We start from the raw sequence: 116,563 nt of genomic DNA, 5'->3' as shown, positions 1-116,563 counted from the left end.
ATTTGGGCCATTCAGCCTGCGTGAGATTTCTTTTTTTTCGGCTGTGTTGCAGAAAACGGGATGATCACGTTCTACGAAATGGTTAAAGTCGACACACAATTGTGCACCGAGAAAGTTGGAGCAAATTGACCAACAATTTTGGCCATTTCTGGCATTATCGCATAGAGAAGATATCACTGCATTGCAGGACAGATTGGCATTGCTCTCTCCCTTCCACTTGAGGAAGCCATTAACTGTCTTGCACTTCTGTCATACCTAAGGGTGATTTTACCTCATGATGAGGAAAAACTGCTTGTAATGACTTAATGGTCGTCAAGATGAATTGCACTGGACTACAAACGAAGGCCATTATACTGATTTCGGCTACTAAGTTTCGTCGTCAACTCAATTGTTATTCGCATCAACATCATTTTAAGCATTATTTTCATTGTAATAACATCATCATTATCATATCATTTCTTTTCGAAATAGGGGAATTCAGTGATGATGTTGTCATTGTTCCTATGCTGTACTTGTGTTATACTTCCCCGCACTCTCGTTGTATAAATACTGTATACACTGACTCACTTCACTGGCGATGCTTTGTCTAGCATGGTCCTGTTAATAGTGTCATTGCTAACATTTTACTATGCCAACAAAATATGATAAAAAAAAAATCAATGACCTCGTTGGCTATGTAACGCTATAAGTAGATTGTTCATGGCCAAGTGTGCAGAATTCCTAATAACTCAAAATTCTTTATATTATTACGCTTTGTTATATCATTTTCATTTTTTTTTTTGGTGGGGGAGGAGGAAATTTTGAATCGATATTATTAGGCTAAAGGTAAATTTCCTTCTTGAGTAAAGGCAATAGTATGAACGGTGATTGCGCTTGTGTCCAAAGTTATATACAAAAGTCTTGATCGCTTGAATAAAATCGCCGCGATATTTTCCTACTGAATTTAAGCCATGCACCACCAGTCGGAATGTGTAGCTTGACATACTTGATGCTTGTCTCAATAGCCGGGTTCACACGTACAAAATAGCGGGATGACGATCGCGATCCACATCTCGAGTTTTTTTGCGAGCGTCCACACGTACCAAATTAGCGGGATAGCGATCGCGATCGGTATCCCGCTAATTTGGCGAGCGTCCACACGTACCGAATTATCCCGCTAATTGCCGATAGAGATAACAGCAAAGCCTGCTCAAACTGGGTCACACAGCGCCCTTCTTCTCTATCACTACCTGCGCGCACTTCCCTTTGTCCTTCGTAGAGGCGTCGCTGTTGTGATGTGCGCATTGCATGATGGGATATAAAAACTCGAGATTCTAATCCCGACCGTTCACACGTACCAGCGCGGGGCCAATTATCCCGCTAATTGACGAACCAGCGCAAGATTTCTTGGGATTAGCATCGCGATGCTTATCCCGCTAATTTTCGGGTTTTTTCTGTCCACACGTGCAAAAAACTCGGGATGACGATCGCGATGCAAATCTCGAGATTTGTATCCCGCTAATTGGTGTACGTGTGAACCCGGCTATAACTTATAAATGGGTGAAGTTTGTTGATGACTACGGCATTTTAAAATTTAACTGTCAATAATGTATGTTTGTGTCCTTATTTGTATGTAAGGAATTCTTCCAAAATGCATTTCTTCAGGGATGCTTCTGTTCTACGCAGGCACACGGTTACAGCTCGTTATTCCGAAGGTTCGTTATTCCGAAGGCTCTTCAGTCCGAAGATTCCTTATTCCGAAGGTTCGTTTTTCCGAATTTCATTTTCGGATGAACAAATCTTCGGAATAACGAACCTTCGGACTAACGCCACAAATATTCGGATTAACGAACCCTTTTTCATTTTCGGATTAACGAACCTCTAGGTATAAGTTTGTATAGGGAATTTGCGTGTTTCGGATTAACGAACCTTCGGAATATAGAACCTTCGGAATAACGAACAGCACCTCAGGCCACACTATAAGGTACCAACAGCGATAGCTTCAGATCCCCCCCCCCCCCAAAAAAAAAAAAGGTCTGGCAGCACTGAATCTTTGAAGGCGTAGCACATCTTTCAGCCGACGTCATACTACTAAAATTCTTAGCGGCATTCAACGCTTAATGGAACTGTTTACTATTGCGAGCAGTGATTAAAAAAAAAATGTTCGAGTTATCACATTTGATGCATATGTTTAGGTCAGATGTATCATATAACATCCTACCATATGAAATTTTGTAATAAAGCCTCAAATACAAGGAGATATTACGATTTTTTCTTACTACATTGTAAGCCATAACTGTCAGACTGTAGACGGTTTAGTCTAGAAACACGTTTATTATAACTATTGTTCACATTTTGTATATTTAACAATACTTAACACTGATTATGCTGATTAACTTTTTTAAACTGGCTATTTCTATCTCAAACTCACATTCTAGAACTATTTTGAAGCACTAAAGCTGGGTTTATGTTTCATCTGGAAATGGTAAAAGCGGCATTTGATACAATCATGTTATGTTGCACACCTGCAAAATTCCGTCAGTGCTATGTACCAAATTGCCTTCCAGATATCTTGCCAAGTAAATTATGGAAATCAAAAGGATTTATAGGCACTTGGTCTATTGTCACTTGGTCTGATCATCAGTTGGACTAACACGTCACCATTCGGGCTAAATCTATTACACTTTTCACTTGTCACATGGTTGATAAACAGTAAGTCTAATGATCACTTAGGCTAATCTGCACTTGGTCTAATTCCCATTTCGTATAATCGCCAGTTGGTCTAATGTATTTTTGTCACTTGGTCTAATACCAGTTCGTCTTATGATCACTTGGTCTAACACAAGCTGGTCTATTGCCACTTAGTCTGATTCCCACTTGGTCTAATTCACACTTCGTCTATTTCCATTTGGTCTAATAGTCATTTGGTCTAATTCCCGCTTGGTCTAATTCACACTACGTTTATTTCCATTTGGTTTAATTCTCACTTGATCTTATAACCAGTTAGTCTAATGATCACTTGGTCTAATTCCCATTTCGTCTAATCGCCAGTTGGTCTAATGGTATTTGTTATTTGATGGGAATATGAGAATTAATTGATGTTGAATAATATAATGACAATAATAGGCCTACATTCAAAAAGACACACTTTTTTTCAGCGTATACAGCCACAAGCGTATCAACTGATCAATTCAGTGCTTATTTACGTCGATGTAGGGCAATTTGTCAATCAGTTGATATCAAATCATATCCTAATTCCTACACAATCAATGTACACTACAACATTCATGTACTTCTAAAATGAATTGTACACAATATACAAGAAAGAATAATCTTAAAAAAAAACCACACATGGTTCTGAAATGATGCAAAATATGTTGATCATCAGCACGACAGCTAAAACGTTCGGTGGGTATAAACTGAATAAAACGTCGACGGGCCTCTCGGTATAGCCATTAGATTAAAAACGCATAATCAAACTTTCACTCATTCAACATTGAACAAGTTATCTTTATGTAAATAGTTACATGATCTGTACAAATGAATGTGAGGAGACATGACCGTTTACAGTTATGTTTGAAGACTATGATTTAGATCAAGAACAAGTCTGTTTATTTTGTATTCTCTTTTTGTATGATCTTGTTTACCAGTCGATTCGAAAAAGAGGGAGAAGTTGTTGGCAAGAAAAGGACAGCCGTACAACCAATTACCTCGGCGTGTGATCACTTTACGACGGAAGAAGCAACTGGTGGTCTACACAAAAAGGCGCAAGATGAAACATGCTCAATTTTCTGTCTTGCTCGAGCAGTGGTTGTCCCTGATAGCCATCTTCCCCGTCTGCAATTAACAGCTCATCATCAGTCATTGTCTAGAGTCCTTCGAAATGGCGCGTCTGATGAGAGTTTTTGGCTTGCGAACAATTTCATAATCTTCTTCTTTCCACTTTTTTTTTTCCTCAATCAAGGCTTATAAAAAAGATGACGTAAAAATGGATAAAACGATCACAGCGGGATGTTCGGAGTTTTGCATTATGTGAGACGTGGATGTGTGAGACGTGGATGTCATCTACGGCGTTCTTGCGTGAGAAGCGCTCCCGTGAGTGAAGATGACACGCGCCATCACATGTCCTACCGGGTTCTAAGGGTTGATGAGTGCACATGCTGTGCACAAAATGCGAGGTCTACGATCCATCTCATTTGAGTAGATCCAAAGGGGCAAAAAGAGAAATAACTCTTCTCTTAACTTCTTGCATGTTTGGTGACCTTCTTGTGATATGCGTCTTGCTTTGTTTTTCATCTGATGAGAATATATACAGAAAATTCTGAATATGCCTTGTCACTTGTGTACTTGTGTGTGCGCCTATGTGTGTGTTGGTTTTGCTATTCATGGAGATAGGCAAGTATGTTTTGTGATTAATTCAAAAGAGTGCATACCGTGTGAAAGTTTGTGTCGAATAATATCTGAGCCAGCTTGCAGATTTATGATGCATCTATTGTAATCATTATTCACAGCCAATTCAAGGCATACGTCTTTTCACTATGTGTCATGTTTCATCCTCAACGAAGACTTTGTCAAACAACTTTTTTCTTTTTTCAATGATAGTCGTTATCAGATAATGGGACACTCGTGCTTACAAAGCTTCGATTGTGAATGATAACTCTATTGTCAGTATCCAAAGTGTTAGGTAAAAGAAAATAGGAAGAAAATTCAAAAACTAGCACCAGGTGGGCAACGAAAGTGAATGTCGCTAGCATTGTACTTGGATTTCTTCTCGTATTGATTCGTCTCAAGGCGCAAAACTCACACAGGAAAGTGCAAACGCCACAACTATCAATTTGAAAGCAGAATGTCAAGACTTTTTTGGCAAAGGATTCAGAAACCATCGCAGTGAAATAACTATGGGATTATTGCAAAAGCAACACACATAGATAACAAAACCACAAGGATTTAATGCATTGTTTTCCTATTCAAAGAGAAAAGACAATCATTGATTATTTCCTGCTTAAATCCGTCAAAACTCTCTGTACTCTTTTTGCAGTTTCGAGACTTTATTCGTTGTCCTTTCAACATCATTGCAACATAAATTCTTAGTTTCTTCTTTTTTTTATCATTATGTGTATGTGTTTGTGTTGTCTGTGAAGTGAAGACAAAGACATCGAAGTTTTTAAATAAGTTACAATGTGTCAAATTGTGTTTCTTAAACTGTCAACAAAGTTAGGCAAATTATCAAGTGAAAAGATTTGAAAGTAGGGTTTCGACGATGATTTACTTCGTCTTTACATAACATCATTCTCAGCCCATAGTAACAACCTCTTACGTCTGATGGTGATTGCGTGAAAGACACTCCATTAATGTAGGAACGCACATAAATATGCAACATTACCGTTATGGTGTTTTTTGTTTTTTTTTGGTCTCATGTACTCGTTTCACAGTGCCTTCTTAATTCGATATCGTTTTGTTCAGATTTAAGTTTCGGTAAATACAATAAACTCATGACGGCATGGTGTTTGATCACAATAAAATTCCAAGTGTTAGTTGGAATCTGAATAACTCACCCATAGCAAGATTAATACCTTCCTCAAACACTCTTGCACATACACGTGCAAACAAAGCAACAACGACAAATACACACTGACACACACACAGACACAGACACAAACGCAGACACACACACAGACACAGACACAAACGCAGACACACACACACACACACACACCACAAAGACAATCGTGGTTTATACAAGAAATGACACCTTCTTATTGTTCGGTGTATCATAATTACACTCGTTGTGTCATACTCAAAAATAATATCGATGGATAATGCCCCCCCCCCCTACTCGCTCAAGCTGACTCAGCATTTTTTAAACCAGACACAAATGAAACATCATCAGCTTTTGTCATTCCGTCATTAAAAATGAAAGACAGAAAGAACGAAAACACAAAAGCAACACGGAGACAGACACTGAGCTTCCCATAGACACACTCAGCCAAATTGATCAGAAGCTTCGAATCACTATAAAGGCATTGTAACAGAAATGGACCCAGTCTATTGTGTACTAGTATGACGTTAGGAAAATGAACATTCGGTGTAAGAATTTGATTGATGATATTTTACTGAATTCAGCACGTAACTCTGGGTGACCAGTAATTGCAGTAAATCCTTCCCTATCTCCTTCTTCGTTGTCATGTCTGTCGCGATAAATGAATTATTGGTTTCTTTTTTCCCGTGCATGTCGATTTCCTTTTGGAGAATTGAAACTGAATAGAGGGCAACGTTCCTGCTGTCGTAGTGCTGGTTACACCTGCAGACCTGTACAATGTTTCACATAATTAGACGGTTGCCCTTTCTTACAGGACCCTTCGCTCTCTTCCTTAATTTCCAATGTATTCCTTTCACCTTTTCAGTCTTCCCGTGCTCATCTTCAAATTAGGGGTCTTTACCTCTGAATACATATGAAGCGTCGTGTAGGAGTGTAAGCGTCTGTTTTTTACTGGCAAAGCAGGGCGCGGTAAAATTGAGTATGAGTAGTATTAATTAAACGCGTGTGTGGCCACGCGACAATGTGATGATAAGGTCTCGCGTCATGAATAAGCAACGCAAACATGAATGTATAGTAGTGTAACAAAAATTACGTGTACGCCTCGAGATACGAGGGATCTAAACCAAGAGAAGCCCCTCAGCGATTCATTATTATGTTTGGATGCAAACTTAGATTTTTGTCCCGAGTGTAGCAGACGACCTGTGGTGGCGTATATCATTGTGCCATCATGCCTTGTTTGCCGCATTGCTGTAATGCTCTTTGTTTATTTCTATTTAATGGAAACTGGCTAGCATTTTGTTTGTTGTAAATAATGCTTTGCAATCTAATCCCCCATCTTCGCAACATGTTCAAACAAATGCGATATTTTTGAAGGTATCAAAATTTTCGTTATCGTACTTGCATACACGAGACGTCTTTGCATGGGCAGTATATATTAGGAAACAACGTCTGGTTTATAATGACACTTCTACCTCATTTTGTAAGGGAAAACAATATTGCAAATGCGCCCATCAGACGCCATACTGCCAGATTCTATGTTGCACACGTCAAAGGTTGTACGAAAGAAAACACTTTGATGAATGTTAGACCCATCTTTTATTTTGAAGAATCTTTAATCCTCTACATACAGCTAAACCTGGTTATTTATGTCCTTAGGGGAAGGAAACAATAACAATTGATTTAATCCGTGACATCGTGATGGGCGGAAGCTCTTGAATCAATACTTTTTGTCCATGATCTCAGATGTAGCGAAATGACCAGCGCCATCTGTAGTTGAGTCGCTTATTCTATACTCGGTACACTTCGCTTCCGGGCCCCTGCGGGTGCAAATCATAATCATGCTACTGCTGCCTATTTAAACAGGCCACATAAAATCAGATGCTGTAGTGTCTACGTTCAAGATTACGTTTGATTATTACTATATGTAAATGTTATAGAAATCGTTTTTCCATCAGGTCAAAGGTCACATTGTACACGTGAATACACTGAAAGTGGAATTCAGGATGGTTATGGCAATGGGAAAAGCACGAAATGAAAAATCTTGAACCTGGTACATCAGGAGTCATTTATCATTTATTAGACTCGATCCTGTCATATGTCGGAGCCACTTTGTTTAATGCACTCTCTCTAAATGTTCAAACATGTACATCTCTTTGTGGATTTGGAAAACGATGCAACGCCATATATGGTGATTCAATTGATTTGTATCTGAGCTATATACATGTAAATCCATGTTATCTACCACCGTCGACGTATACTTATCTATCATTTATCCACTCTCATTATTTGTAGTTTGCAATTCTACCTATGACCGTATTGTGTATTTTCATGTAGAATGGTGTCTGTTGTTACTGTAGGGCGCCTTTGGAAAGCAGCCTTACAAAACAGGCAAACCCTGCAGTATAAACTAAATAAAACAAACCAAATAATAGATAGACGGGGCAGGTTACCATGGATGAGAGTGGTTAAGAATCCCTTGCAAGAATATGGCACGTAATGGAGATGAAATCCTCTGCTTGGGTATCGCTGTATGTTTTTTTAATCGTTTCATTTTGATTTTGACCAGGTGTGGTTTACAAGTGCCAGTGAGCTTCTGGCGTGTACAACATAATGTGGTCATCACTTCATGTAGCATAATCATGATAATAAATATGAGGAAAAAAGAAAGAAAATAAGAGACATGAAGCTCCACATGTTAATTTAGAAAACAAAAACAAAACTGTGATGTCATATTGCGCATGCGCAGTTCATCAATGGTGTCACGAGTAACTGAAACTCGTCATCGACAGCTCCGATGTCTGTGAACTGAATCAAAGCCGGTGGCAAATTGAGGACAGCGACAACTGCCGGCCGGTGACGGTCAGCCTCCCCGCGCCTCTCCGCTCTGCTTGACCTCGGGTTGGTGCAGCTGGTAGGACGACAGACAGAACTGTACGCAAAGGAGCAGGGTGAGCAGCGGAAGATCGTGCAAAAGTCGAACACATCCCCGAGGATGTTTGCAGAAATTTCAATTTTAGATGAAATCAAAAAGCCGTTAAATAATATTTTCGTAATTGCCTATGATCTGATTTATATTCTTTTCATTTTCATTTCGTTAATATTTTCCTTTTCAACAAATTTACGAGGATTGTGCATTCATAAACACGGCATGATTATGATATCAGACAAAATATTCAAAACGTTTACATCTGTAAGTAGATTGTTGTCTGATAAATAGAACAAAATTCAAACAAAGTCCTATCAAATTATTTAATGTTGTATTAAACAATAGCAAATTTGGTAGGCTGTTGGAAATGAAGAGGACTGCTAAAAAAAAAATAAAAGCTTAGCTGGTACATTGTAGTATCCTAAAGAAATAACAACGCTAACATAAACACAAATCCAAGCACCCCCTTTCTGTTCATTAAAAAAAAAATGGTGGGCCATGGATGTGCCGCATACAAGAAAAACAACAACAACAACAAAAACAACGCAAAAATTAAGGGGGTTGGTGGGGACGATGGGGAAAAACACGGAAACATGAACAAGGGAAATACAAGACATTTCATAGGTTGACAAGCTAATACAAAGTGGTACATGATCTTCGCATATGCTTAGGGCCAATTAGGAAGAGACAATTAGTGTGATATAAATTGGGAAAATGTATAATGAACTGGTATCAACAATGATGAGAATCAGATGAGATTTGGTAATGACTTAAAATATTTTTGTTTTTATTTTAGTTTGAATTTGATAAAACTAGGTGCACTTTTAGTGTTATTATCCAGGGAAATCCGGAACATACAGGACCGATATGCACAAACTAATCTTTAAGAATTGTGCGTGTCAAAGGTAAATGATATTCGTTCGATTGATGGGTTGGGCATTTATTCGAATTAAGTACATGGGATATGACTGACATGTGTTTCCCAACGCACAAGTTCATTAACTAATTAATGAACTTGTGAATTAATTAATTAATTAATTAATTAATCAACTAATTGATTAATTAATTAATTAATTCATTCATTCATTCATTCATTCATTTATTTATTCATTCATTCATTCATTCATTCATTTATTTTTCCATTTTTAACAGAAACATACCAATATTTTACAGAAATTCAATACATAAATTTCATCATAATACATAATAAAGGATAAGTTTACAAAATAGTTTAAGTGTACGGCAATGCTGTAATTGGGGAGGAATGCTAAAAAGCAGTGCTTGTAGGGTGCATTCCCCCACACGTCATACAACAAATTATATGATTGATAGACTAATATACACAAAAAATTACTTTATAATAATCCAGAATAAAGGTGGGCCTAAGTATGATAATATTGATATTTGTGGGAAAAGAAGTCTTTAATTCTAAAGATAATCAAGTGGGAGCAAGTGATTTCTTAAAGATACGTGTGCATGTGCGTGCGTGCATGCGTGTGTGTGCGTGTGTGTGTGCGTGTGTTTTAGGAGACCTTAAAGCTAGAAATAGAGCTCATTTCATTTAAAACAGATCTTAGCCGCACCCCCCCCCCAAAAAAAAACCCAACAACAACAAACTAACTAACTAACTCAGCACTAACCCCGAAAATAACAAGCAACAAAACAACTCACTGAGATCGGTATGCCTATAATAATAATAATAGTGAGACTCTTATAAAGCGCACATTTCTACCTAAAAAAGATACTCAAGGCGCTATAGAACAGAGTACATATTGTGTCACGTTACAACAGTATCACAGAAACTAAGACAATTAACCAACAAACAATAGGCCTATATACGTACACATACTATACATACAGGCATACAATATTGTTAATTTAAATTGAAAATATATGTCTTGAGATTCTGTTTGAAACCATCAATGGAAGATGCTTCTCTAAGAGATTTTGGTAGGCCATTCCATAGTTTTGGGCCCATATATGAAAAAGCCCGATCCCCCCAATTATGCTTGATTCGAGGTACCGTTATTACACTTGATGATCAAGAAACATTTTGATTAAAATCATTTCTGCTGTTTAGTAAAGCATAAGTGCAGTTCAAAGCTCGGAGTATTTGAAGAAATGTAACGAAAGCCTTAAATTGTAAGTGTTTGAATATATTTGCTGGAACATTTGTAAAGGATAGAAGACATTTCTGTTAACTTCATTTTTTTTTTAATCGGCGTGCAGACTCTATCCCGTTGAGAAACCTAGGGCTCATACGTTGCATAAAAGTTGTAATGAAACATAAATCAGAATATCAAACATAAGTCTTTGAATATACTCACTTCTAATTGGCCTATACCTGACTTAAGTTTTCTGAATCTATAACGAATGTACAGATACTACTATGCAAACAGTGAAGAAGAAAAGAAGGAAAAATCCTGAATCAACCGCTTATAATAGGCCAAGAAAACAAAATCGATAAGAGATTTATTGCACACTGATGAATGGTGATATATGTATAATTTTGATTTCATATATAAAAAATAGTTTCAGCAGCATGTTTCGTCCCTGCTATATTAGCTTTCGTAAGGTTTCTAATGTCTGCTCATCAGACTCATGAACAATTCTAAATTATCAGTGGAGGACTTATTTGTATCCTGATCATGGAATCTTTTGTTTTGTTTCGGTAACACTCTCACGACACTCTCTTTTCTTGTCTATTGTGATTGTGTCAATATGGAATCTAACTGGCTGAAAAGGCACACCATTTCATTGCCATAATGCTTGGATTTCACATTTTTTTTTTTTTTGGGGGGGGGGGGTGTTACAAATTCACAACTAATAAAATAAATGTAGATGCTAGTACGTTTGAAATTATTCTTCAAACAAGCTTTCGGGGAAAGTTAAACCAAGTACATACAAGGATATTAATCTGTCAGATTACTTACTACAGGAAATCTTTATGTTGAAATACACGTGTATAATCTTTAGGTTTTCAAGGTTTGAATATAAATGGATTGCTTCCAATAGAGAAGATGGACAGATAATCGTAAAAGATGCATTACTTTTCGCTCTCCCTTCTAAAATGATTCCCCTCTATTACCAAACTGAAATGTGATGCAAAAGGGGCCTTTTGTTTTTGTTGCCTCAATATTGTCAACAAATTACGTTAATCTCTCTTTTGTGGAGAAAGTCATTAGAAATTGTATCCCTTTCCATTAATTCTCACCAGGTTCATTCTTGTATAAGACAGTTCTTCTCCAATATATGATTTACATTTCCGTACTTACATGTTTCCTCGTATCTATAGGGTCTCGAAAAGCGGGTTTACGTTAGTTTGTTAAATTTCATTGTAACTTGCCAAATAAATAAACGTATTACACAAGTTTGGATTGAGTAAACATCATTCTCGTTACCTGGTCAGGGCCCTCTGGTAGATCAGTGGTAACACTGAAGAGGCTACCCTGGATAAAGAAGACCTTATTATTATATTATCATTACCATGGCTTACATCACATCTGTAATACATAGTTAATAACTCTCGTTGATAACAAGAACATCATCAAAATCCCTTCATTCTCTTCAGATACCTTAAAGTTGCCGACACGCCACTAAAAATGACTACAGGACCATTTATGAAAGCCACAGTAAAACCCAGGCCCTCAAAAAATCAATTAAACAACTTTACAAGAGATGGCAGGTGAATAGGGCATTGCACTCGATTATGTCAAGCCATTACTGGGCAAAAGACAAAAGAATAATACATGACGTATATACTTATAGCTTAGTGCAAGCATAAAGGCATCCGTTTTATTTCCCTATACGGTGACACGTTATTTGCGCCTGCGTCATATTGCCCCGGTCTTTCTCCAAGGACATAGGGTTAGGGTTAGGGTTAGGGTTAGGATTGTGTTAGGGTTTTACGGTGAGTTTGACACGTTGTTTGACGTGAGGATTAGGATTAGGGTTATGTTTGTGGGTGGAATTTATGTTTGGCTTAGCAGACATTACCCATGAGAGCAATTGTCGCAGGAGCAAATGTCATGGAACCATTTTAATTTCTCTTATATCAAGACTCCAAGAGCATATTTTTTTCTATTTGTTTTGTTTGTTTGTTTTGTTTGATTCATTCTTTCCACCTGAGAAGATGGCTGGATAGCTCATATTTAGTTGTACTAGCTGCTGGTCTTCCATGATGGGGTCAAGTTGGATGTGAGGCGGGACTGGTACTTCACCGGGTAATATGCACCCAGCTCTTTGCGATGAATAAATGCGGCGAGATCTTTTACGTGCACGAGTTGTGACTCTCACACACGGGAAACCTCCACATTTTCATATGTCCCTTACATGAGACAGAGTGTTTTGCCTCTTGCTTTAGGGGACGGTATGATAACACGCAACTTTGCTCAGCTAGATTCGGGAATCGAACTCGGGTCACATTGTTTTTGGAGGCATGCAGCGTGCACCATTTGCACGATTTGTCTCATTTTGTCGTGAGTTGTATGTCATTTAATAGTTTTTTTATGTTTGAATTGCTTTCACACACACATACAACACACACACACACACACACACACACACACACATGCACTCACAGAGGCAAAATTGAAACGGAAGCCACCAATGTTTTGCGGCATTGTATTGTATGAGGTCCTTAGAAATGAAATAACAAAATTACACATTATTCAAATATGATTTTTGATAAGGTAATAAAGGAAATACTTGCAGATCATTTTCATACCCGGAAGCACCGTTGCTGAATTGAGGAGTATGGAAGCAAGTGACACAACACATCAATTATTGTCACCTATGAATGCTGATAGCAAGATCAATGAATTAAGAACAAATATGAATGAAAAACAAAACAAAACAAAACACTTCCTACAAAGTCTTCAGCAATCTCCAAGCCTACTGTCCCTATGTCATATATATATTTTTTTTAATTAAAGCATCAGATAACCGGGAAGAATCTGTTTGAAATAATGAAAATAATTGACCCATCACTGGTCTACCAAGGGCCCTCATGTAGATTGTTAGTTACTATAAAGTGTTCAAAGTTGAGGACATTATTATGATAAACATAACAGGAAAGTTCGGTATCGATTTTATTTCTACATTTCTGAGATTATGAAGTATATAATTACTTCTGTATAATGGTGATAGAAGCATAGGATGTATCAAAAGCGCATTTCAGAGGTAGGTCAAACTGTTAATAAAATATGACATTAATTACTGCTTAAGGAGAATTCTATGAAATAGGAAAATGCCCACCTGTAGTCACAATGTTTTTAGCGAGTAAGAAATTAGTTCTCAATTCAATTTCTTTCTTGATATATCAACCTAGTCAGAGTTGAGAGAGAAAAACAAACGTTATCATGATTCTATGTTTAACAGAAGACTGCCTTATTCTTATTACTGTGTAATGCATCGACTGTCTTTTTTCTTTCGTGGCCATTCTCTTTCAAGGGACTTCGTTCACGAAATATAAATTTCAACTTTCAACTTTCAACTTTCAATTTTCAATTTATTTTCATATTTCTCGGTGAAGAAATACATCAAATATAGCAGAATGAAATAATACATAATACTCAGCTAGGAAGCATCTGATAGAATATTGCAAACAGAACACAGTGGTCAATCTATGAAACTTGGAATCTGAAAATAAATGTATAAAGATATCAAATCATTTATACTACAATCAGTGAAAGATAAACAAGAACAAGTGGTACGATTTAGATATTAGTAACATGCCAAGAAACCCTGTCTAAAGTGATTGACGGATTCCAGTCCCGTATCATAACAGACATTTTCAAGATTAGTTTTGTGGAATATTTTCTCACGTATGTTCCATTTCTGAGAACGTGTGTAATTTTTGTGTAAAAACCTTCTTAAGAACTGTTTTACAAAGATTACCGAAACTTTGCAATTTATTAACTTCCCTAATTTTTATCCGATATTGATCAAATTTTACATCTTGTTCTTGTAGACCTTTACTCTCTCTCTCTCTCTCTCTCTCTCTCTCTCTCTCTTTGGGCTGACTTTTAGCTGACCTGGACCCTGTTTTATGAGTTAAGATTGATTTTAAAGTTGATTTCAACTGTAAGTCTATGGCAGCCTGTGTGGTAAGTTAATTTAAAATCAATTTTATCTTTTGATAAAACGGCCCCTGGAATTCCACTTTAACATATCCCAACACACAGTGACGCTGTTGTAAGATCAGCACAAGTCCAAAAGCCCAATCGCTGTATTACTAGTGTAAGCATTGGCAGAAAGTTCGATTTTAATTTGCATGATTCATGAATTACAGGAAATATTTTGCCAATTTCCATGTTGCTGTGTAAATATTGCAGGTCAAATGTTCCTTTCCCCTATTATACAAATCAGATCTGTGAGGTATAGATACAAGTTTTACGCTAATCCTTAATCAATCTCAATAGAATTTCTGATTTGGTCATAATGTACCATCCGTAAACAAACCGAACAGAGTTGACCACAAAGGAACAATATCAAATTCTTGTATTTACTTTATGATAATCTGAAATTATTCAATCACTCTCGATTGCTTTTACAGTTTTTGCTTCCCAGTTTTCTGTAGGCAGCTGTACACTCGTATGTCCGTACCAAAATGGTAATATTTTGTTTTTAAACGATACTTCAAATAAAATCTGATTAGATTTAGTTACATAAAACTACGATACGCGCTGTCGCAATGCGAGCTCAGTGTGAAATACCACAGATAAATATGATAAAAACTGTTAGTCGTTAAAACGCGAGAGGTAAAAGTATATTGTTTTTTCTTCAGTGTCAGAATCATGCATATGAGATATAAAAATTCCAAGGGTTAGAATACAATACTTTTTCTACATCCGGCATTCATGTACTTCTTGTACATTCTAACCAGTGGCAGTTTCACCTCTCACTAATTTGCCTCAAATGCTCCTACAATATCCATGTACACACACACACACACACACACACACACACACATATACATATATATATATATATATATACATGTATATATGATATATCTATATATCCCTCTCGCTCTGTCTCTCTTCTTATATATATATATATATATATATATATATATATATATATATATATATTATATACATTATCTGTATATATTTTTGCTTTGTTTTTTTTTTTTGCATGTGTTTCGTGTGAAATATATTATTATTTTGATATTTTCGGTTTACCAAATCACTGCTGACAGATGACATCCGACACATTGCCAGAAGTCATGTCAGCAGGATTTATGTTTCCTTCATGAGGAGCGGACTCAAGAATCATTACCTGTCACGCAAATTGATTAAGAGTTGATAAATGGCACACTTTGAATTTAATCAAAACCTCAAGTTTCTGCAATAATACATTTGTTGATGTAAAATTAAGCGAACGAGATTGATCTTGAGGGGGCTTGAAAAAAAGCCCCCTGAGATAGACGAGTATGTCATCATAAAAATTGTTGTGCCCATTGTCTGTCTCTCAAGTAATGCTTAGCTACGGCAGGGTGGATGGACCGGAGGAATTGTTTACTGAGAGAGAAGACAAGGAATTAGAGCTGGGCTGCTTGATCAAGAACTGATGAGCCCCAAGTTGGTCTAATTAGAGGAAGTCCGCACGGTGGCAACGGAAGTATTTACATGGCAAAGCGGAGCTCGCCATTTGCCCCATAAGCAGCGGGCTGATTTCCAATACTATAAATCACTTGTTTCTCCAACATACATGGCTTTGATTTCGGTCAGAAAACCAAGTGATACTGTTAGAGAGGAAGCGAATAACTGGTTGCTATGTGACAAGCCAATGATCCAATGCGCCAGATAGCATTAGTCAAAACCAAAGTGAGAAGAATACGATTGAAACTTCATATTCTATCGTGTTTTATTCATGATAATATATCATTCTCTTTTTTTTACGTGTTTCCTTTTTCTTCCCCTCTTAGGTTTACAGACAATTTTATTTTGAAATTTCTTGACCTTCCTTTGAGATGGAAAAGAAAACAAAAAATCATATCATAATCAGAGGTCTTGGTTGTTGCTTTTTTTTTGGGGGGGGGGGGGAGGGGGGAGCATTTTATTCTTAAATGAGGGTTACGTAAACATTCATTCGAATTTACGTCGACCTTGTCCTTCGGTCCGGTTCTGGAATGGTTCAAATTATAAAGTTACAATTTTCCTTGCCACTTTGAGGATGCTGTTTGCAGGAAATCTGTAGCAAGTGCTTTGTTGTGTGTAGAAATATACAAGTGCGACTAAGAGTCATATGTTCTGAAGATAGAATAGGATATATCGTTGACAACCATGGGTGTGACGACCACGAGTATTGCGCCCTAGATGGTGTCAGATATGTCCTGGAGAATGATTGCCATAACGACTGAAATCAGAGAAATACTTAATTTTTATTAATTTGTTGCTGCTGAATAACCTGCAAATTGTTTTGTGTTCTAGATTGTTCGACAACGCATATAAAGAACTTCTCTGTAATAATAGCGTTGCGTCATTTGAGAGTCATGTTTTGTTTGTTGTTTGGGGAGAGACGGAGGGGGAGAGGGGCCCGTGAATGAAAATTAAGATTGTATTTTACAAAATCTTAACTGAAAATCATTTATGATTTTAAGAACGACAGTTGTAGCAGTTCATGTCAAAACGTGTTAAATAAGAAAGTTATTTAAATCAAAAGTCTTGTTTCAGCAAAATGGGACTATCAGTAGCAATCACAAATTTAAGTTAAGCAAGATGATGCCATGGATTGCCAAGTCTCCCTTGCCCTGCACCACAGATCTTCACTAAATTTCTTCTTTGTTCATTAGCAATCAGAAGGAACACAGTCATCTCATCATTCAATATAATATGTGTGCGGTTGCACGAATCTATAGTCGTGAGAAAGTCATGCACCACTTTATAATTACAAAAAATTTTAACATAAAGCCAGGCTTCACACTACCTCTTTTCTTACGGTTCGGGCCACAAAATTACCAAATTTATTATTATTTTTTTTTTTTGTAACCGCAGACAATGAAATTTGGCAGTCCCCCAAAACGAACCCAAAGAAGAACATAAGAATATAATGATTTACTTTAACATCGAAATAACACAATACACCATTATAATCATGTGAAGATTGGAAGGTACGATAAACCACGTATACCGTGACTAAGTTCACTATTAAAATCTAACATAATATTATTCAGTATTGAATACTACAACATAAAGATGATTTTTCAATGACACCAGCACATACTAATGAAATTATTATATTCGATATATAAGGATAATATATACCTAATTCTATCTGTGCATTCATGAAATCTGGCCATTAAATTTTAGCTTGGCCGTAAAGTAGTCTAAGTTTGGTCGTGAAGACTAGCGGCGATCTCGCAACCCTGATCGCGGTAATAGCTATAGCAGTAATCAACCACTGAACCACGGGCTATTTTTCCATTTTTCGGGTGAGAAAAAATAGAAACAAATGTACACACACACACACACACACACACACACACACACACATTTTTGGTGGTCGTGCCCGAACTGGCTACCAAAACTTGATTCCTAAAAAAAAAAAAAGATGTGGTTACCCCACATCTATTTCTGCGGGCCCCCTCTTATGTCGAGCCTTTTATAAAGTACTTCCATCAGCATAATGTCACACAGTGAAAATCAATAAATCTTAAGATTCCTCGGAAGTGTCTCAATCCAATTCTACTGCAAAAGAAAAAAAAATATAATAGATATAATTCATACAATTCAACAAATTTTATGAATTATATCTGGAAAATTGTATCAAGTAATTGTTAGGAGGACCGATCTTTATAATGGCTTATACGAGAACAAAATACATGATCATTTATTAGCATGCGCTGTATTTTTACAAAAGTTCCTTGAGAATGAAAGGGATCGAAATAGAATTGAATTGAAGAAGCTGTAAAACATTAAGACAGTGTCAAGTATATAGTGTGCGTATGTGTTTGTGGCACTGTGTGCGCGTGTTTTTGTCTGTCAATACAATCGCCTACCATCAACCAATATATATATATATATATATATATATATATATATATATATATATATATATATATATATATGTATATATATATATGTATATATATATATATATATATATATGTATATATATATATATATATATATATATATATATATATATATATATATATATATATATATATATATATAATATCTATTTATATATGATTATATATACTTCACAAAAGAATATTATAAAGCAAAGACTATCACTTTCGTTATCGTCCAGTATCTATCACTTTCAAATAAAAGTCAAAGATTGTAAGACTTTTAAAAGGCGTGTACGTGACTCGTGATTATGACACACCACCTTCATCTTCTTCTTTTTTTTCAAGTTATTATCATTATTTTCTAGATTATTCGACTGCTTCGACTTCGATTTCTGCGTAAGTGGCGTTCAGTTTCTTTTCCTGATATCCATACGAGGGATGGCATTTTCAAAGAATACGAATGAAATGTGCGTGTATGTGTGCGTGAGTTTGTCAGGGGTGATAGAATATGTGCTCTCATGGGGTGCCGAGATACTCCTCAAGAAGGAGATGGAAATCAAAGCTTGGAGGCTAGCAACCGAGCGATGTTGCGAAATTAATTAAAAACCGGCTTTAGCCTTCCGTGTACTGAACATCAAGTGAGCATTAAAGAGATATTACAAAGACCGCGCCATGTGTCGCCGAATTAGGTGAATTATCGATATCGAGTGTTATAAGCAGGCACAATCTGACTTCCACGATCGGCGTTGTGATCGCTCAGAGCGGAGGCGGCGCGGGTTTAAATTCATTGACGGGGTTGACATAAGGAAAGGCACACAATCCTAGCAACGAAATATTCCCGGGCAGTAGTAGTTACAGTTATAATGTATAATTGCACTCCTAAATTTATACATTCATTAATATATTTATGGGCCAGGCAAAGTCACGCATTTACGACGTTTTGATCATCCACCCGTCTAACCCTTATAAGATCAGCTCTCTCTCTCTCTCTCTCTCAAAATTATTGCTTTGATAAATTACGAGGAAAATAAAGAATCACTAGATTTGAATTGAACTGCTTGAATTTATATCAGATTTTTTTTTCAAACCCATTTTAAAAATGTTACAAGAATTACGCAATGTGATGCTTAAGGAAAGAAATGAAAGCAGAATGCAAAAGATATTTTCATTGATTCCAAACATAATTATGTAGGGATAAAGAAAAAAAGAAACTAATAGGAAGTAGATGTTGAGATATTATGTACCTGAATGCGTGTTTATGAAAAAAAAAAAAAAGAGAAAATGTTTATGTCGAGCAGGCATCAAATAGAGCACGTTTTATTTTTTTTCTTTACAACAAACAGTGATCAAAGATCTGCTGTAATTTGATAATATCCTGAACGTGATAGTCACGTATCTTGGAAAGATAAAGATAGTGAAAAGGGAGAAGACGGAATTTATCCGCTTTTATTAGCACCGTTTTGTTAACAACGTTCGAATCTTGACTCTACATAGTGTTGTCAGTTATCAAGCCGCATCTACTACACCCAATAAATTAAAAGGAGCAAATCAACTTTACTCAATGAAATTTGTAGTTTATGTGATTCACTTCGTAAAGAACTCATGTAATCCCCATATTTATATGTTGCGTCTGGCAGCCATGTTATGTGCAAGGAAAAAAAGGCACATATGCTAGGGTACTTCGTGATGATGTTCTAATTCATTTAACTGTCACAATTATAATTTGCAAATTTTCTTGTATACTATAACACTGTAATATGTACTTACTATGGACAGTTTCTCTGTGATTTACAAGTCAAAGTTCTAAACTTAATAAGACTTCTTCTTCCCCTGACTCCACCCCCTCTTTTTGTGTTTTTTTTTATTATTTTTTTAATAGAAGGATACCCCTGGTGGTAATGTCACCCCAGATCTGTTATTTGCGAAAACTCAGTGGACTTAGTGTACAGTTTACTACAATTACTGAAGGTTGCAGCGCTTTAAGTATATCTTGATGCTGTGCATAAGGCGGCAAAGTGGCTTTGTGCGTCACCGAGAGAACATTTTAACGCGACTTTAATGTCGATGTTATCCCGGTTGTATATCAATTACGCACCTCTCTACCGAATGCCAAAAACTCGCTACATGCATCTTGTCTGGCTTATCTTCCGTCACTTAAATAAAAGAAAAAGAATAAAAAGGCATGTAGGGGTTGGCAGGGACCTGACATATAGTTGTAGCTCCGTATTTACGAGGAACGAACCCACCCTCTGATGAAAGAAACCTACACCTCCTACTCCTGTAAGGATAATTCAAGGAGGTTTTTTCTGACTTATATACAACACGCATTTCCCTGCACTTACGCAACTGATAATAACATAGGTAAGTAAGTTGTAAGTTGAAAGAAGAACGATGCACTATATACTATAAACAAACAGTTAACAATAATGTTTTAAAGGGGTAGTGGCTGGCAACACATCTAATGCTTTCATTGATGAATATGTTGTATATACAATGTATATATATATATATATATATATGTATATATATATAATTACATATATATATATATATATATTTATATATAATACACACACACATGTGTGTGTGTGTGTGTGTGATGTGCGTGTATATGTAAGGGACATTTATCAGACTAGAGAGTAATAGAAATATTTGGTAGTAAAGCGCAATTTGGCTTTGGCGGAGAAGACCAAACTGACTAAAACAGATAGGAGATCTCTGTTTTACCTAGCAGCCGTCCAGGACAGAACAAAATCTCATGTAGGTCTTCTACAACATCAGTCTTGACCTTCCCTCTGGCAGTACTATGATTTTCATCTCCTACTTAAATTAAGAGCTAGACTCATGGTAGCAAAGTCCTCATTTACATTTAACGTGAATTAGAATTGGGTATCATGATGAGATACATATAATTTTTCTGATTTAATCTGCACGTAGACCACGCACACAAGAAGGAAAGTATGTTTATGTTACTTCCATTTTGACTTTGATGATATCATAAAGATATTTATGGACACCTTCATCAAGAAGTAAACATTTTATCGTTTTATTATCACTTGTGCTGTAATCGTATAATAATGTTACCATAAATGTTAGATGTTTATGACCCTATCCTCACGTGATAGTTATGAAATTGGCAATATCTTTTCCCAACTGACTTTATGGCAATCGCGATAAATTTTACGGGAAACTTGGATATCATTAAAAAGCTATCCAAGACAACTTGCACGGTGGCAATAGTCACGCCAGAGAGGCGTGTTGAGAGTCAAACATAATGTTGGCTGATGAAAAAACTTGGTCGAACTTAATGTGCCAAGCACGCCATAAAGCACTTTACTAATATCAATTCAACGATTGCTACACCGGTTTACATGTGATTCGATCCTGACTTTTATAGACGCCTGTGTTATTGCATTACTTTAATCAACAAGTGTTTGCAAAAGCTATTCTTGGCATTACGTCAGGTTTTCGCTGACTACAAAATCATAAATCTTCACATGATCCATGATACCATGTTAAAAGAAATAACACGGCGTTGTAAAGGATGTTCTTTTTGACAGTGACAATGTCATCTTCACGTTTTCACGGCATCCCGCTTCCAGCCAGGCGTGATGCCGTTTTATATCATAATCAAGATTAGATATGGAGCAAGTACAAGATGTCAAGGAAACGCCTCTCTAGATAAAATATTATTGGTAATAGGTACTGCTATACTATTAGAAGTCTGTTTGGATAACTCTGTGCACAAGAAATCATCATTCCAGAGATAGTGTATGCTTTTGGTGACTGCATAAGGGAAATCAGAAATAGGGCCTTTCATCAAAATGTATGTTGTTGCCAAATTGTAGCCCAATATTGATCATCTAATATAAAAACATCCTGTGGAACTTTTGGCAAAACTGGCAAAGTTAGGTATTGTTGAACAGAATATGTATATTCAATTACCATATCACGATACTTCATCAGAACCATCCCCTTAAAAAAAAAAAAAACGTGGGTTATATTTCCAGGCATTTGTTAAATTTGGACAAAATGTATTTCGTCTTTAGACAGTTCAGTATCAAATTTCTTTTTCTTCAGCCAAAACAATCTATTTTCACAAGATTTAGTGCTTTGTTCACATCAACGTGATGTCACACCACCAATGTAAATGATATCTATATAATGTACCTCCCCAGTCATATTTAAGAAGAGATCAGTAAAAAAAAAAAAAAAAAAAAAAAAAAAAAAAAAAAAAGAATGGAAGTGAACAACATGACAAATATTCAGAAAGTGATGATCGTTTTGAGTTTATAGAAATTTGCGCCTAGCAATACCGGCATCTCAAAATAAGACCAAGAAATGTAAATTGTGTTTTCACTTTCGCCCTGGTTTTGCATTGTTTTTCATACAATGATGAAAGAACGTGCGAATTTTCACTGGATATATGCTTTTTCCTCTTAAATCATGGCTTTTGAACATAGCAAAACAAACAAAAAAATCACATACATTTCATGCTGTTTCACACACATCTCTGTGACAAATAAAAATAAAAATAAAAACAAGAAAAAGAAATAATACATTTGGCACTTTGTGCGTTTGTCAATTCAAATATTCAAATACAACAATTCACATGCAATGAACGTTCATGTTAAGTCCACTCTAACGATTGTTGTGTGTCATCTGTGTAAATTTGGCTCGATGATATCCAAAGGGGCAGTCCATTCTTATGCTAAAATTCAGTGGTCGCTTGTATAGTTAAAGGGAAATTCCAGTCCTATCGATAATGTGGATTCTGCGAATAAAGAATGATTAGGATAAACACTCCCTCAATGTTTCATGAAAATCGGACAATCCATTCAAAAGTCATTGACGACTAAACTCTGGTTAATTCCACCTGTTGGTACATACTTCATGGAAACTCTATTTAGCAATTTATGATACCACAACAAGAACAACAACAAAAATCTATGTTTTTATATCCTTGTACTGCCATGGCATCGTGAATTGTCTTAAAAATGATATCAAAAGAGGTCCTCACATGGCATCAACGAAATATGAAAATTTCAAACGTTTGAACGGATTACATTTTTTTTTTCTTGAAATTTTCGCAACATGTTTCACCCTTGCTTGCATTAGCTGGATTCACATACGTGTTTGGGGAAACCGCTCCCTTTAAAGGCATTATCTACCATTTGCAGATGAAACAAAATCAAAGCTTTAGTGCTTCTGAATAGTTCTAAAATGTGAGATAGGATTAGAAACAACCAATGTAAAAATTTTAATCAGTACAATCAACGCTGAGTATTGTTAGAAATACAAAATGTGAACAATAGTTGTAACAAAATTGTTTCTAGAATAAACCGTCTACAGTTATGGTTTATTGAGAAAAATAGTGATATCTCCTTATATTTTAGGATTTATTGCGAAATTTTTATATGGTAGGATATTTTGTGATATAACTGACCTACATATATCCATCAAATGTGATAACTCGAACATCTTTTTTTAAATCACTGCTCCCAATGGTAAACAATACCTTTGATTCTCAATCGTCTGCTCCTAGATTTCTTGCTGCTTGTCCTCTAAAACAATGTTTTGCTTTATTTTTCATTTTCATTTTGATTATTCACCGTTATAAAGTAATAAAGCGGTATACATTTCTATCTAAACTGATTAAGATCCGTGCCTTTTAGAGGACCTTGATTAATTCGACGAGATATTGTCATCAAGAGAGTAACCGGCATTGTGCAGATACAATCGCTCTAAATATGAAAAGCGAAAATTTAATCTCATTCATTTAGAAATCATCAAAAACGACCCAACATGAGTGAGATCACTATAATGAGAACGGTGGAAGCGGTTAGCGGACATTCTCCTTCTTTCGGGTCAACCTTAGGGAGCAAGATCAAAGAAAAGACCGATAGCAGCAAGTCAAACACACTAATTGGGCTACCTATGGGTCAAAAAATGGCTGGGATGCGTAGCACAACGTGAAGCTCGTTCGACCAATGCGAAGCTGCCAAGCTCATCCTCAAACTCCGGCGGAGAAGTCTGTCTGCAACAGCCTATGACTGGCGTGCTCGTCACATCTAGCCGTTTTTTCGCCATCGCAAACTGTTCGTTCGACCCAAATGTTTATTTGAAATATGCGTATTCATGATTGTGGGATTGGAAACAGAACAGAATTAAAGCAAGAAAAAGATCGAAATCGAGCAAATTGCAGGGCTGAAAGGATATTTGATTTCATGGTCCAATTAGGTGAATAATGGCTTTGTCACAGGTGGGAAGAAGTGGTTATTATGTGTAATCGGTAGTAAAGCTTCAATGGCTAAATTGGAGGCGGTGGACCATCAATAAGTCGTTAAAACCTGCTTCCAAGTGATAAACGCATTTGAATTATATTTGCCAAGGTGCAGTGGGTTTATAAACCCAGAGTCGTATATTGGCAGACTCCGAGATAGCGCTCGTGATTGTGCTATTAAGACTTTTTCCTTGTATTCCACAGACATCAAAGAGTCACTTAGTTCCTAAGTTCATCATGCAGACGTTACATCCATAACACTGCTTTTTGATAGAGACAAATACCCATAAGTTTTTTTTATTAAGATCTGTGTACCTTTGTACAGTGGACCCAAACGTCTCCGATAACTGGGTTTACGTCGCAACTAAACTTGAATGTGCCTACTCGTGAAATTTTCCACTCCTCTCTGTGCTGGTATTACGTGATTTTTGTCACGCACAAACACTAAAAATACTGTGCAATTGAATGTTTCATCCCTTTTATAGACAAAACAAGATAAAAAGATAAAAGTAGTATGTACAGCACTTCCTTAATTTCATAAGGAGAGAGAGAAATATCCCATATTTACAGACATTACCTAAAAGAGGAACAAACATTATATTCGTGCAAAAGAAAAGTTTAAGGTTTGAATATTCCTCTCGTCATGCAAAGATTATTTATCACACAAAGCATAAAAGGCACACAAAAAAAGAAGGCAAGATTAGCTTCTGCGGGATAAAGGGGGAGTGAGGCGATATGGTTGTTAGATTAATTGTTAAGAAGGTCCTATATCATTATACTGCCCATGGGAGGTGAGACTAATATTGTTCAATTTCATTACATCAATCTTGCTTAGAGAGGAGAGACGGAGAAACAGAGAGGGAATTGGAGAGAGTGAGAGAGACATTAAAACAGAGAAAGAGAGAGGGGGGGGGGGGGGGAAGCAACCCTGCTCCCCATCAGTAATGTTGGGGTCGGAGGAAACAAGCGAGATACCACGGCCGTCTTAGAGAGGGGAAACCTCTGCAGGGATTTCGGAGCACGTTTTATCCTGATTTCTCCCGGCTCTCATAATCCAAAGCTAGGGGTGATACCTATCGCTTCCTAATGTATCAATAACTTCATCTGGTCCATGCATGTTTAGGTTCTGTCATGCTCGATCTCTCCTACTTTGTCCTTCTATTTCAGTTTCTCCTTATTCGATCGTCCACCCTTTCTTTCCCTCTATCATGTCTTCCTCTCTCGCATGTCTTCTTTCCAATCTTTTTTTTTTCCTTCTTTGAACGATACAATGATAGATAAATAGTGTCGTCATGTACACAGCTAATGCGATACATATCAACTGTAATCCGGCAGATACACTAAACCTTTGTACCGGCTTTCTAGTCCAGTGCGTATCGCCTAAGCAAGTCCCACATGGGGAATTCGGAAATATCTTGTTTTTCCTTGCACACTGATATTTGGTATTTGTTGCATTTTCGTTGATCATGATGTTTTCACCATGTTTCCTCACTCTGTTATTGTTTTCTAGCACACATATCTGACAAGTTTTATTGATTACTCAAGGGTCCCCGTTGAAGGTTGAAACTTCCTTAAAAAACAAACAAACAAGGTTGATAAAGTAGAAAAGAAAAGGGAGAGAGAGAAAAGATTAAGAGAAATGAAAAAAAAAAGAAAGAAATCAAAGTAGTAGAAAGAGCAAATAAAAACTTTACAATTTATCCGCCCTTTTGAGGAGCAAACGTTTCCATGATTTTTTTTTTCTGCAGATGATTTTAGTTGATAAAGAATCAAGGCAATATGCAATTGTGAACAAATCTTTTTATACAGAAATGTAGAGGTCCGAATTGCTGAAACACACATGATGGTGTCAACGATTGGCACACTGCAAGACTAGAACAGGGCTTAGAACAAGAATATGACATTTTTATACTTAAGTATCTTATCTTAAAATAAACAAAACAACACAACGACAAGGGAACATAATATTGTCACACTGTCCATAATATTGTCACACTGTCTATAGACACTGTCCATAGACACTGTCCATAGACATTTTGAAATCTTATCGGATATGATACATTTCTCAAAGTGAGAGTGGGGAGAAACAGAGAAACTCGCAAGAGCGCGCGGGGGAGGGGTTAAGATGTAAGCTCTTTGTAGCAGTCCCTTCTCCTTTCTGGCAGTCAAAAATATCGTGGAATCGGATGAAAAATTAGTTCCAAATGCCCGACTTTCCTTAAACTTGTTGTTGGATCGCCCCCTTTAAGAACTTGGTAAAAGGTAAAAGGTAATGATAATACATAAGAGAGGAAAGGGAGGAGAATTAGTTTCATGTATCACCACCAAACCTTAATGTAGAGTTTCCGTGCACCCTGTGTGCACCGAAGCATCTTGTCTTTCATAGCAGGGCACAAATTTCATAAATAATATAGGTTCATAATCATTCCAGCAATAAAAGGGTGTAAAACTGACAGCTTGCTCGATCAGGCTCAAAGAAGCCTACAACATGTCTTTGTCGAACTAGTCGTCCACTGCTTTGTGGGTAAATCACAAAGGTAAACTTATCGGCGGCCAAACGGTTGCAGATTCCTTGTTTGCTCGACTGCTCGCCCTCCAATAAGATAAATACGATGATCAACTCCCGATCAATGGAACCTTGTGGTTTTATTAGTGCAGTGTCAACACGTAATTAAAACGCCTAATTACCTGCGACCTATCAAGCGTAGATTACGCGCTTGGCCAGGCTAACTCTTCTTCGCGGAGATGCTGCTCTTCATATTTGCGTGCGTTTGCGGGTGCTTGGCGACCAATGGGAAAACTCGTTACTCCGTGTTGCCGTCGGCGGTGGCGCACAATGCATCCTTGTGTCAAGAGCGTTGATTGGACTGCTGAGTGCGTATCGGTCGTAGGTATTCATGGAGTACCTCGATGAGAGTGTTGTGTTTATGATAAGCATATCGTTCGCCACCACCGCCTCTCTCTCTCCTCTTTCTTCCCTCCATCTCGTCAGAGAGCCGGTATCACACGTGGTTCTCGCAAAGAGTGTGTTCCGATCTGAAGACGACGATTAGGACCACTCCAAGGTGGGTGGATGAGTTTAAGAGGACACGGCGTCGCTGTCAATGAAGCATTCTTGGCGGTTTTACCCCGCTGGTCGTCCTATCACAATTCGACGCTCTCCACGACCCATTTCTTCTTCCGTCTTTCATTCATTACATCTTGGAAGCATCCCCACCGTTTTGCGAAACGGATCCTCATTGTTACATCCTTACGACATCAATCGATACCGCTAGCTTCCCATACTTTGAGAATCTCACATCACAGAAAACTCCTTGAAAGGAAGAGTAATATTTCTTAAATGAAAGAGCGGGTTTCCACGATGGAGACGTCGAAGGCGTTTACAATCGACGCTCTGCTATCTAAGGACGCATCACCTGGTAGACAGACCAAGTCTCCCTGCTGCTCACCATCTCCTCCTGATCGAAGCAGTCCTCTTAGTCCCATCCCAGTGCAGCCACACCCTACACGTGTACCTGTCATGGATCGGGGATTCGCTTCCGGACCTTCTAGTGTTGGTATACCAGCTCAGGCCGTACAGGGTAGGAGCATCACCACGGGAAGTCTAGTCCCCAAGCCAGGTCTCCTTGGATTTCATCCCCCAGTGTCTGGGCTGGCCCCGAACGCAGCCGTGGTACCAGCCATCTACACACATCCGCTCTACGCCGGGCTTCTGGGGGGACAGCACCACGCTCAGGCCGCTCATCACCTGAGCGCTTTCAGGGCAGCAGCAGCCGCAGCTGTGGGCGAGCATGGCGTGCGCACCGGCCACCCCTTGTCGTCCTTCTCCGTAGATTGGTTTCGGAACGGTGTCATGCTCCCGCGATTCGGAGACTTTCCCGGAGGATTCGGTAAGTTGCGAGGACTTCACGTAAGATGTAAATGCTAAAAACGAGATATCATACCAGCAGATACAGCAGACACTCTCTGCAGAGTTTCAGCTCATCAGTCACAAAATTGTCAATTCAGATTTAGTAGTCACACTCTAATCAAGGATCAGTTAATGCATCAACCAGCAATCACAACACAGTGATTTACACAAAAAAAGGAACCAGAATGCTTTTACTGTCGTTAAAATAGAGCAGCTCGAACACAAATAGCACACCGATACGAGCATAAGCAAAATGAAATATCTTGAAATGAAGTACAAGATTATGAAATTTGTAAACATATCTCAGGATGGATACCTTGGTATTCAAACAGAAATTTGGTTTGATCTTAAATAATGCTTGAATGATCAAACTGTAACACTTCAATTCAGTTTTCATGACAGAGTTACATACGCCACAGAATGTCAACCGTAATTCAATGTTTGTTCGAGAGTGAAATGAAACGTTTCTGCCTTTCATCCAAGAAAAAAAAAATCACATCAATTATCTCCAAAAGATTCAAAAGTAAGAATTTCCCGAGCAGGTACATATTTTGGATTGATGTTTCTTCTTAAGTTTCCCGCAGAGAGTAATGAGGGATACAGTTTGAAGACAAGCAAACTGTCAAATCTAAAATTTGAAATGCATGTCTGCATGTGCTGTATCAAATTCTGGAAATTGAACTGTTCAGTATCATTGGCAGCTAAAATTAATTTTACATAATTATAACTGATATCCTCGAACGTTATTCTTGATGCTCTCCTGCTCTCTCTCTCTCATGCCGAAAGGTAAAATAATTTATCGTGTAAACAGTTTTGAATGGAAGAATAAGATCCAACATGAAACTTTTATTTGTGATAAAATAGACCTCTGGATTTCACATTTTATTCTCCCCGTTTGATTTAGTAGAAGGAATGGTTTGTATGCGTATGGCCAACCTTAAACTATACATTGTGCAGTTAATGAAGATTGCCATTTTATAATACATTATAGTGTTGAACCACAACTCATGTCGTACGTATTATAGGCCCTAAGTATATTTGAATATTTGAATTATTTCGAGTATTTTGTAAAATTCTATGAAGTGTAGTTTATCAATTTTTCATTGATGCTTAAAATGACATCGTGTATGTGTGTGATTTTTCGATTTGAACGTAGAACAACAATTTTCTCTCGGCGCTATATGACACACTATAGTATGAGCGATTTCATCAAATGCTTGTACAGAGAGAAGATTGGATTGTATAGCCTTGCTAATTATTACACGACGTTATTTTGGTAACCATGATATATGTAATATTAAAGAGCAAGGTCCTACAGAATGTAGATAGATAGTGATGAGAGCATTATGTTGTCATGAGGCATAATAATCAGTACTAAACAAATACGATTTATGTTAATAGCATGGACATGATATAAACTGCAATAAAGGTTGATAAAAGGGCATTATCAACAGAATTACAGGAAAGAACAGCAAAAACCCAACTGTTTAAAGTATTGTATGACATACTACTAGTATATGTGTATACATTATGTAGTCATGTATATATACATAATATTCACATAGATTAAAGTGAAACGCTATTCGTTGAATACTAAACGAAATATAAATCTATTACCATATCACGTGGATAATTCATAAAACATTTGCATAAATCAAACTCGGTTTCTTACTTGCTCAAGTTTTTAACAGCTGAACGTATGTGGGATTAGTGAACCATGAATAAAGTGATATTATCATTTTCATAACATATTAGTGCAGATAAATATCTGACGGAGCGTGTAGTCTTGCAAGCTTTCAGCTCATAACATAGGAACATATTTATTGGCCTATTTACTTGACCTGACCTCAAGATCCGTGCATTACACTTAGCCTACTCATGAAAACACGTAAACATCGGAGTTTGACACAAGACTCGTAATAGCGAAACACGTTAAAGATAGCACAAATGCATAGTTATGTTTATTAGGATACATGCATGTCACACCAAAAACTTACATAGATGTACATAATGTACATTTTGCACACACATGTGCTTTCATTGTTGCATATCTTTGATTGAACTTTAAAAGTTGATATAATTTCCCTAAAGAAGAAGTTATTCCAAGATTTAAACAATGCTTGAAGTTAACGCTCCATTTTCATATGGTAAGCTTAATGTCTATACTTTAAGGGCATTTCTCACCGAACATTTTAGCTCTTGTTTTTGTTTTCTTTCTCTCCTCCAATTTCTCTCTTTTTTATCCTATAATCCCTTTTCCATGGTCCTTGATAGGTTCATATGTTAGGGTTGGTGTTTTGTTTTGCCTCTACCAGCTTATGAAATGAAATAGATAACTGGGCTTGCTATTGTGCAGTAATTGTCTATTTATTAGCACCTTTTTGATGTTAAAATGATTGTACTTTATAAATGACGCAAGTAAGTAAAGTAGATAAGAATATAGTTGCCACGCCATCTCAGTCAACAGTGAGAGATGTGAGATTCATAGATTCCACCCAAGTCGTAAAGATATCGATAGATAGATAGATAGAGAAAGATATTCAATGACGTAGGATCAGATAATGATAATAGAACCCAGCAGTTGGTTTGAGACAGCTATTTGTTAGCAAAACAAACAAACAAACAAACAAACAAACAAGGCTAAACCATGACGGCGTTGTTGCGAGAGAGACAGAGGATAGATAAATAGATAGATAGAAAGAGTACATTAATGAGAGTACATAATGTGTGTGTGTTTGTGTAACTTTGTGTGTCTGTATGTATGTGTGTGTGCGTGTTTGTACGGAGAGAGGGGCAGGTCACAGAATATCTATTTCCTGATCGATACAGGCCGTGGTTGGGATCGATTGATTGCGCCCATTAGTGTCCCCTTTGGTGTCCATCCCTGGTATGGCTTCTGCTAAACCCTCCATCGACCATGTCGACTCGATCAATTAACATAACTACGTAATTAGCCAACATCCAGACGATTTGCACTTTAACAAAGTTCGCGGCACTTTCATGGCCATGTCACAAGAAATTGTGTTGGAAATGAAATGAACGAAACCAAAGGAAACGACAAAAAAAAAAAAAGAAAGAAAGAAAGAAAGAAGAAGAAATGATTCAATAAAGAACCATGCCATAGCAGGGATATGGCGTAGTCTTAGTAGTCTGACATACGTGGATAGATAAAGCAGCTATATTTTGGGTTTTCCTTTTCCTTTAACTTAAACGGCATAGACCTATTATTCAATTCAATCTTTATTTCCGATTCAATATATAGATTAAAAAAAATACATGTAAATATGTGCACATTGTACAAAAGTGTAGATATGAACTTTTGTTTATATATATAATATGCGTTGACAAAACAGGAAAGTATTATGAAAAAAAGAAAAAAAGAGAAAAACAAATAAGGAAAACAGATAGCATATAGGTACGTAAAAACACAAGCTCATCAACACTGTGTGTGCAGTTAATCAGAAAATGGTATGTGCGTAGAAAGCCAGAATAGGCTTGTTATGTTGCACATACCCTGCGATATAATCATTATAAAAAATAACTGAAATGCTATTATGATATGTACCAGTAGTAGATTAGTTCAGTATGCGACATGAGAGTTTTAAAAACATGCCTATGAGTTATCAATACTTTGAATATGAAAACAATATGATGTCAGAGACGTCAAGCGAATGTTCTTATAGATAATTGAGATTAATTATGACAGTCACCAAGTTGTCAAGGAACTTGACAACTTTGTATATGAAATGGATTGTTACATTTCTTATATTATTGAATAGACATAGAAGAACTATCTGCCTAACAAAAAAAAAAAAAAAATCTGAACAAAGTATTTTTTATTATAGTGGCATTGCATTCATTGTTAGCTTTGAATAAGATGGCGGATTGGAAAAGACCCAATATCTATCAAAGTCATTACCGTAAGCGTCAAATACACTAAAAGGAGCAAAAGACAATAAAATGCATTGAACACCCCCACGTATATGTCCTTTACCAAGACTCACACACATTTACGCATGCTCCATCATACCATCAAGGTTATCTCCGAAAATCCCCCCTAATGTGTATGCAAAGTTTGCGTATCATGCATTTTGTTGTGTTTGATGAGACACTGATGAGAACACCTCAAAGTCAACGCAAAGTCCGAGATAGACACCCACCTCAATTCATTCCCTTATCGTCAGCACCACGGAGATCCGATCCTTTTCGCTGGCTCATGCAAGTAATCCTCCCACAAGTAATGATAACACGCCATCCTAAACAGCAAAAAACGTAGAAGTCATCCGAGACATCCCTCATGGGAAACACATATTCTTTCTCTATACAGACTCCCGATTCGTAACAAAAGGATTCAATTTATATCTCATCACTGGTATATATTTTTTTGTCTAGAAAATGATCATCATCCTGGAGGTAAAATATTTGTCCCTAATAGCTCAATTCAATCTCAATAACAGTTAAGTGTATATTTAAGTAGGCCCTATAAGTAAATCATGTCGTATTTTGGAAACAAATGATAACTTGGTCACAATTATGGTAACCCTGCATTTTAGTATAGTTTTCTTTTTATTTCATTTCTTCATCATATAGGCATACCCCGCTTCCCTTATTTGGTAGCATTAAATCACCTGGTCTGAACTTCTATCCGTTCTTCGTTTCTCTTTCACAAACACTGATAATCCGGGGCTTAGAGCCAAACAAGCTTGCTTTCACGTAGGTCCCATCATACTTCTCTTTGTACAACCCCATTTCGATGTCGACCAGTTATCATAATAATTACTGCGTTATTATCATGTATGTATTTTTTTTTTTGTAATTGTTGACAAGGCAAAAGAACTGGTGCTGTTATTTTTGATGTAATATTGATATACGAGAAGTACGAAATAGATTGAAATTGAAACTGAAATTGAAATTTGAAATTGAAATCTCTTCTTGATTATCCTCCATTTTTATGATTCTGTGAATATCACAACAGGACGTCAACAGTTCAAGACAAGGACAAAGTATAGTCACTATCACTGTTGCGATGATATGATAACAATACTGATGATTATTATGTCAATAACAATAAAAGTGGTGTGTAGCAACGACTATGATAGAACAACCCGGCGCTCGTAATAATAATTGTCACAATAGTATAATGATTTGTAAGATTGTAAGATTTTATTGACTCTATCGACAATGATAACGGATACTAAAGGAAAATTGCAATGGAATTGCTGTAGAAAATGGAAAAAATAAGAGCTGTATGAGTGAAAATTATTTTTTATCAATTTTGTCTTCTTTGCTTATTTGTCCTTTTTCTTCTTCTTCTTCAACATCATCATCATCGTCTTCTTCTTTATCTTCTTCTTCGTCTTCTTTGAAATACATTCTCTCAGTGAATTTGATCTGTGTTGCAAATACATCACCTTTAATTGACATACTAGAACGTACTTTTAGTCATGGGAAAAAATCTATTCCATCTCACCGCCACTAGTTCTTGAAACTCACATGAAATAAGAATTAAAAAAAAAGTAGAACCATGACAAAACAAAATGCGAAATCAAACCGCGAATAAACTCTGCCGTTACCTGTCCAGTCTCCAACTCTTTAAGTTTGTCATTCACACACACCTCGGTTCCCTACAGGTAACTGGGACAGCCAGTCTTCCCCCAAAGAATCTTAGACAACACACCAGCGATAATTGTGCATTTATCAGCACTATGTGGACTAACACCGGGAAGGCAGGTACTGGGCTGGCTGAGTGAACAAAGGGATCATTTGCTATCAGTTACCCTGACTAAACCGGTATTTAAGGGTGATTAGTAGCACTGATCCCATGAAATTTGCACAGACAATGACGGAATAATGACATAATTTGATCACTTGGACCTGACATCTTGTTACATACTTTTGGTGTTTTTATTTTGTTTTGTTTTTAGTGTGTTTTTGTCACTGTAGGACCCCCGATAAGGGGGCGCCTTGCGGAGTCCGTGTTTAAACAGAGGCCAGTGATACGGCGGACAGGGTGCTTTTATACAAAAGACACATTTTATCTGTGATGATCAGTAAATTGTAACAATCACACTGGGTGCCATCGGTGATAACTTCCATGTTTATAAAACCTCCGGATTTGTATATGTACATGATAATTATGTATTATACATAAACGCTTAAAAGTGTGAATGTCCCCTTTGCCTGTTGAGAGTTCTTCTCGACTTGATGTGTGTGTGTGTATGTGCTTGTGTGCGCATGGAATGTTTTCTTTTATATTGTTTAATCTTTATCGATTTTGATATACTAAAGTAACTTGTATCGTAATAATGATAACAACAACAACAACAACAACAGCAGCAGCAGCAGCAGCAGCAGCAACAACAACAACAAAAGCAGACAAAGCTAAAACTATTCCAAGTTTGAAAAATCTCAGTTTCATGGTTATGGGTGCTACCAGTCTCTCTAATATCGTGTAATAATGAAATATAAAAAAAAAAACTCTGAAAATCCTGCCATTGGATAGGATTTTTATTCAAGGGTGAATATTTGATTCACATAGACCTTGTCATGTTTTCCACCCTACAGCCACGATGACATCATGCGTCTATTCGATCTTTAAAACAATTCAATGTCAAGATGAATGTTTAAAGAAGAAGAAGAAGAAGAAGAAAAGACCCTACCTTCTCCCTCCTCTTAAGCTCATACAGTAATACCTGCCTTCAAACCATGTGCGAGGGTAAACCTTTGTCTGCAAGGCACATGAATCATGCAGATAGCTGACTTTATATTATGTCTGTATCTCAAACCTTGCTTGTACTTGGGGCTGACTCTTGTGTAGGCCTACTATAATTGAAAATGGTTACTCTTGCACCCGATATCATTTGTCTGTGGCTTTAGAGTGCTTAAGTCTCGTTCAGTGTTCTTTCTTTTTTTTTATTTCGCTCACCCATCCACTTCAAAATGATTATTGACACAGCTTCCACCTTTTTTTGTTGTTGTTGTTTTGCTTCAATTCTTAAGGAATTCAACAACTTCAGCGAATTAATTTCACCTGACGATACACAATACTGGGACACAATACAATAAAATCACCCCTGTTCTAATGAGGTTAGCCCATCTTTGTAGCAAATATATCTTGCATATCAAGTTTTTCTTTCTTTCGTGGATAATGCAGAAGGGATTTCCCCGAAAATATAGGTTACGTCTTAGCCAGTATACATTTTGACGACATGACACATTGGAGGATGCTGTTGTCATCAGTATAATCATTTTCTGATTATTTTGGAAGGAATAATACTTGTTTTTACCTGTAGTAAATCATGACTGATTATCACTATCAGTTATCAAACAATCCTCTGTAATTATGTCTTATTGCACTTCTGGATAAAAAGGAAATTGCAATCAATTAAAGATATCATAACTTGTGATGAGGACAAATTGCTTTCAGTCTTTTGGTATGTGGACCTCCTTCTTCGAAGCTCTACAAGCAGGGACAGGATACATGCCGTACATGCAAGTAACCTGAATTGAAATTAGGGAATGATGAATTTCATTTCACGAAGTAAGAATAACATGCAGAAATGAAGGTAGTGTAGTGTGTGTCACGTTATGACATGACAAAGCGAGGAGAGAGGAAGAGAGACCATTGTGACATCACCGAGGCGAGACATTCCCTTCGCGAGTCTCAATCTCACAGCAACAAATGTGTGAAGGGCTTGTCTGAGGTTAAGAAGCGCACACAGCGCGGCAAAGGAAGGCGTGTTTGCTCTGTCTTTACGGGCACTTCACCCGTGTACACATTCATCGCAAAATGCCTCTTCTCTCGCTTCCCCCGCCCCCCGTCTATCTCGGGCTGTCTTGCGCTGCATGGCGCTCAGTATGACTCTTTACCATTTTCTGCAGCCTCCAAAACATACAATTACCAGCGCGAGGGTAATTCTTGGCGTGGTATGTGCTACTATTTGCCATTTTGATGGCAGCATTCGGAACATGGGACAGCGTTGTAAAGTGGTCCCTTTGAAGTGGCCGGTTTGTTTTCACTCTGGAGTTGGTCAATGCACGTAGGTGTGAGAAAGGTGAATTCTTCAAACAAAATGAAGGGGCGGGAAGGAGGGGAGACCGAAGCAAGGAACGACTGTAGTCTCAACAAAATGCCATCATTATCTCACAATCACTGACGAGCAGCAAGATTACTAATATCAGCAGAGGGAGAGAGATTGAGAAGACAAAACGATGGAACGGTAAATAGATAGATAAAAGGACTAGACTAGGCGGATGCGAATTCGATGTAGCTTTGAAAGAGAAATGTATAAACAAACAAGCAGAAAGGTAGATAGGCAGGAACATAAGTTGATCAAATGATAGATTAGTACGTCAGATAGAAAGACAGACATACGGATGGACAGATAGATAGCCGGACAGGTAGACCGACCGACCGACAGACAGACAGACAGACAGACAGACAGACAAGGAGAATAGGAAACGGGGAAACATTGCGGCTTCCAGTCTTTTATTTACTCGTATTACCATGCAAAAGGTAGAACATTCATTATCTTCAATAGCCAAGAGTGTTTATATTTTCATGAACAGAAAGTCCTTACGAAATAACAATCACCGTTTATCAAAAGCTTTTTACAACCATGTCTACAGATGAAAAACTATGTTCACAGATTGGTGTGTATTCGCTAATAAGAAAGCACAGTGTTCCAACACATCTATATCAATCAGTCAAATGACACAGTCATGTAGGCCTAAACCTGCACGTACAGACACATAGCCACATTATGCACAAACAGATCCAGTGACATGTGTACTGATTGGACACCAATAAGCGGTCAGTGACCGATTACACGCAGGGTCCTTGTGTACCCTCGGCGCCATTATCACTGTGATATAGAACACAAGGAAGGTCGTACAATGAGAAAGCAGTAGAGCCTTGTGATTCTCTATGGTAGGATAACCTTGCAATTTACCATCCGTTGATGTTTCATTCATTCACTTCATCCAGTTCATCTATTTTATTTCTTACTAAAATGCAATCACACACACAAGCACACATAATTGCACAAAATCAATACAACATTGTAATCAAAGGAACTACTGTCAACTGAAATACAATAAATGTAACTTTTTTGATAAATACTTAATCAAAGTTGATTGTAAATGGAGGGAACTGCTTAAAAGCAGAGCGTGTAATTTGCAGCCTCCTCATAACACAATAACTAATATCTTATTGCTGAACTAACAATACTAATCAAATTGCCTTAAAAAAGGAAAATAAAGACAACCATAAACATGAGAGTAGCGATATCAGTAACGTCATATTAACGTCATTTTTTTCCTGAATTTCTGAAAATATGTTGCCATATACATTATGTGAGTTTTCATAAACTTTTCCCCCTTCGTTTAACGTTCCTCAAATATTGCCCCTTCAGTCAGATTTATCATATAACCCGTCTTCACTTCATCAATTGTCAAGCTGTATAAAATGTCCTCCCTACCCGTATGCGATACTTTGTTATTTTCATCTCTACACTCATATCTTGGAATTGTTGTCGAATTCAGGTTACAGCACATTGCACCTCTTGTAATGTAGACTCTTGAATCGTCTGCTCCCAAACTGCATGAGATACCTTACAGGGAGCGTACGGACAAGGTGATACCTCCTTGGTGTGGATGAGTGATGCAAATTGCTCTACGTTATCCTCCTATAAGTGGGAAATGCGTTCCTCTTCAGCAGTTTCTGTAGTGGAGAAGAGAAAGAGAGAAGGGGGAGGGGTGGGGAGGGAGAGAGAAGGCGAAGAAAGAGACACAGAGAGATAGAGAGAAATTGTGAGATGGGAAGTTAGAGATAGAGACATCTTTGGTATGTCCCATACCTATGTAGAATCAAGAGTTCTTTAGTTTGTACAAGGTACAATTTATTCCGGGTCAGGAGCAAATCGGCACTTGAAGGGCAATGTTTATGCCACGCACAATGTTTATTAAAAAAAAAAGGGGGGGGGGGAAACGGTAACTGAGCAAACAATCGTTAGCCCTATCATACATCCATCATCGGTTTGATATAAACAGGAATATATTATGCTTGCCTACTTTTACGATACCAGATTTAATATCAGGTAGCTGAGGAATTACGTCTGGCAAACACAGTTTTACAGTCGTGTTTACGACCCGCCAAAACTGTTATATATCGATTAGTGGTAGGTAGCACGTACTAAAAGTGTACATTCAGTTAAAGAAAGGCGGCATATAAAATTCATATCTGAACCACAGGAAAAGTCCACATTGTAGATTTTATTGCATCAAACGTGCTTGTCATTCTTTTTAACGAAGAGTTTAGGCATTTTCCTCCTTGTAGATATGAGGACTCCAGTCAGGGTCGACTAGAGGTACAGGAAGCAGATTGGCATTGATGATTGTAAATGGGTCTCATTTATTGAAATGCAGTCGGCAACTTGCTCAAAACAATTCCAGAGATGCTTCACACTGAGCTGGTATATCAGCATCTTTGCTCTCTGGCATTACACAGATTAGAATCATTAAATGTAGACCACAATCTGATATTTGCAAAGAAAACTGTCCTCAAACAAAGAAACTCAGTGGGATACGTTAAACAGCGCTATATTACAAATAAAACATACTCTCCAAAAAAAAAAAAAACACACCAAAACTATATAACAGGCAATAAACTGACAATATTGTGTATGAGGGAGTATATTTTGTGTCTTCACATGGGCGACAAGCTTTCAGATCTTCCAGAGCAAACAAATGTTGTATAATGTCTACAGACGCTAAAAGCAAGAGGATGTTTCAGTAATCCAAAGGATAACGACTTCACCTTCATAGATCTAAGTATGATTCCCTCTGTACTGTATGTTGTCTATCAACGATTGAACCTGCCATTGATATCCCTTCAATAACAGTGTGCACTCTTCAGACATGCATAATGCAATCACATTCTTTATTATGTTTGTACATACGTTTGACTTGAGCTCTTACGTCTAGATTGCGGTTAAAAATATGCACAGATCTTTCTGGGCTTTCCTCGATCATGTCGATTATTATCATAATTCTGCTTAAACGAGATTTTTCCGTCATACATGGCGATTAGAATTGCAAAATGTAATTCATCAAAATCATATTCAGAAGTTATCTGTTCCCATAGCATTCTTTGTAAAACAGGGAATGACTACAATATATATATATATATATATATATATATATATATATATATATATATATATATATATACATATATATATATTGTCTTGTGACGTTAACTTCAATTCAAAAGAGGATGGGGTTGGCTATGACGTGCGCTAAAACTCTCCGCCCGACATGGCCACGTTAAGACAGTGAGGAAAGGTGACTAGAAAAGTGAGCGGTATAGATACAGGAAAATTGACTCGAAGATAGAAAGGAAAGATGGCACTGGCGGTCGGGGAGGGCCTCGAACGTCGACAGGAGTCAAAGAGCGCGAAAATATGATGATGTGCACGATTAAATTGAGGGAGGAGATGACGGTTAATGGCAGACAGAAAGCGAGCAGGAGAAGGGGAGAGGTGAGGGAAAGACGTTTAAACTATTCACCACCTCTCGCCTCTCGTGTTTTCCTAAGTACTTCACCAATTATTGGATTGCTTGCCAACTCACTAACGCCCAAATCGGATCGGGAGAGGGACGAGTGTGGTGCTCTAGCTTGCATCACGTCAATTACTGATATTTGGGGAAGGGGGTGGTGATTGAATAGACAAGGCAAAGGGGCTTGGACTCTGCATCGCGAGCTGCATCGCGAGAAAAAAAAAGAAGACTTTTAAGTCATCGCCATCACCTTTCTTACTTTTACTTGCGATGTCCTAAGGTTTTTATTTTGTTGTTGTTGAGATTTTATAAAGTCTGAATGCCTTTATGGCGTTGATGTATAGAAAAATGAGAAAAAAGAACACCGATCTTTAGATGAAACATAAGAAATTCTTCGTTGTCTGCTGATATTAGTCAATACTATTATTACCCATGAAATAATGTCGTATCTATCATACTTTTCAGTATTTCATATCTAGCGCATCATGATGAAGACCGTTGAGCCACCAGCACCGTGACCAGGGTGTATCAAAATTTCCACATGCTAATTATTGGTATACAAGATTTTCCTGTGTGTTCTTCGCAAAAGCCTCATCTCAACCCGTATTATTTTTCCTAGCTACATAAAGCAGACACCAACGTTCTTGTGTTCATGCGTAGAAAATATAGAAAAGTTGAACAGTGATAAAAATGACAGGTTATCAATTGCTGCATCCATGCGTTGATATGGTAATGCTGTTCGGTCCTCTACTTTTTCTAACACATTGTACTCAATTAATCTGCAGTAGTTCAGATTTTTTTTTAATGTTTATTAGATTTACTTTTTTCACCAAGGAGCCTGCTATATGGGGCCTGACATTTACAATAACTTTTCTTTCATACAGTAAACTCATATTATATGAATGTATTTCTTTACATTATATTTTCCCTTATCAAAATGATCCTTATTAATTTCGTATACCGTGCACTCCCTTTATAGCGAACACGGTTACAACGAAATTCTGGTTACAATGAAGAAAAAATTCAGGCCGTAACATTATCCACACTTTGTCTTCATTGTTTGTTTGTTCGGTTATAACGATATTTCGATATAACGCAAGAAAATTACCGGTCCCGAGGACAACGTTATAACGGGAGTCCACTGTAACTGTGTATTTGCGAATGTTATGCTGTTTATACTCTGTTGGAAATGAAATGAAATGAATAATCCACATCAAGCCCTGTAAGCAGTGCTGTTTTATGATAATTGGCATTTCGTGGGATAGTTATCTCGCCTGATGCTACTTTATCTCCATCGTTTTCGAGTATGGGTTTCAAACAATCGATGAAATGGTACCAATTCTTGACACTGTTTTGCTATTTTTCATCACATGGACATTGCTGTGTTCAGACACATTTCGGTCGTTTAAAGCAGCATCTAGGCTACATATCGGCAGAGATTAACATTCAAAGCGTTTTATTCCTTGTGCAATGGATTAGATTTGGTGTGGTTAGGGTAGCAATATTACACCTCTCTGATGTGAAATCCACTAGAAACGGTAGCTGTTTTGAACGAATTCTCGTCACGCGCTCTTCAATCTGTTGATTGCTATGACGACGTGACTGCTCCGCCATCACCGTTATCCAATATGTACATCGGAGCTTCTCATATCAAAGATCACTTCATCACCGGTCTCGATCACAAAGCAAGTTCAGATCAGAAAATATATCTACTGAGTTTCCTAAGTAGACGACAGATTCCAGCTTTGTACATTTCAGTTGGAAATGGATACTAAAAAAACGCAGTGAATTAAAGTCACAACAATAGTTCACTGTTTACCTCTCCGTCTAAGTAGTTTTGTTCCAGTGATTCAGTAGACCCATGCATAATTCATAAAACGTACATACGTATGTGGCACACACACAGACACGCATAGACAGACAGACAGGCAGACACACACACACACACACACACAAACAACAACCTGAACCATGAAAAATTAGTAAAAGAATTGTAACACAAACCACAAACAGACCGACTTCTCTATGGTATTGAAAACGTCTGTTCTTGAGCATGTGATCGATGTTGTTATCTCCATGACAACTGAAACCATCGTCATCCTTGTACCTGTCTTTCTTTACTATATAAATAGTACACTATATAAATGTCAATCCTCGGAAATTTATCATTTGTAGAGGGCTCATACGTTTGATGGTAGCTAAGGACCCTTAGCGGTCAGCAACAACAACCTGCTAAAACAACTAGAATTGTCTGGCGCTTGCACCTCAGGAATAATGGACAAAGAAAATCTGTAACTTATATTGTCTTGTGGTCTCCTCGATTCTTCCATGTTTTTGTACTATGTTTGTACTAATCAGTCTTTTTTTTTTACTACCGGAAGCGGTAACTCAATTAAATTCAGTTAAACCAGATGCGTTCAACTTCAAACCACTTTATGGCTGTGTTTGATGACCTGCTGTATCTCTAATGAGTAAGCTAAGTGCCAGTAGAATTCAATCCTCACCGAAGCTCAATTACTGAGAACTTTCACGACATTCTGAAACTGATATTTCCAACATTTCATATTTTTACAATTGTGCCGAGTTGTCTCTTTATCTACATAGTTTATATTCTTTTATTATCTAATTGGTTATTTCTAATTCTCTTAAGGATCGCTGGAATAACATTTCATCTTCATTCCTTCAAAAAACAAATCAATTATCATATTCCATCGATATCACATTCATTTCAATATTTCATTATCTAAGCTAGGATTATATATCCTTGTTGTATTTGTTTACTTTCTCCTACAGCATGTAGCTATTCCATCACTTTCGTTATAATCGTCACTCTGTAATAATCATATTGCGCTGCTGAATTATTGGCTTGACATAAACCGGCTGGTCATCTCCATTAGGTTCTGATCTGATATGGAATTCTAATTAGAGAGATCATCTATTCATAAGCAGTATAGAATAGATGCTATTGTTGTTCTTATCGAAATGTCGAAAAGCTTACAATAGCAGGATCTAGACAGTAAAAAGTAATGATATGATTTTTGTTATTATTATCGTATTTTTAGTGTTTGTTGTGGATAACGTGAAATTGGCTTATTGAATCATCCCATCCCTTAATGTGTTTATCTTTCATTTCCGATGCAGAGAAGATAGAGAGGGGGAGAGAGAGAGAAAAAAAAAACATGCACGACATACTGACCGGATTAGAGACGAAATCATGGCCGTTGTTATCATACAACCAGTTAAACAAAATGATCGGACATCAACCAGTCGCTCGAGTCGCACCCAGACAATGGTCCCGCCATCAACCTTTCGTAATTCTATTACCCCTTCGCCACTCCTCTCCCTCCTCCCCATCGCTCACATCCTCACGTCCCCTCCTTCTCTCTTCAGCGTTCCCTTTCCGTCTTCTCCAGTGGCTACTCGAGATGGGCAGTGGCGTTTAATTACGCTAATTGACTCGGATATGAGTGTGGCGTGAAAAGGCAATATTTTGTCGCGGTCTGCTTAGTTTAATCAGGCGCATCGACAAGCTGTGCACGGCTTTCCCTTCTTAACCCCAAGCACATCAACGCAGCAACGTCATGAATATTAAGAATCAACAGAGAAGTAACTTATGGGAATTTCAGGGAAGTATGTCCCTTGCTTTTGGTTTAGCATGTTCGAGTAAAATATTTTACTGCCAGCCATAAGATGAAGTGCGTACAGTCGGGCGAGTCGGTGGGGCAAGGGGCGCGTGCTGGCTGCTCGCAGTCAATGTTTAACTTCGGTGGCTGAGTTATTGGAGAACGGATCTGGATGCGTAACTAGGTTACTCTCTACTTTTCCGTGCCCTCTACACGCGCCCGCCAGTTGGTACCCGCTGCCTCGGCCGGAGCGCAGGGCGTTGCATTGTGTCGCCGTGCACGGCCTTTGTTCGCGAGGGCGTAACGCATAATAGTTCTACGTGCAAACTTTGATATTCATACGAGTCAGAAAGGGTACCCCATGGGTGTGTGTGAGGGGGTGGTATCATGGTATAATAGGGGCAAGCACGCACCTCAGGGTCACTAGAGGCCCATGTCGCATGGAACCAATACTCTATCGGCTTGTCCAGCCTAACGAAGTGCTGGCGCAGTGCGGGTGGGAATGAAGAGCATTGCCGCGATACTTTCGGGGGAGCGAGCGCGACGCGTTGCGTGCCACGTGCACCCAGCAATAACTAGTCGTTCCAACATCTTTGCTTGATTAATAAATTTCAAATCACTTTAAAATGATTATTGCCAAACAATAATAGGAACAGTATCTGGTGTTATGGGAGCACGGGGTTGAAAGGGTGGGAGTGGTCCCATGCAGTTGTCAAGGTTATGGCGGCGAAATGCAATTAAACATTCATATTCGGCTGCGCGTCTTTGCTGGATCAACACGGAGACTCCGCGGATCCAAGAAGAATCACGAAACGCAAATCGAATTATGCCCAATTAATTTCCCCTCATTAATTATCTAATTGCCCATCGAGTCAATAGAATTGGGAGATTATTTTGGTTTGGTCGTCACCCAGACCACCGCCTGGCAACCTTTCTCCTACTGCTCGATACGAAACGCACGCCATCAGCCGCCTTCTGTATCCTTGCCCGGATACCAATGGGAGCTGTATGATGCCAGCCGAGCCAGCTCCAACAACACGCGACTCCTCCACTATCAACGCCGATAAACCACAGACATTACTTCTTTTGTTCTCCTGTGTCCAACTTGGACACTTAAGATCCAGGTTGACAAATAATCCTATTTCTCTTTTAAAATATCATATTGAATTGTAATTCACTGATTTTGGTTGGTTTGTTGTTTTGTTTTTTCAATTGGATAGTAACTTTATATCTTTATTCAACCCTTCTAAAGAGACCACAGAATCTCACAAGCAATGTATAGTGTGCTGGCTACTCCACTATCTCTTTTCTTTTTAACGAATGCTCTTTTGCGTCAAGATGATCCCTTGTCACTAGTGGAATTGCAGGAACACAACAGAGTGTAACTTGTCATTTCAAATCATACCAACGTTTCACGCGTCGTTGCTAAACTTGGAAGCTGCAAACTAAAAGACAAACAAGCAAGCAAGCAAGCAAACAAACAAACCAAACAAACAAACAACTTTTCAAACTTTTATCCTCACTGAAATAATTTAGGTGGAGATCTGACATTTACTTAATTTCATAAATCAGCAATGAAAAACATACAATTGGCTTAATTTTTTTTGGATGAACAGCAATTCTTATTGCTCACTGCAAAGGATTTTTTTTTAAATCTTTCCCTGACGAGCAAAGTCTTCTCTCGATATCGTCGACTTCCCCTACGACGACGATCATACGATTATGCACACATCTAGCGTGGTTCATCTAATCCAGACTGGAGCTCGCAACGAGGCGTTTCGCCTGGCTCTGCATCACGGGCTCCGCGTCGTAGCGATCCATCATTTTTTGGCCTCTTCCAAGTTGAGGCTTCCGCGCGACACGAGAAGTGTGACTCTACTCATCGGCAGTAATTACTCCCAATCTCTCGGGCCTGGAGATATATTGTTTCTGTGATAACTACCAATTAGCCGATTCAATCAGCGAACGATGCAACGAGAGAGAGAGACAGAAAGAGAGAGAAAAGGAGGAGAGGAGAGAGAAAAAAAAGGAGGGAGGGTGGTGGAGATGGGGTGCAAAGAGGATGTTAAGAGTTGGGACAGAGAAGAGTAAAGACGTGAAACGCACCAGGAATGGACGAACTGAATGATATATTCGGAGGGATTGGTCTAGGAGGCTTCCGTGTTTATCGGGGCAAGCCCATTCCGATCCATCTGGTGGAGTCGATGACGACCCCATGTCGCTCCTCCGAGAGCCCGATGGAGTCGCCATGAGAAGGCGAATAAATAAAAGAAGGGGGATTCATCTAATTTGCAGAGTTTGGGGCGTCATGGAGGGTAAATGCTTCTCTCCCGCACAATTAATCGTTTTTGTTTATTTGACGGTGGATGACAACGGTCTTGGCGTCAGACGGAGCTAACGAGATGTTTATGTTCCTTCGTCTTAAATTGTTCAATCATGTTAGGCCAAGATCACCCGAAAGCTCGGCTTCACAGTTGTCTCGGCATCTGAGCGTAATTCCATAATTAAAGGACAGTATACAATTACACTCGACAAATCTGCAAGCTGGATCAGTTAGCCAGCCGCATCATCACAGCAGAAGAAAAAAAAAATCGTAATATATCATTTAGCATCAAACTAGTTCAGGTATAATAGCAGAAGTAAAACCCCGAAAACAGAGTAATTTTGGAAGAGAAATCGAGGACTTTGCTAATGATGTCAAAACTTATTTCACGCCATTTGTTTTGGCATTTACATATACCGGTCATGTCCTAGTTACAGAGATTTCACGAATTAGCGGACACCATCAATTTGGCTAAAACGGACGCAAATGGATAAATAGTGAAGAAGATATGGGAAAAGGAAGAGCTATGGGCAATATTGAAAAGAATTTCATGAGCTCAACACTTTTATGTCAACTTTTCCTTGTTGGAATACGGTTTCCCGGCCCAGAGGCGATCGCTTCCATAATTGGTCGATGAAGGAAACAAATTGTATTTCCACAAGATTGATTAATTCATTTAGACAGATGTAAGGTTTTAGTCAGGCAGTCTAGCGGAGCCATCTTTTACTGCCTCTTCCGTCGTAATCTAGCCAGCCTCCGTGCTGGATTACGGGAAATATCTCAAATAATGGCGGAGTTAAATGCGGTTAAGTTTACAACCTATTAGATTACCAGTTTTAAGCTGGTGCGTATCGCTCCAAGAAATTGAAGTAAAAAAAGAAGAAAAAAACACTTTAAAGGGTTTCGAGTGGGCCCGTAATTCATAAGCATTGATACGCTTAATGCGCTAGCTACCCACCAAATTCAATAACATTACGGAGATCATATTTTGGCTGCAATGGCGGTTGGCAGCTATCTTCCACAAACTGTTCAAAAACGGAGCAGTCCGTCCTTCTTTGCGCCATCATTTTTCCTGCCCTTCTTTGAAGCCCCTCTTCAAAAAGAGCACCGGAGCCATCTCTCACTCTCGATTAAGATAGATTAACATGAAACGTGACACACAAGAAAACCCCATTTGCTTAATTTGATTCTGTTCGACTTTGGTGGTAAGCGAGACTCAATGTGGCGTCGGGGCGTTGGGGCGCCCCGCGCTCCGAATTTTAGGGGCATCGACTTAAGGGTGATTGTAAGCGATACTTGTAAACTTAGTAGAGATTATTAGAGCCTTAATCAAGTCATACACTCTCTCTAAATGGTTTGATCACTGCATACTTTGGCGAGGAGGGGTCTAAACACATGCGAGCTGAAATGCTTGTTATCGCCAGCGGCGCTGGTGTAAAGAGCCCAAGAGAGAGTGGGGTGCTGAGCGTTAGAATAAAGACTAATAACATTATCAACCATTCCGATACTAGACGAAGAATGGTGATGACACGGGGAGACAGTTTTAATTTTACAAATTGAGAGCGATCGGATTTCGGGACGGAGACCGCGCGATAGATGCGCCTTCGGAGACCGGAGAACGGACAGACCCAATTCCCGGTTCCCCACACTCCTTCGCCACCTCCCGTCAACCATGGCAAACATTAGATGGAGAAAGAGAGGGAGAGGAAGAGATGGAGAGAGAGAGAGGGAGAGAGAGAGGAAGGAGAAAGAAGGAGGGATAGATGAGAGAGAGGGAGGGAAGGTATGAGTGGAGTTATGACAGCGGGCGGAAGATAACTTCAAAATTAACTAGTTCCCTATGAGAGTCTAAATCCCTAGGACCTAACGGGTTCCCGCAGGCGATGTGTTAATGCAGTCAAAGCACTGATATGAAAAATAGTAGTAAATGACTGAGGAATTGATAGAGTGACAAGATTTTTTTTAGAAAGGAGGGGGAAGGTGTTCATGTGTGAGTGCTTTTGCGCCTGAAGAACATGTTGACGGATTGTAAGAGCAATATATTACTTCAGTTTGAATCGACAAAGCATAGAAACAATCAAAGATGGAAAATTATTCAGGAGTAAAGTAAAGGGTAGTATATGAAGTTTGATTATCAGAGAATGGGCTAGAAACAAACACCGAGAATGAGGAAATATTTTTGGGAAAACACGGATGGAACGTCTTTAACTGTTTTCTTCTGTATGACGATTAACTCGCTGACAGGGAAAAGATGTAGGTGAATAATAAGTCTTCGTAATTGATTGTCATGTAATCTTCATGATTGAAAAAAAAAAGACGCTGGAAAAAATACAACAGTATTGGAATATCTTTCAAAAGGTTATTATGAGAACGTTTTTGTTTTTGTTAACACTGTATTGACGTATGTCACGTAGTGACTTCATGTGCAGAAACAATTTTTATCTTCCAGAAACCTGCAGTTCTACCATAAAATATTCCCGCGAGCAAATCGTGACGGCAAGCTAGGATTTTTTTTTTTGTCGTTCTAGTTTGGATATTCAATCAGTTTGCAGAGATGGCGTTTTCTTCTCATGTGTGGCCGCAGTAACAACAACAAATGTTTTGCATCGCGGGATAAAGCGGCAAGGTTGCCCACAAAGTGACCGCTCGCTGGAGTTATACAGCATCAATCGATTAGTACGGGTATACGAGAGCTTCATCGGAGATTTCCACTGTGACTCGGAGCGCTCCCGCTATACCCTCCATCTTGACGTTGAATTACTTGAATGGATGCCCGACATAGGAGGCGTGAAGCGAAGCCTAGAAAATCACCGAATATGGGCAAATATTATATACCAAGGATCAGGCCTATCAAGAAAAAAAAGGAGAAAGTGAGAGAAAGGGTGAGTTGGCATAAATATAGAAATATAATTGAAGATGGAGAGAAGGAGATGATGGAAAGATTGAGAGAGAGAAGAATATCTGATGCAGCAGTCGGGGAAATGGCAGTGAATGGCTGACGAAACAAAAGGCGCGGGAATCGCCAATCACAATAGCATGATGTCCTCGCATTATCGATTTGTTTGCCACATTAGGTTCCAATTCGTCGACAAACGAACGACGAATGTAAATTTAATCGTCGACTTCTCTCCCAGTCTCCCTCCCTTCTCTCCTTCCTCCATCGCTGAAAGAGATGGAGAGGGAAAGAAGAAAAATGCGCTATTCGCGCCCTTTCTTGTTCGCACCACGAGCAGCAACCATGAATGAACGGAGCCCATGAAAGAGGAAATCTAAGCGAAAGTCTTCGCAGTCGATGCGCTAGCTCACTCGAAAAAAAGGGGGAAAGTATTTAAAAAATCTCGCTCGCTGTTTGCCGTATTCTTTGGCTCTTCGAAACTGGCTCCATTGTGGTATTATCGCCTTATGGAGCTGGTTAAATCGCGGAGGACATCAATTTGCGTTTGTAACTTCTAACAAATTGCACGTCTTTTTAGTCGGTCTGTGGATCGCGATTTAACGCGCCTCGCTGGCTGCCAAGGGTGAGGAAAAATCAATTGGATCGAGCTTCCCCCTCTCAGAATGACAATGATGATAATAGAATGGGAAAACGAAATACGACGAGAGGAATATATAATGCACCCTGCACTTGGAATGTCTCTTATATCGACTGTATCAGGTACAGGCTAAATCCTCCACAAGATCAGAGGGGAGAAGAATCTTAGCTATTTTCATCAGCTAGGCGTATCGATTGGGGAAAAGCAGTTATTATTATCTTATTTTTTACATATATGTGAAAGGGGGTGGTGGTTGCAGGAAATTCCCTCGATTCTTTTTTTTTTCAGGGAGTGACGGCGGCTCCAGTATAATTCATGATTTTCAGGGAGAGATGCACAAAGGCCCATTAAGAATGAGTTCCAAGACAAAAACTAATCTTGATATGACGTCAAGAATATGTTCGGTGGAGGTAGAAAGCCAAGAGATGTCTTGAACTATCTGAAGAATACCTTGTCATAAGAATAGAAATAAATGATGATGTTACCATTGTTGTCCCATTCAAGTGTTCATGATTGGAACACAGCGCTGTCATCTATACATATCGATGCTTTGAAAATGGAAAGAGATAAGATAGCATATGTCATGTGTATCTGCAAACATGGTTAAAATCTCTTCATTTGGTCAGCTAAATTATATGCAGACACAATTTAAGTGTGTGTGAGAATGTGTATAAATGTGTACGTTTGTTTTATGATGCAGAAGAGGAATACGCGTAATATGGCGTCTACTACACAGCAAAATTCATGTAAGGGGCACTTTATACACTGTCAGTGATAATCGGGTAGACTTCTGGAACAAGATGAGCGAGTGATTGGACGAGAGTGAAGATAACTTTCTAGCTCTAGAGCACACTCTGGTTGCCATGGTAGAAAAGTCCCAGCTCGCCTTTCCGGCGTCAGGATGTTTTAAAATCATGCCCATGTGCAATGCGCTAAGCAATACGGCTCCTGGTAATGAGGTTGGCCTTACAGTTGACTGCAACCTAAGGTCCGGATGACGTCTGTAGGTTTTCGTACTATTAGACCACTTGATATCTTCACCCAGTCCCACAATCTGTTGTCTGTATTTATTTCAAATTCTGTAATGACGTAGCCAGTGGCATCGGAGGGCGCAAATCTTTCTCAAGTAAATCTAACCCTTTGACTACCGAAAGCCCCTGGTTGCCGTGCGAAATGAGGATATCAAGGAATCTCGTGGGGGAACGGTTAAGTGAATGGGGGAGGGAACTCTGCCTAATTACTCATGCATAAATGGATCTCATTGATTATTCATGAAGCGACTAACTAAGAGAGAGAGAGAGAGAGAGAGAGCGAGACAGATAGACAGACAGACAGACAGAAGCAGAGAGAAAGAAAGGGAGAGAGACTCGGAGGGAGGGAGCTGGAAAACATGATAAATTCTTATAGTTTTGTAAGCAATTTAGAAATCTTGGAGGAATATGTATAATTATTATGTCATGAAGAAGCTAGAACATACAGAATACTTATCTATACGATTATGATGCACGTGTTATTGTTTTATGGTGTTATAATGTTGTTATGTGATATTAACTCTCTGTATTATCTTATCATAATTTTAAAGATGTACTTCATTCTGTTGCATAGAATATACAGAATCACGTCAAATAAAATCAGATGTCCTGACGGCAACAAATGAATCACTGTCTTGGAAACGCTCAGATGAGAAGTCAAGTCTGAAATCAGTTATGCATTCTAATTGCTATTTGGGCAAGCAGGACCATTTACAGTGTGATATTGGGAATCGATGCTGGGAAAGAGGCTGTAAGATGCACATTGGACGCAGAAATGGGAAGCCCGTTAAGTTGTGTAGAAACAGGTTTCCAAAAGCAATCAATGGCCCGTGCGCGTGGTTGCAGAAAAACAAGCAAACTCGCGCTTTCCGCACACTCGCGCGTCGAGCGGAGGCGGGTGGGCAGGGAGGCCGGCCACTTCCCGCCAATATTCTCTCGAGCAAGCACAAAATTCACTGGCGGAATGATCATCGTCCCATCGGCACACAACTACAGCGTGATTCGAGCTCAACCGTTTCCTCCCTTTTCTCCACAAATCGTTTATTAAATTTGGTCCCAACAAAAGAAATTTACCTCATGATCGCCGCGATTTCGTCTTTATTTCGTTTTTAATTCGACATAACGTCAAGTCCATCTCCCTTGTTCTCTCCTTCTCTGTCTGTCTCGCTATCCATCTATCTCCCCCTCTCATTCTCATTCTCTCATGAATCGACAGTTAAAATCCATGACGTCACAATTACGGGTAATAAGGTGGTCCCTGAGAGGGATTTATCATTTCTCCTTCTCCTCTCTTTCTTTTTCTTTCGAGAAAGTTGTGTGAGATGAGGCCAACAATGCAGAGGATGATCAAACAGAGATGAAACTTTAGACCATGCTGTACGTGCTTGCCCTGTTTAACTGCCCGTTGCGTCCGTTCTCGTGTGCCGGTTGTATGTGGTTATGACTTCTTGAGTCTTTTCTCAATCTCACACTCCGTCATTCCCCCCCCCCCACTATTTCCTTTGTTCGGAGATGGATTTTCTTTCTGACAACCAATCTCTGGTTAACGCAAAATGGTTTCTTGGGGTCATATTCGTCTGTGAGCAAGGGGGATAAGATCAAAGAGACACAGGAATGATGTAAACCAGTTATCAATGCTGCATAGCACTCTTCTGTCGACAGCGGCGCAGTTGACGATGATAACGATGATGATGATGATGATGATGATGATGATGATGATGATGATGATGATGATGATGATGGTGATGGTGGTGGTGGTGACTGCTCGTTTACTCTTTATCTTGTGTTCAGTATCATCACTCAAGCTATCATCATTGTCATGCTCATGAATGGTTGTCCTGAAGCGCAGACTTGAAATCTTAGATCTAGCTTGTCATCTCTCAGTTATTCCCTTTTCATGAGATGCTTATTCGGTAAACTGTCATCCACTTAAAGGGACTGTACAGTACTGGTTGAGGTGGGAATTCATGTTTTGAACATTCTTAAGTGAGATAGGGAGAAACCTCTTATGAATATGAAAGAACATGTAATTTTAAGGAGGATTCAACATTTATTTGATGAAAATTGGTTTTAAAATGGCTGAGATATCCAAAAAAGTGATAATAATAAAAGGCGACAGGCCGCGTCTTTTATTAGGATCTCTTTGTTTCACCTTGTTTTTGGATATCTCAGCCATTTCAAAACAGATTTTCATTAAATAAACTTTTGATACCCCTTAACATTGCATGCTCTTTTACGTCTCATCGAGTGGTTTCTGAATATCTCGCAAAAACGTTAAAAGCTAAATCAACCAGAACTGTACACACCCTTGAAGGAGAACTCCATCCTCGCTTTAGACTATTTCCTTCCGTATCCCGCTATCGTTACCATAACAGTGACAACACTAGGCTTCATTGCTCTATTCCTTCTTCTTCTTCTTCTTCTTCTTCTTCTTCTTCTTCTTCTTCTTCGTCTCCTTCTCCTTGATATTGATTGCCTTCTGATTATTCATTCTGTGCATGCTCTAATTCTTTCTGTCTGTTTTCGTCTATCAGATATTTTGCGCAAGATATATATATATATATATATATATATATATATATATATATATATATATATATATATATATATCTTTAAGATTATGTTATTAGTACATCATACATTTAATTCTTTTTTCATTCCCCGTATGATACGTGACTTTATTCCCAAATACAATCCGACACGAAGTTTATACGTTCATCATTAGATGCACTGTTACCACAAACATCCAGAATAAAACATGAATGGGGGGGGGGGGGGGAGTGGGGTCGTGCTTTCTCCGTTATGGGACCAAAATTGTGGAACCAGTTACCTATTCAGTTACGGCAACTGTCATCTACAGAAATATTCAAATCCAAAGTTAGAATCCAAACTTATCTGTTCCTCTTAACGGAGGATTATAGAACTGCTATCTGAAATGTTCGGAACTGTGTTCTTTATCTAGTATGTGTTTGTTTGTTGTTTGCTATTTTCTTCTTTGTTGTCATGTTTGGACACGTATATGTATATTTATCTTTTCATTTTTTTTTTGAGCGACATGAGCAACGAAAGGTGGACCAGTGCACTGTACAAGTAGCCACGATTAATATATTTTCCCAGCATGCTGTGTTATAATACCTGGTGCTCTTGCTATCCAAATCATCATCATTATCCAGGAATATCCGTTTACTTGATGGATAAAAAAGAATCTTCGTCTTCTTCTAAACAGGTATAGTTACAGCCTATATTAGTATATCTTTTTGCACGACTCTCTCCCTCTCCCATTTTATTTGTTATTATTGTGTACGAGTTTAGATGATCTATCTTCAATGTATCAAGAATGTATAGCACATCAAAATACTAAGTAAACGAAGTAATCTTATATAGTCAAGCGATGCAAGACTACAGCTTGTGACGATAATGATGCAGAAGGAGAAAAACATGTGATCACGTGATGTGATCACGTGATGTGGCTTGCGATTCATGAGAGGTGTTAACACGTTATGTGAAGGGTAACGTAAAATATTGTAGAAATCATGAGGGGGAAAATCGAGTGAGTTACTCCAGTCTTTTTCTGCAGTGATTACACGTCCAAAAACTAACCGAGATAATGCGATTAGGTAAGGATTTGGAAAGCAGCTCATCTTGCAAGATTCACGAATATGTGGTCCTGTCCGGTTGGATCGCATCTAAACAACAAGCCGTCAAATAGAATTATCTTAATGAAAATGGCTTGGACTTCCTAATTACATACACCTCTCGATCTAATGCGCGCAAAGTGAAAAGTCCAACACGGTGTACGTGTTCGCCGGTCCGCGTTGTTAATTAGTGGCCGTTACTATGTGCGCCTTACGCGCGTCGCTAGGTTATGTCTTCTTCTGGGGGAAGTGTAAATAAAGACAGCTACGCGAAAGCCCTGCTCCAGCTCCCGAAGTTAGACTTCTGACGTTAGGAGATTCCAAACTCCAGACTCATGGGTAGATTAAAAGCTGAGAACTAAATCCATTAAAGTTTTCAATGGATGTGCTTGTGGCAATAATATCCATAATTTGAAATGTTCGCGACGATTTGCAGGAAGGTATTGGAGGACTAATTGGGTTGGGAAGGGGCGACAAAAAGAGCAAAAGGAGATTTAGAAGCTGATATCTGGAGGGATAGATTACATTGCTCATCCGTCACAACAGAGGCCCCTAACGGCCCGTTGACACGCCCGCACGGGCCCGCTGAAAAGTGAGCGAGCAAGAGGGGTAAACGGTTTACATGTCTCGGCCAAGCAACCGACCAGCACATCCAGGCGCATTAGTTGATTGGATTGGATTCTAAGTGGTGCTGAAAAATGTCCGCCGTGGTAGAAAATTGTATCATCGCGGCCGTAAAATAGAAGAAATGTAATAATCGGGCCGGGCAAGTGGGGTGGTAATCACCGGGTGAGAGAGAGAACCCAGATATAAGGTGACTAGTCGTCACTCCTAACCTTTCTAATTAGGTGCCGTGCGCGGTGAACGTGTGAAGGCAGCTTTTTAAGGTAAATCAACGCAGACTCCCCTATCTAAAGACGAGGAGAAATCTAAGTAAATCGTGCTTACTTCTGAATGCGGATATTAAATTTAGGGAGCGGAATTCCCGGTGGAGTGTGGGATTGGATTGCGAATTAAATCCTCTGGTAAATTAAATTCATTGCGAGTTTAGAACGACGGCTGGATGGAAGCGCTGGCAAACAAGGGCGCCTCTTACGACGGGCTCGATTTCAACTACTCGACGGATTAGAAATCTGTCTGAAGATTTATGTTTTTTATCATTATCATTGCTGTCATTTCAGTACCTCTGCATGAAATTGAGCAGAAAGTAAGACAAAGAAAATAAAAATGAGAGCGTCCATCTTTTCTAACTTACAATGTGGTGCGGTTAATATCGATGTTTGGTTTGATGTGAAAGCTGTTCACAGGTGGTTGCACCTTGCTATCACTTTACGCCCTCTAGAGACGAGAAGGTGCAAGGCCTGTGTTTGACAATAATGCTCCAACACAGCAAGAATAAAAATCACTCGCAAGACAGTTTATTCCATGACCGTCAAAAGTATTATTGGAAATTCATTCGTGATGAGAAGACAAACCAGCGGATACTATTACTGAACCAATAACACAGCAAAAACACGGGCGCGTCGCTGTGAGGTTAAAGACACGCAGAAGTGAGTGTTATCTTATTTGCGATAGGTGACGAACACGACTTGTATCACGTGACATAGCCCCTTCCCTAAAGTTGACAGAGCTGCTGCGATATTCCCGAAGCTCTCTTGAAACGTGCACCACACCGCCTTGTTTCTTTCACCTCTTTCTGTATGTTTGTTTTTGTTTTTCCTCTTTCTCCACTTCTGCAACATTTCCTCCCCCTCATCTCCTCTTTGTTCCTTTAGCACCATTCCATCTTGACAGAATGAGGAGAAATTTACTTTCCTTTCTTCAATCTCCATGATTGGATACCTCGGAGTCGTGACTTTGCTAAGATTGTCCTCATTTTGGGTTTGATGAGACGAGAAAGTTACGAGGGCTAATGTATTCTTGATTTGATCCGCACCTCCCGAAGAGCCGAAGAGTTGAAATTAAGACTTCCCCCCAGTCCCGGGGATGAGGTAAAATCACAGCTCTTCTTTCAATTCCTCATTGTGTGCGACCGCTTATATGCTGTCCATTACGAGGCTAGCTGACCCATTTATTTTATTCTAATGTTTATTCAATCATGTAAATGAATGCAGCGAGAGAGTAAATGTGTCATCATTGACCGTGCCAGACGTAAAAGAGTGACACCTGCATCATATAATTAGGAAAATCTATGAAGGGAACAAAATAATAACCCGATTCGTTATATCTTCTTTTCAAGCCGTATCATAGTAAAGTTCTTTAAATAAGACAACATTCGTTATATGCTCGATATTAAGCCCTCACAAGGTTAAGGGTTGGAGAGGGTTGATGTGTGTAGTCGTCGATCAAGGCTGTATGATTTTACTTCGAGCTTTAATACCAAAATGTTACTCACTAGTGTCATTCTATTGAAGGAAGGTCAGGGTATAAAGTTAACTAACCCCTTGGAGTAGAGAGTAAATATAGACTGCTGCAAATGGACAGACTGTCACCATAATTACCACAAAATATATTGATGTGGCAATTTTTTTTTTCGCAACTCATTGTACAAAGAACACTTTTTTTTGTTTCGCTTTTTGTGTTATTGTTGTTGTTTTAATAAAAAAAATATTTGTTATATAGGCGCCGTGAGATTGTATGATTTGCACTGGCTCAGTTTAGCAAGCAGGTAAGCAGATCTACATAATATTGAATAATATGAGAAATCAAATGCGTTGTATGAACGCATGTATAATGCAATAGGAGCATTTTCAGAAGATAAAATCACATTTTGTGTGTGTGTGTGTGTGTGTGTGTGTGTGGGGGGGGGGGGGGTTAAGGGCACATAGCTTTCGATGGATTATTTGAATCACCATTTTTTGTACCCCTCACACACTATACGAACGGCAAACTAACTTTCTTACTTGCACACTCTCAAAAACCCCAAAAATCTTTCTCAGTGTGAAAATGCGGAATACGGTCATAAATATAGTGAATTCAATTGGTTTGAATTCATTGGATCACACGAGTCCCATGAGATTACCACTGTCCTAGCTTAATTAACTCATTATTAGTCTTTTTGAAGTCGTTTGTTTACCCGATTCAATGGAGGAGGTAAGGTGAGCGCTCATTTTCCTGGCCATTCTGAACCACTGCGGTCCCACCAGCGTCGAGCCCATTTCCTCCCCGGCGAATCGGGCCTGGTTTGTCCCGCGAAGCTGGTGGTAATGGGTTCCGTTCGCAGCCGCCATCATGCGCAGGGAACAGAAAATAATTTCCGTTGCAGCAAGCGTTTTTTTTTCTTTCTCTCTCTCTCTCTTTCTCTCTTCTCCAACTCAAACTTGAGAACAACTTGAGAGCGCGTTGCTCTACTTCTTCCCAGAGACGGTTTTGATTTAACATTCTCATGTTTTATTTGTCCTGGGTGATTAGTCATCTCCAATCACCTAGCAAACAGTGTCTCGCATTTTTATCAACAGCTTCGGGCGATTATTACCAAGAGCATGCGTGTCTTGATATCATGAAAGACGTATTCAGCACCAGACTGTTATGCAATGTCTCCTGAATGGGCCTTAAAATTAATGTTCATAATCAAAATTCTATACATACACACATATTACGTACACACATACATACATGCATGCATTTACATACTGTACATGTTGCGCATACATTCATAATAACATAATAAATTATATAATTGCAACTGATTGACAAATTGTCCTTCATCGACGTAAGCAAGCACTGAATTGATCAGTGTTTTAGTAGTAGCCATGATAAAAAAAAAATCATGGGCGTACATACTCGAGCAGGATTCGAACCTACAACCTCCTGATCACCGGACAGGCGTCATCTCCACTAGACCACCGAGCTTTCGCCCGAGAGCAGGTTCGAATCCTGCTCGAGTATGTACGCCCATGATTTTTTTTATCATGGGTACTACTAAAACACTGATCACTTCAGTGCTTATTTGCATCGATGATGGGCAATTTGTCAATCAGTTGCAATGAAAAACATCTCGACCTAAGAATTTCATGAATTTGAACATACATAATGTTTATCGGTTTTGGTCTTTGTTGCTCTTATTTTTTTAAACCGAACTTCCAATTGAAAAATTGTGATTTCTACATGACACAATGCTGCTTTTCGGAAAACGATGGAATGTTAAAGGTTTTTCTTTTCTCAACACGAATCAAAGTGAATTAGAAGTATGAAACGTTAATACATAAACAGAGTGGAGGGGTCTGTTAGACAACGATAATGCTGACAAGGCTGGTTAGTGATGACAAAGAAAGAATTTTTGTAGTTAAATCATGTGGAATAGAAATGTGGACGCTAAACTTATTGTAGTCAATGAATTATAACTGCTGTTTCAAACCTTTGTTAAACGCTATGCAAACATTACAATCGTTATGATGGGGCCTGGTCGTGTATCTTTATCACGAGATACCAGGACGTCATGCGAAAGTTTAACCCCACCCACAATTTTGATAATGATTCGAGAACAAAAGCTGGGATATTGGGACATCCTACAATGTCCGAAGATATAATGTTTTCAGAAACAAACGAAAAAAAAAAAAAAAAGAAGCAACGCTCAGAAAGCACAGCCATAAGAGGGAAAAGGAGAAGTAGACGTGGTAGACAAGATGGAGGGGGAAAAATGAAGGAAATAAAAAAAGAAATTAGACTGAAGATATTAAATATATTACAAAAATTGAGCAGCATGGATTTTTATTATGTATATGCAAATATTAGGTTAAAGGAAGAAGAAAAGGAAGGCAAGAAAGGAAGGAGAATGGAAAGAAGAAACAAGCAAGAAAAATGCTACAAAATGAATGATAATGAAGATTAGGTGGAAGAAGGGTTTGGAAGTAGTGATGATGTACTAGTAAGCTGTAGCTGAATGGCAGGAGATCATCGTCGTCGAGTATTCGATAGGAGCTAACGACTCTTTGCTGTACTCCATACTGTGGAAGGGGGTATGAAACGCCTACCGTCTGTGTGAACAGCGGGTGTCGGCTTGTGCTACCGCCGCCGCGGCGCAGGGCAAGTGCCTTTTGTTTTCCTCGCCCGCCGGGTAGCGCCGGGTTAAGCGCTGATTACTCATTGGGTGGTGGTGCGAGGGTGCGAGCAAATACATGCTTGATATTTTCAAAGACGATAATGACAGCCGAAATCCGCAACGACTGACCTGCACCTTGTCGATGAGAGACTGGAAAAAAACACACAGCCACAACTTAATCCATTCCACGTGCTCAAAGAATAAAACTCTCAAATGACGTGTAATTGTTAAATTTCGTGCGAGGAATACTGCACCATGAATATTTTATTTCTTTTCTTTCGTAAGAAAAACACTCTCGCTCCTTTGAATCTCCGGGGAAAGAAATTCTGAGTAGACTGATATCATATTTCATGTTTCGTTCGTCTTGTATCATATTCGGTAGTGTATGACAATAGGTTACAATGTTTAACCCTATTTCCCCACGAAGTGATGCTCTTGTTCGTCTTTTGTTGTTATTGTTGATGAAAATATGAGAACGACGAAATACAAAAAAAAGGTGATATTTGTGAGTACATCGTTAGTAATATTATCCCAATCATTCAACAGGCAATATCATGTGATGATTTGGCGGTGTGGCTGAGCGTGTGCCTGCTTGCATGGGTCTAGCGTGTTATGGAAAGTGAGTGGTCAGTAATGAATATAGGTGATATTCCGCTTGTATGTGGCAAAAATGTATACATATGGTTATGATTACAAACAAAAGGGCTTTGATACCTTAGGGAAATTTTATTCTATGAATACTTTCTTCATATTTTACTACACTGTATGTGAGTTTAGGATTTTCAGCTATCGGCTTCGTTATGATTATACTCTATCTCTAAGGCAACCCTAAGAAAAACTCTGAAAAGAGCACACAATCATACATAATAACATGTATTCAAGCCCAACTTTACTTTCAGGATTTCATGGGGAAAAAAGCAGCAACAACCACGACGACGACGATGACAATAATAATAATAATAACAACAACAACAACAACAACAACAACAACAACAACAACAACAACAACAACAACAACAACAACAACAGCAACAACAATAACAACAACCTAGAAATATTCACACACGTAACTTGACGGTTATCACAGACGAATGAATGAAGATATCTTCTCACACTTGTGTAGATTAAGAAAAAAGAATATCAGACCTAGGCTTCAAACTTTGGTAAGATGACAGAGGTTTTAGGAATCGAAATTTGCTGAAGACTAAAGATTTGATAATTATTTGATCTTTGTTGCATCCATACAGGATAAACAGGCATTTTCTGTCATTCTGTTGTATTTTAAAGTTTGAACATATATATCTTTTTCCTCTGATTGTGTTGTACCTTCAAGTTGTCATGAGCTAACATCTTGCATTATAATGGTGACATAAAAAGTTTGTGTATTTCCTCGTTTTATGGAGATGGCTTGGAAAGATAGCTTAGCTCCTTGGTTAACATAATCAATTCTAAATGTCTTGAATAACAAATAAGAGATCAATAAAAGAACAGCCATCCACGCAAATAAAAAAAAAGACACGAAAAAAACCCCAACAAACCAATCTCTAATTAAAATGTCAAGCACTGCGATAAATTACTTAAGCCATGTTCTCTCCGCTTTCCCATTCTTCAAACACAGGTCCCAACCCGCCAACGATCCTGGGAAAGACACGACGCCCTCGCACGGCGTTCACCAGCCAGCAGCTCCTCGAGCTCGAGCAGCAGTTTAGGAAGAATAAGTACCTGTCGCGTCCCAAGCGATTCGAGGTGGCCACGTCACTCATGCTGACAGAAACTCAGGTGAGGAATGGTTGAGTGTCAGACCACGCCCACCTCACTCTGATTGCCCCACCTTCTTTTTGTGTTTGAGTGTGTTATGGGGGGAAAAATGAGCAGGCAAATAACACACAGACACAAAAACACCTATCATATCTTCTTTTTTTTTTAATCACAACTCCTTTACAGCAAAAAACACTGAACATCGGAACAGACCTTGCAAAGATAGAGTTCAGTATTTGCCTTTATGAAATGTGCTTCGATCAAACTTAAATATGGGCCTTTACAGAGAAAAAAAAATGAGCTGGTTGCACTCTCTAAGTGGTCTAAGTAAAGCTACATTTAATGTCAACTATAATTCATGATGCGAAAGAGCCTTATGACATCCTTTTTGTTCATATTATTTACTCGTCAATGGAAATCACTAAATCCTGTTCTTTCATTTTACAAAAAACATTCGTTAAAGCTACATCCAAAATGAAGAGTACAATCAATTGCATTGAACAAATTTCGTACAGGGCAACTCTAGGTTAACACATCAAGGCCAAATATTTTAGACTGAAGTGTTTCTAAACATTTTATATTTCGTCTCCGAGGCGATTCCTTTCTGCTAGTTCTAAAGTCATAGAAAGCATGATTTCCCTGGACATATTACTTTCGCAAAAGATGCCTCCCGTGACCATTTTTTTCCCTATAAATTGATTCGCCTAATCCTGGCAATAAACTAATGATTCTGGATGTAATCACCTTTTATTGCGCCAATTTCTCCTCGTCTGCTCCTCTCTCTTTATCTCTCTTTTACCCTCTACATCCTCCTCTACCACATCATCCAGTGATGAATATTCTTTAATCCGATCGCGTGTGGGGAATAAAGCCAGAACAGAAGATATTGCTCGGGAATTATATTTATTACGGGACGGAGAGTCCAAACAACCCCGGGGGAAGATTTGTCAGCTATTTTCCCCCATTTCAATTCCCCAAGCCCCCCTTTCCGCTCTCTCAACTCCTAACCTGCGTAGTGAAAGAAATGAAGTTGAAAGCTCATTTTGGCTGGTGATTTTGTGTTTTGGGGGAAAATCTACTTCCGATTTCTTAGCTCATATAGGAGGGAGTGGGAGAATAGGAACATATAGAGGCAGGAGAAGAGAAGAAGAGAAAGAAATGAGCGTAAAGGACTCTTCGAAAAGTCTCTGAAAGTAAATTGAAATGGTGGGTGAAGCGCTAGCCTCCAGCGAACAGCTGTTAATTTGATTATTATTGTTTCCTCTCACTTTGGCAGTGGAGAAATTAAATCATTGCTCGATGCGCGTCCCCGCAGAAAATATTATTAGCTGCGAAAAGATGAGATCTAATATGGGGTGCTGATTGGATGTTAGATACTGGAGACATTGGGAGAGAGGTCTAGTTCTTGTTTGAAGGGCAATTTAGAAAGGGGCTTCACAGGTAGAAGTCTTAACAGCTTCGAGAGATGATGAAATTTGCCTTGGGTTACTCTTTTTATTTGGTTACGCGGGCAAAACTGTTATCGATACCCTAACCGATTATTTGCCACGACTGCGACCGTGTGACTGTGATTACTGGACATATGCGTGCAAAAACACATTATCAGGTCTTTTCGATTGAAACTTCGTTGACTATCAAAACAGTGTGTTTTGTCGAACAATTCGAACGGGTGACGTTTTCACACGGGTAAAGGAGAAACAACACGTTTTGCAACTTGAAATAACTCTGTCTATTCAATTGTACCCATCTTAAAAGGAGAAAAATTGATTTTTCTCGTCAAATGTTTCAAAGGCTTTCTCCCTCTCTCACTTATAATTTGCCTGCATATTTTCATTCCTTACATCATAACAATCTTCGAATAGTTCCTCTTACTAGAGCAATTTGACACCTGTATCAAAACGCCTTTTCTGCTCTTGTGTGTTTCACTCGTTAAGTGTCTCTAGTTTATGAATTTGCAGCCCTTGATGTTCTGTAATGAATTTAGACGACGCAAGGAATTGCACGACCTGCAGTTTGCATTACAAGCTAAATACTAAAAAAAAAATAGACAAATGTAAATCTATGTTCAGAACGAGAAAGCAACGTCTTCTCCTTGCTCACTCAGGGAATGTAGGGTAGAGAATGTCTTATCAATGTAAGCAACTGATCGCTTCCTGTTTGAATGCAGGCGCTGCTTTATTAGTTTACTTTCTTATCAGAATTTTACTTATTCGATTTTCGCGATTTCGCAAGTGATAGCTTAATAAAATTGCCCATATCTTGGCTGGATGCTATGTTGCCGCTTTTCTATGTCACAGATATATCACGGAAAAACAGAATGCTCTTGATTTTCTTAATCTATTCTCTTTCTTTGTCGGTTTTCTTTTTGTGTTAGGTGAAAATCTGGTTCCAGAATCGACGAATGAAGTGGAAGCGAAGCAAGAAGGCGAAGGACCAACACACTCAGGATCGACAGCAGAATAAAGACAGCACCGAAACCAGCACGAAAATATCCGAGCCGTCCACGATCACAAACGAAGCGCAAGCCGAAGAAACGAACACTCTGCTGAAAAGCGATCACCTCCACTCGCTCTCCTCGAGCGACCACGAAATGAGCTTCGTGGACGACCTTCCGCTGGACGAGGCGGCCGACGAAGTGGACGATGAAGAGGATATCGAGGAGACCAGCCAAGATTTTAAGTCATCTTCGTTGTGCGCACCACGTGACCTCTCTCACGGTTTGTATCCGTCTGAAAGAATGACGTCATCACCGCCGAGGCTCATGAATGGACACATTTTGGAGACAGTGCACTAGTGCTAGACTGTACAGAAGACTCTGCTTAATGTTTATCCAAAGGAAATGATTGGATGACATCATTAAAGAGTGAGTTGTTGTTTGTTGTGACGACAATAAAGGGGTGATATCTTGTTCCCTGAGACTGAAGATTAAACACTTTCTATATGGCATTGAGACATCCTACTGGTAACTGACCCGGGTAACTGGCATGATAGCAGGGACATGCGCGTCGTCGGTCTATACGTGAAAGCAATCAACATTCACTAGGGGTGGACTAGGCGAATGCTTATTGGACTGCTCGTCAAATTCATCATCAACACGCCATTGAATATTTGAGCTTTCACCTCACTCGTCATATTTGTTTAAATTGATTCACTCCTTTTCCTTTCACCTTCCTCTCCTTCGTGTATTCTCACCACAATATACAGCTGTAGGCTACTACTGTTGCTGATACGACCTCGACTATACCATTACTGTAAGACAATAGCCACCAAACTTATTCAAATCTATCCTTTTGCAGCATTCCCGTTTGAAAATTTTGGTCAAGATTACTTAAGTTTATTATGAAACAAAAAAAAAAACGGGTTTATGATACAGACATAATTTGTGAATGAGATAAGGATAAAAGTAAAATTACGTCACCAGGACGCAGAAAAAAAAGAAAAGAAACCATGATATCATTGACAATTATAGTTTTAATTACTTCATTTTTGACGAAGATGCTTGTCAAGAATAATCTTAAATGCTGTTGATGTATTTATATTTATACACTCTGAAAACAAAGAGTAATTTTCCACATTTTTCTTAAGAGTGTTTAAAATAAGAAGGAATTACCAGTTACAACTTATTTCTTATAAATGCACTTCGAACAAATAGAGGAATAGACATAGAGTGTAAATTGAAGATGTGGTTAGTAGCGTTGATGATGTAAATAGTTGCAAACTGCACATCCTACCATCTTAACGTCTTTTTCAGTACTGAAAAAGTAAACGTGATATTGTCTGTGTTATAAACACCATGGTACTGGTAATGATGATTACAGTGGTATTCAGTACAATGCATGTTTCTTTGTCCGCTTTTGTAAATTGTGGTTTGTGAAGAAGTAATTTATGACAATGTTATAGAAATATTGTACAAAGATATCAAAAAATAAATTGGAGCAAAGAAAAGCTGACATACGTGAAGCAAATGGCATATTCGTCATCTCTGTCTGACGTCACCATCAAATGGCAACTAACAATAAAGTGAATGGCAGTGTGAGTGATGAGTACGATGGAAACCATGATCCTGGTGCTACTAATGCCATGTATATATATATATATATATATATATATATATATATATATATATATATATATATATATATATATATATATCATAGTAATTACATGTAGCATGATATTGGCTAATAAAATTATGGATGAATATGGAATAGCTTGTGGGTATGCCCTTACATGCATAATTACATAATTATTATTATTATATATATATACATATATATATATATATGAGACATGAGAAAGGAAGGAGAAAACGGTACGTAGCTTTGAATCATTATTCCTCTCACTGTTCCTCCTTTTTTTTTTTTTGGAAAAGTACAAGCGTGTATATATATATATATATATATATATATATATATATATATATATATATATATGTGTGTATGTATATATTTATATATATATATATATATATATATATATATATATATATATATATATAGAGAGAGAGAGAGAGAGAGAGAGAGAGAGAGAGAGATTGAGATTGTAAACCAGTGTGCACAGTTTGTTTCCAGTTGGCGACACGATGCATAAACATCAGCTTGAAACAGATACTCTCCTAAATGAAATAAGCTAAATTGAATTAACCTAATCATTTTGTAGCAATGTCATTGCTTTACAAAGGCTTTTTTTTTAATCGATGCTGCTCTGAAGAAGACCCAAATTTTGAGGGGATCCATAGTCAAGTAAAATCAACGATTGTATAACAGCATCAGCGACGGAGAAACACACACACACACACACACTTTTGTTTGTTGGTTTCTATGACTACGAAATTCTGAACGCTGAAATATATTGTTGAAGACATATTCTCCTCTGATTTGATGGTACAAAGGAATGCAGCACATAAATATTCATGAGATATCACAAATCACAGATAGTTAGTGCAATTGCAATGACCATATACATACAATTCAATCACAACTGATCACCTGCCACATGCACTCATGCCAACCAAGGTATAAAAGCTAAAATACGACATAAATAATTCATGTTCTTATTTTTTTTTCAGTAAATGATAGAGGCAAAATTTATCGGTTACGATTTGTTGTGTTTTGTAGCAGTGAGGGAACTTTTTGACTACATATATACATGTATGAGCAAGGCTGATTACACACGAATTCAATGTTTTATAAAACATTCAATTACATATATGGCAACGATTGTAACCTTTTTTTTAGAGGGACAAATGACGTATGGTCATATTCAAAGTGAAAATCTCCTGTTATCAATTTGACAGTGATGTAAAATAAACAAAACATACAAACTTCGGAAAAAGCGGGCAAAACAAGAAAAACATGAAATTGCGTGCGTGACACGTTTTCTCGAGACATCAACATGATTAATGTCGATCACAATAACATATCAAATTAGACATTGCCTAACCCGTCTATTGGGACAAACATAATGATAATGATTCGTATTAGTTTGTATATAGTTCAGCAACCATTATCACCTTTCCAAGGATATTAATACCCAAATTGCCATAAAACTCTAATTTTGATATGAGCGTGTGCAAATGGCGACTTGACAGATCACAATCATCACCTCACGTATAAAGCTATTATGATTATGTTACGTGACTGACCATTATGCTGAGATACATAGTAAACTTAAAGATTCTATTCATCTTCTTTTTTGTTTGAATATATGCATGATTTAACTCTACAATGCTACTCCGTCAAGACTTCATTTACAATGATACGGAAAGGTATTTGGTGTTTGTCTTTGATACGTTGACATCTACGTCAGATAACAAGAAAAGAAAAGACTTCATCACAAGAGTTGGCATGCCACTTCGGTCTGCTTATAGGACAAAATACACTTAATAGTGACCATTCTATTCTCCTTCTTGTGTTTCTTGTCACTTTGATCTCTCCAAACATCATCAGATCGTGAATAGAAACAAAACATTATGACGCAGAAACATGATGAAAGGGGAACGTGGGCTATTAACCTAGAAATATGTTCTTTGATCCGTTCCCTTGCATGTATTTAAATCACTCAATCCATTAAATCACAACCATATTTTCTACAGAAATATCACAGAAAAAAAATGATGTAGTAACAAGAATAAATGGGAAGCATAGGCTATGGACATTGTCCATGTTATTATTTTCCCCTTGAATATGGGTAATGAAATATTGATTAAAGAAGTTAATCTAATCAATATCCATTCGTTCTGTTAAAGTGATAGTCATTGTGTATGTCTGCGTTGTTTGTGTGCGTGTGTAGGTGTGTGTGTGTGTGTGTGTGTGTGTGTGTGTGTGCGTGTATGTGCGCGTGTGTGATGCATAATGCTGCTGTGTGCTGATACACTCACGGGTTTGTGAATGGTGTGCGTTTGTGATGTGGGAAGTATTCTACACGGACATGTACATTGTATATAGTGTGAAGGTCATGCCAATCCATTTCAATCACTGGTTTTTCTGTGAGCCAATGTCACTTGGCGATAGATTTAAAGTTCGACCCAACATCCGGAATGTCTCAACGATTTTGATGTAGGGATGAGAAGGATTCAAATTGATCAATAGTGTGTTGCCCCCAGATAAATGCCTGGATGACTTCTCAGAATATTGATTCGCAGGTCCAGTGTATCACTTTAAATGGCGCTAATAGTGCATCAGAAATTACTTAGATTTTCAGCGCGTGAGTGAAAAAAAAGAGAAACAAGTTAATTAAACTGCAGAGTACAGGCCGACCCGAAAAAGTATTATGCCCCCAGGTTGTGGGTGCGTTGCTAGTGCTGGATCGGTAACAATCGCGCTCAATTAAAATCTTAATTGATGAATCCCGCCTGACCGCAGGCACACAGCGCATGTGCGACCGAAAAGATTTTTACCTAATGCTGGAACTGCGTGGCAATGCTTCTTTCTTTATCATCAGACCAAATTTGATTCCACATCTAGAAGGTAATCATCACGTTTTGATAACTGCGAACTATCACACTAGTATCACAATTGCCCCGGCATCTACGACTGCCACGGTTTAAATATCAGTGCAAACTGGATTTCGCGCCCTCTTCTGATAACAAGAGCAAACGGCGATTCAGGGGAGAGAAAAAGTCAAGTGTTGGTTCATTGTGGCAGTTAAACCTGTTAATTAGTGTAATTATTATCTGGTGGGAGTCTAGACACGAAGCTGTTGAAATGTGATTTTGGCGACGTCGACTCGACAAAGTGTAACGATTAGTTCGGGAATTTCCTCGGTGCTCTTTGTCTGTTAATGCAAGGACTTAGTGTTAGATCGATTCAACGAGCTCGTTCACTATCGATCGACTTAATTAGCTCCTGATGAATCCGCTCTCCTGTTTAATTGGCTTAGATAAATACTTCACTGACTGGGGGAGTGATTTGCTGCATGAGGGTTTTACGGATTAAAATGGGTAAAACCTTTATTCGTGATCATGGTGTTTGAATGAAGGTAAAGTGATTGACGGAAAAAAAAAGTGCTTGTTGACGAGCAGTGTGGTTGATCAGTTTTGCAATGTGTATGTAACTATGTTAACGCATAAATAAATAAATGAAAAAAATATACATATTACTACACACACACACACACACACACACACACACACACACACACACACCGATAAGAATAATACCTCAAGTAGGAAGTTGTTAATGATTGAAATTCAAAACCATTGTTATATCCAGTCACATAATTTCACATTTTCCAGATATGATAACAAATCAATGTTATACAAAATATATCGTAAAGAATTATGCAATTATTATGTAATAAATTATATAACAAAGAATGTCGAAAGAACAAATATATATGAATTAGACTCAATATAAAAAAGAGGCTCACGTAGAAGACAAGATTATAGAGATGTGGGCCACTCGATTAATTGAACTTACTATAGAAAGCAAAGAAACGGAAGCACAAAGAGAAAAAAACACTGGCACACAATTACTCGGGGAAACAGAGATAGGACAGACAACTATACGGTACAGACACTGAAGGGGCAGTTCAGTGTCGCATTCGGCACTGGAGCAGTTTAAATAGAGTGAAGAGAAAGGACTTGTAGAGAGGGACCAAAGGTCCTCAGCATATATAGAACAATTGCAAGACACTGTCCAATGGCATGGGTATGGTAATTGATATCAAATGAATCATGCAAATAAGTCGCTAAAAACCCCAAAAACATAATTCAAATATCATGCTAGAAACAAATAAAATGTCTTTAAATTCAGCAGTCTTCAGCAAGATTTGAGGCATTTTTCTACAGATCTTCCAATAACTGATTGCACAAAACTAGGTCCCGTGTGAACAAAATGTATTCCGTGCGAGAATGATGCGGAGTAAAGGTTAACGGGATTACATATATAGTTTTGGTTGAGATGAAACTTGAGGTTTCCAACTTTGTGCGTGCGTGTGTGTGTGTGTGTGTGTGTGTGTGTGATCATGACAAAATAATGTGTAATGTATAAAGTATAAATGATTCCCTATGAAAACCTGCAAATATGTACATAAAACACTGCTTCTGTAAAACATTTTATTTCGAATACGTTATATAATTTATATTATTATTGAAACGACTTTCCTCGTCTGGACTACACGCCTATTGTCCTTTTTTTTTTTTACCAACACTTGTTCTTTAACTACTGACTATTTTGACTATATATTGGCAATGTTTATTATGTTCCTGATTGGTGAATAAATTTCGTTTCACTTCATTTTAAAATTCTTATGAAATATGAAAGAGCATAAAATTCTGAGAGGAATTCAAAGTTTATTTAATGAAAATTAGTTTTGATATGGCGATCCTAATAAAATATTAAAGAATCGCTTTGCTTTACTTTGTTTTTGGATATTTCGGCCATTTCAAAACCAATTTTCATGTATTCTATACATAATTTTTGAATAAGCTGGACCCTGTTTTATGAAGAGTTAAAATTGATTATATAGTTGATTTCAACTGTAAGTCTATGGCAGCCTGTGTGGTAAGGAAATTCAAAATCGATTTTATCTTTTGATAAAACGGGGCCCTGGTCTGTTTGTGAAGTATGGAAACTGAACACTACACGCATTAAAGGAACTATACAGACAGTCAGTGATTGCTGTCATGGATGGACCCACTCTTCTTCATTCGGACTACATCAGACAGAATCTGTAAGACACTGTGGAGACTGCTGCAGAGGACGCCACCATAAGACGAAATACATGTGAAACTCATCTTCTCCACTGATTCCTTGCAGGTATTGTTACACTCATATCTTACTAAATTACATGGAATATTTAACATTATATATATATATATATATATATATATATATATATATATATATATATATATATATATATATATATATATATATATATACATATATATATACACACATATATGAAAACAACGTCTCTCACGGAGTATTCATATTGAACTACTGTTGTGAATCAATACTTTCTTGGACTCCGAGCAGAAACCTATTGCTGTTATTCATATATATATATATATATATATATATATATATATATATATATATGTGTGTGTGTGTGTGTGTGTGTGTGTGTGTGTGTGTGTGTAATTGTAGTTATATATGTGGGTGTGTGTGTATGTCTGTGTCTGTGTGTGTTATATACGTTTACCAGTCATAGTAATATCTTTTTCCATATTTTGAACTCTGCCCAAGTCATCAGCGCCTACAATATACAACATTCTCTTTGAGATAGTGTATGTGTGGAGATGAGAGTTACTTCCGGGGCAGCGTGCCTCTTCTGTCTTGCATTTTCACAATAATAATTATGATAATCTAATAAACCTTATGACCCTCACTCATGGCAGATTAAGTGCAACTAATCAGTGCACGTCACTACTGAAACAATATAAACCAATAAACCCATAAATGCAAGGAAAATTCTTTTTGGGGGACGGGATCAGAATGATATCTATCTTGTCATCAAATTGGCCATCAATAATGTTTTATCGGAAGGAGATTTATGTTGGACTCACAACAGTCTTTCTTTAAATTTCATAACTTTCGACCTCGTATAATGCTTAGTTTAATATACCGAATCTTGACCACATCACACGAAGTGCGGTTAAGGGCAACAGCTTTTTAGCTTACAATTTGCTTTTAGTAATCAACCATGTTGTAAAAGTTTTACAATATGGTTGATTACCATTATGTAAACATGTATAAATTTACCAGTTTCAGTGGCGATGAGAAAAATCATTTTTTTTTCTTCATTATAATAGTGTGTGAGTTTGTGTGTGTATTATTTGTGCTTAATGGTTTGCATGTGTGCATATGAATTGATATTTATATGAAATACGTTTCTTTTTTCGAAATTGAGATGTAGCAGTTCCATTCGTCATATCTATATGATCCCGTATAAGCTTTGTTTTTGTTTCATTTCTTTGCTGTCATGCAGTATTATTTTCTCTCTTTCAGGCATTTCTTCTTTACGAGAAACCGCAAGATGCTTTATCAGATTCGCCGCCAAACTAAGAAGAAAAAGATGGCAAGCCTGTGGCAAAACAAAACAGAGCCTATGACACGACGAAATTATATGAAACAAGTATTACAAATGAATCTCACAATGTGATAGAGCTCAAATATTTCTCGCTTTGATGTTCCCGTGCTCGGAGAAAGTGTATCGCTCATCAGGCAACAGTGAGCCAAATCTTTCGAAAATTATTTTCCATTGACAAAGCAAAGCTGTAGAAACGTGCGCGAAGAAACGATGAAATGCAGCCGAGATTATGATCTTGCCCAAATACACTGAGCGTGAGACTGCATTGTGCGCAAGCAGTGCGGCCCAAAGCTGTGCAATGATATTTCTCACTTATATTGATAACGCAGATTCTCACATTTGATGACTTTAATTTTCGCCGTTGCCATGGCAATGGTTCAGTGGGAACACGTGCTTTCACCTTGACTGGAGACAGAGCATACTCACATTCAGTGTTATTATTCTACACACTTTTTCTAGCTTATTATGACCATTAGATACGGAAACTCATTCAGTCAGTTTCTTATAGAGTCCCAGTATGCGCATCATCGATTTTCTTTTTTTTTTTTCGAAACGACTCTCCAATACAATAACATTTTACCATCTTGGTCTGACACTATGATAATGCTTCATGAACGAATATTGTCATGAATGGTATATGGTCAAATTGCAGCAATTTGACCTTCAATATTTCATTGAAAACAGCTGTGTCATACCCTCTTTGTGATATTGACGACATCCATGCAATGAATTGGCGGTAGTTTTATAATAGCATTATCATTGACTCTTGAATATAATTCTGCCTGAAAGTGGAATAACAGATATAGCTGAATTGAAATAATCTTTACAATCATTTCTGGGCCAAGTCCAATGAAAAATACTCAATAAGAACTTGTACCAATGAGATTTGATGAGGTATCAAGAAGAAATATTACGAAAGCTAATTGACTGCTTAAATGACAGTAACTACCCACCCGCATTCCATCAATATTATAGTTTTAAATGTTATTCTTCTGATTTGCTTTGGGGTATTATTCAAATCTATCTAAATCTATAGACGGGGGGGGGGGGAAGCAGGGGGATTCGTACATCAAAAAATAGAATGTAGGGACCAAACTATGCATTGCATTGCCAATATCGTTTATAAATATGTTTGCTGCTGAATATAAGCCCTAAAAATTGACACCATGATCACTATGGATTCGTACATGCCCCTTCTTTGTCTAAGCTTTTGGATGCATTCTCGTTTAATTTGTTGGGTCTGCGATTCAGTAAAGAAAAGGACAGGAGTCATAAATTTGATCGAAAAAGATGAGACAAAACAAGTGAGATGAAAAAGAAAAGGAAACAGTTTTTGTTTTTTCTCTCTCACAAAGAGATTCCAACATTAGCTTAGCAGGCCAAAGGAGGTACTTGATGAAGAGGAATATAGAATATATTTTAGGAGAGCATTATTATTATCCTCCTTTGCCATATACCACTGTGGGCTCTTATGTAGAGCAATGGACGTTTTATTCATGCAGCATACATTGCAGTAGTGCTATAGCTTGCTACTGCCAAATGGCGTGTACCACGGTTATATCGCGGATCAGTAAATTCAGCTGCATTGGGTGTTAATCAGATCATAGTGGCGGAAAATGGGATCACTCCGCTCACCCATCCCGCCTATAAAATGCCATTCAACGATGGCATAATATCGGGGGAGATATGCAAATTATGGAAGATGTTGTTGGTCATTTAATTGCCCGGAGCCAAGAAGTCGTAATGACGAAATTAGATTTGAAGCTTCTTTCGCTAAGATGGTTTCGACACTTTTTGATAGCCGTGTAATCGACGGGCAGTTACTCTCAAATCCATTTTTTTTTTTCGAAACGGGGTGAAGGGGAAAGAGATTCAAAAGACTTGAGCAGCGCCGCTCTGAGATTAAGCGTATACAGCTTCGCCGGCTTGTTAGTCCTCACGTTCGCCGTAACTTCCCCGTTGAGTCTTGTGAACACATTGGCCTTGTATCGCTGGGTTGGTACAAGCGCGCCTCGGAAGAATCGCGTCACATTCGGTTTCACATTAAAACCCCTGCCTCACGCAAATTGGTCGGACATTATTGGATTACGCGCGGATTTGCTTTTAGAAGGAAGCGATATCCCAAAACTGCCGTCTTCGGGTCAATTAGGCAAATTGAAAAAAAAAAAAAGAGGAAGGAGGAAATAAAAATACGCTGGCAAAATATGAAGAGAAAGTAAAAAGTAGATCCCTGCCTTCCGTCATACACATTGAATGAAATCTTCGTTCGCGAAGCAAAGCCATACTATACTATATAATAAGTGAGAATTACCATTACACACACACACACACACACACACAGACGCACACACACACACACACAGACGCACGCACATAGGGGCTTGTTGTAGACGTGCGTGTGTGTGTGTGTGGCGGGGGGGGGGGGTGAGTGTGTGTTAAACACATTCCGGTGAAATATGGTTTCATGATGTTGATGTAACCAAGTGGGATGTAATGCATATGGCCTATATAGAGAATAATATATATTGTTCAGTTAGAAATGTTTAGTTGGTTCGACTTTGAATGATTTACTATCGCTGTGAATGTTAAAGAGAGAGATTATGGCAGTAAAATACTGCAAAATGATGTTGATTTTGTCTTCAACTACATTCATTTTTGTATTGTGTACTCAGAACAGATTGTTTGTATAATCACAATGTAGATTTGAGAATGAAATCAATAAAGATCAAGGGGGAAAGTGTTTTGGTGTGTGTGTGTAGGTTGTTGATGTGTATATAAGCGGTAAGTGTAAATATACATGCATTTCCTTCTTTTTTTTATTTGACAGCTCGGAAGATACCATCATTACTTTTGTTGAAGTCTATCTTAACTCAGTTTTTAAGTAAGGACAAACTTTAAAACTAACGCTAATCTGAATCACGCTTGCACACAAACGTTGTTAAGCTCCAGTTTGGTGGTTTACAATGGCTACGTATATTTGGCCCCATTGGACATTTTCTCAGGACCTTAGACCGTGACTCCACTCGAGAATGGGAACACGCGCAATATTCGACTAGAAGTTCATAGAATTGAGACAGGGACCGTGAATTTCTGAGGGCATAGCGCTCTAGTGTTACATGAGTATCTCCCAAAGATGAGGACATGTCGTGAATGGAGGCGGGGAAGGGGATGTAGAGCTCAGTTAACATGGCAACGAAAGACAACATGCCGACCCGTCGATCAAGTGGCGCTACGGCACACTGCGATATATTCAATGGGACGGAAAATTGATTACCAATAGATATCATGTATCTAGGGCTGAGTAAACGGAGCCCTCTATGTCAACTCCGGATCGTGGTTTGGCAGTACTGATTGATTGTCGGCCTGCCATGCCAGCGACTTAATTAAAGCCATCTTCATTTCTAACTTGTCCAGATCGCATCGTTAGGGTCAAATCGCCTGACGCTTGCTTAACTTCACCATTTGTCCCCTTTTATTCCCCTTTTCAATTAATGACTCGGGTATGGTTTATCTCTGCGACGACCGAATCTTCCTCGTTCGTGCTGGTAGGCAGCCCGCCGCGGATACCCTACCGAGGGACATGGTCTACGCGGGGTTGACGGAGCTTGTGAGCACGTCTTGACGTTCACCCTTTCTGTTTACCGAGGGAACTGAACAAACCCACTGCGAAAAGAGGCGGCTGATTTTTATTAATATCCCATCGCACTGTGTCAGCCTCGTCCCATCTCCGAGCACTCTCCCCTCGTCACTCCTCTCGCCCTTTTTACACTGACTCGAGATTGTGATAGGGCGGACAAAAACGAAGGGGGAGAGTTTAAAGACGGTTTATTTGGAGGGCAATCAACGGCTCGTTTCCATCAATTTCCTGTCCGTTGGTACAACAAAAACTAGCGAAATGACGCTGAAGAGGGCATGCGTGCAGAGTCATATCCCCAGCGCTCATGTCTCGATACTGAATACCACCACGACCATGAGATTGTTTAACTTCTTTTCACTCGGACTTTCTTTTTTTTTTTTCTCCCCCTCCTCCAATATTGCCATCACGTGGCAGATTTCCTACGAGCAACAACAAGAAATGCACAGGAGAAAATGGTTCAACATAAGCCAGAAATTCATGAAAGGTATTTGAAGTCCTTCGTAACGCTCTCTCATGTTATTGTCTCATGTATAAATCCGAAAGTCTTATAGATCCTAAGACAGTCTGGCCTCGTCTTTCAAAGACTCATGATAGAATGAAGAAGGAGAGGAGGAGGAGGAGGAGGAGGAGGAGGAAGAAGATGAAGAAGAAGAAGAAGAGAAGGAGGAGGAGGAGGAAGAAGAAGAAGAAGAAGAAGAGAAGGAAGAGGAAGAAGAAGAAAAAAAGAAGAGAAGGAGGAGGAGGAAGAAGAAGAAGAAAAAGAGAAGGAAGAGGAAGAAGAAGAAAAAAAGAAGAGAAGGAGGAGGAGGAAGAAGAAGAAGAAGAAAAAGAGAAGGAAGAGGAAGAAGAAGAAAAAGAGAAGGAGGAGGAGTAGTATAGGAGGAGGAAGAGGAGGAGGAGGAGGAGAAGGAGGATTAGGAGAGATAGAGGGAGGGAGTGAGAGAGAGGAGGTGGACTTACACAAAATATGACGCAGTCAGTGCGTCACAATTCACCAGTGAACGTGACAGTACTGAATGTATTATTCTAAAACAATACAATGTATGATTCAGATACTCCAGAAGACATTTTCATTTTAACGTACAATTGAAATAGATGAATGAAATTAAGTGTAATTATTCTACTCTGATAATCTATTCATCCTGGATTAATGTATGGTATACAGCATAAATATGGCGGACAGTGAGTTAATAGATTCAATGCATTTTTCACAAACTGGCGTACATTTGGGTATACGGTAATGCATTTCAAATTATACTTATATCAAAGTTCCAAGGTCGTCTGAAACGAAAAACGTCATCTTATTCTTTTTCACAATGCAAAAATAGAGCACTACGACATCAGCTGGCATCGCATGACAAAAGATATCAAGAACTTTCTAGTCCCCGATAAATCTCTGCCCCCGCGATTACTTTGGACAATGATTTGCGACCTTTTTTTCCCCCAAAATATGAGTCAGATGCATTTTGTCTGCAGAAACTCAAGCCTTCACGTGCCCATGCACTTGGTGCAACCTATGCGTTAGCATGAAATAAACTGTTATTGGTTAATCCTCAACCGAGGCTCGACTTTAGTTGCGCGAAGTTAATGTGGTGTAGGCGTAACAATACCACAGTCTGTCGGTCAACGTCAAGTGATAGAGAAGGGAATATGAGTGGGTATCACAATCTTTGATCACTATCAAAGGATATGGATGTAAGCGTTCACCTTAATTATAATTCTTTCCGCATGTTTGTGTATTACAATGTGTATCATTTTAATATACGTCATACAGTCTGTATGTATCTATTAGTAGTAATACTATGATGATTGACAGTATTTTTGTTGTTGTTTTTTTTGCGTAATAAAACATTAGTTGAGAATGCCAGGACCAAGATTTTAACTTATTTTTTTTTTCTGATAAAGTGTTTTTTTTTTTTTACTAACCACGGCCCAATGAGGTCCACTTTTAATGTCAAATTACATAAATCTATTTCACCAAGAAAATCATGCATGTTCACACTTTAAATGATTTTCATATAAATGTCTTTCCAAGAAAGTCATTGTTATTCATAGCATGACGATGTTTGTTTTTTTTTCACATAAATTTGATTTGATTTTTGATTTGATATGAATTTATTTCCATTTTGTGTTCCCAAAGGCAAGGAACAAACATAACTGAGTTACAATGATTATTACTGTAGGTTTTCCCATCCATTTTCGCACTTTTGTCATTCAATTTCAAAGATTTATTATTCAATTTCGTCCCGAGAAGCGCGTGGAACGCAAATCCTAACTTCAATTTCGTCAATCGTCATTGTAATTCGTTTTTCGTCAAACATTTTCGAAGACATAGCATTCAGAATCGTCAATTGTCATTCAAATTCATTCCTCCCGCTGACGAATCGCAGAATGTGAAGATCAAATTCGTCTTTGTTCACACAATTTCATGAATTTTTCATTCAAATTAGTCAGATGTTGTCGATTCTTTATTTTGATGGTGAACCCGCTTTAAGCCGACATATTTTTACTTTCTCTCGTAAATTATATCGTTACACATTATTCCCTAACAATTTGCTTAGACAATACACACGAAAAACATGACTGCCGACCAAAATTGATTGAAGGATAAACGACAGTCAAAAGACATAACCCAGGACAGTATGTCAGTGTCACCCTTTAAACTTTAACTCGTAATGTTCAGGTTTTCGCATCATAATGCATGAAGCAAACTTTAGTTTTTGTACCATGGAAAGCAGCAAACATAATTATGTTATCCATTCTTTGACATTAAACAGGCTACAATTCTACACTTAGATTTTGTCTTTAATCATGTTTGCCGAAAAATCGTTTGTCAGTGTTTTCGTTTGCGAGACGGTACGTCTGTTTGTATCAGTGTGTACCCGGATTGCTTGTGTGTGTGTCTGTATCTGTGGTTCTTTGTGTGTGTGTGTGGGGGGGGGGGGGGGGGGACACTTGTGTGTATGTTAACTCCTGAATGTAAAATGTGAACGGTTACAGAAAAAATAAAAAATAATGAATGACTGGAAAATCACACCGGATAGAGATTTGAGACGAATATGAATGAAAATCTAACGAAAATGATTGACAAAAGACGAAATCCATCCTGCTGTTTTGAGTGCTGCGAGTGAGACTGACGAATTTGAACTGTAAATGACGAAAATGTATGCCAGATGACTAAGTTGAATGGACTTTATTTGAAAATGAACGACGAATTCCCGACATCCTGCGACGAAATTGAAGTAAAAAATTGTGAAATTGAATGAAAAAAGTTTGAAAATGAATGGGAAAACCTATATCATTACTATGCAATATTTTTCCCATTTTTATTTGCAAAAATAATCGAAACAGATAGTACTAATAACAACACTTGCAACAAATAATAGTAGTCGTAAGAACCAAAGTGGGGGAGTCCAAATCAAAATCACAGCTTGTATTAGTCCCCCGAAAAAAAAATTAAATCACATCATAGTGAGACACATATAAACACAACAGAGTATATACCAGAATGGCATAAACATGACAAAGAACCACAACAATAACTAAAACTGAAGCTCCGCACTATGAGAGAAATATGGGAAGAGAAGATACGAAATAGAGGGAATGGATAGGATATATTGAGATGAGAGGAGAAAGAAGAGATGTCTTGTCTTGAAATGTCTTCATGCCTGCAGTTAGCTTTGCTTTATAATGACATAATAGGTCTAACAGCTATGCTAAGGATTAAGGCCATTGGTGGAGTATTTGCAATGGCTGTATTATAACTTTTCACTATTTCTATAGTTCCACCGAAGTTATGATTTGCTATCATTTCTTTGCACTATTTCTGATCTGCTCTTGCGCGGTGTGCAAGGGACAGTATACTTACGCCACAAAGTCCTTTCTCTCTTTCGTTCGTTCATTTGTCCCCCTTCATAGAAGTTGAAGCCTATCCGAGACATTACTAGATCAGATCAGCAGTGCATTTCGGAGTTTGTCACCGTACCATTATATCAATTTTGTTTTGAGAAGCGTAATTTGGTTTTTCAAGGGGCTACCGCGTCAGTTTTCTCCCATCAATGCCATGGATATAACACGTCACCTGTTGGTATATTCCAGACGGAGGAAGCGAGGTGGTATTTGCACAGAGACTGGAAGGAATAATTATTCTACAATCACCCACTCCCTTTTTATAATCAATCTGAAGTGTGTGCCAGTGGCAATTTATATCCCATTCTAAACGTTCATCATAATTATTTTCTGTCAAAAATATCGACTCTGGTTAAAGCTCTAAAAAGAGCAGGGGCGTCTGTGGCGATTGAAAATCCTCTTCGCGCTATTTTATCTCAAGTGTCGGCTTGAGAGCGGTTTTATCGAAGTGAGGCGTGGGATCTGTGGCTGTTCGAGGGCCCACGTTAGAATTTAACTTTGTCGCGAGTGCTAAGTGGCAGATAATGGGAAATTTATCACCGACTGTGTGAACGATATCCGCTGCATTAGGCTGCTGTTCTCGAAAAAATTGAAAAATTATAGACCTGATGGTTTCAAATAGGCTTTTTTTTTTGTTTTATGGGCGCGATGCGTCTGGAGGAGAAACGCTTTACCTATCATTATTATTATTGTTATTATTATTAGTATTAGTATTATTGTTATTATTATTATTATTATTGTTATTATTATTATTATTATTATTATTATTATTATTATTATTATTATTATTATTATTATGATCATAATCATTATTATCACCATCATCATCATCATCATTAACTGACTATCATTGCTATCATTATGTCAGTCATTAATCAAAGTCTATGTAGTTACATTGTGTATCAATTCATAAACCTTTTTGTCTAAGAAAGCGGGGATCGACTTGGATGATTTTAGTCAGACTCTGTAATCACCATTGTAGAGGGCTCGAGAAGACTATCAAATTGTTTCTTTATAACAAACCAGTATTTTAAGATTTCATAAACTACATACATAGAATGTAAATTTATGAATGAATTGAAAAAAAAAGTTTGCAAAATGAGTCAGTATAAAGTGAATATTTAAAATAATGTGCTACCCCAGTACCGACAGTTGCCTAACCGTCGGTACATCTTATCTAAATAGCTCAAAATACAATTCGATTGAGCGAATTACAGCTGTATCAAAACGAATAAACCAATCACAGTGGATTGTAGAGTTTGCAAATTTTAATATCATGTCGTTATGTATTACCTAAGTCTATAACGAGGCCTCACCCACCCCATTGTATTGCATCATACGAAGATGGATTTCAGGGCATAATTTTCTTGAATACAATCAGTAAGATCTTACCTGATATTTGTTCTCTACTTGGAAACAAGAGCAGATCTCTCAAAAGATAAAAAAACAAACAAGTTTTTATGCCACATACAGCGTATTGCACTTATATCTACACGATAATCAGTATTTTGAATGTTCAGAATACTTTCACCACAACGTAAAGAAACAGTTTGGGTGCTGTCCACAGTGGCGTACCGTGGGTCAAGACATTGGGGGGGGGGGGGGGCACCTCATGGCAGCAACATCAGAATTGCATAACGTAACAATTAAATGCGAGCGAGCGGAGCGAGCGAGCTTGAAAATTTTGACATTTTACAGTCCCCAAACTGCCGTTTGTAGCTATATATAATAATGTATGTGTATGTATATATATACATATATATATATATATATATATATATATATTTGCTTTGGAAATTAAGGGGAAAATCACGAGAATGGCATAACGATTAAATGCGAGCGAGCGAAGCGAGCCAGCTTGAAAATTTTGACATTTTACAGTCCCCAAACTGCCGTTTGTAGCTATATTTTTTCGCTTTGGAAATTCAGGGGGGGGGGGGCACCGGGTGCAACTGCTGGCAATTACTGGCAGTAATATCAGGAGAATGGCATATAACGTTTAAATGCGAGCGAGCGAAGCGAACGAGCTTGAAAATTTTTACATTTTATGTTCCCAAAACTGCCGTTTTTAGGTATATTTTTTCGCTTTGGAAATTAAGGGGAGGGGGCGCATCGGGCGCAACTGCTGGCAATTACTGACAGCAACATCAGGAGAATTGCATAACGATTAAATGCGAGCGAGCGAAGCGAGCGAGCTTGAAAATTTTGACATTTTACAGTCCCCAAACTGCCGTTTGTAGCTATATTTTTTCGCTTGGAAATTCAGGGGGGGGGGGGGCGCACCGGGTGCAACTGCTGGCAATTACTGGCAGTAATATCAGGAGAATGGCATATAACGTTTAAATGCGAGCGAGCGAAGCGAACGAGCTTGAAAATTTTGACATTTTATGTTCCCAAAACTGCCGTTCTTAGGTATATTTTTTCGCTTTGGAAATTAAGGGGAGGGGGCGCATCGGGCGCAACTGCTGGCAATTACTGACAGCAACATCAGGAGAATTGCATAACGATTAAGCGAGCGAGCGAGCTTGAAAATTCTGACATTTTACAGTCCCCAAACTGCCGTTTGTAGCTATATTTTTTCGACTTGGAAATTAAGGAGAGGGGGCGCACCGGGCGCAACTGCTGGCAATTACTGACAGCAACATCAGGAGAATATTGCATAACGATTAAATGCGAGCGAGCGAAGCGAGCGAGCTTGAAAATTTTGACATTTTATAGTCCCAAAACTGCCGTTTTTAGCTATATTTTTTCGCTTTGGAAATTAAGGGGAGGGAGCGCACCGGGCGCAACTGTTGGCAGTTACTGACAGCAACATCAGGAGAATTGCATAGCGATTAAATGCGAGCGAGCGAGCTTGGAAATTTTGACATTTTACAGTCCCAAAACTGTCGTTTTTAGCTATATTTTTTCGCTTTGGAAATTAAGGAGAGGGCCTGGGCGCACCGGGCACAACTGCTGGCAATTACTGACAGCAACATCAGGAGAATTGCATAACGATTAAATGCGAGCGAGCGAAGCGAGCGAGCTTGAAAATTTTGACATTTTACAGTCCCAAAACTGTCGTTTTTAGCTATATTTTTTTCGCTTTGGAAATTAAGGGGAGGGGGCGCACCGGGCGCAACTGCTGGCATTTACTTACAGCAACATCAGGAGAATTGCATAACGATTAAATGCGAGCGAGGGAAGCGAGCGAGCGAGAAAATTTTGACATTTTACAGTCCCCAAACTGCCGTTTGTAGCTATATTTTTTCGCTTTGGAAATTAAGGGGAGGGGACGCACCGGGCGCAACTGCTGGCAATTACTGACAGCAGCATCAGGAGAATTGCATTACGATTAAATGCGAGCGAGCGAAGCGAGCGAGCTTGAAAATTTTGACATTTTACAGTCCCCAAACTGCCGTTTGTAGCTATATTTTTTCGCTTTGGAAATTAAGGGGAGGGGACGCACCGGGCGCAACTGCTGGCAATTACTGACAGCAGCATCAGGAGAATTGCATAACGATTAAATGCGAGCGAGCGAAGCGAGCGAGCTTGGAAATTTTGACATTTTACAGTCCAAAAACTGTCGTTTGTAGCTACATATTATATATTTTTTCGCTTTGGAGGGAGGGGGCACCCGGTGCGCCCCCTGAATCCGCCACTGGTAGTCAAGGGTGTCGGTCTATGTTTATGATTGGGGGAGGTATATGACCAGCGAGGGGGCGTCGAAGTGACCAAGCGGGAGAAGGATGTCCAAAATCTGCACTTTATATAGAGCATCCCCTAATTTCTTTGTGTTTGTGAGTGTGTGTGTTACATATAGATGGAAAAGTTAGGAAATAGCCAAGGTCAAGTCTTATTATTGGCAATGCAAGGCATTTTAATATAGACTAGTATGTAAAGCAACACTGCAAAATCAATGATCAGGCTTTGATAGCAAATGTGTACAACCTATCAAACATCACATTGCGCAACATTGCAGCGACTCTTTTTGCCATTCCGATGTTCTGAGTACACTGCGCACATCCTGCTTGTATTCAAAATGCCAACCAGTAATCACACTGAATCACAATCTTTTGTCGTCTCCGGGCTTTTTGAACAATGTTTCACTATAATACCTCTTTAATTATATGGTTAAAAGAAATCTTAGAAAAATATCTTTCTTTCTTGATCATCCTTTCATGTCGAATTCAAGAGCAGTTTACTAACCCTCGAATTACCATTTTGGTAGGGTTTTTTTTTTTTCTTTTTTTTTTTTTTTAACCAGCGGATTGGGGGGGGGGGGGCGGCACGTGCCCCCCCCCCCCCCATGCCCCCCCCCCCCCCCGTAGTTACGCCACTGGCTGTCCATGACATTGCCCTACTACCTCTGTGTCTCTTTCTGTTGTTTTTCCTCACTTGACTTTTATCTGCTCATGCGCAGAATGAACTTCGAATAAGCCAGTTCGCAGTTCCACTTTGCGCATGAGCAGGAAAAAAAGGTCATTCGGACCAACATGCATGTTGGTTTTTAAATTCACAGGGATAAACATCTGTGTTAATTGTATGATTATATAATGATTATTCATGTAATCCTTATAAATGCTACTTGCAAGCACATCCACCTGACGACAGCAAAAGTGGTATTTGGCAATATCAATATAAAGAGATTGTTAATACATTCAATGCAAAATAATGAAATAGATACTTTCCGAAGTGTTAAGGGATTGACGGATCATTCTGGTCATTTGGTTACTAGTAACGTAAGTTCATTCTTTGTTAGAACAGGATTGAAGAATACCATAAATTGTTAAGTAAAAGCTTATGCATTATGTGGCTCTGAAAAAGAGTGAAGTGCCCCTAACCGACTGAAAAAAAAAACCCAGAAAGGTGATTCGGACCAAAGTGTCTATGGGCTAACTTCGAACTGGCTTCGCTTTCATCAAATTCCCTTAATCACGGTCTGGTACGGCAGACTAACAAGGAAGTTTGAGCCACTCCTTGACAAGCAATCCCACAATTCCACTTCTAAATACGGAAGTTTGGCATCTCGCTGAGGATTTTGGCTAAAAATTGCCAAAATGTCGACGCTTGAACTATTATTTGAGAATGAAATCCCTGCAGGGAGGCAGGCTCTGCAGGATAGTCACCACAATCTTCAAGATGTAGCAAATTATTGCGAGGACAACTATCTAAAGGTAAGTTTTCAGTACTCTTCCTTTGTGAACCCTATATTGTAGTCCCACACGTTATCTTTTGAGTATTGTGTGACACAGTTGTACTGTGCTGTGTGATTACCCAGCCAAATTGTAACGTTACACGGCCAGGCCAGGGAGGGATGGCTTTACCGAAACCATTGTAAAATTAACCTGAATTGGAAGACGGTTTAGGCTGTGTGCTGATTTCTAATCCTCCATTATACCGTAAAAGGCTAGATTTTCATGACGGCTTGGAACAATCGATGTGTTTCCGCTCCAGAGAGGCAGAGCTCCGTAACTTTGAATAGAATTAGAGTTCTAGGTCTAGAGCATCTAGAAAAACCTAACTGTAAATGCATATAAGCCATAAATTTAACCTATTTTGAAGTCGTTAAGTCATAGAATTTATGGAAAAAGGATTGACAAGGCAAGATGAGCCAATGAAGAATGCAGATTGACAACCAAGGTGACCAACTTCCTTGTTGGCCAGACCAGAGTCAGAAACGCAATAAATAAGAGTAGGCCTAAAACTAAGGTCTTTCCCTTTTGCTGCTTGGCAATCCATGGGCTATCGGCAATCGGGGCTGTGCATGTGCACAGTTGTTTGACTTCGAAATGGCTCATGTAGTGACACGTTTATGAGAATGACATTCTCACACATCAGGACCCGGATCCCTTCTTTCAGCTCCTGACAAAATGTCATTACTAGCTACAACAGCACAAAAACTTACTTGGCAAATGTTGCTAAAAAATCACATCAGCCATGTACATCAAATGATCAAAGAGCCATACATGTAAATTTACTCAACTCTCGAAATCACCATGGCAAAATAGCTATCATTTTGCAGAAATTTAGGTGTAAAGTCAGATTCGGTGAATATGTTTTTGCATTTGCTTTACCGCAAACAGAAGGAATTTACCACTTACGCTGAAGTTATGCATGCTCTGATTAGCAATTGGTGCGTTTAATGCCGAATGGGGAGCACATGCGAAAAAAATCTTGCAAGCACGATCGATCATTGATTTGGGCCCAATTTCATGATTTAAAGGTGGTTTTCAGCCTGTGTGTAGAAAATTTTGGCTGTGAATGGCTGCCATAATTTTCACAGAGTAAGCTTCCTAGAAACACTAGATTTCCAGAAAAACATGCTCATAGCATGTGTGTTTCCCCATGTCTCCATATGGAAAAACCAATTTTTTTACGAGTTTTGACAAATTTTCACCAAAACTGGTACTTTTCGATCATTTTCTGGACTTTTTTTCAAGATGGATTGGATTTATTGCTGAGCTCAGTAGCGAGGTACAGTAAGTCCCATAGACAATGTACAGCAGCTGTGTGGTGTGCATAGGGGTACCCCTATCACATTAGAATTGGCAGATATTCATCCACTTATCATTGACGATTGTGCAAACTCTTCATGGAAATGCGTAGTAAAGACGTAGTGCATATTTGGTGCTCATGCACAAGAGCGCCATCTAGTGCTTGGGTGACGTACATTTTTGTACATCATTACGATCCAGTTTTGGTCACACATGATAATTGAAATTATCAATGACAATTGAGGTCTAGACATTGTATTTCTACTGCCAGTTGCATTATACACAGACACTTCCTGTTCTAGAAATAGCATTATAAACAAATACTGCATGTTGTACAAGTGTATATTCCCCCACTCTTTCAACCTTTACATTGCTAGAGATGTTTTCAGCAGCTATCAGGGGACTGAGGCTATTCTGAGGCCTCACTAGAATAAAATTTTACTGAATGTATAACAGTGATACAACTTAAGCTTGGTTTTGGACTGAACCAAGGGTTTTACCGAGTTATTAGTTGTCAAAGCCAGTACCGAGTGCTGTAGTACTTCTCATGACTACCCATGTTAGAAATCATGTTGTGCCTTGTGCCAAAAGTTTGGCTTTTCATATAGCCCAACCAGACAGTGTCTGACATGCTTCCATACACTTTAATAGGATGATCCTCAACACAGGTTCAAAATTGTTCAAAATGTCTACATTCTGCCATGAATTTTACGGTATACCCACATAGACAATGCAGGTGAATGGGTTGGGCAAATGTGACAGGCTGTAATTGCTTAGAAATGTGTGTCAGATTTTTAAACTGTCAAAAAAAAAGAAAAAAAAAAAGAATTGCCACAGTAGTCATAGTGCTGATGAGAAACCTAGAATGCCATAATAAAACAAGATGAACTGAACAAAACATGACAGCATGTACGATACTGGGCCATAACAAAACTTGGAGGCAGTCCATAGTGGGACATGATGGGAATTATGTGTGATCTGGCATGTTCAGACGCTGTGAAAACAGCTTGTGATACATGTACACTGTAGCTACATGTACATGTTAACTGAAACGAGGGCTTGAATGAACAAGACTACATTGTACTTAGGGAGGGAAAAAAAGGAGAACATCCCACGTACGTACCCACGGCACTCTATGTTGCAGGCAAACTGGGTTGCCTTGGCTGCTGGGAACATGGTATAAATGTATAGCATAACCACAAAGCCTGACCACTGCTGCACTAATTCAAAATAATGGCTTTGACGTGAATGGCCAGTGCTCTGTAAGGAGCTTGCCGTGTGTGTTGAATTGCTGTGCGCACGCAGCCATTTGCAATGCTCCTTCCAGTGGCACGATAAGCGATTACGATGTGGAGAATAGTGATCTACATTGTGCATATGAAGCATTAAATCTTTGTTTTCGGTAAGGTGTAAATTGTGTATGTCATCAATATCGATAACAACAATCCTTAACTTAATTGATTAAGATATTACATAATGGGTCTGAGGTAACAAATATGATGTGATGAATTCAAACTCAGTGTCATTGTACTGAGTAGATTGGTGTTTTAGACCCTGTTTATACAGCCCTGTCGTGACTTCTGTACAGCAACAGGGCTGTGTATACAGTACTTGGGCTTCTCAAAACTTTCAGGGTTATACTATATGGAGTGTCAGTGTTGGAAATATATAATGTTGAAGAATTCAGTGATAAATTCTGTTTTGGTTAACACCTAGTACATACATTGTATGCTGTAAACTTTGGTAAATAATACAAAACTGGAGTAATGGGAGATGTGAAATTTTGATGAAGTGAAATGTATCAACATATCATTTACTGTTCCACCCAATACACCTCTCAGTCTGTTGGCTTTTTTGTTTTTTTCCCCTACAATGTAAAAAAAAAATGAGGTGTTAGGAAATTAGTATACATTAGTACATGTATATAATATCTTAAGTATTAGATATGCACAATGGTGAACACACAAGCTGGGACAATTTGTACAGTAAAGTCAAAATTTGCATTTCACAAGAAAATGTTTAAGACCTCCTTAACGCTGGCATGACCATTGCAGTGTAAAAGGTAAGCAGGCCAGCTGTCTTCATCTAAGACTGTGCTTTTTATCTCTGTATTTACACCATTCTATTACTGACTACAGGCTACCGACAAGAGGAGAGCCCTCGAGGAGACCAAGAACTTCACCACCCAGTCTCTGGCAAGTGTGGCATACCAGATCAACACGCTGGCGACCAGTATGCTCCAGATGTTGGACCTCCAGGCCACGCAGCTGGCCAACATGGAATCCAGCATCAACCACATAGCGCAGGTTTGTTTGAAGATAGAGAGCTGTTGCGTCATTGCATCTCTGTGTCATGGGTCTGCTATTCTCCGTTTTACATCATTCCATGGTAAAGTCTAGCCAGAAGTTTACTGTAAAGCAGGGCTTGATATGAGTGGTGGCCCAGGGCCACCAAAAAAAAAAAAAAAAAAAAGAGAGAAAGAAAGAAAAAAAAGATTGATGGTGGCCCAATCGAGCACTTAAGATCCAAAATGGATTGTTATGTTTCTGTTTATTCTGGGCCACTACACTTCTTTATAGGGCCACCAAAATTTCAGATTTAAAGATTTTAGTGGCCCAAACAGGTCACCACAGAAAACAGTTAAGTGTCAAGCCATTTTGTAGGTACTTTTCTCTCTCTCTCTCTCTTTCTTGGCTTACGTGACATTGTGCTATGGTCAAGGAAGTATTTTTTTCTTTCTTTTTTTCTCAAGGTTATCCTATGAAGATCTTTTTTATATGCGTGGACGTTACAATATGCTATCATTTTATTCACCTGTTGTTTTTAATTTGCAGGTGTAGATCAGTAGAGTGAATAAAGTAGCAGAACAGACAGTGATTGTTTTTTTTAAACATCTTATTGTATTAACATGAAAACACAATACATGTATATAACGTCATGATAAATTCCAAACAAATACAGGGCAGTAATTGATGAATGATTTCAATCTATATTTATAGCAACATCTACCAGACTTATTTCTCAGGGGCAATGTATATCCCTAACTATAACATCGTGTTTGGCGAGCGTGTTTATCATAGTTTTTTTTTTTCTTGTTTTGTCTTCCCCTCTGTCTTCCTTTTCTTCCTTCTCTCTCTCTCTTATCAAATGTAATGCCATTGCAGAATGTAGCCATCCACAAGGAAAAAGTTGCCCGAAGGGAAATAGGCGTGTTAACCACCAACAAGAACTGTCCTCGCACACACAAGGTCATCACGCCTGCCAACCCAGAGAAGCAAATGAAGTACAAGTCCTCCCCCATTGACTACAGTGTCCTGGATGACATTGGCCATGGTCTTAAACTCAGCTCTCCATCCACAGGTTCAGGTAGATCTCGCACTGACTCACAAGTGAGCACCTCCACATCTAACAGCGGTGGGGCGTATGAGGCACTTCCGATTTACCAGCCGGGAACTGTGCCAGAATCACAGTACTCCAGCACACGGCGCAAGATTCCCAACCACCCACCAGTGGCACCCATGGTGCCTCCACAGTATATGTCCATTGGTAGAGTTGGTCCTCGTGACCCTGCCCAGGGAGCACCAACTAGGGACAGGCAGCCTCTTCCAGCATACATGCAGGCAGCACCAGGGCCTGCGGCACCTCCGGCTCCGCCCGGACCAGGGATGCCTGGGGCACCACCGCCACCTCCAAACATGCCTATGGGCAACATGCCACCAGGCCACATGCCACCAGGCATGGCACCAGGCATGGCACCAGGCATGGCACCAGGCATGGCACCTGGTGCACCTCCACCACCACCCCCCGGCATGGAGCCTCCACCTCCACACATGGGCCCCCCTGCACCCCCAGCACCCCCCATGGGAAGTATGATCCCACCTGCACCTGCACCAGCACCTCCTCCTCCACCCTCTCAGCCAGAGCAGCCTCAGCCACCAATAGACTTTGCTTCTCAGCTGAGCCAAGCTATTAGCCATGGCCCAGCAGGTGGCATGGACCAGCAGCGTAACTCAATTAACCCTTATGGTGAGATCGGCCTCCCCCCTCCACCTGCAGACATAGGAGGTATGTATCAGATTCAATCTGACTCTGGTCATTATGATGTAGTATTACTTTAGTGTCAAAAAGTATAACTTTAATACAAGAAGACTTGAATATAAAGATCCGCAGTTTTCATTGTATGCAGTTGTATGCATCATAATGTATCCATAGGAAATTTATCATATTATTATGTATATATTTTAATACAGTGAAAATGGAATGTGGTATTGTTTTGGTAATTGAATGTTACAAATGCAACTAGAAAAGCACTCTGAGAGCGCAGACCTCCGCCAAGCAGCTACTTTCCACCGATGATCTTGCTCTTCCCAAAGAGATTTTTCTCCTCTCCACCACTGGGGAAAAGCTCTTTGGGCTCTTCCATAGAGATCAGTGATTTCCACACCCATAGGTATATGTGCTGAAAATCGCCCGATTTCCCAATATAGAAGCCTTTGTTACGTCATAAACCCTCAGCTGCGCGGCGTGCCTCGCCGAGCTGCAGAAACTGGAGCACGCACTTTAGTGCACGTTTGAAAACCTCAAAAATATGCAGCTTGAACTCCCAAGTTCATTGATCCTACCTGTCAAAATATCAAAAATCCTTCATAAATATCCCCAAAATTCTTGGATCACTACCAAAATTTAATCGTTTATTACTTGTGTCATTCTCAATCTTTCCTGTACAGTGTTAGTTTCATACAAATCTGTTAACTACTTTTTGAGTTATTTTGTACAAGGACAAACAAACTAACTAACAAACAAACAAACCAACCAACCAACCAACCAACCAACCAACAAACAAACAAACAAACAAAAAAACAAACAAACAAACAAACAAACCAACGGTAACAAAAACATAACCTCCTCCCTTGGCGGAGGTAACAGGGGGGGGGGGTGGAAACGAAGCACTTTTGTCATTTTAACATTTACAGTTGTATGTGCGGTAATGGTCTTTGTAATCAAGAGGGACCCCAACTTTCAAATAAATAATCAAGCTCCCCCACCCTCAAAAGTTGTTAATTTGGGCTGTTATTTCAATGCTTATTACCTCCTTGTTTGTTTGAATAGTTAGTTTGGTAACTGGTTTCTCCATGAAGTGTTTTCTGTGTATTGTACACAGTAGCTTGTATATTATTCGTGTATGTGTAGGATGCCCTCAAATTTTTCATCATTGATTTTTTGTTAGTTTGTTGACTCATTCTTAATCAATACAGTAAGTGTAACAAGGAGCACGGTTTTGCATGTGGAAGATAACCCTGTTAGCGTAGATATCTTATCTAAGTAGAAATATTTACTCTGTACTACATTAATGTGGTGTCTGTGATATTCAACACTCGCAGTATGGATAAATTGCAGGATATTGCTTCTCTCATTTCTATGACAGGTTTTCATAACAATTTTCAAATATCTGACAAGCTCACCTTCTTATCTGTTTTCTACAGCTACAATAACTTTTATCAAATTATAACTTTTCATGGATCTGTTTCAAGAAAGAAAAGAAAACTGAAACCCAAACACCCAAAGTATTTGATGCAGTCTTGGACAGGTCACAATTACAAATTAGGATGATCAAAGTAACTGTGGGTAAACAACTGCCTTCACCCAAATATTTTGCTTTAAACCCATTTGTAATGAACCTTCAAAACTGTTAGTGCCTTCAATAATCTTGCTCAAATATGAAAACTTGCTAATTTGCCTCCTTCCCCCCCCCCCCACAAAAATAAGAAAATAATTTACTTGCACTCTGTTTCAGGGGCAGCAGGTATAAAGGTTAGTGAGATATGAGATGCCTTTCATGATTTCAGTTGTCTGTGCAAGTTTTCCTCATCATTCATTCTCCTACCAGGTGATCTTCCTCCACCACCGATGGATCAAAACCCGTATGTCCACGACAGTGCTGTCATGCCACCACCCCCGGTCTTTGAGGCTGCAGAGGATGACCAGTTTGTGCCCCAGTCGTATATCGAAAAAGGTGAGGCAAACTGACCACCTTCAGAATAAGATTACGCTAAGGTGGAAAGATTTAGTTGCTCTGAAGCATAAGGCAGTAATATGAATGAAAATATAAAGAGTTGATGCCCTTTTGGTTCCCAAATAAGGACACGATCTGAAAGGATTGTAGAGCATAATGTGTGCCTTGTAAACCACAGCACCCAAGTCATGTGCAAAGATAATTGTTGAAGGGAAAACAATGCTACCATTTGCAAAAAAAAAAAAAAAACAGAAAAAAAGAAGGAAATGATAATGATTGTGAAAATGACATACAAGAAGATAGATGGATGAATGAATAAAGTTTGAGACTGGAATTCAACCAAATAATGAAATCTGTAGCTTTCAAAGTGGTTAGGTTTAGCCAGATATATGCTGGTGATTCTTTTGTTTAGATTTTTCCTTTACTTGTACAGTGTAGCCTTTTTCTATATCGTGACAACATATCCATTTCTTGAAAGTGACTCAACAAAGCTCAGATGAGATATATTGTGACAAGGTATCTTGTTGCAGATACTACATGTACAATATGAAATCAGCGTTTGCAACAGAAGTAGAACTCTACTGGAAATTATAATTCAGGACAGCAAGTTTGAGATGCTAGTGCAATTTTAAAACACAAATGTACAGCTGTACAAACCATGAAGGGTTTGAAACACCTTCTCATACAGTTTCAAGCCTTGTAACAATCTCATTATTTTTAGTGGTTTGTAGATGTATTTTTACTGACTATTATTTTCTTTGGCGTTAATAGAAAGAATATATTTGTATATATGAAATTGATCTAAAAAACTCTCTTATCTGGTTCTTGCAATTGGTGCTTTCATAGAAGAGAGCCAATTTGTTCCTGAAACATTTCTTGAGACAGGTATAGTAGCCCCCTTTTCTGTCACTGATTTACATTTTCTTCCCGATCACCACAATTTCTGTCATACATCAAACCCTGTCATAAAGGGCGTCACTCTACAATCTCTACGCTTGCCTCATTTTGTCACAATCTCGTGTTTACCCTTTGGCACCATGACCATTTCCTCTTGTCATGAACTTTTCACTCCATATAATATCAATGTCATGAAACTGTCACAGACTGGGAAAAAAACCAAGTGAACTGAGCAGACTTTTCAGCTGGTTTGGTGTGTTAAATCTAATGCACACCCCTGAACAAGTCTCCTTAAAACAAGAGAAAGATGATATTTAGATGGTGTAGCTTTTCAAACTGTCATTATTCAAACAGATCAAAATCTGACAACACTTTGATACACTGTTTTTTTTTTTTTTTTTTAAAGACCGAATATATTCAAACACTTCTTAATCTAGACTAATTCATTATTATTTTGCTGTGAGTGAATTACTTACAAAGTTTTCATTGCCACAGAATGTGTGAAGATAGGTCTTTTGATACAGTTGCAGGAATTGGCCTTTAGCATAGTAGTTTATTTGTAAATTATCATGATATCTGCCAAATCTTGTCTGTCTGAAGTTGGCATCAAACATAATGGTACATTGAAAGCCTAAGCATAAGATTCACAAGCATTTTCAAAACAGGGATAGACCAGAATGCAATGTTTCACAAATTATCCAACACATTCCTCTGGATGAGTGCTGTTCTTTAAACCCACTACTCAATCTCCTGTCCAGCTGTCAAAGTGTGTGAGTTACTTCATGTACCTGACAAATGATTCATATGTTCAAGATAAGCATATGGAGCATTTATGAATAGATGTTCAGAGTTGAAATTGTCCACATTTCGTCCTTCCAACCTCGGGAAGGGCAAAACTGAGATGTTACTCTCGAGTGTTACCCCACGTATTCCCGAAACGAATCTCTGATGAATTAAGACTTAAGAATCAATAGCTCTGGATAAAAATTGTATCTGCTCCATCAGGGGATTGCAACTTGGAGAATAATCAATGAGATATGTGTGAAGTCTAATACCTTAAACTTGCTAACCTTACACAATCTTCGTAAAAGGAGTTAGTACTATTAATTTTTATTTATTCATTTATTTTTATTTGTTATTTTTACATCTGATGTAATTTGTAAAGTAAAGTTTGTCTTTTCCTAGTCATAATTTGCTGTGTGTGATTATGCACAACTTTTGTCTCTGTGTCTGACTTCATAATACATGCTACATACTCAGTTTCATGTTGAAATGGGTAGAAGATTTTGCTTTGAAGCAGTAAGACATGAATATGCTTGCTTCATGCTGAGCCCCAGATACAAGTTAAGTACCAAAATATTGGCAGATGGAGATTAGTTTTCTTCAGCAGTAATAGCTCTCATTTTAGTTTTCAGACTTTCAAGAAGCTAGAGTACATGAATGCAATATGCATGTACATACTGGCAAAGAAACTTATTCATATATTCAGAGTGTTTCTGAAGAACAAAATGCCAAGATAGTGCAATATTTTACAACTGTATGTAGTTCTGCTGTGTTGTGAGTTTACCAAGCTATACAGTAGTCATGATTTAATGAAAGGTGACAAACTGCTATCATAACATTTCTCCCGCATTAAACTCTTCTTGTATCTATGGCAATATTCAAATAATAAGATTTAGAATCATAAACATATTTTGTCACAGTCAAATTGTGCCTGGAAACATACTGTGTATGAAAAAAAGAAAAATCCACCGTCCTTGTTCATCTACATATATCTATCTATTTTTCATATCTGTCTGTCCAAGCTTTGATGTGACATTCCAAAAACTTGGCTGTTTGTATCCATATCATTGTACATGTATAGATAATGAAAAACTACACGTACAACCTGTATATACATCTGTTTCATCCATGTAAGAATACCTAAGAGTACAAGTAAAGATCATGGCATAACATTGCAACTTTTCAGCAATCTAAGAGCAAAAGTAAACTCCATGAAAGAAGAATTCAAATCCATCCTGGCTTGATATTGGTAACACAAGTGACAACCGGCCAGTGTTCGTCAATGATGATAGTGCAATGTTTGCAAGAAAGTCATTTCATCAATATGTGCATAGGATGTGTGTGTTTGTGTTAACCTGTTTCTAGAGTATGAAGGATGTGTGGTTAATGAACATTTCAACTTGTATCAAATATATTCTTCTTTAAAAAAGAAAAAAAAAGATGACATGAGTGTGATGTATCAGGCAAACTCTTTTACATCACATTCAATTTTATTGAAATATATTATCACTCATGTTCCATCTCTTCCCTTTTTTTCTTACTTTCTTTCTCTCATTTGTGTGTGAAGTCAGCATAACCTCAATGTCACTCATGCTCACACTTTGTATCTTTCTGTTACACAATTATACAACTTGTGTATTCACCATACTCTCTCAGTGATAATATGGAGAGTTGCTAGTTCGGTCTGTGTCTGCCAGAAATCTTACATAGCTTTTGTTCATTGTGAGCCCTCTGCTCCTCAGCTTTCACCATCCAGAATGCCAAAATGTAGGATACAGCTTTCAGTCTTTATACCCCATGACATGCAGTATCAAAGCTGTAGCACTGTCTTCATCACTTCTTAAAAAAAAAAGAATGAAAAAAAAAAACAATTATAAGCGGTATATTCATAGATTAATGCTGCAATGTGCTCATTTTCCAAGGTATCGGTTATTGCATCACACCCCCCCCCCCTTCATGGGTCTGCTCCACCAACATTTACACTTGGCATTTTTGTACCCAAAGATATTCTGAAAGTCATGAAATACTACAGGTGACAAAAAATAATGTATGACTGCCATACTCCAGTCTTCACACGTAGGTGGTGTTGCTTCCTGTTCTATAAGTTTACACAGCGGGTATTTTACTTGAAATATCTCTGAGTGTGGTGGTACAGTTTCTGAGTACATGTACTGTGAAAGAAAGTGAGTGTGGTTGATCTCCACTTGGAGGGGAAAAGAATGAGGGATTAAATGAAACTGGAGGATGATCCTGGTATCCTATCCTGGTCAGATTCAGGTACATGTATTTTCAAAAACATGTGTCTGACTTAAATACAACATAATCAGTATACAATGGATAGTGTCTGAGGTGTTTCTTTTCTATTCTTTCCCTTCTAAATGAGATTGAGTCATACTGTTATGGCATTATCTGTGCAGGCACTGTGGCATGGTGGATAAGACTCTTGATTTTCAATCAGAGGTCCTCAGTTCAAATCTCTTCAAGTGCCTACTTCCTTGGACAAGATGTTTCTACCCACCATGTCCCTCTCGTACGAGATGTATAAATGGGTACCTGGCAGCGCTAGGGTGATAAAAATGGCAGGGCCCTCTGGTAGAGCAGTGATAACACTGAAAAGCCCGCCTTGGATAAAGAAGAACAAATTATTATGTTACTATTAACCCGTTGAGGACGAGTCCCGAGTATACTCAGGCAGGTGTCTATGAGAAATGTGTGTTGTCGCAAAATCAGCCCATCCTCAATGGGTTAACTCACTTTATCACTAATTGGATGATGGAAACACCCTACTCCTTGGTGCTATCTCATTTCTCTGACATCACTCCTTACCCATTCCACTTTCCTCCAGTTGTGGCCGTCTACGACTACGCTGCGGACCGGGATGATGAGCTGACGTTCGAAGAGGGCGCTATCATCTACGTCCTGAAGAAGAATGAGGATGGCTGGTACGAGGGCATCTCCAACGGTCAAACTGGACTCTTTCCTGGTAACTACGTGGAACTCTGCCCGTAGTCAGCTGCTGACCTGCACGTAATGGTGTCATCTGAGAAGTGTACTTGAAAAGGGTCATTTTTTTTCCCCCCAGCAGTGCTTGGTATCAACTTAATTGTTGTATACAATGTAGTTTTCCACTCAATGCTAAGGACATTCCCTATGTGAAGGGTTAAGGTACACCCCTTTGTTGCATACCACTTCAAATGATTCACTTTTTTATCTATTTCTGTTTTTCTTTTTATTACAGTGAAATTCTATTCTCGTCAGTTATCCTAATTGTCATTCCTGAATGAACTATTAGCATAGTGCCACATATCTCAAAGCACTCCATGCATATAAATGTATGCAGACATATATATAAGACTGATGAAAGTTCAGGTGAAATGTGCTGCATGGCCTTTCAACCATCTAGTGATTTGGAGAAAAAAGAGAGAGAGAGTGATGTACCCAGTATTCCTTGCCTGTAATATCTCGTAACTTTTAAAGATACTTAAACAGATTGTGTAGACAGTCCATTGAGTAAACTACTATTACTACTACTATTACTACTACTACTACTACAACAGGTGTATGTTTACCACTACTACTTGCTACTACAACAACAATAGCTACTACTACTACTACTACATACTATGAAGAGGCTACCACAGTGTTCTATTTTTCCGCGTTCTGTATATCATTTGCTGAACAATGTGTCCACAACCGCACGGCCTGATTGTATGTCGTGAATAGCTACCCTGCAAGGCGTTAATTTGTGGATAAGTGTTCCCTCTACTGCTCTGGACCGAGGAGCAAATACATTAGAACTCATACTTGCCTTAATAATATTGGCTACATACTGTTTGCCCCATATCCAGAGGCTGGAGAGTGATTACCAATAATTTGTTGTGTATATAATGGTATCGCATGACATTGTGTAGACAGTATTGAATTTTGCCCTGAAGAGGAAAAAGACATCGTATGTAATTGGTGAGTTTTGGTTTGATTTGTGCATAGTATGTTATCATCCACAGTCTGAATGTATATATTGAGATATGGTTATGTAGTATGCCTACGATATTTACATGTTCTGTTTTTCATTGTACAAGATTGTCATAGTGTATATAGGATCAAAACTCAATATCTTTTGTAGATTCTTGATATCATATATGGATGAAGAATGTACATCCAAGTTTAGGTGTTGTTTAATGTATGGTGTATGCCATGTGGATTTGTAGATCTATGCATGTGATAAGTGGGGGCCTTGACCAGTGATAAAAGAAATTACTGCGTAAAGAAAATATACTTTCAACCAAGCATAAAAAAAATCTTAGTACTCTGTAAGAAAACTACCCATATATCTAACTCCAGTAATCGCTACAAGTTTGTTTATGATATTGTTGCAAACAAAGCATCAGATATTTACAATCAGATAAACCCAACATGTATCAAGACAACAAAGAAGCAATGATGATGCAGTGGCATTTGTAGAAATAAAATCACTTATTTTCACACCACAGAAATATTTCAAGTGGTAATTTACATGAGATGAGTGTTTCAAAATAGATACTGAAAGCAGTTGCTCACTCACATCTAGTTGTTTTGTGTAATGACTGTCTTATTTTTTCAGTCTTAATGTGAAATGAATGATACATGTATTGAGGCAGGACTAGGCATCAGTGGTGGCCCAGACCACTTAGAATTGATGTCTGGCCCTTTAAAGAGGCTATCTTTTGGTGGCCTGATCAGGCACTTAAGATTAAAAAAGGATTGTTATGGTTCCTTTTATTATGGGCGACTACATTTCATTTTAAGGCCACCAAAATTTCAGATTGGTTATAAGGGATTAGCAGGAAGTAGAATGTGTTCTTAGAGCACATAGAGGAACACAGTCATCCATATATAGGCCTACACATGTTTCTTCTTTTTGAGTTTTGTGTAGTTTGGAAGGAGGTATCTGAATTACGGGTTCCGATGTGTTCATCAGACAGAAAGAAACCTATACTATTCACATATTAGAGAGAAGGTATCCCCCTCTTCACCTTCCCGCTCTTCCCCCCTCACCCTTTTTGCTGTCTCTGAGGCCCCCCCCCCCCATATATATGTCTTTCCCTTATCACCTCCCTCCCGCTCGTAGTCTTGGTTTTGTTTCGTCTATTTCCCATTTTTGTAATTCTGTTCTCTGTGTCAGTGCAGAACAGAACAGTTTGGCAAATCATTTGATTTCATATACTACACAACACAGTCGTGTAAATGCAATTCACTTGTGACTTTGATGTGATAAAATTTGAGAACTATGCAGCGCTTTATTTGAGCTCATAATCCAATACAGCTGTACTGCTAAAGAAAGGAGAAAACAATCAAACAGGTTTGTGCATGCATAATACATGTAATTTTGAGTTTTGCTCAAGTACTGTTACATTTATCATGCTTATCTGTTCCTTCATCGTATCTACACCCCCTTTTATTTCTTTTCTTGTTTTTTTTTTCTTGTTTTTTTTTTTTTAAATGAGGCTTTCCCCGGTAAAATGTGTCCCTGAATTATGCATCTACACAATTTCCAAGTAGCAGATAATGATGGCAACTGCAAGTGAAGGCAAATATGTTCACAAGTAACAACACTATAATATCTTTAATTTTAGTCTGAAAGCCACGTCGTGTCATGATCACTTTAGCTTGAAACAAAATCAGTTGAAAGTGAAGGCAAAACTTGTTCACAATTAACAACCACGTATCTCCATTTTACGTGTGAAAGCTAAGTCATATTATGATCACATGTGCTTGAAACAAAATCACTGTACTGCTGCGGAAATGAAATAAAAGATACAACTGTACTTTGTTTCTATATCGAATGGATTGTAGGGTGAAGTACCCAATGCTAGCATGGTTAGGTTTCTGCCTGACTGACAATGAGAAATGACTGGGTACAGGTGTATTTGGTTACACGTATTATTGCAATTAATGTACAGATTGTGTAATCCTATATTGTTCTTCTGGTTTCAATGCTCAATCAGAAACTGAAAATTACCTTTCTAAATTCAAACCTGATAACAAAGTAACCCCAGCATTCTGTGTTAAAGGGAACCAGGTTTGATTTACAGTTGTATTTTGTTTTTGTTTTGTTTTTTCTTGAGATGTTTTTCACCCTTCATTTCAATCTGATCAATGTCGTTTAATCCAGTTATGAGACCGGTAAATCTCATGTAAATAAATACAATCTATAAAGAATGATTTTAGCAGTGGTGTTAAACCTGAGTTTGGTTACACTTTTCTGTCGAAATGAACAGTATCTATGTTTTGTATGCTTATTTACTGACGGAAAAGACATAGCATAGTAAAAAAAAAAAAAATATCACAAACATATACTGTGGCAATGTTATGGCAAAAATGGAGAAATTGTCACTTATGATCATGATCCAGACAGTTGTTGCTGATAACATCTCTTTATGTATCAGATTACGGATTTTTGTTACACAAGCAAGTGTGAACGCAGAATTCGCTAATGCCACACAGTGCATTTGTATGTGTTCCAACCAAGTACATTGATTAGCGTGGTCGAATGTGTTGATTAAATCAATGTACATGGTATTTTCCAATCTTTCAGCTAACTTTTTCTATCCTACTCGTTCGCATTTTGTTGGTTTCTGTTTTGTATGGTTTGGTTAGAAACAGGGCTAAATATGATTACTGCTGCAGTCCGTGTTCTGACATGCTTCCACTGTACAATTGCTTGTTTGTGGTTTGCCAATTTTTCTCATCCAGTGGTTTCAATCTGTGTGAAATATGCCTCCGATGTATGTCAGACGTACAGTATGGAATATGAAATATCAGTATGCGAGTATCACTCTCCAATATGTAGAGACAAGTAACATGAAACAGCTGAAATGACGTGATGTTCCATACCAAGTGTGAGACGTCCATTTTTTGTGCATCTCGGAATAAAGCTGTATTTGCGTTAAGACCTCGATGAAGTCTGTATTACGTCTGGGATCAAGTATGTCGCATCTTGCTTTCCGTGATGAATGAAGCAGTTCAAAGTGCAATTAGAGGTCGAAAGGCAACCCGGAGCTGATGTGCACTGGGTATCTAGACCGTTATGATTATTATAGGGATAGTATAGTTTTAGTTGAAACGGAGATTCAGGTTTTAACTCTTTGAGATAACTAGAAACCACTGATATGACATATCAAAGAGCGTACAATTCCAAGAGATATTCAAAGTTATTTGATGAAAATCGGTTTTGAAATGGTTGAGATATCTAAAAACGAAACCAAGAAGAGGTCCTAATAAAATGTGGTCCCATCTTTAGGACCTCTTTGTTTTTGATATATGCCTCTTTAGTCGGGTACCTAAGGGGGGGTCACCGTGCATCCCCCCCAGGACTCCTCGAAACTTACATTTTCAGGATCCTCATGACATACTAAAACATAATCAAGATGTTAACAGGAGCGAAGAGTGGCTGTTCTAGGTGAAATTTAATGTATTCTATTGTTTTTCATAATTTCTTATGTATTTCTTTGTTGTTCAACTTTTTCAACTTTTGTTTTTTCTTTGTTTTTCTATTGGAAATTGTCACTGACCACTTTTCTACCATAATTAGCACAAAACTAATCAATGAAAGTGATTAATTGTAAAAATAATCAGGTTTTCATGACTTTCATGGCAGAGCACTGTTTTCCATAGGAAATGTACACAAAAGCACAAAATTGTGCCCGTTTTGGGACGACATTCCGTTACAAAAATGGGCGTGACTTCGCAAAAGTATGCGGGGAAGTTGCAAATATGTGACCCTGCACCTCAAAACAAACAAAAAGTCGCCAAACATGAATTTTTAATTAAGACCAGATTCTGAAAGAGCAGACTTTAAGCTTTAAAATGATGTATAACTCCAATCAAATGGACTCTCCTAACCTATCTAAATATTGGAAAGAAAGCACAAACTCAGGAAAAGTGTGAACTGAGAAAAGAGGCTCTAAAGTACAGTGTCTATTCAAGCGCTTAATCTTTACCAAACCGTGCTGGCTGTGCGATGAATGAGACAAAAAACAGGAAGTAAACCACCAGAGTAACAACAATGAAGGGATTATCAGATTAAACTGTAATTAAACATGCCTCATTAATACATTCTGTCCATAATTAATGCCAACCTTCAAAGCAGTAGCACTATCCTTTCAAAAGTTATTGGAGTTGAAAGTGAAGAGTATGGACAAGGTTTTTCAGAAATGAAAAAGGGATTCTAAAGATACAACTAATCACACTATTCTACCAAAAATGTTCGAGATAAACTGCTAAAAGAACACACTTTCCTGCCCGTTTTATGATACCAAATTTTAGCATAATTTAAAAGAAGACCCGCTCTTTCAGAAAATATGAAAAAGTCAAGTTCGGCAAGGTTGACCCATTTCATTTATTTTCAGTCCTCACGCAAAATCAGTGTGTGCGACTTTATGTTCGTTTTGAGGTGCACTGTCACATATGGTCTCAAAAGTTGCGTGAGACTTGAACAAAACAAAGTCAAGTAAGTTTTGAGGAGTCCTGGGGGGGGGGGTGCACGGTGACCCCTTCCTCCCCTTAGGTACCCTACTATGTAGGCCCTACATGTAAGCACATATTATAATACATACATACATAAGGACGGGGGGTGGGGGGATCCGCCCCCCCCCCCCTCGAAGTTTCGCGCTATATGACTGTCGCGAGGCTTCTTGACTTTGTTTGGTCAAGTCTCGCACAACTTTTGAGACCAAATTTGCAACATCCGCGTATACTTTTGCGAAGTCACGCCCATTTTTGTAACGGAATGTCGTCCCAAAACGGGCACAATTTTGTGCTTTTGTGTACATTTCCTATGGAAAACAGTGCTCTGTCATGAAAGTCATGAAAAATTGATTATTTTTACAATTAATCACTTTCATTGATTAGTTTTGTGCTAATTATGGTAGAAAAGTGGTCAGTGACAATTTCCAATAGAAAAACAAAGAAAAAACAAAAGTTGAAAAAGTTGAAAAACAAAGAAATACATAAGAAATTATGAAAAACAATAGAATACATTAAATTTCACCTAGAACAGCCACTTTTCATTCCTGTTAACATCTTGATTATGTTTTAGTATGTCATGAGGATCCTGAAAATGTAAGTTTCGAGGAGTCCTGGAGGGGATGCACGGTGACCCCCCCTTAGGTACCCAAGTACTTAGTATGCTCTTTAGTATTCCATGTAAGTGGTTTCTAGTTATCTCACAAAGAGTTCAAGCCTGCATCACCCATCTCAACCAAAACTATATTATCCCTTTAAGGGTTGCCCCTAACAACCAGAACCCGGTCTCTTTCCACCTCCCTGGTCCTACACAGCAAGAAGCAAATCATGCAATGTGGGTTTCACTTCTGAAATGAATATAATTGTATCAATGTGAATTGGTGTTGTAATATAGAGCTCTTTACTCGGTTCTCAAGGAAGTGTCCACGAATTTTAGTACATTGGTAAACTGGCATTTGGACTAGAACTCTAAGTCGTTGCCTCGTGGGTTATCTCCTCATTAATAATTGTGCGGTTTCGAAATCAAAGAAATATAACCGTAATGACCGATGACACTACATAGATGTCTATGCATTTATGTAAGGCGGGATATTTTACTCGAGACACAGACTGCCACGAATGTGAATTATTTTACGAAGACAGCTGCAAACTTCAGTCAACTTGTTGGAGGGGTCTTTTGAAGAGTAATCCGTGAATTTCTTCTCAAATTATGAACCACTTTAGAATGAGAAAAATCAGAAAAAAAAAATCATATCCGCGTCTTCTCCAAAATGTAGACGTCACAACGGCAGTCCACGGTACTAATGAGTCTAGGATATAACAGCGAGCTTTGGATCTGCGACGCGAACGCTAAAGACGACGTTATACAATGTACACGTATACGGTGTTCTGCACATGCACAAGGCAGCTGCTTGACAGTTTCCATTGTCCAACCCGGGAGGCTGCGTCGTCATAGCGTTCGCGTCGCAGATCTAAAACTCGCTAAAATTCCTTCTGTGCAGATATTAAGTAATTCCCAAAACAAAGTGAAATCTGAGTGTTGTGGAAGTATTACTTTGAAGGCGTTGTCCGGTTGTTTGAGGTTGAATGGGATCGTGTCCCTTCTTTGATATCCTTGCGCGTTCAAACTGATACGACGATAATGATCCCTACGATTGTCTAATACTCATCCGACAGCCTCTGCGATGGTCGCTTATTAGATATCGCCTCTCCGCAGTGACTTTCGACTGGCCATGAAAGGAGATCTAAGGGACTTAATCCCTTGAGCTGCAAATGACAGGGAGAGATTATCCCATTCGACAAAAGAGCCAAGCGACAAAGCAAGTAAATGCACTAGGGCCCTACATTGCACGGTAGATTTAATTTTCTCGTCTTGCGTCAATTATGACTTGCCGTTATTGATATAAATAAAAAAAATGACAATTTTTCTATTTATTTATTTATCTATATTTAGCATTTTAGTACAGCAATGGCAGTGGGGTTGACTTTTTTCAAGATTTCATTTCTTTTTAAATTTTTAATTCTGTTTTATTTATTTATTAGTTTATTTATTTATTTATTTATTTATTCATTCCTTTATTCATTCATTCATTCATTCATTCATTCATTTATTCATTCACACATTCATTCATGTTTGCTGGAAAGGAAATCTACATGATAAAATGAGTGCTGGTTATAACTATACATTTAGTGTGTGTTTGACTCTAGTTTGTACAAGTGTATGAGTTGTTTTGTATATGTGTCATCTTGCTTTTGTAAAAATTAAGATGTACGGAGAAAGTAATTGGAAACATGTTAATTGCTGAGAGATAAACTTGTAGTTTACAACGTCTGTGCCATTGTACATATATTTGTTTATTTTTTTTAATGTTTGGATAGTCGTGTAGGATATCACTCTCGCATCATATTGAGGCTGCAGGATTAGTGTTCAGTGTCGTACCACTTATCAATTTGTCATACAAAAGCAAAATAACGAAACAAAAAGCATCGTATTAAAAAAAAAAAGAATATGAGGAGTGGTTATTTGCTCTTGATCTATCACACCTACAACCTGACAACATGCATTGGAACGCACGTACACTTTAAAAGTTAATACCCCCCCCAAAAAAAAAAATAAATAAATAAATAACAACATTTCTGGAAGTCGTCATTTTTTGGCATACATGCATTTCCATAGTAAAATATGTATGTTAAACTCGTACCATTTTCTTACAGCTCTGATTTGTCTAAATGTTCCCTAATATTCATTTTTGTTTTGGTTCTGTTTATACGTAAGAAACTGTCCTTCCTTTGTTTATTTTCATTCAGCTCTTTCTCATCCCATTTTAGATGATCATATGATCTCGGGTGAATGTCTCGGTGAAGCCTGTTCTATATCCATAGCGCAAGGAAAGAAATAATAATTAGGTTCAGTAACCTTAACAAACAATGTTGAATATGAAATGACATAATTATATCAAGGTGAACGCTTCACTTTTGGTCGACACGAAGAATAAGGACAAAAGTCATCAAATCAATAATAATGATATGTAGAAATATCAACACTTTTTGTCGTGTACGGAAATTGAGATTGTGAATGTCTGATAAACCCTCTTATATATAGGGACACAAAAAAGCATTAATACAACCGGTAAACTTGATGTTTGAATTACAGTATCTACATGCGTGTTTCTGTGTTTGTGGATGAATGTGACATTGATATTATTGATTCACTCAGGAAAAAAATGATGAAAATCAACGTATTATATACCATATTAAAGGTAATTTAATTGGCTGTCGAGCTAATAAGTTCATACAAACGCAAACTTTCCACATAAGCCAACACATTCGTTTTTACCCTCTAGGACACAAAAGTAACAATTGCAAAAATTGACATGTTGTCTTTCATTTGCAAATACCCTTCAAGATAACAATGACAAGAAAAGATCGGTTTAACACAATGAGTGACATGAATAAGCATACGTTTTCGTTATTTCTATCTCTTTATAACCTCAAACAAACTCAAAGTGCGAAACTAAAGGGGGGGGGATAAGAATTTCATGTCAACTCAATCGTCAGATGACAGAGAGTAATGGCACAAAGATGATTAAATGAACAGAATTTCTTTATTTCATTCTTTCAATTTAGTTATTTAGTCAATTCATGAGACAAATTCAAGAACCAATAGGCCTACTATTTGCAATTTTCTTACATAATGTGAAAAATAAAAATCCAAATTTTTACTATTTTTGTTGATATTGCGTCTTCTCTTATTTCATTTGAATTTGGATTTGACAGAAGATTCTTCATTTTTTCCCTCCATTATTACAGCTGTCATTGATCTTTTGGGCTTAATAGATATTATCGAGATCATAGGTTTATGGTTTTTTTTTTTGGTTATTTTTTTTTTTGTTCTTCTTGCTATATGAAACAGCATTTAAATGTCATAGCTTCCTTATTTTCCACCCGATTCCGACCAAAAATTTTACCGTTGAACTCGTAAAATTTTACTCTTTCTTATCAGACCAACTTGTATTTGGACTGGATTTCCCCTTTAAGCCGAGGTGAGTGTTCTTTTTGATATCATGTCCTGTCAATGTTATCCTCAGAAAACAGTCTCTGAATATAGGCTCACATGTATTATTCATATCATGATACACGAAATACGATATATTAGATACTTCGTATCATGTAAACATGCAGTGTTTCGTATACGAAAAAATGACGCATTTCTGCCATTTCTTTATTTGCGTGTTTTCTGCGCTAATCAGGAAATTTAAATATCGAGCTTGAACAAAAATACAGGTACTGTAGAAGTGATACACTTCATTGGCATAAGTGCCCACTGTCACACACAGACACGGCAGCTCATGCAGCATCAATACGTTATTTAATCCGTATTTCACATTGGAAGGAAGTATTTTCAGCTATGAGTCACAAGCACTTGTAACGGCAGTACTGAAATCAAAACATCATTTATAACGTCGAGCATAAATTATCTGGAGTATAGGCTTTTGTCACTTTTAGTGCGTGCACATCAACTCATAATTTCCCTTAAGACCTTGTAATTCTGAATATTGTCAGTTCTATGTCTTAAGTTCAACGTAATAGTCGATTAAACAGTCACAATCTATATACGTGTAGTTAAAGGAAACATGAGCCCTGTATGTTATGACTGGGATCAACTTTGACTATGATCGGTCAACTGTCGGTCAGTGCCCCCCCCCCCCTTTCCCCTCCTACTCCACCGAAGGAGAATGCCTCCCAGTTTCTTTCCCGCGCGGTGACTTTCCTGTGTTAGAATAAGTGCAGATTTCACCGATATTTGTCGTATTGTATTCATGTCTTTCTTTTCGCATGAGGGCGTATCTTTTTTCACTTTCGATTTTATATATAAACTGTATATTCAATGGCGGTGTCGCCAGAAGCGAAACGCACGACCGACTGGTCCTGGTCATTATGTAGCTAACCCACCAGCGTGTCCGTGTAGTAGTTCATAAAGAGCGATAATTGATTGGTGCATATCAAATCACGTATCACAGTCGATTTGCCATCGTTGTCATGGCGACGGCTATCCTTCAGACAATCCTGGTACCTCTTGTGGTACTATTCCTGGTTGTTCTGATACTGTTAGACCACAATGGGGGAGACGTGTTTAATCTACAGACGTCTAATGTGACCTATTTGAAACTATAGGCAATAAAGCCAAGCAGTGTCTGTCATTTTGTATCTTTGTTCTGCATGCTTGCAACGTGTACTTTACAATTAACAGTTTGCCTATTAAGTTGTGAGTGGAAATACTTAGTGGATTAGAAAAAGTTTTGCGTCCAATATTAAGCACCGTCGAGTGAATTCTTCTTTCTCTTTCCCTTTCTCTCTTATTTAACTTAAGTACACGAGTCATCGTCTTGTTTATATCGGGTCTAAAATAAAAGATAATTCAGTTTGACTGAAACAAATATCAAAATGGTTGCAGGGTTTGCGTATCTTCGATTTTTTTCCATGCTGCCCTAATTTCTCATGAAATATGCGTGTCTGACTAGCAATCAATTGTCTACCCTTGGGCGAAAAGCAGGTCAGTTTTTTTTAAGCAACATTTTTAATCCTCGAAAGCATAATTACTGTGTTTTCAATCGCGTAATAGCTGCGCTGTTTTGTTCCTGCTATTATACACAACACACGAAACAAAATTAAGAACATGATGAATGAGGCAAGAACTCATACCATAAAGGTAAATCTGAGAGGACTTGCCACTCTATTCACCTTGGACACATTACATGTGATGAAACAAGGTGATAATTAACTGAACAAAGTTCCTCCGTTGTTGGCAGGAATTATCTGCCTTTGCAATAAAAGGCTCACACGGGCAAATATTTCCCCATAGAGACGTGTGTTAACATAAAAAATTCAAACAATTCTGTAAAATAGCTGGGGGAAATGAGGTGTTTCATCCTCACTAACCTGGATAAGTGAGACATAACCTTTCATCCATCAAATCTCCAAGGGGGTTCTTCAGCTCAAACTCTGTCCAAGGGTTCGCAACTCGGCCAGACTACGAGTTCTTTTCACTCAAAAAGTCACGTATTTTCTGTACATGCACTCAACGAAATAGTTATAGTACCTTCAAATTCCATGAGAAAAGCTTTCATCTTCCAACTGAAATGCAGTTTGTAGAGGAATTCATACAGGATATCTGCAGCTATTCAGTTTTGTTTTGTTTTTGTTTTTGGGTTTTTGTTTTTGGTCAAACTGCATTTCTGATTTTTAATTATTTTTTTTCCTTCGTTTATTTTAGTATCTTTGGTACGATTTTGTGAAGCGGTCAGGGACATTCCATTTTATTTACAGGCGTGAGCCCTATAGGTACTTCTCCCTCAGTACGATCGCTCGGGCAATATAACAGCTGTCTTGTGTTGGATGTTGGATGTTGGATGTTGGATGACAGTTGGATGTTCTGTCCAATATGATAACTATTACACACTCATCGCGCACTTGAGACGAGGCAAGAAGAAATTGTATTAAGCTTGAACAGCGATCGCTCATTTATCATATATAGTACAGTGGTCTAAGGGGGAAACCAACATAATTATCAAGTCGATTGAGTCTATGCAGCAATATCAGAAGAACACATCAGTATAATATGAAAAAGATATAACAAAATATCAAGATATTCATACAAAATGTCCTCTCTTTTTTAATGAAAAGGGCTCATTCCCTCGACTTGTTACAGACATAATGTTAAGGGTAATAGTGCTCCCTTTAGTTCCTGAAAGGGGTGAGTCGATTGCTCTTTTATTATGCTCAAAAAGTGAAAACAAGATGAATTTCTTTAAGATTTATTTTGTATAGTGCATGTTCCATTTATACGTGACATCACAAATTGTTGTAGCCTCCCTATCCAGCGTTTGCGGCGCCGACACGTTGAAATCTATATGTGATAAAAACCAAAAATTGCATTAGACTAAAAACGCGTTATCCTGGCGAGGAAAGCGCATGATATAGAAACAAGACACCAAACAGGTTAGTCATCGCATTCTTCATCAGCGACCAGGATGCGATGTGATGTTACATTAAAATCCGTTTCTGAAGCAGACATACACACAAGGGTATACGTCTGCTCCTGGTCGGACGGATTTCAAAACTAACCTGCTTGTGAGATAGAAATATACATATATATATATTTTTTTTTCTATAGATTGTAAGAATTTCTTCAAATTGTTACTGATGTGTTTTACTGATACTCCTGCACGTGCGTAATCCACATGTATACAGCATTTGGGTTTCATCCCTCTGTATGGAGAATTACAGTTCGTTATTCCGAAGGTTCGTTGTTCCGAAGGTTCTTTGGTCCAAAGGTTCATTAATCCGAAAATGAATTAAGGTTCGTTATTCCGAAGGTTCGTTAATCCGAAATTAACCAAAGCTCATTATTCCGAAGGTTCGTTACGGACCCTATTTCATTTCGGATCAACGAACCTTCGGATAACGAACCCTATTTCATTTTCGGATTAACGAACCTTCGGAATAGCGAACCCTATTTCATTTTCGGATTAACGAACCTTCGGAATAACGAACCTTCGGAATAACGCCACAAATGTTCGGATTAACGAACCCTTTTTCATTTTCGGATTAACAAACCTCTAGGTATAGGAAATTTGTGTGTTTCGGATTAACGAACCTTCGGAATAACGAACCTTGGGAATAACAAACAGCACCCGTATGGAGAGCCTATTGGACAGGCTCTATTGTTATTGTGGGACGCAAATAAACCAAGGTGACTAGATGTCTTGTAGAGCTAATATGCGAGTAATACAGGAAATGGTCCGACAGCCTGTGTCGAAAGTAATGCAGTTCGATTACTCAGATATTATGAATAATGTACAACATTGCCATTTGCTACGCTGTTATACGCCAATCGTTTCAAGCAATAATTGGCCATTAACTACAGGAAATCGAATCCAATGCTGCACTTTCAGAAATAAAATCAATGTTAGTCCATTAGAATTATGATATAGTAAAATCAGTGGAAAAAGAACAATAACAATGATGACATTAAGCGATAAAGCAATTATGTTGGTAATCATAATCATCATCAGAAACATAAATAATTGTCAGAATCAGTGTTATTACTGGAGTGTAGACATGAATACCTAGATAAGAGGGGGTGAATTTGGCAGAGGAGAAACTCACTCTCTGTTAATAGAGCCACTCAACTTAGGACACTGAATGAGATCGTGATTGTTAGTTAGCATTGTTATATTGATAATTCTCGCTTTTATTATCAGACTTATTACAATTACTACTCATACTACCACTAACAGGCCCCTAACTAGGATTTTTGTGTTATATAGGGGGTTAGAAATGGTGGACCTTTCAAAGGGAGTGAGCAAGCTATAGGGTCAGGCAGGGGCAAAGTTGTACGCAGAAACTTTAGTTTGTTTGTTTGTTTATTTGGGGGTGGGAGAATTATATTCAATCTCTGGGGAAAATGCAAACAAGGGAGTGTGAAGCGATGTTTGTTATTCATCTAAATAAAAAAAAAGACAATGACAACAACAACAAAGCAACAAAACACCTCCAACAAACTTAATTATGTTGTTGCTGTGTGTTCCCTTTTTATTAACTGAACATATTATTAAAAAAAAAAACCCAACATCTATAAGCGCACCAACAGAGCATGGGTAGGGTGTGGGAGCTGTGCGAGGGAACTTTGGCATGTTTAGATTTGAATCTCAACAATATGGTGCGCACTTTTGATGGAATATTTAGAAAACTTTCATCAAAAAAAGAAAAGGACGACACGTGTGATATTTCTGTAAATTTCTAAGGAAAGAAAGACAAGAACAAACTTTCATTCTGAAGTGGTTGCATGATTACTTGTTTCATTTACTGTTCAGATGCTCCTTATTTCAATGATGAGATTCTTGCTATAGGGGAAATGCTTCTAAATTTGTAAATGACTTACTTTTGCCCGTGCAAAAACGGGTCATTATAGGCCTAACTGCAAGTAATATACAGGACATTTAACACAGGCGAATGGATATTTCTAATGAGTATAAACAAATTGTGAAAATCACTGAAATATCTTACTACTACAATGGCATAATTCATACTTCAATTTTCAACTGGCCAACTATCAGATGCTTACTTGTAAATGTTATCAAGAATTAACACAATCCCTAATCCTCCAAATCGTTAACGTGATACAAATCATCTTCACCGTACTCGAAAAATTTGTACGAAAGAAATTATGTTCACTGGATTTTAACATTGGAATTAACTTCCAAATAAACTTAACGTTGCATCACATTATCTTATTTCAAATAAAACCTTTAAAGCAAGATCTCCAGAACAGATATGACTTACAAAATGTGTATTTTACTTCTTGTTAACCTTTTTTTTTTTTTTTTTTTTGCTATCCTTATACTCCGGAAGGGTCCCTGACCAGGAACGCGAGTGTAGACCTAATGGTACCTGTCGCGCTCTACAAACCCTTTATCTTATTCTACATTCGAAATCCCGTGAGCGCGGCAGCTTGTCGGTCGCCATGGTTACGCGGCTTGGTTTCGAGGCTTCTGCTAGAATGCGGCTTCTGCACAGTATTCTTTTTGTGTGCCTTGTTTACCTGTTTACCGATAAGTTTCTTACAACCCCCGTTGTAAGTAATGTGGTCATCTATGATGTGATGTGGCCATCTATTTAAGTGGCAAACAAATGAAAACAAGAAGAAACTAAATCATTCCCGTATTTAATAGCAATAATACCAGTTGATATTCTTACATTTTGTATATACCGGGAAGTGGCTCTTACAACAGACAGAGTGAGTATTCCAATACACTACCTTAACCCCTTCTTTGCCAATGAGTCGTATGTCACATTGCACACATAAACTTAAGGACAGGTAATTAATATGGCATGCAGAGGGTTGACCAGATTTATAAGTTAAATTGGATGGGCTGACATGTTTCAATTCAAGTTTATGCATGTGACACCCAGTCCACTTACCCCTGGCATTGGATTATGTCGTTTCCTTTCAAAACATTGCAAGCTTTTATCACAGGAATTGTCCTACTTACATGACTTCTTTGACATGACATAGAGAAAAATGCTGTCATTTGGTGTACTTGAATGAGGTAGAAAGTCTTATGGCTGAAAAGCTCCATTGTTGCAGCAGTCTATATATTGACCTATCGGCTGCAGGTCACTACCATCCATTTGCATGATAATTGAGTTCCATTTAATCTGGCTTGATCCACTGATGAGTATCCATAGGCATATGCTGGAATATGTAGACATACAGAGTACAGACAAGGTAAACCACGTCCAAATCATAGTCCTTAAGTCCACATGGGCAGAATAGTGAAAATGCTATAACTTATCCCGGAGGATCATAATCATAGTGTAGTAAACTAGAACTGGCAAATGTAACATATAAAACTCCCTTTTAGAAATGACACAAATGGGCTGACATTAAAATTTAGGGCACAAACTTTGTTATGTGGCAACATAAATACATGTACAGTGCTATAATAATGATAATAATGATAATGATAACAATAATAATATCATTATTATTATTGTTATTATTATAATTATCATCATCATTGTCATCATGATCGATTTGATATAAGATATGATATAATATAATGAAATATATATATATATATATATATATATATATATATATATATATATATACATAAAGAACAGGATACAAAACTCCATGGCTACCACTATGAAGGGATTATCGAACTAAAATTTACATCATTAAGTAAATCCTATTCATGACCCATCCTATTCCAATGCAGCAGCATCCTCCTTTCAAAAGTTATTGGAGTTGAAAATAAAGAGTATCTTAAGGGTTTTTAGTGCTCCGAATCCGTAAGGCTGAGAAAACTTGCGTCACACCAAAACAAAGTGTTCTAGAAAAGGAATACATAAAGACAATTTCCCATTCGCTTCATGACACCAAACTTTTTATACTTATAATCTCTTTGGGAAAATTTGAAGGCTAAAAACTGACGAGGTGTTCCCTGGCCTCCTGCTTTGAATCCTTATGGAAAATCAAGTCGCGCGACTTTTCTGTTGGTTTTGTGAAGCACGGTCGCCAATATTTTTCTATGATATACTTCTCTACAATATCGTATCATAGAAAAAGTAGATGAACCTGCAGACCAAAGTGTTATTAGTAAGAGAGAGAGAAAGCAATATTTCTGACGAGTATATTTTTCAGCTTTCTATCCCCTCCCTCTCTCCATACCCCCACTCCTCCGTTTCTCCTTACCCCACTCTTCTTACACACATACATTACTTTCAATCACTCTTCCTCTTCCTCCCCACTCCCCCCCCCCCCCATTTCTCTTTCGGACACTCTTACACCTCTCTTTGTGATGATTATGTAACCTCTTTTGTTAATGGATATCCTAAGCCTATCGAAGTGTGTCCGAAAGCTTATTCAAATGCAAGACAAGGATGAAACCACAATGAGAGAACGCGAACGCGAAAGGCCTGCAGATGGTAACACTCTTGTAGCACAGAGCCATGAAAAACAATCGATTAGTGAACTATATGCGTGTGTCACACACAATTTTCCTTAGATATATTCCGTGATTAGATCTCTTAAAAGTTACGAAGAGCTTGCAAAACACGACTGAGAGACTTGTTCAAAGGTTTTCAGGAGTGATGAATTCATCAATTTTTCCTCCAATGTTACGAGGGGGAGACACAACCCTGTAGTCAGAGGATACGGAGTGAGGATTGGAATGGTGGAAAATCACACGTGTAAACACGCCTTGGTTCCCTGCAGGTAAGTCTACTTACACATTGGTTGATTTTTGACATGATTTCTCTCCTTTGTATTGAGACACCAGAGTAAAACATTATCAGAAAATTTTATGATATCACAGCTTACAAGTTATTACACCGCAATAAGTAACAGAATAATATCCTGTTAGTTTCACAAGGCATTTATAAATAGTTCCTCTGGCTTATGAACAAGAAGGTGATTCTCACCTATCTGACTATGAACAACGTCAAGGTATTTAACGCAGGAGCACACCGCAGGACAATTATGTTACAATCAAACAATGTAGCAAGGATCTATTTCAGTGAAGTGTTGGCTTTTTTATATTACAAATTTTGTATATATTACAAATTTTGTATATTACAAATGATGTGTTTGTTGGTGTATAGTTGTTTTTTTGTTTGTTTTGGAAAATCAATCCAGTTCAATTTGTAAAATCCACAAACCGACAGCAGAGAACATGGGCTTGCGTCTGCTTTGATTACCAAGGTATGGGGTATTGATGACATTGTATTTAGCCAAATCCTACACAGGGAGAGACTTTGTGGAATATAGGTCTGATAGTATGTACAAGTGTATATTATCATAATATGGATTATACTCACTTCCTGTAATAGAGTACCTGTACTTCTTCTATGACGTTACGAGAGCATATTGAACTTGTAAAGATCATCAGGTTATCAGTTTCACAATGCTATTACAAGGATACTGAAGATACACTGTACCTGATACTGCACGCATTATTTTGCTGTGACACGTTTCCACCTATATGGCGTTAACTGCACTGACGCAGACACACTGATTTCGAACTTGAACGGAGAACTTAATGTAATGTTGTCTATTTTACGATGGAGTGGAGAATTGCTATTTTCGTCGAAATGAGCTATGTAGGCTTACAGTGTACCTATCAGTGGATGTTCTTTTCATCATGAATGAATGAAATGGATGAACTTGTGTATGTAGTACAAGTCCACATCATCTGCAAAGCAAACTAAAGGAGTAGAATAAACTCAGTCGGACATCAGAATGATAGAAATTATAGACCATATATATCCACGATATCGGACATGTATATTATGAAAACTTTCACACCTTTTTTACTTGAAACATGCAAATTCGAAGATTCGATTAATTTAAATCATTCCATAACTTTTCCTTTTGAAAGTATCACATGTTGGTCTGACTTGCAAGAAACATCTACCACACCATTTTGTTTGATTCTACTCTTTAAATCAATGTCAATTTCAGCATGGAATTGCACTCTAACAGCCTCAAAATTTCTACATTTGTATGTGCATTGTTGTGTCATAATATAACAGACTGAACATGCTGGTATGTACGTTTATTTTTAACAAATATCTGTCGTTTGTCGCACTCGTCGCCTTTTTTGAACTACAAATGTAGACTGTGTACACGTATTTTCAATTTATTTTTTCTTCCGTATACGAGCTAATTCCCGCCAAGCTGAATGGTAACCATTTTTTAGAACTTAAGTTTAAATCCATTTAACCAATGAGGTGGAGGGATTCACTTGTGTTGTTGAGAGTAATTGCCATGCATCAGATCCAAGAATCACGTCAATTATGCGAAGACAGTTTCATACGCTATTTGTCATTTATTTTCGTCCGGGAATTAAAAAGAAAAAAATCATTGAGGTTTAACTTGGACGTTAGTAAGGCACCGCACTCTATCTCTGTCTCAACGGTATCCAGTGCAGTATTTCACAGTTTAAGCAAAATGTACAGATGTCATGGATAAAATTATTCGCTACATAAGGAGAGTTTGCATGGGGCTATTTGAATTAAACATTGAGTACTCTTTCTTGGTATATACTTATCGTCATGAGTGCAATCATGTAAAATGCAGTCATAAAACTTCACTGAGTCTTGTCAATACGGAATGAGACAGTATATGACATGGAAATGAATCCAAAGTTATGATGGTGAATGCTATTTTACATATCCGGTAATAAAGCAAGTTTAACGGGAAAACGTTTTGTACTTCTGAGTCTTCAGTGCTTTTATTAACTTCTTGTCTCTGTGTATTCTTTGCGTCAACTGTCGTGCTCAGCGCAATAAATAATTTTCTTGCACACGTGCTCTCATTGTATTGTCAGTTTTGTCATTATAATAACAATATGTTGCGTGCAATGTTGTTTGTTTTTTTTTGTGATGTGAGAGAGATTAACAAAAACACACGAACACAGAAACTCCCCCAAAACAAACAAACAAACAAACAAACACACATCTAACAAAACTAGGCATCTTCTCATTTGAATGAGGACAGATGAAGAGAAAAGAGACACGAATAATCATCGTGCAAACTTTACCTTCACTTCGTCAATATGTCTAGTCTTAATGAGATAGCTCCCACACGCCTCTTTTCACGACACACCTGTGTGTGTCAATAGTAAAGCAGGTGTAACGCTTTCATGGATTTTTGTTTATTTACTCTTGCCGTGCTCTGTTTGAGTTCATACTAAAAGCACCGCGTTTGCGACCAGTATTGAATTTTGCACGCTAATTTCCCTCACGTTATATCTTTATTCATATATTTATTCATTTATTTGTTTATCTATTTATTCTTAACTGCACGTCTCAAATATGTTGCACCTTACCCGTCCCGCACTCGACTTGCTGCGCAGTTTAGTTATATATAAATATATAATATACAAATATAAATTCCAAGCTTGTGTTCATTCCTCAGGTCTGTTCCCATTTAAAGCAGGATTCGCCGTCACATTATTATAGCTGACGTCTGTTCCGTTTTGGAACCATGCAGCTGCATGAGTTAGAACAAGTGAAAAGTTCCAAAATGCCCAGCGGAAAACAGTGGGCAGCCACTGGGCTAGTCGTCCTCGTGGT

At 38.2% G+C, this 116,563-nt stretch overlaps 3 protein-coding genes across 3 annotated transcripts in view; all 3 read left to right on the top strand.

Annotated features, from left to right (window-relative positions):
• The first annotated feature begins 28,091 nt into the window (after window positions 1-28,091).
• LOC140237923 (uncharacterized) lies at window positions 28,092-63,958 on the top strand. Its single transcript, XM_072317853.1, has 3 exons — window positions 28,092-28,641; window positions 61,025-61,185; window positions 63,539-63,958. The coding sequence occupies exons 1-3, from the start codon at window positions 28,092-28,094 to the stop codon at window positions 63,956-63,958; spliced, it is 1,131 nt and encodes a 376-aa protein (XP_072173954.1).
• A 20,288-nt stretch (window positions 63,959-84,246) lies between these two features.
• LOC140237615 (abl interactor 2-like) lies at window positions 84,247-100,352 on the top strand. Its single transcript, XM_072317544.1, has 5 exons — window positions 84,247-84,402; window positions 87,861-88,028; window positions 88,887-89,787; window positions 91,610-91,735; window positions 96,261-100,352. Exons 1-5 carry the CDS (start codon window positions 84,286-84,288, stop codon window positions 96,422-96,424), a joined length of 1,476 nt encoding a protein of 491 aa, XP_072173645.1. The 5' UTR covers window positions 84,247-84,285; the 3' UTR covers window positions 96,425-100,352.
• Window positions 100,353-116,513: 16,161 nt separating this feature from the next.
• LOC140237922 (carbohydrate sulfotransferase 13-like) overlaps window positions 116,514-116,563 on the top strand; it is a 4,375-nt gene continuing 4,325 nt past the window's right edge. The window contains exon 1 of the mRNA XM_072317852.1: window positions 116,514-116,563. This exon is cut by the window's right edge and continues 92 nt beyond it. Coding sequence (XP_072173953.1) covers window positions 116,514-116,563 — 50 coding nt within the window.

The sequence above is a fragment of the Diadema setosum genome, chromosome 14, assembly GCF_964275005.1.
Source record: "Diadema setosum chromosome 14, eeDiaSeto1, whole genome shotgun sequence".
In the NCBI taxonomy this organism is placed as follows: Eukaryota; Metazoa; Echinodermata; class Echinoidea; order Diadematoida; family Diadematidae; genus Diadema; species Diadema setosum.
Note: the sequence above shows the minus strand (reverse complement) of the source record. Positions and strands in the feature narration are given on the sequence as shown.

Excerpts from the sequence above, each read along its gene's own strand:
- LOC140237615 (XM_072317544.1), top strand. The coding sequence starts at position 84,286 with ATGTCGACGCTTGAACTATTATTTGAGAATGAAATCCCTGCAGGGAGG. Across the intron at positions 84,403-87,860 it reads GCGAGGACAACTATCTAAAG|GCTACCGACAAGAGGAGAGC; the intron begins GTAAGTTTTCAG and ends TACTGACTACAG. Across the intron at positions 91,736-96,260 it reads CCAGTCGTATATCGAAAAAG|TTGTGGCCGTCTACGACTAC; the intron begins GTGAGGCAAACT and ends ACTTTCCTCCAG.
- LOC140237923 (XM_072317853.1), top strand. The coding sequence starts at position 28,092 with ATGAAAGAGCGGGTTTCCACGATGGAGACGTCGAAGGCGTTTACAATC. Across the intron at positions 28,642-61,024 it reads AGACTTTCCCGGAGGATTCG|GTCCCAACCCGCCAACGATC; the intron begins GTAAGTTGCGAG and ends CTTCAAACACAG. Across the intron at positions 61,186-63,538 it reads TCATGCTGACAGAAACTCAG|GTGAAAATCTGGTTCCAGAA; the intron begins GTGAGGAATGGT and ends TTTTTGTGTTAG.